Raw genomic sequence first — 144179 nt, forward strand, 5'->3', positions numbered from 1 at the left:
CATAAATTCTGAATTCTATGACTCTATAGGGACTTGAGCACACTGATATTATATGTAAACTAGAGGCCCGATGCACAAAATTCATGCAAGAGTAGGCCTTTATTTCCCCAGCTGCTGGCACCAGCTTCCCTCTGGCACCTGGGGCCCGGGCTTCCCTCGCAGCCCCAGCTTCGTCTGGAAGGTCTTCTGGAAGGAAGTCTGGAAGGATGTCACTCTAATTAGCATATTACACTTTTATTATTATAGATGAGTGCTTATTATACATGATCTTAACTATTACTAAAAGGAATGCTATCCCTGAAAGTAACATTGTAGCAGTTCTTTCTAATCTACATGAAAACAGGACCCTTGTTTTTAAAACAATATATGATTTATCATTTTTATTCTTCAGAATGGCTGTTGATGCCTACAGTCTGATTTAGTGATATTACATCACAATTTATAACCTGGTTCAACTTGCATTCTGATCAGAAAACAGATTTCTGAAAGCAGTATTATTTTAGTTATTTGATAGTAACAGCAATGAGCCATTAATGATAATGACAGGGAACACTACTTTATCTAAATCAACCCTTCAGATAATAGACATAGTGATTATAAACAGCTCCAACATCCCAGTATTTTTTGGAGAATGGGGAAAGTGGTAAGCAGGGTCTTAAGAGCATCTTGAAAATAGCTGAATTCACGAGGATTTATGAATGGCACAGTGAGGCTAATTATCAGTTTAACTGTAATTAAGTTCAAATTCAAGAATTAACTATAACAATTGCTTGTTACTGTTACTCAAACTCAATTTGCATCTTAGAAAAAGTTAATAAAAGGGTTTTGCATGTAAAATGTGACAGACGTAGGCTATAGAGCCACACCAAAAAATCACATGTTTCCTCAGTTTTTTATGAAACACATGTGTTTGTGTGTGTGTGTGTGTTTTAATAATCGTTTCCTAAAGCTTCGGGCCAAAATGCCTTTGGAATAGAAAATCACCAAATTCCACTTAGGTGCAAATTGTTTTCATATTTGAAGCGAAATCCATTGCCATTAAACTGTTCCTCAAATACAGGGGGAAACTTGAATGTGCTCTTTGGACTCTATTAAAGTGGTTGGTGGGGCAGGGAGGTCGAGAGAGTTTCCAGGAAGTCTATTTCTAGGGTTTAATAAATTAAAAAAGGGGCGGGGGTGAGGCAAAAGATTCTTTAGATTAAATGGTGTGTTGGAAATAAAACTTAATTGTATCAGGTATGTCTCCCTTACTTCCTATGTTCATGTGGGAGAACAAACAGGAAAAATAAAATATCTTGCAGACTTCGCCAAAATGTGCACTTCAATGGCTAGACGACCAAGCTCTCCCACTCTCCCGCCTTCATCCCCAGTGCATTTAAGTGCCTAGAAGGGAAGAGGGGTGCCAAAGAGGGGGACCCTAACGGTTGCCACCCACTCCCCAAGGAAGGCACCTTTTCTTTCTAGTTAATTTCCCCGTGAGGTGCTCGGTTTGGTGTCTTCATCAGTGTGTGCCTCTGGAGGCTGAGAGCAGGGGAAGGAGATGAGCAGGCTGTCACCTGGGGAAGATGAAGAGGAGGGAGAGGAAGGAAGGAAAGGAGATCCTGACTATCCTCAGGGCCTCCCACTTTCGCACCAGGCAAGCAGCGAACAGCGCTTCCAGCACCTGCCACCCTCTCCAGGGAGCTGCAGGGCCAGCGGGGCTCCGCGGGGCAAGAGACAAGATCCAATCCGCAGAGCCAGGATAGGGGCCACTCACCACAGCTCGCCAAGCCCAGCAGCAGCAGCACCAACAGGGGCCACATAGCGCCAGCGAAGGGGCAGAGGCTGCTGCAGTCACCGCCAGGGCAGAATCTGCAGCAACCAATGGCGTCACAGTCAGAACCCTGCATTGCTGTCCGTCACAAGCAGGACCCCAAGCCCAGGCTGCTGGCTGCGCTCGGAAGCTCCGGCCATCGCACACCTGCTCCACCCAGCCCAGCCAATGTTGCTGCTGACAGAGTCCCTCAGATTCCTGGACTCATTCATATTCCCTGAGGCTCCACGGAGACCCTGAGCCCCCTCCAGGGAGGTGGCAAATGCTGGGCTTCAAGGACAAAGGTTTCCTTGCCAACCACCATCCCTGCTCCAGGGTTCTGGTCCCTCTGGCCAAGAGAGGCTTGGAGTATGTGCCCTGGCTCACTGGGTCTTCACTGACCCCGCCCCTCTCCAAGGTTCCTGTCCTCCTTCTTGCTCCATCCTGGGCCTCAGGATCCTCCCTCCACTGTTCTCTCCTGTTTGAAAAAAAAAAAAAAAGATTCAAAATGTGGTTACAAGCCACAGTATAAGCATGGCCTTCCTTTAAAAAAAAATTGAATTTATGGGAGTGATATTGGTTCCCAAAACTCTACCGGTTTCAAGTGTACACCTCAATGAAATACCATCTACACTCTGCATCCTTCTGTCCCCATTCCCTCTTCCCTCTGACAACCTCCACCTACATTCCCCTCTTCCCCCTTTACCTCTGGCCATCACCACACAGTGGTCTGTGTTATGCATATATGGTTTTTGACGAACCCCTGCACTTTCTTTCACTATCTCACTGAATCACACAGGCACAACATTCAAACTGAAGCAAAGACCCTGTAAACTGCCAGTCACACTTATCCTAAGTGATGAGCTCTCTTGTCACAAGTCAGTCTCTGGTGTCTACTCCAGTGGGTGCATAGCCTGTCTGCTCCTTTGGTGGTTTTCCTCTTACCTGCTGGAGGAGAAAGCAATTTCCCTCCCAACACCCCACTCTCCACTCCTCTGCCCACGGCATCGCCTCCATCGCACCCCATCCTCATAGTAATAACACCAGGAAATAACATTTCCACTCTCAGTGCATTATATACTACGTCACTTTTCATGGTTTTCTTGTGTAAACCTCTTTCCCTCAGCATTATCATTTCTATAAAATCAGAGTTTTTTAAGTATTCCCTCCTCTAAGACTTCCCATTCAATGGGCAAACAGAAGGGGTCTAATAAATGTGTTGATGTGACTGGAAACAAGCATTGCTTCAGGGAAATTTGATAATCTTGTTTTTTTTTAATGAAAAAAGACAAAATAATCATCCACCAGACTTAGAGCATTGGGGACATTGTGTACCACAGGGCAGCTGGTTGGCTAGATAAGGCTGCCAGCTGTCCCTGAGACCAAAGGACCCCCTAAAACTGAGGAGTGACCAGGAGGGACTGTCCGCAACCTTCACACGTAGAGTTGGAATGATGCTCTGTTTTATGCTGGGAGCTGCTGTGGCTAAGTACCTAATGTAGTTTTGTGCAGAAAATGGAGTAATCTTGCCCTGGCAGGAGTTGCTAAGTGGTTAGGGCATCAGTTTGAGCAGGGAAAGGTCCTTGTTTTGATTTGCAGACAAAGACATGCACTTGGATTGCAGGTTTGATGCTTGGTCCCCGTCAGGGCAAGTGCTGGATGTGTCTCTGTCACATGGATGGTTCTCTCTCTCTCTCTCTCTCCCTCCCTCTCTCTTCTCTCTCTTTATCCCTCTCTCCCTTCCACCTTTTCACCTTCCATTCTCTAAAAAAAAAAAAAAGAAAAGAAAAGAAAAAAGAAAGAAAGAAAAAAAAGCAATGAAGAAGTATAATCTGGTGAGGATTAACAAAAAAGAGAAAACAGAGTACACTTAAATCAGGTGAATAAGCGGCCACCTGGGTGACCACCTCAGCTCTTGGGAATCAGCTGGGATGTGTTTTGATGGTGAGGCAAGAGGAGGCCTGTTCCAGGAGACAGAATCCAAAGCAAGCTTCCTAGGTTTGATCAGCTTCTCTCTGAGATAACTTTCTCCAGTATCTACCTACCTTATATTTCTGTTTCCCTTTTAACATTTCTAAGCATTTTTATTTGGATTTTGAGCTCTTATCTTTACTTAAGGTTTTTTGGGGTGGAAATTGAGAGTGTAATGTGTAGTAGAATATTTTAACAGAGGTAAATCACATTCCGTTTATTACCAAAATTAATCTTCACAACAGGCATGGAGTGGATATTATGATCTGCATTTTAGTGACGAAGAAACAAAGGCAATGGGGAATAATGGGCACTTGGCCCATGATTATATGTGATATTTTTGTCTCTCTTTTTAAGTCTATCTTCCTAAGTTTTTTCCCCCACTTTTCCTTTTCACCCTATAACATCTAATTACCTCTTCCATTGCACTTTGTTTATGCTGCTAATAAAATGCATTTATGTATTTTTTGTACATATCTGTCTCCTATTCTACCATGTTAGCTAGGAAAAAATGAAATCTTTTCAAGGTATATTTGTATTTCCAGGGCCTGTCACAGTGCTTGGTCGAGACCTAAAAGCTCTGTGTGTGTTAAATCAGCAAGAAAATCCGTGTGATGTGTAGTATTGCAGAAACACTTTAGCCCAGGTTTGAGTTTACATCTCTAACCACACACTACGGTTAACCTTGGATGAGTTACTTAACACTTCTGAGCCCTCCTTTCCTCGTTTGTGAAGCTACGTGATGAAAATAATAGAAATTAACTCTTTAATTGCCTTGAGAATTTACTGTTAACATTTTTACAGCTACATAGAGCAGTGCCTGGGGCACAGTAAGCACACAATCAATACACTGAGTGGCCAGATTATTATGACCACCCTATCAGTACTTCATTGACACTTCCAAAAATACTGAATATTGAAAACTTCCTAAGCAAATACTCTCAAGGCTTTATTATTATTATTATTTGCATAATTAATTCACTTCATTGTACTGATGGGGTAGTCATAATAATCTGGCCACTCAGTGTATTACTTCCTATTATTAGAGTCTCCTTATAGTGAGATGAGTCCCTGAGAAGGACAGGGGAAATATTATCTAAAGGATCACCAATTACTGGTCTGAAACCCCGAAGAGGCACTGGGATTGGGCCAAGTGTGTGCAATTTTGATTCAAGCCAGAGGCACAAGTCTGTGCCCAGTGGATAGCCCTTAGTCCACATGTTCTCATATACACTTTGTTGGTGATTGAACGCTGAGGGACCCATATCCTTGGTACCTGGCTCAGGGCCCAGTGTCCTAGGGTGTTATTTAAACTTGACCCACTCAGAAAAGCACAGTTGCCCCAGTTATCAAATGAAGCAGTGTAGCAGAGTGTCTGTGCTCAATAGGCCAGGACTGGGTTTAGATGGTTAGGCAGCTGGAAGGTACTGACATGTGGTTAGAGACGGATTTGGCTGAGGGAAACAGAAGGAAGGCTCCAGGAGCAGGAAATGATCTTCCTGGCCTGTGCTTCCATGAGGGAAAAATATTAGATTCAGAAACTGCCTCTGAGTAGGAGGAGGCAGGACTGAGGGTGGGGTAGGGGATATTCTACCGGAGGGATGAGAGTGCATTTCCATGGCGAAGTTCTTGAGCCCAGGCTTGATTTGCCCAAGTCAGGGACAAGCACAGCTCTTCCCACTCCCCCTGCTGCTGTTGCTGGAGGTTGCTCAGGTAGGGAGCCCACACTCCCCACAGCTGGAAAGCACTAGAGAGAGCCAGCTTCTAGGTTAGTTGTAAAACCGTAGCTTCTCTATTCTTTGAGAGCCATAATCCTTGGGGTCCTGGGAAGGCCTCTCTGTACCCTGCCTAACCCCTTTGGAGACACATAACATGCATGTAGAGGGTGCTTACTATGCACCAAGACCTCATCATGCTGTAGTATTTACTGCCTGTTGCTGCCAGAAGGAATTACTACAAATTTAGGGGCTTAAAATGATACCCATTCATTGTGCGACCATTCTGCAGGTCAGAAGTGCAATGGTTTCTCTGCTTCTGCTCTCCCATGGCCAAAATCAAGGCGTTGCCTGTGCTGCGTTCCTTCAGAAGGCTCTAGAGGAGAATCCACCTTCAAGTTCATTGAAGCGTTTGTCAGAATTCAGAGTCTGTGGGACTGAGGTCCCCATTTCCTTTCTGGCTGCCATCTTGGAGGGGGTCAGCATCGACAGGCTGGCTTTGGGTAACTGTGTGTAGCGCCAATGATGCATTAAAGCCTTCTCCGGTTGTCCTGCCTCCTCTTCTTCTGCCACATTTCGATGACTGACTCTTCTTCCTCCCCTTCTACCGTAAATACTCAAGTGATTAGATTGGGTGCCTCTGGGAATCCAGGATAATCTCCCCATGTTTAGGTCTGTAACCTTAATCACTTCAAGAAGTCTCTTTTGCTATATAAAGTAACACATTGGAAAATCCCCAGGGATTAGAGCTTGGAAATTTTGGGAAGCGTTATGCTGCCTACCACACTTAGGTTCTTTTTATATTTGTCTCCCTGGATCCTTAAATGACCCATAAGGAAAGCATTGTTGTATCCACATCATTGTTATATCCAAGCATTGTTATACCCAATGTGCATATGAAGATACTGAGTCCAGAGAGGTTCATATCTCAGGTAATAAATGATGGAGCTGAAGTGTGTCTTACTTCTGAGCTCAGGCTCCTTACTCTGCCTGAGTGAAGGAATGTCAGAGGCAAAGCAAGTGTATGGTGGTCGTGCCATCTTTTTGAAGTTCCCTCTGTTGCTTCATTAGTGCCACTTCTCAACTCAATTCCCACTGTGGTCACCAAGTTTCCAGCTCTCCTCCTAATAGTATGATATGTGTATCCACTGATTTTTCCTCAAAAACAGATGGCATGCCCTAATAAAGATGCTGAGAGGAGATTAATAAAGGAACTGTTTACGAGGGTGTGGGCAGGGTTAAGGAAAGTGACAAGGAAAGGAGAAGTGTTGTGAGCTAACAGCAGCTGTTGTCCCCTCCTCTCTAGTTCTGGAGGTGCAAGGAGAGGCATGGTTAGGAGAACCCTGAGAGAATGGAGAAACTCAAGGAGGGCTGCCTGGCAGGAGCTGGTGCTTTTGGGAGAGGAACAGCCACTAGCAGCCTGGCAGAGAGGAAGGTGGCCAAGGAAATACCATGACTCCACTCGAATCCCTCCTTCCAAACTCCTGCTCTGCGCAAATCTCAACCAGAAGTTAGATGGAAAGAAGTCTGTTTATGCAGTTCTTGAAGTTAGGCTTTGCGGGGTCACAGTATGAAAGGATCTGAGGGAGACTATTCAGCACAGCGGGACTGTCCCTCCCACCCTCTTGGAATTGGGTGGGATAATGTGACTTGCTTTGCCCAATGTGTTAGTTTCATAGGGCTCTGAGAAATTACCATAAACAAGGAGGCTTAAAATAAGAGAAATTTATTTGCTCATAGTTCTGGAAGCTAGACGTCTGACATTAACATGTCAACAGAGCCATATTCCAGCGTCTGAAAGATATTGGCAATCCTTGTGAGGCAAGACACTAAGAAGCTAGGAAAAATCCTTGGTAAGTGGAATAAGGGAAACTGAGACAAAATAATTAAACAAGGCCAAATAATCTGAGCAATTTACAGCCAGCTAATGAATCACAAAGTTTTATCTTCCCTAACTAATTACACTAGGGCAGAAGGGACTCAGTCCAAGTCCTTTTTTTTATTATTGTTTAAAGTATTACACATAGTAGTACATATGTCTCCTTTTTTTTCCCCATTGACCTTCCCCCAGCCTCCCCTACCCCCCAGCACATTCCCTCACCCCATCCACAGTGTCTTGTGTCCATTGGTTATGCTTATATGCATGCATACAAGTTCTTCGGTTGATCTCTTACCCCACCCACCCTAACACTCCCCAGCCTTCCTGCTGTTATTTGATAGTATGTTTGATGCTTCTCTGCCTCTGTATCTATCTTTTTGTTCATCAGGTTATAATGTTCTTTATATTCCACAAATGAGTGAGATCATGTGGTATTTCTCTTTCACTGCCTGGCTTATTTCACTTAGCATAATGCTCTCCAGTTCCATCCATGCTGCTGCAAATGGTAAGAATTCCTTCTTTTTTTATAGCAGCATAGTGTTCCATTGTGTAGATGTACCACAGTTTTCTAATCCACCCATCTGCTGATGGGCATTTAGGCTATTTCCAAATCTTAGCTATTGTAAATTGTGCAGCTATGAACATAGGGGTGCATATATCCTTCCTGAATGGTGTTTCTATTTTCTTGGGGTATATTCCTAGAAGTGGTATTACTGGGTCAAATGGCAGTTCCATTTTTAAATTTTTGAGAAAATGCTATACTATTTTCCACAATGGCTGCACCAGTCTGCATTCCCACCAGCAGTGAAGAAGGGTTCCTTTTTCTCCGCATCCTCACCAACACTTGTAATTTGTTGATTTTTTGATGATAGCCATTCTGACAGGTGTGAAGTGGTTCCTCACTGTCGTTTTGATCTGTATCTCTCGTATGATTAGTGCCTTTGAGCATGTTTTCATGTGTCTCTTGGCTTTCTGAATGTCCTCTTTCTAAAAGTGTCTATTTAGGTCCTTTGCCCATTTTTTGATTGGGCTGTTTATTTTTATTTTGTTAAGTTGTATGAGTTCCTTGTAAATTTTGGAGATTAAACCCTATCAGAGATAACATTGGCAAATATGTTCTCCCATGCAGTGGGCTTTCTTGTTCATTTGTTGATGGTTTCTCTTACTGTACAGAACCTTCTTATTTTGATGTAGTCCCATTTGTTTATTTTCTCCTTAGTCTCTCTTGCCCTAGGATCTGTGTCTGTAAATATATTGCTATGACATATGTCTGCAATTTTGCTGCCTATGGAATCTTGTAGGATTTTTATGGTTTCCCGTCTTACATTCAAGTCCTTTAGACATTTTGAGTTTGTTTTTGTGTACAATGTAAGTTGGTGATCTAGTTTCATTATTTTTGCATGTATCTGACCAAATTTCTCAGCACCGTTTATTGAAGAGGCTGTTTTGACTCCATTGTATGCTCTTGCCTCCTTTGTCAAATATTAATCGAGTATAATGGCTTGGGTCCATTTGTGGGTCCTCTATTCTATTCCATTGGTCTATATGTCTGTTCTTGTGCAAGTACCAGGCAGTTTTGAGAACCGTGGCTTGGTAATATAGTTTGATGTCTTGTACTGTGATCCCTCCAACTTTGTTCTTCTTCTCAGGATAGCTGTGGCTATTCGGGGTCTTTTTTTGTTCCAGATGAATTTTTGGAGAGTTTGTTCTAGATCTTTGAATATGCCATTAGTATTTTAATAGATATTGCATTGAATCTATAGATTGCTTTAGGTAGTATGGACATTTTAATGATGTTGAGTCTACCAATCCATGAACATGGTATGTTCTTCCATTTGTTTATGTCTTCCTCTATCTCTTTTTTCAATGTCCTGTAGTTCTCTGGGTACAGGTCTTTTATTTCCTTGGTTAAGTTTATTACTAGGTATCTTAATTTTTTTGGTGCAATGGTAAATGGGATTGTTTTTTTTTCATCTCTCTTTGTGTGAGTTCATTATTGGTGTATAAAAAGGCCATAGATTTCTGGGCATTGATTTTGTATCCTGCTACATTGCCAAATTCATTTATTAGGTCTAGTAGTTTTTTAATGGAGTCTTTGGGGTTTTCTATGTATAGTATCACATCATCTGTGAGTAAAGACAGTTTTACTTCTTCTTTTCCAATTTTGATACCTTTTATTTCTTCTTCTTGTATTATTGCTATTGCTAGTACTTCTAATACTATGTCGAACAGGAGTGGTCAAAGTGGGCATCCTTGTCTTGTTCCTGTTCTTAGGGGAAATTTGGTTAGTTTTTGCCCATTGAGTATGATGTTGGCTGTAGGTTTGTCATATAGGGCTTCTATTATATTGAGGTATGATCCCTCTATTCCCACTTTGATGAGAGTTTTTATGAAGAAAGGGTGTTGGATTTCATCAAATGCTTTTTCTGCATCAATTGATATGATTATGTGATTTTTGTCTCTCAATTTGTTTATGTGATGTATCACATTTATTGATTTGCGGATATTGCACCATCCTTACATCCCTGGTATAAATCTCACTTGGTAATGGTGTATGATCTTTCTAATGTATTGCTGAATCCTATTTGCTAGAATTTTGTGGAGGATTTTGGCATCTATATTCATCAAAGATATTGGCCTGTACTTCTCTTTTTCTGTGGTGTGTTTATCTGGTTTTGGAATAAAGGTAATGCTGGCTTCATAGAAAGAGCTTGGAAGTGTGCCTTCCTCTTGGATTTTTTGGAATAGTCTGAGGAGGGTAGGTTTTAGTTCTTCTTTGAATGCTTGGTAGGACTCCCCTGTAAAGCAGTCCAGACTAGGACTTTCGTTTGCTGGAAGACTTTTGATTACTGCTTCAATTTCTTAGGTTGTTATTGGCCTATTCAGGTTTATTTCATTCTTTCTGATTGAGTTTTGGGAGTATTTTTCTAGGAATATGTCCATTTCATCTAGGTTGTCCATTTTGTTGGAATAGAGTTGTTCTTAGTATTTTTTCATAATCATTTGTATTTCTGTGGGATCAGTTGTTATTTCACCTCTTTCATTTCTGATTTTGTTTATTTGGGTCCTCTCTCTTTGCTTCTTGGTGAGCCTGGCTAGAGGTTTATCAATCTTCTTTATCCTTTCAAAGAACCACCTCTTGGTTTTGTTGATCTTTTGTATTGTTTTTTTGGTCTCAATGTCGTTTATCTCCACTGTGATCTTTATTATTTCTTTGCTTCTGCTTACACTGGGCTTTTCTTGTTGCTCTCTTTCTAACTCTTTGAGTTGTAGGGTTAGGTAATTTATTACCATTGTTTCTTTTTTGTTATAGGCTTGTATAGCTATGAACTTCCCTCTCAAGACTGCTTTCATTGTGTCCCATAGATTTTGGATTGTTTTCATTGTCGTTTGTTGCCATGATGTTTTTTATTTCTTCTTTGATCTCTCTGGTAACCCAGTCATTGTTTAATAGCATGCTACTTAGTCTCCAGGTGTTTGATTTTTTTTATTGTTTTTATTATAGTTGATTTCTAGTTTTATGCCATTGTGATCTGAGAAGATGCTTGATATGATTTCTATTTTCTTGAATTTGAAGAGACTTTGCTTGTGACCCAATATATGGTCTATCTTTGAAAATGACACATGTGCACTTGAGAAGAATGTACACTGAGTGGCCAGGTTATTATGATCTCTGAACACATAATAATCTGGCCTCTCAGTGTATATCCTATATAATAAAAGGCTAATATGCAAATTGTCCCCTCAACCAGGAGTTTGACCAGCAGGCAGGCCAGCCAACTGCCCATGTCCCCTCCCCCTGGTCAGACTGGCCAGACCCCACCCATGCATGAATTCATGCACTGGGCCTCTAATCCTATCTAATAAAGAGGGAATATGCTAATTGACCATCATGCCCTTCCAAAAATGGCGGCACCCACAGTCAATAAGGAAGGAATATGCTAATTGACTGCCACACCCTCAAAGATGGCAGCACCCCAGCCACAAAATGGCAGCGCCCAGTTCCCTCGCCCCACTGGGGCGGCAGGCACGCAGCATGGCCAGGTCCGCCCCCCAGGCAGGTATGGCTGCTCTGCACACCTGCCTCCGGAGTCCCTCCCAGTCCCCTCAGCCCCCCAGCTGCCTAAGGCCGGCCCGAGGCACAGGTAAGCCTCAGATGGTGGCTGCCCAGCATCCCAGGGCCGCCTGAGGTGCAGGTAACCAGGGCCAGCTGAGGCTTGCACTGCAGGTAGTGGCAGTGGCAGCAGCAGAGGTATGATGGAGGCATCACCTTCCCCTGATTGCTGGATTGCTTCCTGCCCCTGAAGGGTCCATGACTGTGAGAGGGGGCAGGCCAGGCTGAGGGACACCCCCTCCAGTGCATGAATTTTCATGCACCTGGCCTCTAGTATATATACTGAGTGGCCAGATTATTATGTGTTCAGAAATCATAATAATCTGGCCATTCAGTGTATATTCTGTGGCTTTGGGGTGAAATGTTCTGTAGATGTCAATTAATTCTATCTGATCTAGTGAGTCATTTAGTGCCAGAAGCCGATCATTGTTTTAATAATAGAGAGCTGTGAACAGGGAATCTGGAGGGCTGATCAACTTTAATTGCTCTAAAGGGTCAGAGCTAATTATTAGATATTGGTAGTTGAAGCAGCCCCCACTTGTTAGTCCTAAATTCACTGATTGGCTTTTATTGGAGTTTCCTGCCTAGGGGATATGGGTGTATCCTATAATTTTAATATTAATAAAAGGGATGGTAAAGCCAGAGTGAGGAGTGGTCCTCCCACCAGAGTTGGACTACCGCCTGGCCCCCATTTCTGAAATTAAATCTTTTCTAAAGTCTCTTTTCATTTGTGTGTGGCCTTCTCCAGAACCTGAACCCTGAACCGGAACCCTGAATCACGTGGGACATGAAAGAGGTTTCCACAATTTAGGATTAATGTTTCTTTGATTATTTTTTGTTTAGAGGATTTGTCCAATGGTGTTAGTGGGGTATTAATGTCCCCTACTATGACTGTATTGCTGTCAATCTCTCCTTTGATATCCTCCAGAAGTTTTTTTTGTTTTTTATGTATTTGGGTTCTCCTATATTGGGTACATATATGTTTACCAGTGTTATTTCTTCTTGTTGGATTTCTCCCTTTAGTATTATGAAGTGGTCTTCCTTATCTCTTGTTTTGTCCTTCACTTTGAGATCTAATTTGTCAGATATAAGTATTGCTACCCCAGCTTTTTTTTCATTTCCATTCGCCTGGAAAACCTTTTCCATCCCTTTACCATCAGTCTGTGTAAGTCCATTTTTCTGAGGTGGGTTTCCTGTAGACAGCAGATCTATGGGTCATGTTTTCTTATCCACTCAGCTACCCTATGTCTTTTAATTGGGACATTTAATCTATTTACATTTAAAGTTATTATTGATAGGTACTTGTTTGTTGCCATTTTTATTCTTTATGCCTGTGTTCCTTCTTTGCTTCCTATTTCTTCTTTTTACAGAAGACACTTTATCATTTCTTGCATTGCTGGTTTGGTGGTAATAAACTCCCTTAGTCCTTTTTTATTTGTGAAGATCCTGATTTCCCCCTCATTGATTGATAGCCTTGCTGGATATAGTATTCTTGGATTCAGACCCTTCCTTTGCATGACTTTGTATGTTTCATTCCATTCCCTTCTGGCTTGATGAGTTTCTGTTGAGAAATCAGTCGCTAGTCTGATGGGGGATCCTTTGTAGAGCATGCCCACACTTCGTGTCTCTACTTTCTCCTAAACTCTCAGGGTCCCCGCAAGACTTGCAACTAGGGGAGCAGTGAGCAGCAGGAGATCATCCTGGGCTTACCCCCTGAACCTATCTCTGAGGCCCCCATTTTCTCTGACTTTCCACTGAGCTAACAGTAGCCCTGCCTTGGCTCACTGCTATCACTGTGACTTTTACTTTGCAGTGAATTCACGCAGCAGCGTGGCCCACGCGTTTCCTATAACATTTATAAAAAGCTAAGGGAGCCCTGCATAGACTCTCTCTTATTGCTTCTTCTATCCTAAGTTCTTCCTTTGTTTCAATGTCCCCAGTTTTAAGAAACATAAGCTCAAAAATCACCTGGACTTGTGATATGAAATCTTTCCTGCAGGAATTCAAGAACCCACACACTACCAGCTGGCTGAGGCAGACCCACTCTAGGCCCAGTCCCTGTTCTGTAACACCTGGAGTTCCTCAGCTGGAGATCCAACACTCCAATGTCTGTCTCCACCTTCACGTGGCTGCCTTCTCTATTTCAATGTCCTCTCTTTTACTTACAAGGACACAAGTCATTGGATGTAGGGCCGACCCTAAATCCAGTACAATATCATTTCCAGATCCTTAGCTAAATCCATCTGCAAAGATCCTATTTCCAAATAAGGTCACATTTTGAGATTCTGGGAGTAGATATTAATTTTGGGAGGATACCATTCAATCCACTATAGCCAGTAAATGTGTTATTTCTGGGCAAAAGCATCAAGACCCAGAATGCAATTTCCCGCTCCCACATCCCCATGGAAATCTGCAATGCTCCAGAGAGTGGGTGTTCCCTCAGCCTGACTCTTGGGGTGAGGATGTGGCAAAGCATAACCCCAGCTGACCTACAGAGGAAACACGACAAGTATAGAAATTAATGTGTTACCTCCCTGACAGCCATCATTGACTGTTTTCAATAACCACAGTCCAGCCATTCAGAGATATTCCCAGCCGCTAAGGAAGCTCCCCCACTGCCTTACATATAAAAACACCCTTGAATACGGCATTAACCAAAACCAGTTTGCAGGCTCCATATTCCTTTCAGTCCCAATTCCATTAGCAATATTTCACAGCATCATATTCCCTCTTTGGGGGCTAAGTGTAGAAAACAATCTATGTTAAATACAGTCTTTGGTGTCCTTAGAGGGGCAAGTTTTCTAGGAAAAAGAACAATAACTGCCAGAGCACATGGGTGTTCTTTGAAATTAGTTACAGAGTAGCTGCGTTTTGGCCTGACAGTCTCATCTTCGGTTCTGGAAGATCTCCCTGCCTGCAGCAGCCAGGAATGTCTTCTGAGAAACCTTCGTTCTCTGGCCTGAACCCAGGCTCTCTAGGTGTGTTCCCCCTGCCCTGCCATGGCCACCTGTGCAGAAGTGCTGGAGACACTGCGCCCCATGAAGCTTGTTTATTGGTGCTACAATGAGTCCTCTGGCCACTAGGATCAAACTGCCAGACCAGATAGACGTGCACCTTTGGAATCATGCAAAGGGTTCCTGAGTCCAAGTCCCTTTAGCTTCACTTGCCTGTCTGTCTTGAGTGGCAGCCTGGACTTGAGGGCCCCCACATGCCAACTGCTGTAGCCCTACTGTTTAATTCCCCAAACTGAGTCCCTGACTCACAACCGGGGGAGGGAAGGGAAAAGGTAGAGAGACACTCTTTGGGATGGTTCTCAAAGTGTGCTACCTGGACATGCAGCACCTGAAGCATGTGGGAACTTCTTAGAAATGCACATTCCTGGCCCTACCTCAAACCTCTTAAACCAGACACTCTGGAGTGGCGCCTGGAGATCTGTGGGTTGGGGAGTCGTCCAGGTGACTCTGGTGCATGCTGAACTTTGAGAGCCACCCGAGTAGGGCCAAGTGGCCTGCGAGGAGGTGATCTATCTTGGTAAAAGTATCATCAGCAATCCTGTCCCTTTGATCTGGTGTCAAAGGCCCACCTGAGTACACAGAGGGTCCCTGGGAAGCCTGGCTGTCTCCTGCACCACTGGGCAGTTCATATAGACCAGTGGTCGGCAAAGTCATTAGTCAGCAGAGCCAAATACCAACAGTACAACGAATGAAATTTTTTTGAGAGCCAAATTTTTTAAACTTAAACTTCTTCTCACACCACTTCTTAAAAATAGACTCGCCCAGGCCGTGGTATTTTGTGGAAGAGCCACACTCAAGGGGCCAAAGAGCCGCATTTGGCTCATGAGCTGTGGTTTTCCAACCACTGAAGACCAGGGTCATCACAGCTCCTGGGAGGGGGTGTGTGCAGTGGGGGCAGAGCCCAGGACACAGAGTCCTGTGGCTCCATGAGAAGGCTCTCACGTGGAGCAGGGATTTTGTACCATCTCACGTGAAGGGGCACATATCCCACCTCTGTCCTAATAGAAACCAATGTGTCCTTCTAAGTGGCTTGAGGCTCTCTTTAGTCTTATATGTAGTGGTTTTAGAAGTGGTTTAAGACCTGGTTTCCCTGTAGTTTACCATCTACCTTTTTGTATGTCCTCAGGGTACTTAGTATCTGAGATCTCTGATAATCTCTTGTGAGTTTCCACTTACAAGAGGCCATTTTGATAAAATGTATAAAACTTTCATATTTCTAAATAATTGTGTCTCTTTGTCTAAGAAACAAAGTAAAGAAAGTGGAATATTTCCTGCAGGAATGAGAGATCAATACACATTTTAAAAGATGACGAATTCAGAGGCACCTCTGTTGGCAGTATGTGAAGTAGGAGAGAAACGACTTATCCTATATCATAATCCAAAAGAAAATGATTCATTCCTTTAAGACAGCATATGGACTAGTCCGCCTGGAGCTGGTTCTGGTAAATTCAAGGAAAGACCTCATCTAAATCTGTTCTCTCCTGGAACGAGGCATCCCTGTCCATGGAAAGAGCATGAGTGCTTTTTTTTGTAGATGTAAGAACAGCTCCTGATACAGAAATCAGTCAGATGGGCTGATGGATATATTCCCCTTCCTCAGTAGTTCAGGTGATTCTCTTATTTTGTCTAGCCATACCGGATTGCCTGAGAAAGTCTACTGCGTTCCTTGCACAGCACTAAATCCTGTAACCAGGATTTTTTTCAGGGTGGGTGTTCCTTTTTAGAGGAAAGGTTGCACTTCTCAATCTTTTCTTCCTCAGAACCCTCCTTGTGTTTTGAATGTGGGGAGTATGGCCCCAGAGGCCAATGGAACATGCTTGTGCCTTTATGTGCTCCAATAGTCACCTCCTGTTTCCCTCTCTCACGTCTCTGGAGACTGAGTCCTATTCCTATCCAGATTCCCTTTCCTTCCCAAGAAGTAGCTTTGTGCTAGTGACCTTGTAAGCCACATGAAAAGCTATCAAAGCATGAAGGGAAGGAATCAATAGTAATATATGTAAGTGTGTACATGTATCATAAGTTACAGGCTCATTTCCATGCAAGTTAAGATGTTCCCAGTGCCTCTAATTGACACCCTGTGCATCTGTGTACTCCAACACTGAAGGAAATATACATGGCTGGTCTCGCCCTTGATATCCGCCCTGTAGAGGCAAAGTGGGCAGCTGCCGATGGGCTGAGGTTTGATCTTGCTGCCGGGACCTCTCCATGGCTACTCCAGCTGGCCCAGGCCTTTTTCCCACTGGGAATTCCCACATCACTGGCCTCTTTGGATTCAGGCACTAAAGTTGTTTAAATGCAAATTATTTTCTAGGAGATAGAGTCATTATTATTCATTAGTATTTGGACTTTAATGAGTCTATGAGCTTAGAAGGGAATGGGCCAGAGTCTTTTGGTAATAGAAGCCAGGGAGATATGGTTTAATAATGATGGGTGGAAAAGGAAGAGTGAGATCTGAAATGCTACAGAAACTATAGCCACAGACTCAAAGAATAGCACAAGGACACCAGTTATATGGTAAGGATTAAGATGGGAAAAGGGGAAATGGGAAATAAAGTGCGTCCCCAAATCCACAGGTCATTTGTGCCTGGAGATCCTTTCAATTCTTCCCTAAGCAGATGTGTTTGTAGAAATTGTTGCTGAGTGACTGATATATTGTACATTTGCTGGAAGCTTTTTGATGACTGCTTCAATTTCTTCCATAGTTATTGGCCTATTGAGATGTTTAGATTCTTCCTGATTGATTTTTGGAAGGTTATATTTTTCTAGGAATATGTCCATTTCCTCCAGGTTGTCCAGTTTGTTGGAATAGAGTTGTTCATAGTCTTTTTTAACAATCCTTTGTATTTCAGTGGGGTCTGTTGTTATTTCACCTCTTTCATTTCTGATTTTGTTTATTTGGGTCCTCTCTCTTTGCTTCTTGGTGAGCCTGGCTAGAGGTTTATCAATCTTCTTTATCCTTTCAAAGAACCACCTCTTGGTTTTGTTGATCTTTTGTATTGTTTTTTTGGTCTCAATGTCGTTTATCTCCACTGTGATCTTTATTATTTCTTTGCTTCTGCTTACACTGGGCTTTTCTTGTTGCTCTCTTTCTAACTCTTTGAGTTGTAAGGTTAGGTAATTCATTACCATTGTTTCTTATTTTTTGCAGTAGGCTTGTAGAACTATGAACTTCCCTCTCAAGACTGCTTTTGCTGTGTCCCATAGATTTTGGATTGTTGTGTTTTCATTGTCATTTGTTGCCATGATGTTTTTTATTTCTTCTTTGATCTCTCTGGTAACCCAGTCATTGTTTAATAGCATGCTGTTTATTCTCCATGTGTTTGATTTTTTTGGATTGTTTTTATTGTAGTTGATTTCCAGTTTTATGCCACTGTGGTCTGAGAAGATGCTTGATATGATTTCGATCTACTTGAATGTGAAGAGACTTTGCCTGTGACCCAATATATGGTCTATCTTTGAAAATGACCCATGTGCACTTGAGAAGAATGTATATTCCAGGGGTCCTCAAACTTCCTAAACAGGGGCCAGTTCACTGTCCCTCAGACTGTTGGAGGGCCGGACTATAGTTTAAAAAAAACACTATGAACAAATTCCTATGCGCACTGCCAGCGCGGGACGAGTTGGCTGCTAAGCAGGACAAGCAGCGGCACCCGGTGGGCTGGATAAATGTCCTCGGCGGGCCACATGTGGCCCGTGGGCCGTAGTTTGAGGACGCCTGGTATATTCTATGGCTTTGGGATGAAATGTTCTGAAGATATCAATTAATTCCATCTGGTCTAGTAAGTCATTTAGGATTGATGTTTCTTTGCTGATTTTTTGTTTAGAGGATTTGTCCAATGGTGATAGTGGGGTATTAAAGTCTCCTACTATGATTGTATTGCTGTCAATCTCTCCCTTGATATCCTCCAGGAGTTTTATTATGTATTTGGGTGCTCCTGTATTGGGTGCATATATGTTTATCAGAGTTATTTCTTCTTGTTGGATTGCTCCCTTTAGTATTATGAAATGGCCTTCCTTACCTCTTGTTATGTCCTTCACTTTGAGATCTAATTTGTCAGATATAAGTATTGCTACCCCAGCTTTTTTTCATGTCCATTCGCCTGAAAAACCTTTTTCTATCCCTTCACCCTCAGTCTGTGTGCGTCTTTTTTTCTGAGGTGGGTTTCTTGTAGACAGCAGATATATGGGTAGTGTTTTCTTATCCAGTCTGTTACCCTATGTCTTTTGATTGGGGCATTTAATCTATTTACATTTAAAGTTATTATTGATAGGTACTTATTTGTTGCCATTTTTATTCTTTACTCCTGTGTTCCTTCTTCACTTCCTATTTCTTTTTTTCACAGCACACCTTTTAGCATTTTTTGCATTGCTGGTTTGGTGGTAATAAAATCCCTTACTCCTTTTTTGTCTGTGAAGCTTCTGATTTCACCTTCAATTTTGATTGATAGTCTTGCTGGGTACAGTATTCTTGGATTCAGACCCTTTCTTTGCATGACTTTGTATATTTCATTCCATTCCCTTCTGGCCTGATGAGTTTCTGTTGAGAAATCAGTCGCTAGTCTGATGGGGGTTCCTTTGTAGGTAACTTTCTTTCTCTCTCTGGCCGCTTTTAAGATTCTTACTTTGTCTTTGGTGTTTGCCAATTTAATTATAATGTGTCTTGGTGTCGGTCTTTTGGAGTTCATTTTGCTTGGGACTCTGTGATCTTCTTGGATTTGTGTGGATTTTTTTCTTCCCTATATTAGGGAAGTTTTCTGTCATTATTTCTTCAAACAGGTTTTCTATTCCTCAATCAGTTTCCTCTCCTTCTGGAACCCTTATTATGTGGATGTTGTTTTGTTTTGCGTTGTCCCAAAGTTCTCTTAGGCTCTCCTCTTAATTTTTAATTTTTTTTTTCTAGAAGCTGCTCTACTTGGGTATTTTTCCTACCTTGTCTTCTAGCTCAGTGATGTGGTCTTCTGCTTCTTCTAGTCTACTCTTGATGCTTTCTATTGAATTCTTTACAGCAGGGATGTCATTTTTCATGTCTTCTTGGTTCTTCTTCATTTCCTCTTGGTTCTTACACATATTGTCGAATTTGTCTTCCATTCTTTTCAGCCACCTTATGACCATTTGTTTGAATTCTTTCTCTGACAGGTTGCTTGCCTCCATTTTGTTTACTTCCTTTTCTGGTGATGCCTGCTTTTCTTTCATATGTGGGCTGTTTCTTTGTCTCCCCATGATCTCTCTTCTCTGGTTGTTTGGTTATGTAGTTCTATCTCTCCTGCGTTGATTTAAAGGCACAAAATACAACACAACAGGTACAATGCACAAAGCACTGAACAGAAATGTATTCAAAATATTAATAACCCCAAATAAAGGTGACCACCAGAGAAAGGCAAATTAGAGGGTAAGAGAGAAAGAAGAAGAGAGAAAAAAAAAAAGAAAGGAGTGCAAAAATGAAATTGGGAAAAGGAAAAAAAAGTAATAGAGAAAAGGAAGAGAATAAGAAGGAAGAGGGGAACAAACTATATATATGGGGAGAAAACTCCCAATAGAACAGCCACTAATCCCAACAAATGCCAGCAACAAGTACCTGGAGATGAATACAAACTACAGACAACAACTAATATCAAACGTGGCAAGGGAAAACAGAAGCAAAAAACAAACAAAACAAACAAACAAAAAGAATAAGCAAAACAATCTCACATACAAGCATAAAAAGTCGATATAATCAACAATCAAGCAAACAACAACAAAAGGACAGAGAGAAAAACAATTTTTTGGATAGTGAAGATGGAGAAGAGAGAGGTGTGTATGGACTTGGAGCAGGGGATTGCAATTAGATATATAAGTAGGGTGAAATTTTAACAGGGGGTAAAAAGAAAGAATAGGGAAAATCTAAAGCAGGAAAAGGAAAGAGGACAACAAAAGGGGAAAAGTTAGGAAGAGAATGATGGCATAAAGGTAACGTTGAGATAGAGTAAAATGATACTAAAAGAAAGATGAAAATAGAATGTAGAACACTAATCCCAAAGTAAAATAAAGAGAAAATAAAATGACACTTTTTTTTAAAAAAAAAGGTAAAATAGTAGTAGTAATAATATTGATTGATAATAAAATGTAATAATTAAAAAGGTAAATCAAGTGAGGAAAAAGGAAAAAAATTAGTTTCTTAAGTAAAAGATGAAAAAAAATAAAAATAAAAATGTTCAGTAGTGAAGGTCATTCACTTCCCTTACTGTTCTTTTTGGCACACCTGTTTCCTAGTCAGGACAGTATTGCAGTTCCCTGAATTCCACTGCTCCTCAGTGTTGTAAGCCAGTCCTGATTTTTAAGCAGGCAGGTAGTCTTAATTTCTTGTATTCCTTTATGTGTTTACACAAGAGTTAATTTGTGATTCAACTCCTGGGTGGCAGTGTTTCTGGATTGACCTCTGGATCTATAGGTCCTCTCTAGCCAGTGCTTAGATCCTGCTTTCCCTGTGGCACTCAATACCGGTTTGTGGGAGTGGGTTGGCCCAGAGCTGGTTCTCTGATGGTTATTCCCCACTCTGATCCCCAGGTTCCAGAAAAACAACTTTCTCCTGCAGTCTCAGTAATCAGAAGCAATGATTTGAAGAGGAAGAAGAAAAAAGAAAAAGAAAAAGAAAAAAAGAGCCAGCATAAGTCTTCGAACTCCAGGGCTGCACACAAGTCTGTGCAGTCTTTTTTTCCCCCTTGGGTCTAAGCAGCCGGCACACTTTTAACATTTTTAGGCTGTCCTTTTGAGTCAGATCAAAATGGACTGTTTTTTAGAGATCCCTTCTGTTAATAGCTCTGAGGACCTCTTCCACATTCACGGATCACGCCAGCCCTAACAGCCATGGATTTTTCTAGGTGCAGACTTCCCCTGGTCCTCCAGCTCCTGCAGTGCATGCATTTCTCTCTCCTGCAGGGACCAGAGACCTCACCTTATTCCAGGCGAAATTTGACCTTTCTATGGTGGGGTGTAGAGCTCCTCTGAATCTGTGTGTGTGCGCCAATTGGGGACTGGTGTTCTGGGGTTCGCAGCTGTTCGGTAGGTGCCATAGTTTTATATATTTTCAGACTTCCAATAACATCCACTTTCCCTTTCAAGATGGCGTGGTCTCCGCGTCAGAGCTGGTCGCTTCACAAAGGAACCCAGCAGTAGTGGGGGCTGCCCGGTCAGGGGAGCCCCGTCCAGCAGTCCCCCACCATCTCCTGGAGTATAGCTGTCTCACAACTCACCAATAAACACTCCCTGTGCGACCCTCAGCTGTTCTTTCTATCTGCTCCGGGACAAGGCTTGGGACATGTTTGTCTATTCTGCCGCCATTTTTTTGATCCTCACTTTAATATTTTGGCATGGCTTAATTCATTCAAGAAATATTTGTTGTGTGCCTTGGACATTTCAGGAGTCGTATAATACTCTGGACAGAGGAGAACCAGGCAAATATCCTCCTATCTAATAAAAGAATAATATGCAAATTTACCATCACTCCAACATACAAGATGGCTACCCCCATGTGGTCAAAGATGACTGACCCCATGTGGACACAAGAAGGCTGCCACAAGATGGCCAGCAGGGGATGGAAGTTGGGAGGGACCAGCTCTGCAAGGGAGGACAGTTGGGGGTGACCAGGCCGGCAGAGGAGGGAAGTTGGTGGCGACCGGGCCTGCAGGGAAGGGCAGTTGGGGAGGACTCAGGCCTGCAGGGGACAGCAGTTGGGGGGGACCAGGCCACCAGGGGAGGGCAGTTAGGGGCAAACAGGCTGGCAGGGGATCAGTTAGGCATCAATCAGGCTGGCAGGGGAGTGGTTAGGGTGTGATTAGGCTTTCAGGCAGAAGCAGTTAGGGACAATCAGAAAGGCAGGCAGGTGAGCAGTTTGGAGCCAGCAGTCTTGGATTGTGAGAGGGATGTCTGACTGCCCATTTAGGCCCGATCCTACCCTCAAGGGGTCCCAGATTGGAGAGGGTGCAGGCTGGGCTGAGGAACACACACCCCTGTGCACGAATTTTGTGCACCGGGCCTCTAGTCCTATTAATAAAAGCCTATGTGGTCATCACACCCTCACACCATGATGCCCTCATGCTGCAATGAGTGATGACCAGGAGGCTGCATGTGCAGAGATGAAGGGAGAAACATAGATGATGAGAGAGAATCATTGATAGTTCTTTTTTTAAGGGAGATTTTTTTAAGAGCCATCAATAAATAAATCACATATTTCTTCATACTGACTTCATATGAGTCCCAATATGTGATCCTTTGCTCTATTATATGTAGAAGATGTACTTCCAAATCCCCTGGTCAGAATTAATCACTCCTTCCCTTGGTGTCAGGAGGCAGACTTAACATCAGATTTAAATATACCAAATTATGCACTTTGCTCTTTATCCTGATTCACGTGAATCATTCAAATGAACCTGCTGCTCAGTGCAGGAAACAATTGGCATTGAATGCACCAAATGAAAGAATAAGGACTGTACAGAAATGCTTGCTGTTATAATGAAGAAAAAAGAGATTTCCGAATGTTGTTCATATTTATCATGTTTTCTTCCTATGCAAAGTAGATATATTACAAAACATTCAGTTATTATGGGTGACAATATCACTAATCTACAAGCTCTCAGAGTTGTTTGTTTTATTTTTTAACTAGAGGCCCAGCGCATGAAATTCGTGCACAGGTGTGTTTGTGTGTCCCCCAGCCCAGCCTGAACCCTCTCCAATCTGGAACCCCTCGAGGGATGTCCACTGGGATCGGGCTTAAACGGGCAGTCAGACATCCCTCTCACAATCCAGGACTGCTGGCTCCCAACAGCTCACCTGCCTGCCTTCCTGATTGCCCCTAATTGCTTCTGCCTGCCAGCCTTATCACCCCCTAACCACTCCCCTGCCAGCCTGATCGATGCCTAACTGCTCTCCTGCCAGCCTGATTGCCCCTAACTGCCCTCCCCTGCCGGCCTGGTTGCCCCTAACTGCCCTCCCCTGCAGGCCTGGTCACCCTCAACTGCCCTCCTCTGCTGGCCCAGTCACCCCTAACTGCCCTCCCTTGCCATCCTGGTCACGCCCAACTGTTCTCCCCTGCAGGCCTGGTTGCCCCAAACTGCCCTCCGCTGCAGGCCTGGTTTCCCCAAACTGCCCTCCCCTGCAGTCCTGGTCCCCCCCAACCGCCCTCCCCTGCTTGCCTGATTGCCCACAACTGCACTCCCCTGCAGGCCATCTTGCAGTGGCCATTTTGTGTTCACATGGGGGCAGCCATCTTTGACCACATGGGGTGGCCATCTTGTGTATTGGAGTGACGGTCAACTTGCATATTACTCTTTTATTAGAGAGGATTATTATTATTTTAAGTCATTTGTGCAACAACCTTTGTTGAAGATGTACTCAGTTTCAGTACATACCCTGATACCCTGCGAGGTAGGAACGTAATTAAGATACAGTCCTTCCCTACATACCTGCCTCCTGCAGTACAAGGGACAGGGCCAGAACTAGGTTCAGGGGAAGTAAGAGGGCACCATGGAAGGAAAATCCAGGGAAGCACTGGGGATGGAGAGGGTAGCTGTGTAAATTGCGGCTTGAAGGAAGCATTAAGTGGGTCAGGCAGACCAGCAGGAGAGGTGGTGCCCCTTCTGGGAGTTTGGAAATCCTAGGGGCCTTCCTGGTGGTTGACAGGAGGACAGCTCTGGCATTTACTGGATGGAGGCCCGAGGTGCTAGATGTCCTGCTATGCATGGCTTAGCCTATACACCAAAGAGTCTCCTGCATCCAATCTGACATTTGGGTGTCCCTCTGGCCATTTATGTAGGTGAAATCTGGGTATTAGAATGATCTCAGCCCCAACCCAACTGTTGTCACATATAAGCACAAAACATGCTTAGCGCAGTGTTAATAAAACCTGCATTTAGCAGGAATATGAATCCCTTATGAGCCAAAGGAAGACTGTGTTTTGCTCTCTCTGGAACATGGCCGAGAGTCATTCACCATCTTGAAAAGCGTTATCACTGGCTGTGTCATTGCTCCTGGTATTTGTGTCACCAACACAATATCCCTGAACTGATCTTTATTTATATCTGTCAATGCCCAGTGATCCTAGGTAAAAATTTCATTACTTTGTGATGTCTTTGGGAGCAGTTTCCCTAAGCATTTTCATACAGAAATACAGTACACATTTTATTCATATTACTTGCTTTTTTATTACTATCATTAGAATATTATGTTGAATTTTTAAAGTTGTGAGCATAGATATGTTATCTTTGACATTTATTTCAACATAGTAAAGGACAGGTACATTTTTAAAATATATACGAAGGGAGCATTGCGTCTCTAAGGCTGGACCCAGTGAGATGGGCAAAATAGGTGGAAAGAGCATTGTCGGCAGCACAGCAGGTCCTCAAAAAACAGGGTTTCATGATAACATCAATGAGATGCAGTACAGACTGGGCTCTTATATCCATTAGCCTATGGTAACATTGGTTCTGTTATATGTGATTTGGCTTAAAGTCTCAGAACCTATGAATGACGTTAAGTGAGGATCTACTGTACTCTAAAATTTTAATGTGTGGAAGAATCACTGGAGGGTTTTGTTAAAATGTGGATTTTATCTTATTAGGCCTGCGGTGAAGCCTGAGAGCCTACAATTCTAACAAGCTGCTAGCTGATGCTGACGTTGCTGGTCCATGCACAGACCACACTTTGAGTAGCAAAGTCCTAGACAAAGGGAATTACCTGGGCGAAGGTATAGAAGCCTGAGGACTTTTTCTGGGAAACAACTAGTCACTTGGTATAATCAGAGCACAACATATTGTGTGGTGAGAGATGAGGTTGGAGAAGGGGGCAGGGTCAGAGCAGGCAGGACCTAGTCCACCCTATTTGAACTTCATTTTGTATGGAACAGAGAGTCTTGAAAGGATTTAAAGTAGAGTGTGAGATGTTAGATCTCTGCCACCGTGTGGGACACCTCTGCTGGGCACAGGGAACAGGGAGTTTCATGAGAAGACTTTTCCAATTATGTTGCTTAAACATAGAAATAATGAAGAGGAACTGAGTCAGCCACAATAGAGTGAAGGGAAGAAGACAGGCTTGGTGTTTTGGAGTTAGATTTCCTGGGACTTCGTAAAGGATTGAATGTGAGTGGTGAAGGCGAGGGAGGATCAGGGATGACTTGCAAGTTTCTGGTAAGAGCACTGCTGAATAGTGATGCCATTGGCAAGCTTAGGGAGCAGAGGAGGAGATGCAAGCTGGAAAATTGACTTTTAGGTAAATGCAGTCAAGGAACTTCTTCTATCAAAACACAGAAAGTCATCCAATTGGACTTCGATGTGAGGACTTTTATTAATAGTGCGCTCTGTTGTGGAGAAAAGGGAATCCTTGTACACTATTGGGAGGAATGTAAATGTGTGCAGCCATTATGGAAAACAGAGTGGAGGTTCCTCAAAATGTTAAGAATAGAATGCCGTATGGTCCAGCAGTTCCACTTCTGGGTATATGCTCAAAGGAATAAAGATAAGAATATCAAAGAGATATGTGTACTCCCATATTCATTTCAGCATTATTCCCAGAAGCAACTCATATGTGCAGGGACAGGTGAATGAATAAAGAAATGTGATATATACATATAAAATATTTTCAGCCTTAAAGAGAGGGAAATCATGCCATTTTCAACAACATGGGTGAACCTGGAGGACATTATGCTAAATAAAATAAACCAGACAGAGAAGGACAAATGATACATTATACCACTCATATGAGAAATCCGAGTGAGTCAATTTCATAGGGGCAGAGAGTAGAATGGTGGTGGCTGGGATTGGGGGAGAAGTATTAGTCAAAGGGTGAAAAGTTTTGTTTATACAAAATGAGTAAGTCCTAGAGATATGCTCAATAGCAAAGTGCTTGTAGTTAACAATCCTGTATTGTATACTTTAGAATTTTCTAAGAGGGCAGATCTTATGTTAACAGTTCCTATCACAAGCCAGTAATAAATAAGAGGGCAGAAGGAAACTTTTGCAGGTGATAGATGCGTTTATGGCATGGATGAGGTGATGGTTTCACAGATGTATACTTATCTCTAAACTCATCAAGTCATATGTATTAATTATGTAAAATGTTTTTTATACCAATCATACCTCAATAAAGTGGTTTTACAAAATGTGTATTGGCCCTGCTGGTGTGGCTCAGTGGTTGAGTGGTCGACCTATGAACCAGGAGGTCACAGTTGGGTTACAGGTCAGGACACCTGCCTGGGTTGTGGGCTCGATCCCCAGTAGGGGGCATGCAGGAAACATCTGTTCAATGATTCTCATCATTGATGTTTCTATCTCTCCCTCTCCCTTCCTTTCTAAAACCAATAAAAAAATTTAAAAAACCAAAAATGTGTATTGCAACAGGGATCATTCAATACAGGTGTGTCCACTCGCCATACTCCAATGGATTTCCGAGGGTGTGGATTTCCGATGAGTGGAGGAGGAATAAGCTCCATGGTTATCCAGGCTGGGTGATGTACTAACATACTTATTTTATTATTGAAAGGGGATTAAATATTATAATCAAAGACACAGGTGGAATGAAATTTCCTGCTTTCTAGGCCGCCGTCTCTCTCTTTCTTACACACATATACCACACACATTTATATCTCCCTAAAACCACTGTATTTGTTCAAATATTCAGGAAACAGTCACTCAGCTAACCTCAAGTAATGCAAGTTTATTGTAAGTCCATGTTTCTCAAAAGAAGGCCATACCTCAGAGAATTACATCAGCCAGCCAGGAGTTATGGGAAGCAACCGGGGAAAAATGTGGCATAGCTTCCTCAGTTGTTTACTTTAATCAAAGGATTAAACATTCATTTTTATACAAAAAAATTACTACAGATCTCTTAACGAGGAAAGTGCAATTTTCTCATGCAATTTTAAAGATAAAAATAACATGAGACTGCAAAGAAATGCTGAACTTGTGATAAGCTGCTGGGCCAAGTCCCAGACTGCTAGTGGTACACATCCATGTCTTTCTTTGGTTAAGAGGAAAAGTCAGGGAGGTATTGTATAGGACTCACATAGAAATCAAAACAATAAGTAGCAAGAGCCCCACAACAGTTATTGTTAGAGAGTGGAGTATTGTTCAGAGAACAGTTAGCTAACGTGCCCAAGATGGCTCTGGCAAAGGAATGATCTTGCCATCACCTCAGCAGCTGATGTTTCATCCTCTGCCCTTAAGGTAACTCTGGCAAGGGTCCATGTGCTTGAACATGCTTACTCCCACCTGCCATCCACCCTACCACTGCTCTGTATCTGTTGTTTTCTGCCTTGCTATAGCGTTTGCCTACTAATAATCTCAGGACACCCTGTGGTCTTTCCTAGCCTCTACAACCTACTTTCTTTCTGGGTATCTTTTGCTTCTGCTCCATCTTTCAAAAGCCCAAGCCAATTTGTATATTAAATGCAAAACTTTCACTCCATCCAAACCTATGTCATACCCCAAACAATGGTTTTAATAAAAATGGTTGAGATATTATTATGGATTTAAAATAAATAAGTAGAAACTTAAATAAGTAGAGAGCTTCTGTGGAAGACATACGGGGTGTTTTCAACAAAGACACTTAAACTTGGCAAACAATCCATTAGTTAGGAAGGCTACCAGCTTACATGTTGTCACTTTAACCTTGAGGAATTTCACAGACAATTCACAGAAAATTAGAAAGCCACATGGTAGTTGTCTTTTTTTGGGAGGCAGGCCTATGATGAAACAGGAATATTTTCAGAGGAGGATCCAGAGCTAGTGCCTGGGATGGTGCTGCAAGATCTGTAGAGAACAACAGCCAGTCTGTCTGCACATCGCAAACCAGCCTCGGGACTGCACCAGACTGCAGTGTGCACACGGGCCAATCATTTCTCTCCCAGCTGGACTCCTTACCAAGCATTTCTTATTATACAAATTGGGAAAAGATACCCGTTCTTTCCCAATTCCCTATTTTCAGAGCTGAAGAGCTGCTGCCTCCTAGTCCAATGGCAAATAAGAGACTTTAAGTAGAGTTCTGATCATTAGATCCACTGACTCCTATGCAGTCTGCAGTGCTGTCTTCAACATCATCCTCATCCGATCATCCGTAACTCAGGGTTAAAAACTTCATTTCCCTCTGATGTGATGGATGAGTGCTTGAGCATGAAGCTTACATGCACAAAATAAACACGGGGAGGAGTTCCGGCACAGCCTCACTCCTCACACCAAATGCTGTCAGTCCTGCTTAAATCTCTGAGCTCCTGGTGAAATCATGTCTTACTCGGATGGTGTTACCATAATCCATTATTTTCGAAAGGTGTCAAGCTGGAGACCTTGAGCTGGAAGGTGCCGCACAGAAAGGAAATCCAGTTGCACTTGGACGCCTGCACCCCTGGGAGCTCTCAGCAGGCGGAGGAAGGTCCGTGCCACCCAGAACAGCTTTCCGTGCAGGAGGTGGGCCATTAAATGCTTCTGAGCTCCATTAGTTACTCCTGCTGAGGCTGAAAAAGTCCCCATAAATGCACAAAAATTAAATCGCCTACGAGGTAAGGAATGAGATGGTCCTTTGATGCTAAATATTATTTTCTGTTCAAATGCTCTAGAATCACACATGGAACACAGAATCAGAGTCCACACCTGCAAGGAATGCAGCACTGACTAGGAGTTCTGGGGCCCAAATTCCAATGACAGCTCATCATCTGGTAATGATTCTCTGATCTGGCTTCAAGTTAACTTCCCCTCACCACCAGCACCACTCCAGGGGGGACCCTCACCTAGCTAGCCCCAGGCCTCAGGTGGGTCAATCAGAGCATCAGATGCCTGGGTTCCCTGAGTGAGGGCCACACAGGACCCAGGCAGAGCACCAGGTGCAATCTGGGGTGGATGGGACTCCTGAGAAAGGGAGACGCACTCCATTTGCTCCCCCTCCTCTCCCTGAACTTGGGAGAAGGTGGGTCTGGGACTGCAGTCAGCCCTTTGCCTTCACACACAATCCGTGCAGGAAAGCAACAGGGAGGAGAGGAAAGCTGAAAGCTGGCGCGACATTGGGTCCTTCTGATACTGTTTTAGGCCCAGAATCCAGTTGTACATCTGAATTTTCAATCATGCTAGCCAATAAGCCCCTTTCTTCTTAGATTTAGGTTTCCTTTCATGTCCAATCAAAATAGTCCTAATTGATAATCAACCAAAATGGAGGTTTGAATTTATAGTTCAATTTTGGAAGAGGATTATCTCATTGTACACAGGAGGAGGACACTGAGGTGCAGGTAGGTGGCTGCTCTTACCTGCCAAGCTCCTCTGCTAGTTAGCAGTCTAGCTAGGACTAGAGTCTCCAGCTTTCTCATGGGCTGTTTTCACTATACTGTGGGGAAAATCAACATGTAGGATTTGTTTAAAACTTTTTTTTCATTTTGTCAATCCTCATTGGAGGATATTATTTCCATTAATTTTTTGAGGAGAGTGGAAGGACAGAGGGCGGGGGAGAGAGAAACATCAACATGAAAGAGACACCTTGATTGGTTGCCTCCCACATGGGCCCAAAATGAGAGGGGAGTGACCTGCAACCCAGGTATGTGCTCTTGATCAGTAATGCCCCCCACACCACTGAGCCACACTGATCTAGGCTGATTAAAACTTTTGCTCCAGCCCTAACCGGTTTGGCTCAATGGATAGAGTATCGGCCTGCAGACTGAAGGGTCCTAGGTTCAATTCCGGTCAAGGGCATATACCTTGGTTGCAGGCCCATCCCCAGGAGGGGGTGTGCAGGAGGCAGCTCATCGATATTTCTTTCTCATCAGTGTTTCTAACTCTCTATCCCTCTCCCTTTCTCTCTGTAAAAAATCAATAAAATATATTAAAAAAATAAAATAAAATACTTAAAAATAAACTTTTGCTCTAACTAAAAGATTCCTTGTTGTATATTATACTTTAAAAAGTATTTATAAATTAACATTTTAAGTGATCCTTTTCATTGTTGACTTGAAAAAACATTCATAAACAAAATTTCTCAGAAATGTGCTGTGGTCTGCTGTAGTAACAATAGAAATAGCCGAACAAAATAGCTTAAAATGTTTTATTAAGTATATGTAATATTACAGGGTAATATTTACAAAGTTATGTTTTTTAAATAAAAAAGTACCTTGGCAAAGATTGCAGATATTCAAAGCTTCAACACTGATAATTGATTTAATACATATAAAAAAAAACCTTTAACGGTAACACAGCTGTAAAACAACTTTGGTCTTTAAATCACTTCGGAAAATGGCTACTGACAAATAGCACACCTTTAATTGCTATGGAAAAAAGCCCTCAAGAGAGGATCTTGCACATAGCAACACTGGAGTTTTCTTTATTTAGATTGGTTAGTGGACATTCATCTGGTGTGGGACGTAATTCTCAATGATGGCTTCTGTAAATAATGCTCCATTTAATAAAAACAGAAATGTCTTCCTTTCTCACCAACCCTAATAACAACACATCTAAGATTCCACTGACATTGCCTTAAGAGAAGCTTATTACAAATGCTCTCTTTTTTTTCTAAAAGATAAATTTATGGGAAAGCTGATCTTAAATGATAAGTAAGAGCTGTCAAAAACCAAAGGCAGGAAACTGCCCACTCACTGCTCATCTCTTGAAAGGTACCTGGATTATCCCTTTTAGCCATGGAAACTCACAAAGGACCCCAGTGGGAGATGGCAGTTAGTGATATTGAAAATACAGCACATGTAAAACTTTCTGAACATACTCACCATCAAATAAACCACCATAAAAAGATAAAGTGTTGCCCAACAATCATTTCTATAGTTTCCAAGGATAGGTAGATAAAGGGGATGTATTTCCATACATAACATGACAGATGTCCATTTTTGAATACTCACTTTGGGACAAGAGAAATCTAGAGGTGGAATAGAGCATAATTCTTATTGAGAGGAAGGAGTAAACTCATCAGTTTTGAGCTTTATTAACTCAAACCACAACTTGTTTGGTCACTTACTGAAGTGACTACAGCATCCTGCAAAGAGCAATACTACCGATTATGGGATAGCCTCATTGTTTTATTCTGACATTCTCAGAATTTTAAACAGAATGAACCTGGAGTTTCCAGGCGAAAAATCACCACCTCTGAAGGTTTTCAGAGTATGTGAAATTTGTTCTAAAAAGAAAACTCTTGCTCACCCTATTAAAAATAGTGGAACATCTACATACAACCAACTCTCAATCATCAAATATATACTGAGTATCTTACATACACTGAAGGGGAAAGAAGCGGGGGAAAGCTCTTGCTATGGAGGAAATTTTCAAATCAAGTGTGAGAAATGGGGAGGAAGGGCTGAAAGATAATGTTTTGAGGCAGAGGGAAAATTTGATTTGGCCAGAAAGGTTGAAACGGTTGTTGCAAAAATGACAAATGGCATCACTCTGAGGACATACAATAAATAAAATTGAACAGAAGAATCAATGGCAAAAATTGGATCAGTGAGTAAAAAGCAGATTATGGGGGGAAACTGATATATGATGCCCAAAACATTGCTAACAATTTGAATTAGGTACGACAGAAAGTTGGGAGCCATGACAATCTGACTGAATGAGAATGAACTGGCCCAATGATGCCCAAGCAAGAGGGATGCTGCTGCTGTGGTCCCTTTTCCAGAGAAGCTGACAACTACTCAGAACAAGACTTGCTTCACCTGGCATTTATCCTGCGACCTCTCTGCCTTGTCTCATGCAGTGAATGCCTCCAGAGATAGGCAGCGTTAAAGAGAACACAAAGGATGGGTAAGTCCCAGTTGAACCCCAAATAGAGGAGAGCTTACCTCATATTAAAAGGTACAATGTTAGTGTATAAAAAAGTTCACTATAAAGATTTTCATAGCTGACTTTTTTTGAATAGAGAATAAGAATTTGGATCTTTTTCAAGTCCATCTGCTTTTCCCCTCCTTTCACTGAAATTGTTTTGTAAAGTAACAAACAATATTCATAAAATATAAATATTTTCAGAAAAAAAGAGCAGCAGGAGCCATGCAAGTTGTATAAAGGAATACAGCTCCCTCTACATAATATAGTATTTTGGACAGCAACACAAATAGGGAAAAATTAGTTTTTTTATTTTTTCAAGAAGCGCTGTCTTCATAGTGTGTTCGGTTTTCATCACAGGTCATAAATTCTGGTTTGCCCTGGGCAAACCACTTGGTCCCAACATGAAATATGACAATCAATTTGACATTAAAGAGGCACATGGGAACATTCAGTGGACTGAGAAATAACTATTCGTAATACGACTACAAATAGTAATGTCTTATTATTACACAAGCAGGAAGAATCACTAGTATTTTTAGAGGGTATTGGTGAGCAGTCAAAAGACTTGGCATCTGACCTAGAAGTTTTAAAAGTTTTAAGTGATCAAATATTCTCATCAAATATAATCTCACTCAATAAAGATCTTTGCTTTTAATTATTTTTGCTAAAAGCATGAATTAGCTTTTGCTCCCCTGTAGGTAGCTCACTGTTGTTCGTACAGAAGAAGCATGTGCCTGTCTTATACATGTGCACATACAAATACACACCCACAAAGGAGGAAAACGAGTGCTAATAAACTAAACATTCTCCAGGTGACCACACTGTCAGAACATTAATTTTCTTCTAACGGCGTAGAAAACGGGGGTTTTGCTTTACTTTTCAATCGTGGAGTCAGGGGGATAAGAGGCAGGACACAGGAGGAAGATGATGAGTGTATATCATGCAACATAGATACAGTAGCAATAGAACCACCTTTCGAGGGCTGGTCTATTGGCCTGACAGTGACACACACTTTGTTGCCATGCAGGGGACACATAGTTAAAACCTCCAGCTTGGTTTTTCATGCCCCAGATCAGAAGAGAAGTGAAGAAACACCATAGACTGTGCCTTCAAAGCCAAGGAAGGGAATACATATGTTACAGCCATCGCTACTTTCGCTTGAAACGTGTGAACACAGTTCTCTGAGAACAAGTCTGGCTCCTTTCTGCAATGACGCTACCATGTCACTGAACCAAGTTCAAAGAGGAGAAAAGGTGCTACATCTTGCACAGCAGAAGCAAACAACAGGACAAGACAGGGTTGAAAGGTTGTGTGAATAAAAGAAAAAGACATCCATCAATAAAATTACCCTAAATCTATTGAAGGAAGAACGTGTGAATGGCAACCCCCAAGAATGAACACCATGATCTCCAAGAGCATCACATCGCACAAAAGCAACACATAAATGTTTCCAACTAAATTCCTGCCTGTACTTAATTTGCTATTCCCTTGACCTAGAAGTGGCAGACACATTATTCGGCTAACACCATAACTGCCAAAGTGGCTGTGAATCTGAGTTTGCTAAGGTTTGAAGGAAGCCACCATTTTTCAGTGACATCTCTGGGTAACCGCCAGGTTAGTCCCAGGTAATTCTCCTGTTGAACCAATTTACACTGGTAACCGAAAGTCAAGAGGTTCTAGGATCTGAAAGGCATCATTCTTGGAAGTTGCCCACTCTACTTTTGCCCCTAATTGAAGAAAATTAACAATAAAAAAACTGGATCGCAATTGGGCACACAACACAGATTGTAATTCTTTTATTAACTAAATCACAAATGCTTTGAATAAAAACTTAACTGTAATAACCATTTAAAACTCAATGATTTACTTTCTCTTATAGATGAGAGTCACTTTTCTTGTTTTCTTCTCTTGAACAGTGAGTGAGTCAAGGTCAGGGTCCTTAAACATAAGTGCATTCCTTTCACATCTTACTACTCTGCAAGTGAGAGTCCATCACTTCAATTCAGTTACTCTGAAAAATTGAGAAATGAACATGTAATGTGTCTATTTTCTATGCATTAACAAGTTGATTTATCTTAAAAATTTGGAATTGTTTCAGACATATAATATCTAAAAATAAAGTATTTAATATTAGGTTTGCAAAGGTCACAGATATAAGGCAGGCAGATCATTAGCCATTTTTGTGGCAGTAAGGGAAAGAGCAATGTCAAATGAGAGTAAGGATCAACCAAGTCTGATCACTTTCATTTGCAGGATTAGCTGAGAACAAACCAAAGAATGCTGATTTTGTAAAGGAAAAGGTACTGCTCATAGAATATAGAATACTATTCCATCACATTCACTTTACATCTGTATCATTCATTTAATGCAAGTGAAACAAAGATGTGATTAGGTATAAATCAAAGAGGAAACGGTCCCTAGGAGGGTACTTTGAACCTCACTCATGGACAAGGCAGACAGACTGTGAGCATCATGCTGTTAGCTGTCAGCTCAATGATCCCACCAGACAGACATTTAAAATTAACCAACAAATTCTGAACAGCTAAATATTAGCAAAATTAAGGACATTTCAAAGGTCATTATAGATTTTATGTGCTATGAACAAAAACTGCTATATCTCCCCATCCACAAGTTCAAAAAAAGTCACATCTTAAGGGAAATTAACAAAGGAAGTGGTACTCAATGTTTTATACTGGTTTTTTTGACCATGGGGAAAAGGGGTTTCATTTCTCTATTCAACTAAAGAAGAATGACTCCACAACAGGAAAGGGAAGAACAAAAAATTAAAAATATAGGACACCAGAATGAAAACATGAGAAAACCATGCCACAATTCCACACACCAGTTGTTTAATACCATTTCGTTTATTCCTACTAACTACGATATTTTTGGAGGGCCGTAGTTAGTATAATAAAACGTGCATGTTTGTAATAAAGGCTGTGACACACAGCTACAAAAGTGGGACCATTCTGTGCCTCCTTGTTGAACACAGCCTAAACATTGTTTTAAACTTAATCCACCAACAGATATTCGGTATGATTTTACTCTTATGCAAACATTAATTGAACTCTGAAATACAGCCTATTGAATTAATGCTGCACTTTTGCTAGAAAGGTGAGCAGGTAGTCACAGACTTTAAAACAGTAAAATGGAAAGTGAGCTATTTACATGATCAAGACATGACAGTAAATACTAAACATATGAAGAAGTTTTTGACAAGGTAAAAGCACATTAAAGTGTAAATAGAACTAAATGAATACTTATAGCATTCAATATCTCTGACTTTTTTTTAATATGATTTTTTACAGATAGGAAGGGAGAGGGACAGAGAGTTAGAAACATCGATGAGAGAGAAACATCGATCAGCTGCCTCCTGCACACCCCCCACTGGGGATGTGCCCGCAACCAAGGTACGTGCCCTTGACAGGAATCGAGCCTGGGACCCCAGTCCGCAGGCCAACATTCTATCCACTGAGCCAAACCGGTTAGGGCATCTCTGACTTCTTTAACAAATGTATGTGTTTGAAATATTTAATAAAAAATTTAAATTGTTAGCCCAGAGTCCCCCCACAGCAAAAACAAAAAACTGGAGTGACCAAAATTTTTCTCTCTCTCTTTTTATTTATTTACTAGAGGCCTGGTGCATGAATTAATGCACAGGTGGGTCCCTTGGCCTGGCTGGTGATCAGGGCTGATTGGTGCCCTCTTGCCCAGTTCCAATCAGGACCAATTGGGGCTGGCTGGCTGGGGGTAGGGACCACGGGAGGTTGGCTGGGTGGGAGAGTGGGGGGAAAGGAAGAACCGCGGGAGGGTGGCTGTGGGTGCACACTAACCATCCAGCTGGCTGGGGTAAGGGACTGCAGGAGGTTGGTTGGTGGGAGATTGGCTGTGGGAGCACACTGACCACCAGGTGGCAGCTCCTGCATTGAGTGTCTGCCCCCTGGTGGTCAGTGCATGTCATAGGGACCAGTCGACCAGTCATTGGGTTTACCGGTGGTAACAGTTGCTTAGGCTTTTATATATATAGACTAGAGACCTGGTGCATGAAATTCATGCATGGGGGGTGTCCCTCAGCCCAGCTTGCACCCTCTCCAATCTGGGACCCCTTGAGGGACCACCTGTTTAGGGATCGGGCATAAATGGGTGGTCGGACATCCCTCTCACAATTCAAGACTGCTGGCTCCCAACCGCTAGCCTGCCTCTGCCTGATTGCCCCAACTGCTTCTACCTGCCAGTCTGATTACCCCCTAACCACTCCCCTGATTACCCCCTAACCACTCCCCTGATTGACACCTCACTGCTCCCCGGCTGGCCCGATTGTCCCTAACTTCCCTCCCCTGATGACCTGGTCACCCCTAACTGCCCTCCCCTGCTGGCCTGGTTGCCCCTAACTGTCCTCCCCTGCAGGCCTGGTCGCCTCCAACTGCCCTCCCCTATTGGCCTGGTCCCCCCCCAACTGCACTCCTCTGCAGGCCTGGTCCCCCCCAACTGCCCGTCCCTGCTGGCCTGGTCCCCCCCAACTGCCTTCCCCTGCTGACCTGGTCACCCCTAACTACTCTCCCCTGCAGGCCTGGCCTCCCCCAATGCCTGCCCCTGCATGCCTGATCACCCCCAACTGCCCTCCCTGCTGGCCTGATGGCCCACAACTGTCCTCTCCTGCAGGCTTGGTCCCCCCCAACTGCCCTCCCTTGCTGGCCTGGTCTCCCCCAACTGCCCTCCTCTGCCAGCCCGGTCACCCCTAACTGCCCTCCCTGCTGGCCTGATGGCCCACAACTGTCCTCTCCTGCAGGCCTGCCCCCCCCCCAACTGCCCTCCCTGCTTGCCTGATTACCCACAACTGCCCTCCCCTGCAGGCCTGGGTCCCCCCCAACTGCCTTCCCTTGCTGGCCTGGTCACCCCTAACTGCCCACAACTGCCCTCCACTGCAGGCCATCTTGTGGCAGCTATCTTGTGTCCACATGGGGGCAGCCAATTTTGACCATATGGGGGAGGCCATATTGTGTCTTGGAGTGACGGTCAATTCGCATATTACTCTTTTATTAGATAGGATTTTTAAGGGAGGGCAGGGAAGAATTGGTGTTCGTTTGTTTTTAACACTTTTTTTGTTGATTTCCAGAGAGAGAAAGGGGGAGGGATAGAGAGATAGAAGCATCTATGAGAATGAAACATCATGGATCAGCTGTCTCCTGCACTGGGGATCAAGCCCACAACTTGAGCATGTGTGGAACCAGTGACCTCTTGGTTCCTAGGTGGGTACTCAACTGCTGAGCCACACCCACCATGCTCTCTTCTTTTGAATCCTCTCCCTAATGGTTAGAACCAAGTTCCTTTATGAAAAAGCAGAGATATTAAGCTGCCATGGGTTAAATGTAACAAAATCACCAACACAAGCACAAAAGGAACTCTGTCAAGATTATAAATATTTGTGCCAGATTATCTACGTGTCACATAAAAACCATTTCACAGTAACTGTCACTACACCAGAAAGGTGTTTTTTTAAAAAGCAGTAGTTTCTCTTTGCTGTAGCAGTACAACTAGAGAGCTGATGGGTGACACCCTACAGCTTTTATATGACTAGTGGTGCAATTTTAACAGAGTAGATTTAAGTTTTATAAATCAAGACATGCAAACCTTTATGTTTTGACAGAGTTCCTTTTATTTAAAATGCCGTATTTCCAAGAAGCAATTTTATTTCTTTTCAATGTCCATATTTTAACCAATCTATAATTGTATGTGCTTTTTTATACTTACCATCATTCATCATTCCTTTTGATTCTTTAAATGCTAAGAATTAGTAACAAGCCAAGCAAGCGATTAGAAAGGTTCCACAATTAAAAATCATTTCTAAATAAACAACTAGGTAGTAATATCATTCCAACTATTTCACAGCTATAAATACAAATTAATTTTAAGGCATTTGATTACAATGCCTTTCTGTGGATCATTCCCACAGCCCCCCACAGAGGAAATAGTCAGTTGAGAAAATAAATCTAGATTTAGGGAGAAAGAAAGTGAAATGCTTTGGTCTCACTCCATGGTGAGAGACTGTATCTTCCTAAAATTTATAAACCAGAAATTATAACTAATTGAGATTCTTCTATATTGGGGGCGCTACAGCACTTCATATTGGCCAATATAAGAAAGTAATAGTCCCCTTGCCCAGTATCACTTGGCTAATGCATGCAACTACTTGGGAGACACAGAGCAGTGCATTTTTTCAGAGGTGAGAGCATTACAAAATAATATTCTTAATTCTTGATTAATAATCAAAAAAGAGAGGTCAAGTAAGAAAGAAAAAAAAAAGCTCTGGATTTTTCCCAAAAGCATAGACAAAACTGCTTTGGGGACCAGTTCAAATTATGATCTGGTAACGGATCAAGAAAAATATACAAGTTTGTAATAATCACATACCATTAAGGGGTTCCTCTACAGCTTTCTGAAAAATATGTAAAATACATTTATATAAAAATAGAATCTATTTCATGTTCTTCATACTGAAATTTATATATGCTAACATTTAAACTATGTAGTAAACAGTGAATCCTATGGTCTGAAAGCAAGGCAATAAACGTTAAAAAGGAAAGCTTGCCAAGTCTCACTAATAGTTTAATAATAACTGTCTTATTCTCAACATTCTTTTTCTGTGCAGAATTTCCCACCCCACCTGGTCTCTATTCAAGAAATCCTAACTTCTTGAAAAACTTATTAAAGTCCAAAATAAAGAGCAACATAATAAATAGGACAGTTAAACAAGAGATAAGAGCAAAACAATCATTTGTAAGTCATGCAAAGAAAATGTGTTAGGATTTAAAGGTCTAATGGCTGGATAATCTCTAACAGAGGCACAAGAAAAACTGCTGTGTGTTTGTGACCATGTAGCGATGGCACCCGTCTCAGAATAAACACCCATGGCAGAGCACCCCGCTCCCCCTTGCCTTTCAGGCATGTCTGTTGAGGCTTGTCAGGATTAGCAGCATATGCAATCCCCACTTCCTGCCACACAGGAGTCTCACCTGTGGCACTGCAGGTACAGCTATTTTTATATCCTTTATGGGAAGATGAGTACAATCCAGTCCTTTCCAGGTCTTATTTGCATAAAGTAGCTTGTGCCTGTCACCATGACGAATCTCTCCTTATAAAGGTTTTCTTTTAAGCCTCCCTCATTTATTTCTCTCAGTTTATCTCCTAAATTTACTCCTTTCCTTGAAATTTTCTCAGATAGCTTAATAAGATATCCAAGATATAGTGAAAATGACAATACAGTGTGGAGGAAGGAAAATGCTTATAAAATGAGGGAAATGAATCATAATTCAGAACAGATTCTTTAAAGTAACATTTACATTTATTATATATATTATTTTAAGTAAAATAAATTTAACATAAATTTATCCCTCATTTTAAGCCTGAAATTCTGTTTTGTATATGCACATCAAATTAATCCGACAGGTAAGGCGATATACTGGAGTCAGCTTTCCTTCAGCAGAGACAATGACCATTATTCTTACACATAAACTTTTCAGTACTGGGTATGAGAAGTCTGCATTATGACAAGGAATCACTTATTCTATCCCATTGCTATTAAATGAACAAACATAGGTATTAAAATAGAATTGGATTCAATTATGCAAAGGTTATGAAATGACTTCAAAGTTCTCTTAATTTGGTGCTACACTAAACAGACAGCAAAAGTGTTCAAGATCTCAGTTACCATTCCTTATTCGAAACAATCAAGTGATCAGACCCAATTCATTTAAGAAATTTTAACTTACCCTAGGAGGCTGTATAGCCCTCTGATTGGAAGCTGATAAAATTAAAACATAAGAAAATGATTAATAATAAATGAAAGAAATTAAGCCAATATACTGTTTAGTTTTAAAATAAAATGTTCAGAGCTAAAATTACAAGTGCCAAAAAGTTCATCGAGTTTCAGTTTTGATAGTCTATTTAAAAAATACAGAATCTTTGCCTAGCTGGGGTGGCTCACTGTTTGAGCATTGACCCATGAATCAGGAGTTCATGGTTCCATTTCTGGTAAGGACACACGCCAGGGTTTCAAGCTCAATCCCGGGTAGGGGGCTTGCAGGAGGCAGCCGATAGATGATTCTCTCTCATCATTGATGTTTCTCTCTTTCGTTCTTCCTTCATCTCTCATATCAATAAAAAAATATTTTAAAAATACAGAATGTTCTGAATTATACAAATTGACGGATTAAAATAGTGCAAATAATCCACCTGCATCAAATAATAAACATACCCATCTGCTCAGTTGCATATACCATATCTCCCCCACTTTGTGGTGGAAAAAATGCTGTTACCTACTCACCCCACTGTGGACTCAACATCCTCCCTAATAAGTGGGCAGAATGCGACAGTGACCAATCTCTACCTTTGCTCCATCACCCAGCCTTAGCTCACTGCTCTTGCTCCTTGTAGCCTATTCTTCTTTTTCCTTTCTTTCATCTTTCCAGTTTTCAAAGCTCCAAGTAGGTAACAAATGAAAGAAAATATTCAGATCCCTCTGAGTTTAAAGAGTTACTTTAGACAGTTTCAGCTACAGCCAAGTCCTTCTCTGTGTTCCTTCTTAGCTTACCCTTCACTGCTTCTGAATGGATTGCTTAATGAAGATGAAGGAATATAGGGCATGAAGAATGTGAAAAAGGAAAAAGAACTGCTCTAGGTACATAGAGAAGAAGAGAGAACAGCCTTACAAAATCCAAATGAGGAGTACCCAGAGCAGCTAAAACCAGTCCTAAATACAGAATCAAAGTCCTGCAGATACAGAAGCCTCAACCAGCAACATCATGTGAATGACTCTGTAGGAGGAGGATGCTACCAGTTAGAGTAGTCAACCCCACTGCTCTCTGAATTGGATGACAGCACTGGATTTGCTTATTGGTAGGTTGAGGCAGGCCCCAGAACTGCTCTAGTTTTCTATGCTATTTATTTACTACCTGTCTTCCAGACCCACTTTATGAAGCTCCCAAAGCTGATGGGAAATGTGGGTGAGACCCGACTCAAGGGCAGCCACTTTCTAGATGGGCTGGAAGGTGATAAGGCTCTGGAACAGGGAAAATGACTGCTGACTGGCTTGGGAAGTTTCTTTCTCCCCCTGAAATCTGAAGGGGGAATATCAGATGAAGACTAGAAAGTTGGCGATGGTAAAGGAAGGTGACAAGGAAAGTAAGCAAGGAGAAGCTCAAAGCTTACAGCTCTAGGTAAAAAAAGCTATCAGTAAGAAGACATAAATGGGATGAAGAATAACGATGTAAAAGGAGAGGATGAGCTAGTTGGCTAGCAGGCAAAGAACCACAAAGAGAGGAACCAAGTAACCATAACTGGCAGAAGGGCTAACTGACTCTGGTTCCTGAGCGGGCAGCATGACTCAGTCCTTGGAGACATACTGGATCCTTCCACTTCCTGAACAACCTACTGTTCCACTCTCTGTGAGGCCCACTTATGTACCAGCTCCCATGAGATTCCCATCACTGTTGCTTTAAATAAAGCTCCCTCACTGGAGGTACACAGAAACTGGTTTGGTCCTTGCAACCAATCAAGAAGAAAACCTATTTTTATAGTACTCTGGAGAGAAATGGGTTTGGCAATATTAGTGAATTACATTTAGCAACTTTCCAAATGGACCAGGCAGAATTACAGAACTTTATTAGGCCCATCATGACTGTCACATGTATATAACTCACTTCAACTAAGCCATGCCCTCTATCTATGTCCCATCCAAGAAAATTACTGATTGATAAAGTGAAGGGTCGGAGATCAGATTTTAGAGTTATATTTTTGAGCTCAGAAATTTATTCATCAAAATTAGTAATAAGAACTGCCAAGTTGCTTCATTCTATCCTAATCACATATAAAGAATAGTTTATGAGTTCCAATTCTCAGGCACAAGGAACATCAGATTTGCCAAGACCAAAAAAAAAGGGGGGGGGGTGGAATCTATAAAGAACAGTGATTCAAAGGGACACAGGTCAGCTGTGGACCCTCTAATATAAAAAAACCAAACAGCACAGAAGTTAATTTTGCCTGAGTTAATCCTCTCCAATAAGCATCTGACCTATGTAACAGAAGAATGACTATAATGTATCTGCTGCCACCATGGGCCTAAGGCATCAACAGCCACATCTACATAATTTTAAAACCACAAAGCCTTAAGTATTTCATATGAGCTCACTTGCAGTGTTTTGACCTATTCTTCTCTCCCTGAAACACTTGACACATGCCATAAATATAATTCTAGTTTGTGAATTTTCAGAAATACTTTTTCTGTTGATACCAGAATTCACCTTACCTCCACAATGGACAAGACAATTTCACTGAAATTTATATATATATATATATATATTCCATGTCATTATAATATACCTGAGATGTGGTTAATATGGTTTCTGAATGCTACTAGGTTGATTTGTATCAAAACATGATTATAGTTCTTATACTGGTAATGGCTTTAAAAACTTAACAAGTATATAAACATCCTATATAAATAACAAGCCTAACTTGATATGAGTTCCTTTTAATCTTCTATATGCTCTCATATTATCATTGTTTCCAGTGCCTAATTTCATTTTGTAAAATTTAAATGCTTCCATGAAAAAGAATCCAACACAGTTAAAGAAGAAGACCAGAGAAAAGGAAAGTTAAAATCTTACTCCTTAAAGTAACAGGTAAGGGTACAAATTTAAACTTGGAAATAATGCAAATGATCAAAGTTAAACTTCTCATAAGAACATTAACTTAATCTTAAAAAGATAGCTTGGAATTTTTTTGATTTTTTTTTTGTAACTATCAGAGGATTTTATTGCATTTAAGTTGAGACACATTCATTAGGCTTTTCCAAAACAGAGCATCTGCAATGAGTAAAAGTTTTTCTGGAAACAAGTACTATTTTCACTTCCTGTTTCAAACGCTCAAATTTGCAACCTTAATGTTACAGGTACTCAGCTTCACAGACTCTATAAGAAACACACATCTATTTTCCTAGTCTACAGCAGCATCTACAGAGCAATGTTCCTGTACCTTTGCTCTTCTTGCCCTTCAACTGAAGGCAGGGGTGCCTCTGAACTCTGGCATCAGGCAGGTTGATGTGAAAATATAATTTAGAATATTCTCACCATGTCAATAAAATGGGTTAAATTCTTAATTTACACATGGCGTATTTAAGTATGACAGATAAAAAATAACCTGGTGAATTTTCATAATCTCCCTTTGCTTTTCATGTGAGAACAGCACGTTTGTAATTTTATGGTTTCACAGGCTTCTTAGGGATGTTGGCAATGGAGAAGGGGGGAGAGCAAGGTCAAGGGGGTGGCAGCTAGACAATGCCTGTTTCCACTTGAGTCAGCATCTCCAGACCTATTGGCAACTGTACTGCACATCCTTCTTTGTTAGACATGAAAGGCACGGGGGGTATGGTAATAAAAGGGAGGACAAACCAGATAATGAGGGAAAAAACAACAAAGATCTGACCATCAGTGAGTGACACCTAATACTACATAATGCTGTGTGGATACTGTAGCTCACATACTGTTCTCAGGCATTCACAGGGAGCAACATAATCAGCAGTGTCATCTTCCAGAACCAGACAAATGGTGATCAGAAGGAAGATTCAACAAAAATAGAATATGTATCAACATTCATAATGTGATCCTCATGATAGCTACCAAATGAATGCCATTCTGCTTTATAAGTCTTAATTGTATTTTAAGAATTTATGAGGCATGAACTGAGAAAATTTCAGTGACAAAATCACCCTAACTTTATGAACACATAAACTAAAGATAGGTAAATTTTAGTTAAGTACTGTGTTTTAATTGTTTAATAAGCATTAAAGGGAGACAAAGAATATATTACAGAATTGAACTCTATGACCAGTCAGCAAAAGCTGAAGTTCAAAAATAAAGATAAAATTTCTTTGAAAGTACTATGCAAGTCATATAGAAAATTAGTTGACTATTTGAATTTGTTTAATTCAAAAATTATTTGAATTGAATAATTCAAGTTTTATATGAATTTTATAAACACATAAGTTATGCCTAAAGTAAAGCACAAAGACTATTTTTTTTACTTCATTAGTATGTAACTTTTGAGTATTTTGATAAATGTTTAAGAGTTTGCTTTACTTCATAAATTTAGAGTTTTTTAAAAAAACACTAGGAAAAACCAGATTGTAGAGAAAATATTTAGGCACTCACTATTAAAAGCACATATCTCATTATATATATATTAAAAATAACTTATACAATCTGGATGGTGTGGCTCAGTGGTTGAGCTTCAACCTATAAACTAGGATAGTGGTCGGCAAACTCATTAGTCAACAGAGCCAAATATCAACAGTACAACGAAATTTCTTTTGAGAGCGAATTTTTTAAACTTAAAGTTCTTCTAACACCACTTCTTCAAAATAGACTCGCTCAGGCAGTGGTATTTTGTGGAAGAGCCACACTCAAGGGGCCAAAGAGCCACGTGTGACTCACGAGCCGCAGTTTGCTGACCATGGAACTAGGAAGTCATGATTTGATTCTGGGTCAGAGCACATGCCTGGGTTGCTGGCTTAACCCCCAGTGGGGGCCATTCAGGAGTCAGCCAATCAATGATTCTCTCTCATCATTGATGTTCCTGTCTCTCTCTACCTCTCCCTTCCTCTGAAATCAATAAAAGTGTATCTAAAAAAATAACATACAAAAATCTGTAAACTGAAAACTGGCAGATTAAATACAAAGTTTAGAAACAATAAGTTGATTCCACAGTTAATAACAATTGATTTAAAAAATAACAAAAGCCTAAATTTTAAAACACAATGTTTTTATTATAGTGTAATGCTTTTAACTAAAAATATTTCAAAGTCAATTATCAGAGGACACTGCTCTTTAATTAGCAAAAATGACAGATTTTGAATTTCAATTCCTGTCCACTTCTGGGCATCAAGGGCCATAACCAGTCCAGTCTGCAAGAAGAGCAAGTGAGAAGTAGGTCTCTGTGAAAGAGCTCTATCTCACAAACAATGGCCAATTAAAAACCCTTTTCTATTTATTAAAATCAATCTTCAACCAGTTCTCCTTTTCCATAGCATAAAAAGGTTTATGTATTTGAAAACATACAGCCATTTTCTTTTAAACTAGTCTATAATCTAAACTTTTCAATATCTCATGATTTCTACCTTTTTCATTAGTTTCCAATACATTTCTTTGATCCTCCAAGCGTCCTCAAACTATGGCCCGCGGGCCACATGCGGCCCGCCGAGGACATTTATCCGGCCCGCTGGGTGCCGCTGCTTGTCCTGCTTAGGAGCCGACTTGTCCCGGGCCCTCAGTGCGCATAGGAATTTGTTCATAGTTTTTTTTTTAAACTATAGTCCGGCCCTCCAATGGTCTGAGGGACAGTGAACTGGCCCTGTGTTTAAAAAGTTTGAGGACCTCTGTAAGCTGTAAGAACCAACCAAAAACATTTTCCAAATAATAGTATATTTGAAATTCTTGGCATAGACTAATAAAAATGAAAGTTGACTTACCAACAAATTTCATATAAACTAATCCAAGTAATTCTGCTAAAGCTATAATACCCAAACCTGAAATCAGAAGAGGACCATGCATTGGGGTGCACTCTGCAAAAACAAATAAAATTTTATATTAGAAATTCACATGAAATAACTGAACTTCTTTAAAGAAACAATAACAGTAATAAGATTAAGTTTTAGGGAGAGTAATTATTTTTCTCATTATTAAGAAACAAAAATTACCTACATATGTACCTGCATTATTAACTCAGTCAATGAAATGACTCCAAATTACTAAAATAGAAAAGCCTTGTTGGCATAGCATGTACCTTATCACATCAAGACTAATTGGAAGTAGTTTGTGAAGCCTAAGCCTCCATCCAATGTTTATTTTAAAAGCTCGCCCATGAATACAGGAAGGGCAGTTTGGTCACTAAACAAACAGCCCATAAGCTATATACAGCCAATAGAAAAACACTAATCTCAGTGGGGACAAAATGATAGTGAAAAATGAAAGAAGCTCACAACACTAAATGCTGACAAGAATGTAGAGCAACAGAAATGTGCATTCATTGCTGGTGGGAACACAAAATGATAATTTACTGCAAAGCTAGATATATTCTTAACATGCAATCTAGCAATTGCACTCATTAGTATTTTCCCAAATAAAGTTGAAAAGACATGTCCACACAAAAACATGCATTTCTATATTGTGGGTCTAGTTCTGTGATTTTTATAACAAATCAATACCTTTCCCATTTACTGAAAGCAACCAAGATGTCCCTCAATAGGTGAATGGATAAACAAACTATCGTCCATTCAAACCATGGAATATTATTCAGTGATAAAAAGGAATGAGTTATCAAGCCAAACAAAGTCATGGAGGAAACTTAAATGCACATTACTAAGTGAAAGAAGCCAATTTGCAAAAGCTAGATATTATATGATTCCAAGCTTAAGACATTTTGGAAAATGCAAAGCTATGGAGGCAGTAAAAAGATCGGTGGTTGCCAGGGGTTTCTGAATAGGGAGGATGAATGGGAAGAGCACAAAGGATTTTTAGGGCAAATAAACTTTTCTATATGATATTCTATGACTATGATCCATGTCATTATCTATATATATATATAAAAGCCTAAGCAACCCTTACAACCAAACAACCAGAATGATGCGCACTGACCCAGACAGACCTTGCTGCTGGGGTCCTGACAGCCATGAATCTGGTTCACCCGCACCCTGAATCCAGACAGGAGGAAGGAGGGAGCCCGATTCCTCACAGAACTAGCTGTTGGTTAGCTGGATGCTGGGGCCAACCTCCTGTGGTCCCTCCCCCAAGCCAGCTGCCCCCCCACCCCATCGCCTCTGATCGCTGGCCAGGCTGAGGGACCCCACCCGTGCATGAGTTCGTGCACCAGGCCTCTAGTACATTTATAAAAATCATAGAATGTACAACACCAAGATAAACCCTAATATAAACTATACACTTTGGGTGATAATGCTGTGTCAATGTTGGTTCAACAGACTGTAACAAATGAACTACTTAGTGGGAGATGTTGATAGTGGAGGAGGCTGTGAGTAGATGGGGTAGAGGGGAACTCTATTTTCCACTCAGTTTTTCCATGAACCTAAAATGCTCTAACAAATAAAGTCTATATATTTAAAACATAGTAAGAAAGACAAAGAAAAGGGACGAGAAAAAGAGCTCTATGAGATATCACTGGTAAGAGAGAAATTGTTTAGAGAAGATTGTGACCCTTACCTGAGACACAGAGGCTTAGTCCGACCACAGAGAGCACAAAGCCCAGCACCTGAAGGATCAATATGGTGATGCTGAAGGAGGACATCCCAATAGCTGGAGCTTCAAGGAAAAAGCATGTTGTGAGTGTTTAAGAAGCAATAACTTCCACTTGTATTTCGTACAGTCAAGGTCAGTATCCTAGGACCAACGACTGACTCTAGAGCTCCTTGTCAGGTGGTGGCTGCTTTCCCAGTGATAAACCATCTCTCTCCACTCCTGGAGTCAGCTCCACAGTCACACCCTCAGCAGCCTTTCATTTTTGAGGGAGCTAGGCTGGATTGGCAGTTTTTACCCCAGATCTTAGAACAATGCTATTTTTACCACAAAATATTGTGGGTATTTTACAATAGGAGTGGCTATTAGCAGGGCTTCAGCACATGCACACAAAATCGCTCTGGTTGAGAACCACTGTGTAAGCATGTCATTGTAGACATCATAACCCCTAATTGTGTTTTAGAACAAATTAATACCGTCTTAATATATAGCAACCTAGAGATAGGCTCTTATACCAAGAGTTAAATGTGCAAATGGAAAAAATAGATTCTTTAATAATAACAAAAATATTTAATGATTTACTCCCAAAATGCAGTGGAAATTGTTACCAATTATAGGTTGGATAGCTCTATCATTTTTTAAAACTATAATGTTAAGATTTGCAATAACTCTTTATGATTTACAGCCCTATTTTGTAAAACTAGTTTTTTTAAAGAGAGTTTTAGCAAAATAAGAGAACGAGAATGTTAATATCTACTTATAACTTCAAAAACTGAAATAGGAATATGAAGATCATCATTAAGAAATTATATAGCATAATTTTAAAAATCCACTATTGGCATTAATATATCTCTGAAAATCACATTTTTTCCAGAATAAATACCTTGATAACCTAATATAACATTAAAATTAATCCATGTAGGGGAAAATTTAACTAAGAATAGCTTTTATTGTATTATAAAAACCTAACTCTTATTGTATTATATAAAACCATACAAAAATATTTTAATCAAAATGCTGCTTTTTAAATGAAAAAAAAAACCACAATCATGCTAAAACAACAAATACTTACCTATCATAAACACAGAGTACTGAAGTAATATTAATATCACTGTAGGAACTACAATTAAACCAAGTCCACTGGCCCTCTTTGTTGAATATTCACCTGTTGATAAATAAAACTAACATTTAAAATATTTTCCTACATACTTCCTACTCTATCAAAAGTTAAAGTACTCAATTTATTAAATGTATTCATCTCAATACTACTCTTATAAATTGCAAAACGTTTAAAAATAAACTCTTACCCCAAAACCTCACACAAAATAAGTGACTTTTTTTTTTTAAGACCAAACTGAAGACCTCTAAGTCTCATCAAGTCAAAACCTTCAACTGGCTTTGCCTCCTTCTGACTACCTTGGAGCCTCTTACCAATCCCTTCATTTGCTATATTCAATCTGTCCCAAAATCAAAACAACCATTCTTTGTAGCTATCTTCTTAATTCATCTCTTTCCTCCCCACACCTTCACTAACGCTAGCTGCAAAGAGAGCTGCCAAATTTCTGTTCCTAAATATTAGACCCATATTGTATTCTGTTAATAAAATGAAGGCTTTCTACCATCTACACTGTGAGACTCAGCCTATCCCTGCTGTTCTTTCCATGTGCTTCATACCCTTATTCCCCAATCCCATTCCCATCCTCCAAAAGCAAATGCATTTTCAGATTGATTTGTTTCCCATGTTCATTCCCACTTCCATGTCTTGCCTGATGAAGTTTGCCTTTGCAGTGGGTTGAATGGTGGCTCTAAAGATCTACCTGCCTCCTAATTCCTGGAATCTGTGAATTAAGGTGAGCATTACATTATACAGCAAAATATATGAAAAAATTTAGGATCTTGAAAGAAGGAACTTATCCTAGATTAACGAGGTGGGGCCTAAATTCAATGATAAGTGTCTTTGGAAGAGAGAGGCAGAAGGAGTTTTAACACAGTGGAAATTGGAGTTATGCTGCCAGAAGCCAAGGAATTGCAAAGACTGCTAGCAAACACCAGAAAATGGAATCGGCAAGGAATGGATTCTCCCCAAGAGTCTTGGGAGGGAGTATAGTCATGATGACATCTTTATTTCAGACATAAGGTTTTCAGAACTGAGAGAATTGCTATTGTTTTACAACACCCAGTTTGTGGTAATTGGTTACAGCAGCTCCACCCCCAACAATGTTCTCAACCTTATCAGCCCTGATTTCCTCATAGTAACTGCACATCTTACCTGGGACGAAGAGGATGGCTCCAACAATGACAAATGTAGTGAGCACTAGTCCAGCCACAAATAAAAGAATGGTTTTCTCCTTCGTAACACTGGCATTATATTTAAGTGCTTGAAAGAAATAAAACACACACACACAAAAAAAAAAATTCCGTGAACTCAGTCTCAAGAAGTGAAGCCATTTCTATAACTTAAAAAGTGCAGAGACAAACTGATAACTTCCTATAATCTAATAACCTTTGAGGAATAACTCCATTATGTCATGTCAAGCCACCTCAAATCTTTTTTATAAATCAGTCAATGACTAAACAGTGTCATGGCAGTATAAATATGGATGCTGAATTTATGGGCAATACTTTCATTCCCCTATACTTTAAAGATGAAGTCGTATACACCATGCTTTCTCAATTTGGGGCATTATTAACATTTAGGGCCAGGTAAGTCTTTATGGCAGAAGAGGGCTGCTCTGCACATTTAGAAGGCTTAGTAGCATCCCTGCCTCCCTCCAAACTGCATGCCAATAATAGCCCCAGTTGTATCAATCAATTGTGAAATGTCCCCTGAGTAGTAAAACTGCCTCAGGCTTACAACTAATATAGATAATGCTGATGGGAAATAACTGGCTAATTGGTAATGCTGAGAAAAAGAGAACTTTGTTCCACCTTATATAAAATTAGTAAAGCATCTGGAAATCTAGATTTTTTTAAAAAAAATGTAGAATAAAATTGGACAAATAACACCCTCTTGATATCAGGAGGGAAGGGAATGCTTAAATTGTTCAACTAAAATCTATATATACTAGAGGTCTGGTGCATGAAATTCATGCACAGGTAGGTTCCCTAGGCCTGGCTAGCAACCAGGGCCAATCTGCAGGGTGACCGGTCAGGTGATCGGAGGGCCCCCGCTGGCACCTGCCTTGGCTGGCCTGGTGCTGCCCACTTGCCAGCCCTGCCCCCCACTGCCGTGGGCTGGGGGCAGCTCCTGTGATGAGCGTCTGCCTCCTGGTGTTCGGTGCACATCATAGCGATTGGTCGTTCTGCCGGTCGTTCCGCTGTTCGGTCGATTTGCATATTAGGCTTTTATTATATAGGATAAAAGGTTAAGTGACAGTCCCACCATCCAGTAGCTATGACGCACACTCACCACCAAGGGGCAGATGCTCAACTCAGGAGCTGCTGAGCTGTGGTCACTTAGCAGCGGCGGTTCTTGGGTGACACACCCAGAACCAGAGAGGAGGAAGCCCGATTCCTCGCAAGTCTTCTTGCACTCTGGGACCCCTTGGGGGATGTCAGAGAGCCGGTTATGGCCCGATCCCACAGGCCAGGCCGAGGGACCCCACCTGTCAGAGGGACCCTGCTCACTCCGCAGATGCCCTTCAAGCCACATCGCTGGTCCAGGTGTGGCCGGCGGGGAGGGAATGCAGGAGGTTGGCTCCAGGGCATGTCTGACCCATCTCTCCCCGTTCCACCCCGCCAGCCACTACCTGGGACTGCCTGCATTAGTCCTTGCACCGAAAGGACTAATCAATTTATTTTAGATGTGCAATAATCCATGCACCGGGACACTAGTAATTTCATAAAAATAAACTGCAAATACTCAATAGGACTCATTAACTCTACTGTCAAGTACCTGGTAGGAAAGAATAATGTAATGGATAAGCCTAAACATATTATTTCTTTTACTATATTTTCACCTTAGGGGTTTTGTTTTGGTTAATATTAAAATTAACTCTGTACCAAAAAAGTTGTTAAAAGTAACCTAAAAGCAGACTGAGTAGCAGAGAGAAACAGTGCATGACTGAAATTCTGTTGTTTCATCTAGGCCAGCCATGGGCAAACTACGGCCCGCGGGCTGGATCCGGCCCGTTCAGCTGTTCTATCCGGCCCATGGAGCTGAAAGAGCGGAGGGTTCTCTTGCTCTCCCCTCCGCTCCTTTACTTTGAATTTATATTAGTTCACACAAACTCTCCATCCATGCTTTTGTTCCGGCCCTCCGGTCCAGTTTAAGAACCCATTGTGGCCCTCGAGTCAGAAAGTTTGCCCACCCCTGATGTAGGCCATTAATCAATGTCTTGAGGGGGCAATTTTAAAAAAATGTTATATTTAGCATTAAATTTACTTCCACTAAAATGAAAAACAGATTAAATACAGTAAGAACAACAAGACCCCTAAATGACCATGATAAAATCTATTTTTAAGGTATTATAACGTAGGGTTATACGATAAGCTATGGTTAACATATTTCAGGTATAACAGAAGACATAAAAATCACTACCTACTCATACCTTAGATTGTAAACCTCTACCTTATTCTCATTGGGGGGGTGGGAGGGGACGGACAGGTAATCAATCATCAATCCTGAAGCTGAGTAACTAAAATCCACATTAATCAGCAAAGACTGAAAAACAATATGGCAAGTTCCCCAAGCTTTCATTTGATCCATCCAGGCTTGGAACTTACCCCTCAGTTACCTAAGTCTTGACTCAGCATGGCCCTGCCTTCAAATAGAGCACAGATTCTCAGATTCCCTATTTTCTAGCACTGGTGAAAGCACTGGTAAGTATAAAATTCAGTGTATAGCTTATAAAAGGCACAGACACAGATAGAAAAGTAAACTTCCTCTAGACATATGTCAAGTTTTCCATTTAATTCAATGCATATTGTTATGTAATGGAGCTTGAAAGTTCTACAAAAGGGTTATGAAACAGAAGCTGTTTCAAATGCACTTCACAATTAATCAAACATTCAAAAGACACTCTTCCAGGCTTAACTGAATTCATAAAAGAACCACTAAGATCAAGCAGCAAGAGTACAGTAGAAGTTCATGCAAAAAGGCTGACTTAATAAGAGTTTGATTCCATATAAAATTCAACCTCTTCAAGCTTAGAAGAGTTTTAAGGAGAAAAATAATACCAACAATGGCAACAAAAATAAAACACCATAAAATACTACGATTGACAGTATTTTACTATAGAACAACCTTTTCAAGACCTTTGCATACAAATATTGGAGGTAGCTTTAGTTTCTGTTGATTGGTTCGACTATTTATTACCTCCAACCCTCCCTTAAATTAGGCAACTACTTTTTGTTGTTGTTGTTGTTAATCCTCACCCAAGGATATTTCCCAATTGATTTTTAGAGCATGTGGAAGGGAGGGGGACAGACACAGAGAGAGAAATATGGAATGAGAGAGACACGTGGATTAGCTGTCTCCCGCATGTACCTCCCCAGGGCCAGGGATAGAGCCTGCAACCAAGGTATGTGCCCTTGACCAGAATAGAACCCAAGACCCTTCAGCCTGTGGGCTGATGCTCTCTATCCACTGAGCCAAACTGGTTATGGCTAAGCAACTATTGCTTTTTATTATTATTATTTCTTTTTATTGATTTCAGAGAGGAAGAGAGAGATAGAAACATCAATGATAAGAGGGAATCATTGATTGACTGCCTCCTGCACATTGGACCAAGCCCCAATCCAGGCATGTACCCTTGACCAGAATCGAACCTGGGACCCTTCAGTCTGCAGGCTCATGCTCTATCCATTCAGCCAAACTGGCTAGGGCCTAAGCAACTATTTCTAACAAATATGTAAGTGAATTCTACTTAATTAATCACAGGCAATGAAAGAGGATCTATTTCCATGTTTTGTTCAGGTAAACTTTTAAAAAGAGTTTCTTTTGACTCATTTTCTTTGCCACAGTAGTCACATTTTAGCAGATCCCACAGAAAGTGGGGAGAAGGTATTTTATAGTCCAGTTGTCAATTTTTTTCAGTGTAGTCAAAGGGTTTGCAATCTGATATAGATGCTATAGAACTCAGTAATCACAAGTATTCTTTTTTGGTGATCTTTATTTGTCCTTTAACAGGTAGACTATCTTTATTTATCAAATCTATAAAAATTTTAAATTCAAACAAAGAAAATAAATTCAAGTAACTCCACAAACACTTAGAATTAAGATAAAGCTAATTGAATGTGTCCTTAGTGGGCTCTTATCAAACTTTCCGGTATGATTTTCAGGATTTTTGGCAAGACAATCTATGTAATTTTAAAAATATGTATACTTTAAAAGAGTCCCCTCAACTAAAATCTCTGAATTCAATACACAAAATAAAATATAAGAAATAACAGTAATTACGCTTTTAAAATACTTTTCAAGCACTGTCTTCGATTTACAAAATTTAGAGGGAGGTATAGGGTACTCCCCTAAACTCCCTGACCCATACACGCACATCCCCCCATTATCAATATCACCACCAAAATGATGCAACTTTTATCAACGTGAACCTACATTGACACATCATAATTACTCAAAGTCCATAGGCTGCCTTAGGGGTTGTACATTCTATGGGCTTGCACAAATGCAAATTGACACCATTTTAGTACAGAGTATTTTCACTGTGGTAAATGTCCTCTGGCTCTGCCTATGCACTCTGCCTGCACCCACTTCTAGGAATGACTGATTTTTTTCCACAGTTTTGCCTTTTCCAGAATGTCTTGTAGTTGGAAACATACAGTGTGTAGCCTTTTCAGTTTGGGAATATGCTTGTAATAGCTCATTTCTTTTTATCTGGATGTATCACAGTGCATGTTGCCACTCACCTACTGAAATTCATCTCGGCTGCTTCTAAGTTGTGGCAATCATGAAGAAGCTGCTATAACTATCCATGTGCAGGTTTCTATGCGGACATAAGTTTTCCACTCCTTCAGGATAAATACCAATGAGCACAATTGCGGGAACATCATGTAAAATATAATTTTGTAAGAAACTGCCAAACTGTCTTCCAGAGTGGTTGTACCATTTTGCATTCCCACCAGCAATGTATGAGGTTTCTGTTGCTCCACATGTTGTCAGTGTTTACATTTTTTAAACAAAACTTATAACCTTAGTGCTACCTGACACAGGAAAACAAAAATCATTGGGAGACAAAATTAGATTTTTGTGAAAAACTCAAGAATTCTAAAGTTTTCCCTTTTATACTGTCTATAAAATTACTAAATCTAGCCAGCCACATCTCAGAATGAGCTAGGTTGTGTCCTTCATTTATTCTACAAATATTTACTGTGTAGTTACAATGTACCATGCATTTTTATTAGTCCATCTCAACCAAATCAAGTAGATTACTTTATTCAAGAATTGATTGAGCACCTACTATTCGATGATCATTATTCCAAGTGCTGCCTCAAGACCCTAAGTTCTAATGTGTGAGTGTCTGTGTTTGGGGCAGGGGAGGAGTGAATGACCGAAAGTGTTACTCCCAGATCTTCCACAGTTAAATAAGAGGTATGGGACTGCTCTAGCTTTCAGTCCCTTTATGTAATCTTTCAAGTTCATATGATTGAAGAAATGGCATGTCCCTCTAGTCACCTGAAGAAACAGCTAATGTTAGAAACAGATACTCCAGTAATAATTCTCGTTTCCTTGTCACTGATATAAAGCACATAAAAGACAGAATGCAGCTTGTACCTGATGAAATCTAGTGCAATTAGAAGGTCAATTTGAAGATCAAATGATAACTATCATCTTAGTTTTCATGAAACTCTGAAGACAGAATTTGATAAGCCCCTATAGACCTACACAGACCACAGTCTAGGAACAAAACCCCAAATTCCAATAATTAAATGCCTGTTCAAAGACATGACCTTTAGATGTTCCCTCACTAAGCAGTTGGTGACTTGATGATGATACAAGAAGGCTAACCAGTGAGCTATAATACATCTCAGATTAAGAATAAATCATAAAGGGTAGATGTGTTTGATTTCATTATTATAGCAATATTTTCTGACACAGGATCTTTTGGATCATTTTTGTATCTATTGAGCTGAAAATCAATATGGTCTTCATGGCAGGATAAAACATATATGATAATGTTTAGAATAAAATTATAATTTCAAGTTTTAAAATTATTTAATTGAATTTAAAACACTATATTAAAAGTACTTAGAACACTCATACAAACATACACATACACACACACAAAAAGAACAACAACCAGAAGGCAAGTAAAATAATTTCATAATAAACTCCATACACTATCCAATTTGGTTTTTTTTGTTTGTTTTTTTTTATATATATTTTATTGATTTTTTACAGAGAGGAAGGAAGAGGGATAGATAGTCAGAAACATCGATGAGAGAGAAACATCGATCAGCTGCCTCTTACACACCTCCTACTGGGGATGTGCCCGCAACCAAGTTATATGCCCTTGACCGGAATCGAACCTGGGACCTTTCAGTCCTCAGGCTGACGCTCTATCCACTGAGCCAAACCGGTTTTGGCTCCAATTTGTTTTGATGACACAATTTTGTCAAAATAAATTATAACTAGAAATTACATTCTCAGTCTACAAGACCCAGAAACAAAAGAGCCCAGGCTTTGTGCAGCAAGCACCTTGAATATAACAGGTTAAAGAGGAGGCTGTCCAACACACTAACTTCCTTTTCTTGGTTCCAAACTTCCCTGGTCTTGTGATGATACCATAACTTCAGAGTATATGCAGCAAGGTGGGGCGTTTGAATTTGGAAAGGGTCAAAGGAATAGCAACTAATGTCTATAGTATATTGCTGAGCTATAGTTTTGTTCAGTTCCTCTTACAATAAAATCAGTACATGAAACATTACTTAACAAGCAGAATGTGATAATTATGTGGATGGGACCAAGGAAAAGCACTGGGAGTTCAATATTATTTAATAGAATTCAGAGTAAACTTAATAACATAATTCTATTAATAGGGGCATCAACCAGGTCACAGAATGATTCTTTGTCATAATATTTATGATGATGATATTTTACCTTCTTGGATAGAAATTTCCCAGTGCACCTTAGTATATGTCCTCATTTCTTCCAAATAAGTTTTCTAATCTACAAAGAAATTCCCTGTTCCACTACTTCTTTAAAATGTGCTTTCATGGCCCAATTACTTTCAATAGTAAGCTAGACCTCAAGATTGAACTCAAGGAGTTAGCAGGATCTCAAGGCTGTGGTGATAGAGAATGTTTCCCTTGAACTCCCAACAATGATTTCTTCAGGGACAGCTACCCAAATACCTCTGAATAGTATCCAAAATCCTTGTGAAATAATTTTATGCAAGAACTACAAACTTAGGAAATGAAATGAAAGATGCCTAGATTGTACAAGTTTGAAATAAATTACAGCAGTCCTGGCTTTGCACAACTGTCATATTCATGAACTTGAGATACCATGATTTATTTAGTTAAATAATATAAGTCCCTTAAAATCACAGTTCAAATTTCAGTACCACAATATATTCATTGAGTGATTGCATAAGTGTAAACTTCACTGCCATCTGTTCAGTTGTCCACAAATCACTATCTAAATAACAAATGTGCATCATGATTAGTGACCAATCCTGTCACTTCTTTCAAAGACTGTTGGGGATGGTCACTGCACATCTGCCATTCCCCTCACGCAAAGACAGGAAAGCATATGCTGTGCTACCTCCTGTTTCCCAGTGATAAACCACTGACATTTTACAATGGATAATCAAAAGAGGAAACTGGGCAATAAAGATGAAAGAGCAAAGAAATGAAAAGTGATAATGCTAGAAGTGAAATTCGAACAGAACATAAATGACATCACAGAAGAAAGAGCTAACTGTGGGAATGTCAACACTATTGCTATTCAAGAAACTAGATATGCAGCCAGGGGAACTTAGTAAATGTGAACGTATTGGCATAAATTAGGACAGTGAGGAGGTTGTGACACAAAGAATAAAGATGTCCCATAAAATGTGACTCTAGCGCTGGGCGATGTGGCTCAGTTAGGTGAGTATCATCCCATGAACTGACAGGTCGCTGGTTGATTCTTGGTCAGAGAACATACCCAGGTTGTGCGCTAGATGCCTACTCACGGTGCATGTGGGAGGCAGCCAATCAATGTTTCTCTTTTTCTCTCTCTCCCTCTTCCGTCCTCTCTCTATCCAAAATCAATTTTCTTAAAAAATAAAGTGACTCTGGCAAAAAAACAAAACAAAAAACCTTCACATGAAAGGAACTCTTAGAGATCATTCATGACACTGAAAATGCAAAGGATAAAATGTTGGAAGCTGATCTGAACTTAGAAGAAGTATGACAATTCACAAAGCATAGAAAGGATGCTTGCTCTGTATTCAAAGTTATATGACAAGCATTGTTTAAACCACTCTTGATAAAATGCTTTCATTTTCAATGTTTGTAAAGTTTTAATTTACCATGTACTAAATATTAGTTTCATTTCATAATACAGTTATTACTGAGAGTTTAAAAATGTTTTTTCAGCCACAGTTGGCATACGCTATTATATTAGTTTTAGGTGTACATTAAGAGAGTTTTTAATGTTTTGACAAAAAATGTAGGGATCATGGAGCAATAGTAATTTTTCATACTCTTGATTAGATTGCTTTACAGAGTTTCGGCTTACATGGTCATGCTTATGGTCTCCCAGGTCTGTGTAAAGCAAATCCCTGTAAACAACAAAAGTTCAGGGAAGGGAAAGGCAAGCCTATATTTACCTATCTCAAAGAATTTAAAAATGTTAGCCAATTCTGGAGGTGGAGTTAGACCTTAATCTTGCAGGAACAAGAAGTCTTGATAAGCAGTGCTTGAAATCATTTATCAAACATCTCAATAGTGGAAAGTACCTGTTATACTACCAAAGAATGAGGAAGAAGAGCCATGAAAACCAACCAGGAACTTAATTGTCGGTGGAATGGAAACTGAGTCAGAACAAAACAAAGTGCCTGAAATGCAGCACTGTCAGAGATTTGTTACTTTGGTTAAAGCTCCGGGTTTGATTCCAGTCATCTGTGAGCCGTTTGCCTAGTATAACACTCAACTTACAAATTGGTAAGTTAAAACTGAAGGCAAAGGTATTTAGGAACACTTCCCTGTAGTTTACTGGTACCTTTGTCTTTGAAAGGTGGTCTAGGTCTCACTGTATGTGAGAGCTCTTGGCTTGGCTTCAGGAGTTCAGAAGTCTTCTCAGGCTTCGTCCTCAGAAGGATCAATGGCCTCCTGAGATCAATTCAAGATACTGTCTGGGATAAGGAAACTCTTTCTCCTCAAAGTGGAAAAACAAACTGCTGTCTTTATGAATGTTCGACCTATGGAAATTTCAGGTTTTGTCTTAAACCACCAAAGACTGACATGCAGAGCTAGAAAAACCACTGAGAAACCCCCAGTGGTCAAGTACAGACCATACATGGTCATCAAAGAAGTTAAGGAGTTAGTATTTATAGTTTAAGAGCTATAAGATACCACACTCTAAAAAGTATATAACCCAAGTTTTGGTCAACATGGCCGATAGGTAAACACAGTATTTGCATCTTCCCACAATTACCTAAAAACTACAACTAACCTACAGAACAACCATGATTGAGAACTGCCTGAAATCCAGCTGAATGAAAGTCCTACAATTAAGGAGATTTTATATATATATATATATATATATATATATATATATATATATATAGCCACATGGAGAATGGTAAAAGGGGTAGAGAGGAGAAACAGCTGTTCCACATCAACACATGGTGGATAAAAATTGGAAGGGATATCTCCACTGTGGAGGTCCTTCCTGAGGTGGGAGGTGTCCCAGCTCCACCAGGTCCCCCAGTCCAGGATTCCAGCACCAGGAAAAAAGTCCCCAAAACTTCTGACTGTAAAAAAAAGTGGGAATTGTGGCTGAGGGAGACAAAGGGCTCCTGGAGTCCCAGGCAGTTCCTTGGAAAAGGCCCAAGCAAGAACTTCTTGGACTCATTGGCTCTGAACTCTATCCTGGGGACCGAAGCTTCAAAGATGTGTCAGGGACATACAGGGAGAAGCTGAATTGTCTTAGGGGCAGGGCTGAAGAGTCAGCTTTTCCCAGACCTAAGTGCTGGCAGCAGCCCTTCTTCCTTTGCTGAGACTTCCCCCCAAAGAGCCAGCAGGTGAACCCCATATCTCTGTCTCCATCAACCTAGCTCACACTGTTAGCCCAACGCTGGTGATCCCCTGAGACTCAGTGCCATCCAACATGCAGGCTCACCCAAGCCCTTTCCAGTGGCTTTTCCATACAAACAGCTTGTCTGGGCTCATGTTTCAAACTTTCCTAAAATCTCTCAAATGTTCACAAACGCAAAACAAGCAGCATCTGGCGTCAGTGTGCCCTATACCGCTTACTAAGTGGCCCCAGATGCAGCCCTAGTGGTGGCCAGCCTTGAACCCTCCAAGCCCAGCACAGGTAACAGCCATCTGCAGATTGCTTTGTACCTCATGCCAGATGGCCCTGGGCAAGGCACAGGCAAAAGGGCCTGCTCCTACTAGAGCTAGCAATTTGGTGGCCAGCTTCAGGAACACCACCCAACAACTTCCACCAGAGACACACTCAAGGGGCAGACTCATCAGGCACCAGAGCTCTGGTGAAGTGAGTCCTGCTCTGTGGAGTTGGGTCCTGCACAGCAGATCCTGTGCTGTGGTTGCTGCCAGTCCTCACAGCTGATTGTCCTGGGTGTAAATCCCTCCCAATGACATGCCAACAACAATCAAGGCTCAACTATAACAGAAGGGTGCACACAGCCCACAGGGGGCACGCCTGGAGAGCCTAGCTTGGGTGACAGGAGATGCTGCATCACTGGGCCCTACAGGACACCTACTACAGAGGGCTACTCTACCAAGACTGGTAGACATAGCAGCTCTGCCTAATACATAGAAACTAACATAGGGAGGTTATCAAAATGAGGAGAGAAGGGAACATATTCCAAACTAAAGAATAGAACAAAACTCAAGAAAAGGACTAAACAAAACAGACAAGCAATCTACCAGCTGCTAAGTTCAATACACTGGTTATAAGGATGCTCAAATATTTCAGTGAGAACTTCAACAAAGAGATAGGAAACATAATCAAGATAGAAAACATAAAGAACCAGTCAGAAATGAAGAATGCAATAAATGCAATAACTGAAAGGAAGAATACATTATAGGAAATTAACACTAGAGTAGATGAAGCAGAGAATCAAATCAGGATTTGGAAGACAAAGAAGCAAAAAACCTCCAATCACAACAGCAAAAAGAAAAATGAATCCTTCCCTGCTTTCCCCCGCCCCCCCACCAAAAAAAAGTCACGACAGTGTAAGGAGCCTCTGGGACAACTTCAGCTTATCAATATCCCCAACATGAGGGTGCCGAATGGAGAAGAGAGAGAGCAATAAATTGAAAACATATTTGAAAAAATAATGATGAAAACTTTCCTAACCTGGTGATGGAAATAGAGGTACAAGTTCAAGATGGACAGTACTTTACAAAGTGCCCATCACACAGCACAAGGACTCCACAAATGTTTAGGGGCTATTTTTATTATTTTTATACACACCTTCAAATCTGAGTTCAGGCTGAATGAATCAAATATATTATGTGCCTTACAAATACACACACACACACACGCACATCACAGTTATTTGTTCTAAGATGAGCCTAAATAAAATATTGTCACCAAAATATTTAGGTTCATAAGTATATTCCTTAAAACATGACCAGTAGAATAAATATAAAAAAGAACATTCACCTCACTAACACAAAAATTAAAACAGGATTTTTTTTCATGCATCAAATTAGCAAAGATTTTATAATTATAAAGATGTCAGGACTATGTGGAGAAAGTCAGGTATTCTCATCTGCAGTAGTAACTGATGCAATGTTTCTAGAAAACACTTGTATGTATCAAAAGCTTTAAAATATCTCTGCCATTTACCATTTTACATATCTTTAGTAGCCTTACTCTCCTAGTATAAAAAAAGAAAAAGAAAAACTAAAAACATCTTTAATATCAATCAAGATGAGAAATGAGTAAATTACATGCATCTGTGAAAATAGAGCAGAAGCAGCTATAACAAGATTTCTGAAAACATGGGGGGGGGGATCATTATGTACAAGTATATAAGCTATATGACCCCAATTTGGTTTTTCTTTTTTCAAGAAAGGTAAAGAAAAAAGACAGAAAAGAAAGCAGAAAATTCACTACACTAGACTAATAATTTATTTCTAGACTAGAGGCCTGGCGCACGAATTCGTGCACAGGTGGGGTTCCTTGGCCTGGCCAGCGATCAGGGCCGATCAGGGCTGTCTCACCCAGTCCCGATCAGGGCTGATGGGGGCCAGCTGGCCGGGGAGGGGCAGTGGGAGGGCTCTAGGGCATGTCTGGTCCTCTCGCCCAGTCCCGACTGGCCAGACCCCAGCAGCAAGCTAACCTACTGGTCAGAGCATCTGCCCCTGGTGGTCAGTGCACATCATAGTGACTGGTCGAGCGGTAGACCCAACAGTCAACTGATTGGTCGGACACTTACCATATTACGCTTTTATTATATAGGATTGTGGGATTCTGGATTATTTTTGTTTATTCTCTATAACTTTCTATTTATATATATAAAAGCCTAAGCAACCAGCTGACCAGCTGACTGTTTGACCAGCCGGTAGCTATGACACACACTGACCACCAGGGGGCAGATGCTCAATGCAGGAGCAGAAACCACAGGCATGGAAACATGGAACAGACTAATGAATCTCAGAGGGAAGGGAGGAGGGGGGAGGGCGGGAAGAGATTAACCAAAGATTTTATATGCATACTAGAGGCCCGTTGCACAGATTTGTGCACCGGTGGGGTCCCTCCACCTGGCCTGCAGGGATCGGGCTGAAACTGGCTCTCTGACATCTCTCGAGGGGTCCCAGATTATGAGAGGGCACAGGCCAGGCCAGGCCAAGGGACCCCACTGGTGCACAAATCTGTGCACCAGGCCTCTATTATTATATAAGGTATTCTAACGTGATATGTAATACATTTTTAGTCAAAAAACAAATTTATAAATCTAATTTTGTCAAAACATTGCTGACAGGAACACTCACTCCTGGTTCAGTCCTCTGAAAATAATGTTACTAATGAGAATGCCATGATCAACAAACTGAAGTCAATCCGAATGCAACAAATCACACTCTGAAATGACTTTATGTTCTTAAAGAAAAACAAGTTCCTACCTTAATTATATGACAAAGGTCTTAATGCTGGGGTTTGCCACCGGGGTTCAAGGCCTTTCCTAATATCAGGGACGACTGATGAGGTCTTGATGCTATACCAGTCTTTTGCTTGACATAAAAGGCCTTTTGAAATTGTAAGAAAATTTCCACAGGAATTCTAGACACCGTTTTGAAAGTGAGAGTTGTGACATGTCTTGACAGTTGTCACTGTTAGCCTTTTACTTCCCCTTTTTTGCCTTTGAAATCACAAAGCATTTCCAGAGTGCCATCCATTGAGGAGAGCCCTTAAATATATAAGCAGTCATCCCCTTTTTCACTTTTATATAACCATTTTAGATATACATGCCTTAAACTTCCAAGTAAAAGTAAAATTCATGAAATTTACAACAGGCCAATCCGCTATAATATTTTACTAGTTTTCACTGGTTTTAAAGGTTGCAGAATGAAATAAATACATATAATCAGCATTATTTACTCCTTGCCTTGCATAGATGTTCACTGGCCTTCAATAACTATTTCAGTGTACTATTGGAAGACAGGGAACATATCTTACAGATTAAAAGTTTAGAATGTCACCTCAAAACTTCACTTACTTTGTGAATTTCCTATACTAAACTGGTGTGGAAATACAGTTGACCCTTGAATAACACAGGGGTTAGGAGAGCTGACACTCCCATTTCGTGCAAAAATCCACATATGGTCCAGCCGGCATGGTTTAGTGGTTGACCATGAACCTATGAACCAGGAGGTCGTGGTTAAATTCCTGGTCAGGGCACATACCCAGGTTGTGGGCTGTGGGCTCGATCGCCAGTGTGGTGTGTGCAGGAGGCAGCCAATCAATAACTCTCTCTCATCATTGATGTTTCTATCTCTCTCTCCTTCTCCCTTCCTCTCTGAAATCAATAAAAAAAATATATTTTTTTAAAAATCCACATATGACTTTAAACTCCCCAAAAACTTAACTACTAATACCCTACTGTTGACCAGAATCCTTACAGATAAAATTAACAGTTGATTAACACATATTTTGTGTTATATGTATAAAATACTATATTCTTATAATGAAGTAACTTAGAGAATAGAAAATGTTATTAAGAAAATCATAACGAAGAGAAAATACATTTATGGTATTTCCTGAAAAAAATCTACATCTAAGTGGATCAACATAATCTAACCCGTGTTGTTTGAGGGTCAACTGTACTGGTTGAGTATAATCATCAATCAGAATGCACACCTTTCTACTTAGCAGCAACAATTCTACATTATTTATGCTACATCTGATGCTGCACCAAGATCTGCCCTGAGAAGTTTAGACACATGGCTATTACAGCAAAACATGATCAAAGAACACACCCTCCTGCGGCTACTTCCTTAGGGGCTGCAGAATTGCACAGTAAGGATGACAACATGGTTCAAACTGGGCTTTTCCAAAGATGCACACATGTATACAGAGAAGTTCAAACTGGGAAAATGAAGAGAGGAAAGTCTTAATGCTCAGAACTGCAAAATCCTACTTAACAGTATAATGTAGGCTATGACTATCTCTTCACCAATAATGTGTGTGTAAATGCTCTGTAAATATTAAAACCAGCATGAGTTTCAGGTATATTATTAGAATTCCCACTATTCATTCTTTAAAAAAAAAAAAAAAAAAAAAACTTCTTAGGAACTGCAGCTAATTATGAGGGATAATATGTACTTCAAGGAGAATATTAATATTAAGACTGTATATTCTTATTTATAACATTATCACATTTTCTAATATAATTTAAATAAAATATTTCACCAGTATTGCCTCCTAGAAGTGACAATTTCATCACTAAAACATAAATGAAAATAGAAACAAGTACTTACTCACAATACCAAATTGTCCCCAGAATAGAAGCACAGCCAACATTGGGAAAATAACAATAAGGATATTTTCATTTGGAGAAAACCATGAAACTGGGGAAAAAGAAAACAGAAATCATGATTAATATTTACTATCACAACTTTAAGTCCTGCCAATTTATAGTCAAAAAACTAGTTGTTTAAGTGTTTTCCACCACATTTTCCCTAAGCTGTGATTTATGGAAGGAGGTAGTATAACCCAGCTGAGAACAGGGCTCCACAGCCACACTGCCTGGGTTTGAAACCCAATTCTAACTTACAATCTGTGTGATCTCAGACAGTCTAACAACTCTCTGTTCTTCAGTTGTTACACCAGTACAACAAGTAATGACACCTTGAACGACTATTGTTAATTGTTAAGAAAGTTAAGATATGAAAAGGGCTTAAAACAAAGTACTCAGTAAACATTAACTACAGTTATTATTATGGGCTCCTATTATTATGCCTATATATGTAGGGAGCCAACCATTTACCTTAAAGCAAGAGTTGTCTTCCTGTAAAGATCAAATCAGGGGATATAAGTGAGGAAGTAGTACAACAGGGTACCCTACACTTGGTCTAACTGTGACCTAAGACTGAGACAGATGTGAGCCTGAGCTTTTCTGAAACTTACTCTGGGACAGAAGATGTATTTGTAAGTAATTAGACCTAAAATGACTGCTGACAAAAAGTAACATGAAAAGCTTTAGGTAGTAAGGAAGCTTCTATTAAGTGGGCCACATGTTAGGAAATTGTGATATTAAGACTTCCAATGAAATTTGTTGAGAACTTTTAAAAATTAAGTTTAATAGCGTCTAATCAATGCTTAAGACCATATTTTTTCCTATGAAATTTCTCTTGTAACAATAAAGCCAGGTAAATACACTGAAAGCATTTCAGAGTTTGCCTAGACTGGAGGACTTGCTGCATGAGGAAACTCTGAATAGTGCATAAGGTAGCACTGGTGTTGCTCTGAAATTATCCCTTTCAAATTCTCCACTGCATCCCTAGGTGAGGAATCTTATGAGCTTTCTCACCACAATGCAATCACACATTTCTTGGGTTAAGCTTATAATGCTAAACTCTGGTAAATGTTCACAATCATCCCCAGAATATAACACTATCATTTCTTACCTTTGAGATAGTAGCTTTCCAGATTCCAGCATTTTGCCCTGTACATGGCAGAGACTCAATAGGTTTACTATTGGTGGTTGAAATAGTCATAGGACAGTTTACTGAGTAAATAGACAACAGGCTTTTCTGATTGACAACAGGCTTTTCTCCCATGGTTGCAAATCCACCAAGAGACTGATGTTTTCAGGTACCCAGAACCAATGCCACTTTAATTTCCCACTGAATTACTGAACATCTTCCTATACCAAAGAAAGCCCATTTCCATTCAGCCTAAAATCCTATACAAAAAAACTTTCTGAATTATTCTTAGGTTTTCATATGCCTGAAGGATCTGGTAAAAGCTCCATGATTTAATGACTATTATTAATCAACTTCTTTTCCTCTACCCACTTTGTTACTTTGTTTTGAGTTGAAAACATTAACTTATCAAATCCTTACAATTATTATGTGAAGAATTATGAACCTCTCCTTACCACTGAGAAAACTAAGGCTCAGTGAACTAAGGATTTTAAGTTTGCCATGTCCCAAACTGACTCTCAATAGCCCTCTACCCACCCCCACTAAACCTCCCCTCTTGGTTTTTGCCATCTCAGTCGTGGTAACTCCATTTCTCCAGTTGCTCAGGCCAAATATCATGGAGTCATCCTTGACTACTTGGTTTCTCGCACACCTAACATCTGGTCCCACAGTCAATTCTCTACCTTCAAAATACAGTCAGTATCTGATCTTTTGTTCAAGATCAGCTGACAAGGAAATGTTCTCTCACTGGTCTCGCTCCCTCTACAAGGAAACAATCTTCAACAACCTTAGGATCTACTAGTGAAAGTAAGAGGAATATTTGACCCTGGTCTGGCCACTCATTTTTCACTTATTACACAAACATTTATTGAAAGCCCACCATAGCTAGGATACTCTTCTGGGTATTTGAGGTCTAGCAGTGAACAAGGCAGATGAGCCTATGAGCTTGAGGAATGGGAGTGGGTGAAGAACAGATCCTTGTGGGTAGTAAGGAAAGGCCTCTGGGGAGAGGATCTGGATCCAGAGCCTTGGATGGGAAGGAGCCTGCCATGTGAAGACAGGGAAGAAGAGACTCCAAAGGAAGAGCAACTGAGCAATCAATTGTGGCTAGTGATACAAAATGAGTGACGAGAGATGGAGGAGTTTGCTGGGGCAAGCTCATGTTAGGTCTTAAGAGCATGTTAAGAGAGTTTGTATTTTACTCTAAGACAAGTGATTGAAAAGGCTCATTAAAAATCTTCTTTGGCAGCCATGTGGACATTGAATCCAAGAGAAGCGGAACCTATCAGAAAGTTACTGCAGCCATTGTGTAGAGGCAGGAGCTAGACATGGCCCACAAATGCAGTTCTGACTCAGTCTTACTCATCACATTTTGTTTCTTTATTAATTAAGATATTACATATGTGTCCTTATCCCCCCACCTCCCCCACCCCCCCACTCATGCCCTCACCCCCCTGGTTGATAAACAGGGAATTGTTCTAAATGAAGATGACTGGAGTGGGGAATCCTGAAAACAAGAGCAGGAGTTGAAAGAACTGGGTATTCTTACCTTGGAGAAGAATAAACTTGGGAAAGAAATACTATAACCCTCCTAGTAAGTGAGAACTTATAGGGTTTCAAACTTTAGCTTGAAGTACAGAACTGGAACAGCCTGATAAGAGACTTTTAGGAAGTAACAGTCTCATCATGCCAAGAATGTAGGTAAAAAGTTTGAATGACCCATTACCTGGGGTATGATAAAAGCAATTCTTGAATTAAATGGCAAAATAGCCTAGATCAGTGGTTGGCAAACTCATTAGTCAACAGAGCCAAATATCAACAGTACAATGATTGAAATTTCTTTTGAGAGCCAAATTTTTTAAACTTAAACTTCTTCTAACACCACTTCTTCAAAATAGACTCGCCCAGGCTGTGGTATTTTGTGGAAGAACCACACTCAAGGGGCCAAAGAGCCGCATGTGGCTCGCGAGTCTATTTTCACAGTTTGCTGACCACTGGCCTAGATGACTCCAAGCCTCTCCAAGCAGAAATAAGTGTGAGAGATGCTCAGTGACAGAAGAGGGTGGGATTACAGAACACAAAATATGGTCTAAATGATTCTTAAATGAAGCTTATCAGAATCATCGGGGGTTTATTCAAACTTCACACACTCCTTAATCTCAGATTCCACCCCAAGATTTTAATATATTCCTCATGATAAGTGTATATGTATGTTTGTGGGTGTTTTTTTTTTTTGGGGGGGGGTGGTGTTGCCATGATTCTCTCAGTTTAAAATCATTGCTACAAATCTCTGCTATAATTCACATGAATGTGTTACCTGTCTCTAATTTTTAAGGTTAGAAGAGTTGGAGGATCATTGAATTGGATGTTCAAGAGCCAAATGAGGTATGGGGAGAAAACCAACGTTTTCTATGAAACCACTTATATTCCCATTAAGCTATTGAGTTGGTATGGTAGTACTGTCAGATGATTTTTACTCTTGTTTCCCAATGGGAGAAGAAGGCAAGACAGTTCTTTAAGGTCCCCTTGAGCTCTAAATTTCAATGGCACTAAAAAGAATAAATAAAGCTTAAAAAGGACTAAGAACAATATCAGATAGTATTCCACCTCAGGATTAAGAAAAATAAACCAGGGGCATCTATGCTGTCATTCCACTCACTCTATCCCTGACAACTATGCCCATTACTCTCTTCTGAATCCTGGTGGCTCCCAGGAAGATAAACTCCTTTAGTGAAAAGGCAAGAAAAATGTTATTAAGAGATCGATTAAATTTTGTTGCCAAGCTGAAGTATTATTTTAAAAACCCACTACTTCATTTCTCTTACCACTGTGTACAAAATGGGATAACCCAAAAAGGAAATAGATCACTCCAATTTAGTGGGCCTCCCTTTCAAATATATACAGGCATACCTTACTTTATTGTGCTTTGCTTATTATGCTTCATTGATGTTTACTAACTGAAGGCCAAACCCTCCACCAGCAAAAAGATTACAGCTTGCTTTATTGCATTACTCATTTTGTTGTGGTGGTCTAGAACCAAACCTGAAACATATCTGAGGTATGCCTGTTCATGGTAAACCTTCACAAACCCAGAGAATACCAGTTTCCACAAAAGAAGGTCACAATAAAATTCAAGCCAAATTTTAACTCGCTGTTTTAGGATTGTGATGGGTTTTTGAGGCACTGAGTTGGCTATAGCCTCAGTTATTTAATCAAACCCAGAATCCCTGCAATCAGCCTTTTGTAATTCCTTTCCCTTGTAGTACAGGTGGGACTGTGAATAAGATGGATTTCATTCCCAGGATTGTTGTGTCACATGACCAAAGGGATTTGCTTGGTGTGATTAAGGTCCTCAATCATTTCACTTTAAGAAAAAGAGATTGTCCTGGGAGAGGGCTGACCTAGTCAAGTGAGCCCTGAAAAGGATCTGTGCTCTTCCTGGCATAAGAAATCCAACATGTCACAGGGGTTCAATGAGAGGATGGTGTTCCTTTGCTGGCTTGCAGTGTGGCAAGGAATTGGGGCAACTTCTAAGATCTGAAAAAAGCCCTTAGCAGACATCCAGCATAGAAACACAGACCTCAGTCCTACAACCACCAGGAACTAAATTCTGCCACAATCTTGTGAGCTTGGAACAGGACCCATATGAGAATACAGCCTGGAGAGCACCTTTCTTTTAGAACCCAGCCCCACTGTGACCAGCATTGTGATCTACAAATCGGTGAGCTAATAAATGGGAGCGGTTTTAAGCTGCTACATTTGTGGTTATTTGTTATATAGCACTAGAAAACTAATATAAGAATCTTGCAATGCCTTTATGTCTACATTATGAACATAATATATATCCTGTTGACAATAATGGAAGTAGAAACTCTGCCTTTAAAAAAAAAACACTAAAGTTTATTTGGAAAAATGTAAAATGTTAAGCTTCCAAGCTTTTGTATCATTAATAATATAAATATAGACATTATTAACAGATTTTTATAACTATTATTTACATTTAGTATTTGGTTGTGTACAAGGTGTTTTAACAGAAACTATACACCATGGGAATAAAAAATATACTGGGTTTTGAAGACAGATCTAGGTTAATATTCTAGCTATGACTCTGACTTTGAACAAGTACCCTAAATCTCTCTGCTGTTAAATGGTAAGTCCTATATCCATCTTCCAGAGTTCCTGGGATCATAGGACACAATATAAAATATCTGGTATGTGCTCAAATAAATGTTATGTCATTGTACTGTTCTTTTTTAAAAAATATATATTTTATTGATTTTTTTTTACACAGAGGAAGGGTAAGGGATAGAGAGTTAGAAACATCGATGAGAGAGAAACATTGATCAGCTGCCTCCTGCACACCCCCTACTGGGAATGTGCCCGCTACCAAGGTACATGCCCTTGATCGGAATCGAACCTGGGAGCCTTCAGTCCACAGGCTGATGCTCTACCCAATGAGCCACACCAGTTAGGGCTGTACTGTTCTTATTTGTGCTGTTATCACATCACTGAAATCGGGATCATGTCTTAGTCACCACTAAATTCAAAGGGCCTAGTACAGTACCTGTCACAAAATAGGCATGCAATAAATCTTTTTTAAGAGAGAGACTAACATATTTACATCTCAAAACAATCCTGTAATTAAGATAGTATTCCCATTTTACAGACCAAAACTGGGGGCCAGATAGTTTGAATTTCTTACCTAAGTTTTCTCAAATTAGAAAAGGTATCACATAATCTCACTCACAGGTGGAATGTAATGAACAAAATAAACTGATGAACAAAACAGATCCAGAGACATAAAAGAATGGAACAGACTGTCCAATCTCAGATGGAAGGCAGAGGTGGGTGGAAAGAGATCAACCAAAGAAATTGTATGGATATATGCATAACCCATGGACACAGGCAATAGTGTGGTGAAGGCCTGGTGCAAGGGGCCAGGGCAGGCTAGAAGGGGTCAATGGGGAAAAAAGAGGACATATGTAGTACTTTCAAGAACAAAGATTTCTTTAAAAAATAAAATAAAATAAGAAAATGGTGAGGTACAGAAAAAAGCTTTCTAAATTCAAATTCTGTGCCCTCTCCATCGTACTATAGTCTACACAGGCAAAACTGTATCTCAATTATAATATTTTCACATATTAAGTCCTTGTGCTCCCCAAAAGGGAACAAAGATTGGCCACCATTAATCCACATTCCACTAAGTGGAATTCTCTAGTAAGCAATTTCAATTCTCCTTTATGCTTATATTTGAAAAAAAAAAAAAAAAAAAGCACAACAGTAAAAATGGATTCCACTGCCTAAATTCCCAGGGTTCACATGATGGGTAAGTAAATTTATCACAATAAATTTGCAAGAACCTGCTTCAATTAACCTTTTTGGGAGAGGAGTTTCTTCTTTTTTTTTCCTTAAAAAAAAATGGTGCAAAACAGTGACAACACCAGATGCTGGCAAAGATGTGGGAGAACTACATCACTCATATGTTGCTGATGGGAATGTACAATGGAACAACCACTCTGGAATACAGTTTGGCAGTTTCTTCAAATACTAAGCCTATACTTACATATGATCCAATAGTTGTACTTCTATGCATTTATCCAGAGAAAGGAAGACTATGGTCACATAAAAAACTGCACATCATTGTTTATAGCAATGTCATTAGCAATAGCCAAAAACAACCACAAACAACCAAGACATCCTATAGAAGGTAGATGGTTAAACAAGGTGTGATATACCCATAGCATTGAATATTACTGAGAGAGAGAGAGAGGTATTGCTATATGATGCTGTGCATTAATAGATCACAAAGGCATTGAGCTGAGTGAAGAAAAAAAGAAAGCCAGTCTCAAAAGGTTACATACTTTTATAAAACATTTTTGAAATGACAAAGTATTGATATGGAACACAAATTGTGCTTGCCAGGTTAGGGATAGTAAGAGGGCTGGTGACTATAAAAGGGTTGCATGAGGGAGATATTCGTGTTAATGAAATAGTTCTATATTCTGATTGTGGTGGTCATTACAGAAATGTACACATGTGATAAAAAGAGAAAGAAATATATACACATTGTACCATTGTGAACTGACTGCTTTTGACATTTAACTACTGTTACATAAAATGTAACCAAGTGGGTGAAGCTGAATAAGAATACAAAGTACATCTCTGTTCAATCTTTGAAACTTCCCATGATTCTATAACTATTTCAAAAAATAAAAATGGGTGCACAGGTAAAGGTCTGAGACCTCTGGTAGAATCTTCTAAATTCTCTACAACAAAAGACCACCCTCACATTTTAATGGCCCCAACAGTAAGCATAGTTCTTATTTTATCAGGGGACTTGGAATACAAAGATGAAACAATCACATAGAAAATTACAAACTTTGTCTTTATCCCAGAGATTGATATCCCTTTCCCATCCATCTTCATCCCATCTCCTGGCCTTTAAGTCTTGATTTTACAATTCTCCTCTCAGTGACCTACACTCTACTCCAAAATCACCCTCCCCCATTGTGAGTTAGTGAAATTTCCAATGGAGGAGAGATTTTTGAGCAGAAAAGCCTTCCAAATTCTGCTCTTAGCCATCTCCTGCCCATGCTGCACCACACAGACACCCCTCTCATGACACCCCAGGCTCTGTACCTCACTTCATTAAATAAACATTCCAGGAAAACAACTAACATTTGCAAAGTACTCTGGTTTAAATAGGACTTGTACCCAAGGGACCTCATGATGCTTGTTAGACTGTAGAATACATAAAGCAGGAATCTATTTTAATCCCCATTTTATTTTTTAATATATTTTTATTGATTTCAGAGAGGAAGGGAGAGGAAGAGAGAGATAGAAACATCAATGATGAGAGAGTATCATTGATCTCATTGATCAGCTGAGTCCTGCATGCCCCCTACTGGGGATCGAGCCCACAACCCTATAATGTGCCCTTGACAGGAATCGAACCTGGGACCTTCCAGTCTGCAGTCCAATGCTCTATCCACTGAGCCAAACCAGCTAGGGCTTCATCCCCATTTTAGAGATGAGGTAACTTGGACTCAGTGAAGTAACTTCTCAAGTTCAACAGATATAAATAGTTAAGTTGCAGAATAGGGATGTAACCAAATCTCCTGATTCCTAAGCAATGTCAAAATATTCCATCAGAATGAACACCCCATTCCCAATCTGGTAATAGACATTTCATAACAGGAAACGCTAGAACAATAAAAGGCAAATAGTTGGTTCAACTGAATGGTCTGATCCCATCTAAAGCAGAGGTTCTCAAAGGCTTGTCTAGTCCTGAGAGCAGTAATATGTCTAGTGGTTCTAAATAGAGCTTTCAAAATACAAAGTCAGTATGCACCTGTATGTGGTTAACGTAACCAGCTGGCATGGCAAGGCCTAGAAAAGAAAGCAGATTGTTTACTTCAGCTAGCTTTACTGCTTTATGCAACTCACCAGCCCAAGTCTGTGAAGAAAGGGCACAATCATGGTGCTATAACCAAGGCTGAATTCAAATTAATTCTATTGGATCCCTAGCCCTCCCACATCTTGGCCAAGAAAAAGAGCACCATAGCAAGGCTGAACACAGGAAAGCTCAAGAAAACATCATTGTAACCTCATTTTTAATCTCTCAATTCTTCTAATCTATTCTTTCCAGCTGGAGCATGGCTGGGACATTTCACCCTTGACCAAAGTGCAGGTAATAATTTTTTTAAAACAAAGCTACATAATAGGAAAGATCATGGAAAATTAATCATATGAAAGATAGTACTTTTGAGAGCAGCAACCAAAAATGCAGATTAAATGACGCCAGGACTCCTCACCCCAACAGAATAGTTTTCAGACTAAAAGTTTGAGAACCTGACAATACACAAACAACAAACAGCAAAGGAGTTTTATTATGAAAAGTAGAAGAGCAAGTAAAACCCATGATCTTAAAGTTGCTGAATATTACATAATCATTTGTTAGTCATAACCTACTTCTTGATTCAAAGGAGATCCTAGTCCCATTGTGCCCCATTTCTAATAGGATCAGGTTACTGCAGGACAAATAAAAGAAAAGATTATAAAATTCTTACCAACACGATATTTTAGTTCTACGATGGTTTCGCCTTCTCTGCTTAATTCTGTTACTTCGCAAGTGTAGTTTCCTGGGATAGCATTGCTCTTGTCCATCTTCAAAGAGGCAATGCCACTTAATAGTGCTTCTGGAATGATGTATGCACTTGAAAAGTTATTGGTGGGCTTGGATTCATTTTTATCTCCATCATAGAAGAAAATGTGTGTGTCTCTGAATTTCCACTTTACAAACATTTCTTTCAGGCTCTTTGCCTCCACATTATTAACGACACATGGAATTACAACAGTTTCATTGCAAGCGGTGTATTCTACAAATTTGGTTATATTAAATATTAGCTGAGCTGAACCTGCAAAAGAAAAAGAAAATAGTTTCATGTCATTATAGAATTCTATAGCATAAGATCTTAGGGATGTTACAAATCCTTAAGATAAAAGAGCAAGGCTTCAATTGTCCCCTTAAGTTAGCAGTGCAGCTATAGAGAGAAGGCAGACCAGGTGAAAAAGAGAAACAAGTTATTTTAATATTAACATGCACAGATGGTAGACACCATCGTAACTTTTCCTTATTCATTTTCAGTAATACAAGGAACATGCAGATGTAGTATTTGGCATCAGAAGCTTTGAAGTCATCATTGTTGCTCACTGATGTGCATAGAAAAATATTGTCCTTACCACGGGAAAGTTTTGAACAGAAAATCAAACCAAATATTATATTCAGTCTCAACTTCTATATACTGCCTCCAAACAGAACTTGCTAAACCCATATGAAGAGTATCTCTATCTTTAGGTTGCATTTCCAAGCAATGTGTTGAGCTATACCAGCCGTGGGCAAACTACGGCCCGTGGGCCGGATCTGGCCCGTTCAGCTGTTCTATCCGGCCCGCGGAGCTGAAAGAGCGGAGGGTTCTCTTGCTCTCCCCTCCGCTCCTTTACTTTGAATTTATATTAGTTCACACAAACACTCTATCCATGCTTTTGTTCCGGCCCTCCGGTCCAGTTTAAGAACCCATTGTGGCCCTCGAGTCAAAAAGTTTGCCCACCTCTGAGCTATACTGTACTTTAATATAAAAAGTAAATAGGATGAACCACATCACATCTTTCCTCTAAGATGGGAAGTCTTAGGATGCTAAGGAGAAAAAATATTCTCTGTGGCTATTTCCCATTGCAATATACATTCAGCAATGGACATTTGGAATGCAAATACTATAAAGAATTATATACAACTAGAGGCCTGGTGCATGAAAATTTATGCACTGGAGAGAGGGTCCCTCAGCCCGGTTTGCCCGCTCTCACAGTCCGGGAGCCCTCAGGGGCAGGAGGCAACCCAGCGATCAGGGGAAGGCAATACCCATCACACCTCTGCTGCTGCCACTGCCGGCAGCACAAGCCTTGGCCGGCCCTGGTTACCTGAGCCTCGGGCGGCTCTGGGCGGCTGGGCTGCCACCATCCAAGGCTTGCCTGCACGTTGGGCATTGGCTGGGTAGCTGCCATCTGAGGCTTGCCTGCTCCTCAGCCTGGCCCTGGGCGGCTGGGGAGCTGAGGGGACTGGGGGACTCCAGAGGCAAGTGCGCGGCAAGGCCGGGCCCTAGTGGGGCTGAGGTGACTGGGCGCCGCCATCTTGTGGCTGTGGGCACCGCCATCTTTGAGGGGGGCAGTCAATTAGCATATTCCCTCCTTATTGGCTGTGGGCGCTGCCATCTTTGCAATGGCGAGAGGGTCAATTAGCATATTCCCTCTTTATTAGATAGGATTGAAAGGCACTGTCTCACTCCCATATTTCATTGACATTATAGAACAACAATTTCCAAATGTACGTTACAGGTATTCCTTCTTCCTAAAAACCATAAACCACTCAAAATAAAGCTAAGAAACAAGTTGAAGACAAGAATAGATACTGCTAATAAATATGGTATATTCTATTAAACACTTCTCAATAGGATAAACTACCAGATGTCTTACAAAATAGGGATTGGGAAGGTAAATGCAATCACTCATCTTTCATCTAATATGTTTAAGATTGTGGAGAAATTATAGTTCTCCCCATATTTTTCAGCCATTTATCAACTCTTTTATCTAGGTAGTTAGTTGGACTTTCCCTGAAAAAACAAAAAACACAAAGCACTAACAAATATAAATATCAGCTTTAATAGTTCATCCTTACAGTTCTTTCTTCTAAATAAATTGGGAATAAAACTCAAGGGCTTAACAGGGGTCGGCAAACTTTTTGACTCGAGGGCCACAATGGGTTCTTAAGCTGGACCAGAGGGCCGGAACAAAAGCATGGATGGAGTGTTTGTGTGAACTAATATAAATTCAAAGTAAAGGAGCGGAGGGGAGAGCAAGAGAACCCTCCGCTCTTTCAGCTCCGCGGGCCGGATAGAACAGCCGAACGGGCCGGATCCGGCCCGCGGGCCGTAGTTTGCCCACGGCTGGCTTAGGATGTTATTTTCTAGGAACACAGTATTTGGTAAATGCCCATTTAGTTGAATGCTAGGATGCATAGTGAAATAGGAACTGGACAATGTTCAGAAAGCCTGAGTAGAAATGCTACCTGTCCCTTGTCAGGATGTGACCTTAAGCAATTCACTTAACTTTTCTATGCCTTGGTTTACTCTCTGCAAGTAAAGGATCAGAATGAACACCGGACTACTTCACAGAATTATGGCAAGTATCAAAGGAGCAAATACATAGACAAGTGCCCTCTCAGCAATACTCTAAAAACTGGGCAAACAACATTTTTATGGAATGATCTAGACCAGTGGTCGGCAAACTGTGGCTCGCGAGCCACATGCGGCTCTTTGGCCTCTTGAGTGTGGCTCTTCCACAAAATACCATGGCCTGGGTGAGTCTATTTCAGCCGTGGGCAAACTACGGCCCGCGGGCCGGATCCGGCCCGTTCGGCTGTTCTATCCGGAGCCGAAAGAGCGGAGGGTTCTCTTGCTCTCCCCTCCGCTCCTTTACTTTGAATTTATATTAGTTCACATAAACACTCCATCCAGGCTTTTGTTCCGGCCCTCCGGTCCAGTTTAAGAACCCATTGTGGCCCTTGAGTCAAAAAGTTTGCCCACCCCTGGTCTATTTTGAAGAAGTCGCATTAGAAGAAGTTTAAGTTTAAAAAATTTGGCTCTCAAAAGAAATTTCAATCGTTGTACTGTTGATATTTGGCTCTGTTGACTAATGAGTTTGCTGACCACTAATCTAGACCAAGCATGTCAAACTCACAGCCCACAACAAATATTTTTGTGGCCCAGTCAATATAATGGTATGTAGGAAATGTTTTAATAAAAATTTTGTAACTTAGTTTTTACTATATCGTTTTATACATAACTAGAGGCCTGGTGCATGAAATTCATGCATGGGTAGGGTCCCTAGGCCTGGCCAGCGATCAGGGCCAATTGGGGCCTTCCTTCCCTGGCTGCCGACCGGGGCCTCCCTTCATTCCGCACCACCCCCTGGTGGTCAACGCATGTCATAGTGAGCGGTCAAACTTCCAGTCGGTTGAACTCCTGAGGGGACAATTTGCATATTTGCCTTTTATTATATAGGATTCTTAATAACAAACTACAATGTTTGCTAATGACTGGTTACTATAATGGTGTTGCATTAATTTCCCTTAAGCACCTTATGCGCAGGTGCACCATTTCTCTCCACTAATACTAGCAGCGAATATTTTAGCAGCCTATTGCCACGTCATTAGTCTTGTACTGACTTGTTTGGTGTGCAGAACAGGAAATATTTCACTTTCAGAGAACAAGAAAAATAGGTTTATTTGCAGTACACTTATTGATTTCCAAATGACTGACCAGCAGTTATTCAGTATCTGGTAAGTTAATGTTCAAGAAAAAAATATATTAATTTTTATTAAAATTTTCTATTATTTTATGTTAATGATCACTCATTTATTTCAGCCCTTTGTATTCAGCATGTCCCTACTGAAATAAACCTACGTTTCCATGAAAACTGAAGCTTTTGTTATTTTGCAGCCCACATAAACTTAAACCTTGTTTATTTAGCCCCTGTTAGCCTTTGAGTTTAACTTGCTTGATCTAGACCTTCTCTGACTGGGAGGTGCAAACTGTTTTGTTTTGGGAAATTTGCCATCTGAACTAAGCTTGTGGTTCACAAGTTCACTTCTTCCCAGTTCTCTACACTTATAGCCATCCCAGACTTCCAATTGCGTTTTTCAAAACCTTGGGGTTCTGAATTATTTCCCCTGAGATAGAAGCATTGAGGGGGAGGCTATCGTGTACAACAAGGAGAGAAAACGTGGTTTTGATGTTGGAATTAGAAAAGAAGGAAAGTGTCAGAAAATACGTTGCACAATTTTGAAATGAACAAAAGGATTACTGAGTGTCCTTTCAGTGGAGCATTGGGATTGTCTTACAGATCCTTTGGGAATATCTGATTCTATAAGGACTGTGCCTTTCACTGTGTTTGACTGAGCTATTTTACAATTTTGTAAGTTGTAGAAAACTGAGAGTAATGTAAATGACTCATGTCCATAGAGAGAGAAATAAACGTTGTTGTGTAATTTATTTCCACCTGGTAAAAGAGAGGATTTTAAGGGTTTTTTGTTTGTTTGTTTGTTTTCTTTTTTAATTTGTATATTTTATTTTTTAATCTTTATTGTTGAAAGTATTACATATGTCCCCCTTTCTCTACCATTGACCCCTTCTAGCCATCTCCCACCCAAGCCTTCACCACCCTATTGTCTGTGTCCATGTGTTATGCGTATATGCATACAAGTACCTTGGTTGATCTGGAAGACAGGATTTTTTTAAATTACATGTTACTGCCCTAAGGATGTTGGCCAATTGCATATATTCACTAATTCATTACAGCTTTCCTGGTTGCCTATACATGTGTCTTTTCTTCCAACTTTATTTAAAAGCCAAGATGGTCTTACCATCCTGCTTATTTGCTTATTAATGCATGAATTAAGTCTCTGACACATGGTCATTTTATATTTGTTTAAGTCAAGATATTACTTTCTAAAAATTATCCTTTAATAAAAGATACAAGTGAAGAGCTCTGTTATCCTAGTAAAGGTGTTTAGAATACTCTTGGTAAGTAAAAAGTGGTTGGCAAACACTGGACAATTTCATAACTTATGCTTAGAGAATGGATTTCCAACAGAATACAGAAAGAACTAATTGCACTACATTATTTGTTGTAGTATGCAAAATCTCATAGCTGAAGCCATTTAAATACTAGTAGAATTAGTGCTGGTAATAAAATTAAAATAAAATTGACCTGGGTAAACCATAACTTGAATAACCCTTGCACTATCTATACTAATAAAAGGGTAATATGCAAATTGGTCAGGATGCACTCACAGTAACAACCGAATAGCAGGCTGCATGGGGCGACCAGGCCAGCAGGGGGGTTAGCGAGGGACGAACAAATAACTGACCAGCAGGCTGCATGGTGACCAGACCAGCAGGGGGATTAGTGAGGGACAACAAACGACTAATCAACAGGCTGCGTGGGGTGACCAGGCCAGCAGGGGTGCAGTGAGGGGCAACCAGGCCAGCAGAGGGCAGCAGCAAGGGGTGACCAGGCCAGAAGAGGGAGGCAGTTGGGGCAACCAGGCCGATGGGGCAGCAGTTGGGGGTAACCAGGCCAGCAGGGAAGGCAGTTAGGGGCAACCAGGCCAGCAGGGGGTACAGTGAGGGGAGAGCAGGCCGGCAGAAGGGGCAGTTGGGGGTGACCAGGCCAGCGGGGGGGCAGTTGGGGGCAACCAGGCTGGTGGGGCAGCAGTTGGGGGTGACCAGGCCAGCAGGGCAGGCAGTTAGGGGCAACCAGGCTGGCAGGGGGTGCAGTGAGGGGCGAGCAGGCCAGCAGGGGGGCAGTTAGGGACAATCAAGCTGGCAGGCAAAGGCGGTTAGGGGTGATCAGGCTGGCAGGGGGGCAGTTAGGGGTGATCAGGCAAGCAAGCAGGTGAGCAGTTAAGAGCCAGCAGTCCCATATTGTGAGAGAGATATCTGACTGCCGGTTTCGGCCCGATCCCTGGCTCGAACATCCCCCGAGGGGTCCCAGATTGGAGAGGCAGTCAGGCCAAATTTTGTGCACCGGGCCTCTAGTCTATATATATAAAAGGGTAAAATGTAAAGTGTCCCCTCAGGAGTTCGACCAGGAGACTGTGAGTTCGACCAGGAGACAGTGAGTTCGATTTCTCACTATGACGTTCACTAACCACCAGGAGGCTGTGTGGAACGAAGGAAGGTCCAGGCCAGCAGACGGAAGCTGGGAAGGGAGGCCCTGGCCAGCAGCTGGAAGACCCTGATCGGCCCTGATCGCCGGCCAGGCCTAAGGACCCTACCTGTGCACAAATTTCGTGCACTGGACCTCTAGTAATTAATAAATAAGGGTAGTCCAAAAATGTCAGCCTACCAACTATTAACCACAACTTCACTTCTATAAATACTTATTTAAATACTAAAAGTAATAAAAATATCTGATTTGGGTTTTCTCTCTTTTGCCTACAGCCTTCTGATGGAAAAGCAAATTGAAGAAAAGATTTGAAACAGAACAAATATAAGAACACAAATAACTAACATGAGTAACAAAATTCTGAATAATCAAGATATGCTTACAGTGGTCTGAATCAAATAGAAAGGTATTAATATAACCATCAGTAATGTCAGGGTTTACAATAAATTAAAAATGAAATGGAAAATTATTTTATGTTGAGTGCCAAAAATACTGGACTCTACAATCTCTGTGAATACCAATCACCAACCTAACCATCTCTTTCTATAGTCCTGAAGACAGCCAACATGTGGTTGCAGAGAAGGCTCAATATATGGCTTGGAATTTTTAAAAATGCAGCAAACATTTACTGAGAATTACCTCATCTGAAACATTGTGATAGGATGTGTGGATACAATGATGGGCAGATGGGGAGAGTATGACTTATCTTTTCAAAGCTTCCAATTCTGATTTGGTGGAATGAAATGCACTTTTTATAACACAGGATTATGTAAGTGTGATCCTTCCTGTATGAGCAAAGTGCTCTGGAAGGGCAGGACAGGACAGGACAGGACAGGAATCAGTCTTACAGGTTTCTAGGAAAATGTGTGTTGCTACCTGGGGAACAACAGAAAAGTGTCATAGTCCCCGGCCACTTGGGTGGTCTTCAATCTTTTTACACATGTTCCATGTAAAGTTTCTCTCCTCTGTAACAGCTCTTAACTCTCTCTCCTTCTGCAGGAGCTTATTCCATACTCTCCAAAGCAGCCTCTCTTTTTATTTCTTAACTGGAGGCCTTGTGCATGAAATTCATGCACGGGTGTAGTCCCTAGGCCTGGCCGACAATTGAAGCACAAGCATCTGGCATGGAAGGGCAGGTCCCAGCTGACCTCCGGGCCCTGGGCAGCATCTGGACCCCCAGGTTCCCACACGACTCCCTCTGCCTGAGTCACGGCGCCCGAGTCCCCATGGGGAGATGCAGTGAGCACGGCGGGACGCCGCTGGTCTGGGTGCAATGTGGACCTCTGGGCCCCTAGTGGCGCTGCGTGGAAGCCAGGTGGGAAGTGTGCTCTCTCCTGGCCAGCCTCGCAGACCAGCTCCTGCTCAAACCCACAAGGAGCCTGGCCAACCCCTGTGGTGCTGGCGGCTGTGGCCCGGCTCACCCAGAAGAGGCTGAATGAGTGCAGGGTGGGCTCCTCACAGGTACCCAGCACCTGAGCACGGGGGCTTTCCTGGCACACAAGCCCTGGCGTCCCAGGGGAGGGTAGCGGGTGGAGTGAGAGTGAGCTCAGCAAACACCCAGCATTCTCACCACACCTCCATCTCTGTCACCCCCGCCCCCAGGTAGCCAGAGAGAGGTCTCAGCACTTCGCCAACACCCACTGATAATTAACTAGGAAAGTCCTTGAAGATATTGATGGGTGGGGAGGCAAAAATGAAGCTTCAAATACTCTCCATCTATAAATTTACCTGTAAATCCAACAATCCACATTTATCTACCACACATCCCCACTGTTCATCTTTAGAAATGAACCCCTTTACCTGAAAGCTAATTTCCATTTTTGCCTCCCCACCCATCATATCTTCAAGGACTTTCCTAGTTAAATATCAGCCACATGTTCCGTGCTGCCCCCTGGTGGTCAGCTCACGTCATAGAGGTAGGTCAAACTCCCAGTCTCCCGGTCAAACTCCAGGTCGAACTCCTGGTTGAGGGGACTATTTGCATATTAGGCTTTTATTATATACTAGAGGCCCGGTGCACAAAATTCATGCACAGGGGGAGGGAGGGTTGTATATCCCTCAGCCCAGCCTGCACCCTTTCCAATCTGGGACCCCTTGAGGGATGTCTGACTGCCCACTTAGGCCCAATCACAGGCCTAAAGGGGCAATCGGACATCCTTCTCACAATCCAAGACTGCTGGCTCCCAACCACTCGCCTGCCTGCCTGCCTGATTGCCCCTAACCGCTTCTGCCTACCAGCCTGATCACCCCTAACCACTCCACTGCCAGCCTAATTGATATCTAACTGCTCCCCTGCTGGCTCGATTGTCCCTAACTGCCCTCTCCTGCCAGCCTGGTCACCCCTAACTGCCCTCCCCTGTTGGCCTGGTTGCCCCCAACTGCCCTCCCCTGCAGGCCTGGTCACCCCTAACTGCCCTCCCTTGCTGGCCTGGTTTCCCCCAACTGCCCTCCCCTGTAGGCCTGGTCCTCCCCAACTGCCCTCCCTTACAGGCCTGGTCTCTCCTGCAGGCGTGGTCCCTCCCAACTGTCCTCCCCTGAAGGCCTGGTTCCCCCCAACTACCCTCCCTTGCAGGCCTGGGTCCCCCCAACTGCCCTCTCCTGCAGGCCTTCCCCCCCAACTGCCCTCCCTTGCAGGCCTGGGTCCCCCCAACTGCCCTCCCCTGCAGGCCTGGTCTCCCCCAACTGCCCTCCCCTGCAGACCTGGCTCCCCTCAACTGCCCTCCCCTACAGGCCTGATCACTACTAACTACCCTCCCCTGCAGGCCTGGTCTCCCCCAACTGCCCTCCCCTGCCAGCCTGGTCACCCCTAACTGCCTTCCCCTGCTGGCATGGTCCCCCACTCCAACTGTCCTCCCCTGCCGGCCCGGTCACCCCTAACTGCCCTCCCTGCTGGGCTGATTGCCCACAACTGCCCTCCCCTGCAAGCCATCTTGTGGCAGCCATCTTGTGTCCACATGGGGGTGGCCATCTTGTGTGTTGGAGTGACAGTCAATTTGCATATTACTATTTTATTAGGAGGATTCAAATTGAGTCCATCAGTGATGCCAGATGAGATGCCAGATGAGAAGCCAGAAGCTTCAAATACTCTCCACCTATAAATTTACCTGTAAATCCAACAATCCACATTTCTCTCCCACACATCCCCAATCTTCATCTTTAGAAATGAACCCCTTTACCTGAAAGCTAATTTCCATTTTTGCCTCCCCACCCATCAATATCTTCAAGGACTTTCCTAGTTAATTATCAGCCTCCCACATGCCCCTATTAAACTTACATAGGTTTTGGTTTTGTTTCTTTTTAAACATTTAAAAATAAGCTCAAATATTCATCAACTTTAGAAAATCCCTCATGTTTGTCTCTCTCCTTCCAAGCATCCTACATAATAAAGAGGTGATATGCAAATTGACCATCACTCCAACACACAAGATGGCGACCCCCATGTGGTTAAAGATGGCCACCCCCATGTGGACACAAGATGGCCACCACCAGATGGCTGGCAGGGGAGGGCAGTTGTGGGGGGACCAGGCCTGCAGGGGAGGGCATTTGGAGGTGACCAGGCCAGCAGGGGAGGGCAGTTAGGGGTGATCGGACCAGCAGGGGAGGGCAGTTGGGGGGTCCAGGCCTGCAGGGCAGGGCAGTGAGGAGGGACAGGCCTGCAGGGGAGGGCAGTTAGGGGCAATCGGGCTGACACAGAAGCAGTTAGGCATCAATCAGGCTGGCAGGGGAGTGGTTAGGGGGTGATCAGGCTGGCAGGCAGAAGTGGTTAGGGGCAATCAGGGAGGCAGGTAGGCGAGCAGTTGGGAGCCAGCAGTCCTGGATTGTGAGAGGGATGTCCGACTGCCCCTTTAGGCCTGCGATCAGGCCTAAACGGGCAGTTGGACATCCCTTGAGGGGTTCCAGATTGGAGAGGGTGCAGGCTGGGCTGAGGGACACAAAGTGCACACCCCCATGTACGAATTTTATGCACTGGGCCTCTAGTCTATATATATAAATAGCCAGGGTCTGTAACATCCAAAACAACTGAAGGAATGACTGAAGGCCAGGCTGGCGCACAGCAGGCTTGGGTGGGTAAGGACTGGCCAGCGGGCTGAACTGCTGACCTCTCAGAGGAGAGGTGGGGCTGATCAGGCCTTGCCTCTCTCTCCAGACCTCGCCAGTAGCCAAGCCTCTCTCCCTCTCTCTGAGAGGTCAGCAGTTCAGCCTGCTCACCAGCAGCCTGGGGTGGCTGCTTATCAGCCCCCCTCTCTAATCAGGCCCAGATAGGCCCAGAGATGTTGACTGGCATAGAAACCGACCAATCAGAACCAAACCTGGGTGAACTGCAAGGAGCCAATGGTTGCCTAGGAGGCGGAGCTTTTGACGCTGACTGCCACAGAAACTGACCAATCAGAACCTAATCTGGGTGAACTGTGAAGTCAGAACCTAAGGTGGGGCCTGAGGAGGGGTTTTAAGGGCAACAGCTGTTTGGTATAAGGTGTAAGAAAGTGATTCAATTTTTTAATGATCAGTTTGGTAGTATAGTGCATATGGCTGGCTATCAGTCCAGATATAGGGATTATGTGTTTTTATCTGCCAAGAGCATCTCCTCCTGCTGAAAAAGGCTTCCCTCACCCCATTTAAGCAATCCTACCCTATATAATCTATTTATACTAATAAAAGGGTAATATGCTAATTAGACTGGGTCAACCGGCCATCTTCCGGACGTCCAACTTCCTTCCAGACAAAGCCATGGTGGTGAGGGCAAAGGCAGAGGCAGTTAGGGATGATAAGACTGGCAGGGGAGGGCAACTGGGGGCAACCAGGCCAGCAGAGGTAGGGCCATTGGGAGTGAGATCAGGCCAGCAGAGGAGGGCAGTTGGGGGCAAGATCAGGCCAGCAGGGGAGGGCAGTTGGGGGTGATCAGGCAGGCAGAGGCAGTTAGGGGGGATCAGGCCAGCAGGGAAGAGCAGTTAGGGGTGAGATCAGGCAGGCAGGGGAGGGCAGTTGGGGGCGATCAGGTCAGCAGGGGACAGCAGTTGGGGGCAAGATCAAGCTGGCAGGGGAGGCAGTTAGGGGTGATAAGGCAGGCAGGCAGAGAGGTTAGGAGTGATCAGGCAGGCAGGCAGAGAAGTTAGGGGCAATCAGGCAGGCAGGCAGAGGCAGTTAAGGGCGATCATGCAAGCAGGCAGGTGAGCGGTTAAGAGCCAGTGGTCCCAGATTGCTAGAGGGATGTCTGACTGCTGGTTTAGGCCCGATCCCTCTGGGATCCCCAATTAGAGAGGATGGAGGCTGAGTTGAGGGAACCCCCACTCCGTGCATGAATTTCGTGCACCAGGCCACTAGTCCTAAAATAATAATCTAAAAGCATTTCTTCACTTCCATTTCATTTCCTAAATCTCTGCCACCTGGCTGCCATCTCTCCACCTCAACTTCACTACAACAGCTCTTGCCAAAGCCACCAACAATCCCTTGTGAAAAATTTAATCTGTATAGTTCACTTTCTGTCCCAACTTTCTGTCCACAGCTCTTGAGCCCTGGGCAGCTCCTTCCTTGTGCCTGTCCCTTGGCCTTTAGATCTCTGGATTCTGAATTTCCTTCTACTGCTTTGTTCAGCCATCCCAGCTTCCTTTCCTTATTGAAACCTATTCCGTGATTCACAATAAATATTAGTGTTCCTAAAGGCTTCATAGTCAGCACTGCCTCCCCCAGTATTTACCCGTACTCATGGTTCTAACTAACTACACATTTTTATTTAACCAGGTTCCACCTTTCTCCTCAAGACCTGGGGAAGCCACCTGTGTGCTGAGCATTTCTACTTGGACCTAGTACTGTTACATCAAAGTCAACATGTCCAAAAATCAATTTTCCCTCTTCCTACCCTCCCTATAAATCCTCACCTCCCTCAAGTATTTCCTATTATCTATCAGTCAATAAAAACCATGCTGGATTCTTCCCTCTTTTTAGCCATGGAGAATTTTTGGTAGACTCGGCCTATTTAATAGTTCCTAAATTCAAAGCGGATTGTATGAATGAATTAGACATTTCTCATTTCTCCCTTGAACTACTGCCATTTAAGTAGCTCCCTGACTCCAGCTTCCACATTTCCCCATCCCAGCCCCAGTGTACTTTCCACTGTTCCAGAAACAAATGTTCTAAATGCAAATGTGCACTCTCTTGCTCTCTATACTTTAATAACCCCCCTCCCTCTTTTCAGACTAAATTGTAAGTGTATTAGCTGGAATACAAAGTAGGTCCTTCAAGGCCCTGTCCAGCCCCACCTGCTGTCCTTCCTCATTTCCAAACTAAGGTCCAATTATAATGACCTTCTTAAAATCCCATGAATATGCATATGTGCTCTCATGTCCATGCTTTTGCACATGTTCCCCCAGCCTAGAGGCCCATAACTGTCACTCTGACACTAAAGGGTCAGAGAACACATTTTGGAGTCAGACATTGGATGGAGACGTAGCCCCTTCTAGAGTTATAACCTTAGGCAATTATTTAACTTCTGCACCTCAGCTTCCTCATCTATATAATGAGAAGTGATAGCATATACCTCCTGGAGATTTTGTTAAGATTTAATGAGATAAGGAACACAAAGTTCTTATCTCAATGTATTTCACATACTTAGCAAATGTTCAATAAGTGGCAGCTAGAGTTGACTAACTTTGGCTCTTCCTGCTAAAGCACAGTTGGGATGTCTAATCCTGTTCCCCTTCCCTACCACTACTCAACCTTATCCATCCTCTCCTTATTGCTCCCATCATTCCCTCTCAATTGCTGTCACTACCCTTATTACTGAATCTTGTAATTAATACTTGATTTAACTGGTTCCCCATTAGGAGAAAAGTTAGAAAAGCAAGGACAATGTCTTTATTTGGTAGCCTATGGATTTAACCCAGGGTCCAGCAAGTATGATTCATTACATTCCTTATGAATGTAAAAAATGTAAAGTATGAATTCCAAGAAAGGAATATCCAAAAATGGTATCAGAGAGGATTCATTCTTCTTCCATATTTGTAGAGAACCCTCCACTTCTTACTTCTATAGACTTGATTATGGAATCATGAAGCTACATATTGCAATGAGAAATCTCAATTAAATGATTTGCAGGTGAAATGGAAAAGTTCCTTAAAAATTACATGAATGTACCTAACAATGACCTTCGTAGAGGGTGATGTATAAACTGGATCTTGAAGAAAGAGTAGGAATGTTATGGAAAAGTAAGGACTATCCAGGCAGAGTAGTAATATGTATAGAGGAATGAAGAAAATTAATAACTGGAAGCAAGAAATTATTCAGGTGATCTCTAGAAAATGGAACTTGAAAAGATGGTTAAGAAATATGGAAATGATTCCTTAAATATAATTCTGAGGAGTCTGGACTTGATAAAATAAGCAATAGCAAACGACTCAGATTTACCTGCATTTAAAAAAATAATAAAGCAATATGAAGAGTGAATTGAGGGGAGGGAGGGAGACAAGAATGGGAGACCCATTAAGAGATCACTACAATAGTCCAGGTAAATGACAACAGGAGAGAAGGCAAAAAATTAAAGTAAAAAAACGAAGAAGTAAAATCAACATAAGTCAGATGTGGGAAGTGTGAGGAAAGAAGAGGGAAGAATGAAAGTTGTTAACCAAAATAGCATGCATAACTAGTTAGATTGTGGATTAATTATTGAGTACACAGACTTAGGAGATTTAAAGGGAATATCCTTTTAATATTTAACAGGCTAAGTATTAAAATACCTGTGATACAATGAAATGAAGATGTCCAGTAGATCCAAGGACTTAGATTTAAAAAAGGTTGGAGCTACAAAGACTTGGGGATCCCCAAGAATTTAGCTGATAATTGAAATCATGAGCATAAACAAGATTTCCCAGCTAGTCCTTGCAAAGCAACAGAGCAGGTATCAGAGAATTAAATGTTGTGAAATACCAATGTTTATGGAGCAAATAGTTAAAAAGGAACAAATTAAGTAAGTGAGAAGTAGGTGAGGCAACAAAGAACTCGCGTAGACACAAAGAAAGCGTCTTGATATGGACAGAATAGATGTTAAGTGGGATAAGTACAAATAGCCACTAGATTAAAAATTAGATTACTAACTTCTTTATCTGCAGCATTGTCAACAGACTAGTGGAATGAGGAGTCATATTGCATTTTGGAGATAAATGGGAGGAGAGAAAGGAGAGGCAATTATTCTTTCAATAAATTTGGCCGTCTAAAAGAGCAGAGAGAGAAGGTGATAATGAAAGGAGTATGAAGACAGGAACAGGGCAAGGTTTTTTGGTTCTTGTTTGTTTGTTTTAATTTTATTTATTGTTTGATTGTTTTTAATATGGGGTAAAACTTGAGCATGTCTGCAAGCTATGGTGAAAGAACCAATGGAGAAGGAAAGATCTAAGATACATGACTGAAGAATTAAATTGATTAGGTAGGTCTCCAAAGTGGTGGAAGTGAAAGAAGTGTTGACAGGTGATCTTTTCCTTAAAAAGGTGAATAGGTATAATTCTGAAACTAGGTGAGAAGGGAGAAAGTGATGAAGGTTACCTAAGCTATTATCGGTAAGTTTAGAAATGGTAGGAGGGAAGTTGGAAGAGTCTACACTACACATCAATACTATTTTTTTGCAGCTGAGTAGGATGTTAATTATCCACTTGGAATGGATGTTCAAAATGGGGTAAGAAATCCCAGGAGTCACTAAGGTAAATGAAGTAAAAAGATAGCTGGTAGAAATGAATCTTTTTTGCCATAGACCTTGACCCTGGAATGAAAAACTGGAGCCTCAAACTGAATTGGGTTAGAATTAGGGTCAAAAAGGAGGATTTAGTCAGATCTTAACTCAACAGAGATCAGAAAAGGACTGGGATAAAGTGGGGGTCTCCACAGTGTATTTTGTTCTGACTCAAAGTAATTGCCTCTAGATTGTAAAGTGGCCTTACAAGAACTGAAGTGGTTGAGCTAGGGTTACAGGGGGAAGGGCAGCACCATCCAGAATTAAGGCCTTATCAAGCATCTAAAACATATTAAATACTACTAAAGGATAAAAACAACAAAATCCCTATTTCCAAGTAACTGCATTTTATGTTATTAAGAGGCATGGGGTCTGAAATGTGTCTCTATGTCCAGTACTATTTTCTCCATGCAAAGTGCTTGGAGCATAGCAAGGGGGCTCATACGAGCTTGAAACAGAAAAAAAAATTTTGACAGACCTTGCACTTGCCAAATTCCCTGCCTTGTCTTTTAGCCCATCAGTGTGACATATATTCAAATATGCATAAATATCCGCTGGCCCTGGGATGACCCGATATGGAGTCATATACAACTGCTTCATGGATATGGAAGGAAGTAGAGGAGGGTGTGGCTTCTAACTCCCATTTCACCTCCAAATAACCACACAAAGGGGAAATCCAGGTTCTATTGTTTTAGTCTAGGTCTGTCAGAATCAAATATCCTGGGTGCTCTGTATTTTTTAGTTTAGTGTTACAATGAGTTCAGCAAAATTGATTCTACACTATTATTCTTCTTTTATCATAGAAAAAATATCTGTACAAGTGAAAGTAGCTTCATGACAGCCAAAGTGCACTGTATTAGGCACAAGATGTAAAAATATAGAATTTTTAAATCTTGTATAAAAAGATATGAATGCAAAACCTAAAAGTTGGGTAAATGGCTTTATAAAAATTGTGTCACAAAAATAACATTAATGTATTAAAAGCAATGCCCATACTAGCCATAGTTGAATCAACATTAAGGAATATTCACAGTTTTAATAATATGAGTGATGGTTTTGGATTCAGAATATTTATCAATTTTGGGAAAAACACCTATTTTTCATCTTTAGAACCTAGCCCTTCAATCTCCATTAACAACTCAGTGGCAAATATAAAACATCTGCCAAAATACAGATGACAGCGTGAGCAAATGTCCTAATAGTAGGCATTTAGTGTAATGCTTTAACACACTGCCTCTAAACCGCTGGGGCGGCCCCATAAATAAGGACTTTTACATAGGCAGTTACTTCCTTAAAATGGCAACTTGTGTTTTAAAGTAATATATATTTTTAGGAGAAAACAAAACATTTTCTTTAAAGCACGCCAAATTACTACAATACTTAAGACAATAAACATGTTTTTTAATAATGTGTATCCTTGATTTTAAAAACTGAAAAATCATTCAACTACTGACAGTTCATATACTGTCATTATTTGAGTAAGGTTTTATTTACCAGTTTTTGAATTCCACTGAAAATGCTGATGTGCTTTTCATCAAAATATAATTTGACATATAGGGCATGGGGGAGGGAAGGAGCATAATAATTCATTCTGCATCTTGTAAACCAAAACTGGGGGCTACAGTTTGCCTGTAATTAGATGGAAGGGGTATTTTAGAAAACTTATTTTACGACAAAGGTCAACTGAAACTGTAGTGGCTATCAGTAAATGGCATTTGATTACCAGTCATTTGAAAATGAATCTGAAAGCAAAATCAAAGTCTGAGTAACAATGAACATAAAAGTCCATGGACTTTCTTCATTCTAAATTCTAAATTCAATCTCTCAAATACCTTGGTTTATAACTACTTGTGTTTTAATGCTGTTAGCATCTCTTCACACATGCCCTTTAAAAACTAAATATTAAACACAAACAAAAATCCATTGGTTTATATTCAACACTTAACACAACTCAAATGCATAATGCCTCTATTCTGTTTTTCTTTTTTAGATTATTAGCTTAAGTACACTAAAACACCATAAATTCTGAATTCTATGACTCTATAGGGATTTATGCACATTAATATTACATGTAAATGAGTGCTTATTATATATGATCTTAACTATTACTAACAGAATTCTTACCCCCAAAAGTAACATTATAGCAGTTCTTTCTAATCTACTTGAAAATAGGACCCCTGTTTTTAAAAGAATACATAATTTATAGTTTTTATTCTTCAGAATAGCTTTTGATGCCTATAGTCTGAATTAGTGACATTTTATCACAATTTATAATCTGGTTCAATATGCATTCTGATCAGAAAACAGGTTTCTGAAAGCAGTATTATTTTAGTTATTTTGATAATAACAGCAATGAGCCATTAATGATAATGACAGGGAACACTACTTCATCTAATATCAACCCTTCAGATAACAGACATAGTGACTATAAACAGCTCCAACATCCCAGTATTTTCGGAGAATGGGGAAAGTGGTAAGCAGGGTCTTAAGAGCATCTTGAAAATAGCTGAAGTCACAAGGCTTTATGAATGTCACAGGGAGGCTAATAAACAGTTTAAATGTAATTAAGTTGAAATTATAGAATTAAATATAACAATTTCGTGTTTACTGTTCCTCAAATTCAATTAGAAAAAATTCAAAAAAAGGCTTTATACATGTGAATTGTGACAGGCACAGCTATATGCCATACACAAAAAATTATATTCTTCCCTCAGTTTTTATAAAGCACACATTTTTAAAAAATAGTTTCCAAAAGCTTGGGGCCAAAACGCCTTTAACGTGGAAAAACACCAAATTCCAGTTGGTTGCAAATATGTTTTGACTAGGGGTTATTGTCTTCTTATTTCAAGCGAAATCTATTGCTGTTAAATGGTTCCCCAAATACAGGAGGGAACTTAAATGTGCTCTTTGGACTGGATTAAAGTGGTTGGTGGGGTGGGGAGGTTGAGAGAGTTTCCAAGAAGCCCATTTCTAAGGTTTAATAAATTTTAAAAAAAAGGAGAGGGGGGAGACAAAAGATTCTTCTAATTAAATGGTGTGTTGGAAATAAAACTTAATTGTATCAAGTATGCCTCTTTTACCTCCTATGTGGGAGGGCAAACCCGAAAAATAAATAAATAAATAAATAACCATCTTCACCAAAATGCGCACTTCCATCGCAAGACGCCCTGGCTCTCCCACTCTCCCCCCTTCATCCCCAGTGCATTTAAGCGCCTAGGAGGGAAGAGGGGTGCGAAAGAGGGGGGACCCTGACAGCGGCCACCCACTCGCCTCCGATCGCGCCCTTTCTCTCTAGTTAATTTCCGCGTGAGGTGCGCGGTGTGGAGTCTTCCTCGGTGTGTGCGTCTGGAGGTGGAGAGCGGGGGAAGGAGATGAGCCCGCTGTCACCAGGGGAAGATGAAGAGGAGGGAGAGGAAGCCAGGAAGGAAGGGGGCGCCTGAGTACCCGCGGGGCCTCCCACGTTCGCGCCCGGGCGTCCAGGGCGCGCGCGTCCTGCACTGGCCACCCTCTCCAGGGAGCTGCGGGGCCAGCGGGGCACAGCGCACACCCCGCGGGGCGCCGCGGAGGCGGGAGACGCGATCCGCGGAGGCGGGAGACGCGATCCGCAGAGCCAGGTTCGGGGCCACTCACCGCGGCTCGCTGAGCCCAGCAGCAGCAGCACCAACAGGGGCCACATCGCGCCCGCGAAGGGGCCGCCTCCGCTGCCGCCGCCCGCGTCTGGAGCAGCCACCGCGGTTACAGTCAGGACCCTGCGCCGCCGCCCGTCACTTAGAGCCCACCGCCCAGGCTGCCGGCCTCGCGCCCGCGAGTTCCAGCTGCTGCACACCCGCTCCCAGCCTCGAGAGCCGCGCACGCGCACTCGTCCTCGTCCCCGCCCCGCCCCGCCGCGGTGGCTGCTGACGCGGGTGCCCCTGATTCGTGGACTAGTCAACGTTCCCTGGGGCTCCGCCAAGACCCCTAGCCGCTCCCGGGAGGTGGCGGAGGCTGCGCTTTGAGGCCAAGCCTCGCCGCGCCCCTTCCATCCCGCGCCAGGGTCCGGATACCCCTCGCCAAGAGGCTGGGCGAGTGTTCCCTCGCCTCTCTCCTCCTTCCTTTCTGCTTCTCTCACCGCCCTGGGCCCAGGGATCCTGCCCCCACTGTCCTCTCCTGCTTGAAATGAAATGTGTTCAAAATGTGGCTCCAAGCCACAGTATAAAGAAGGCCTTTTTAAAAAAATTGAATTTATTGGGGGTAACATAGGTTCGCCAAACCATGCAGTTTTCAAGTGTACAACTCAATAAGAATCATCTACACACTGCATCCTGTGCCCATTGGTCCAAGCAATGCCTCTTTCTGTCCCCACTGGCCCCCACCCTTTGACCATCGCCACCTACCTGCCAGCCCCCCTTTACCTCTGGCCATCACCACACAGTGGTCTGTGTTATGCATATATGGTTTTTGACTAACCCCTGCACTTTCTTTCAATATCTCACTGAATCACACAGGCACAACATTCAAACTGAAGCAAAGACCCTGTAAACTGCCAGTCACACTTATCCTAAGTGATGAGCTCTCTTGTCACAAGTCAGTCTCTGGTGGCTACTCCAGTGGGTGCATAGCCTGTCTGCTCCTTTGGTGGTTTTCCTCTTACCTGCTGGAGGAGAAAGCAATTTCCCACCCAACACCCCACTCTCCACTCCTCTGCCCATGGCATCGCCTCCATCGCACTCCATCCTCATAGTAATAACACCAGGAAATAACATTTCCACTCTCAGTGCATTATATACTACATCACTTTTTATGTGTTTTTTTTTTAAATGTGTGAATCTCTTTCCCACAGCATTATCAAATCTTTATAATCAGAGAGTTTTTTTAAGTATTCCCTCTTCTAACACTTCAAACTCAAGGGGCAAACAGAAGGGGTTTAATAAATATATTGATGTGACTGGAGGCAAGCATTGCTCTAGTTAAATTTGATAGTTTTATTTTTTTTAACAATTAAAAAAAAGAAAGGAAAAGCGGTATCTCACTAACACAATGGTTCATAATTATGGTGGTCATGATGTGAATGGCCGCTTAGACACCCTGAGGCTACCAAAGGGACTGTTGGATTCTCCTCCAACTGCTGGGTATATGGATACAAAAGAATCACCTATCAGACTTAGAGCATTGGGGACATTGTGTACCACAGGGCAGCTGGTTGGCTAAATAAGGCTGCCAGCTGTCCCTGAGACCAAAGGACCCCCTAAAGCTGAGGAGTGACCAGGAAGGACTGTCCACAACCTTCACACGTAGAGTTGGAATGATGCTCTGTTTTATGCTGGAAGCTGCTGAGGCTAAGTACCTCATGTAGTTTTGTGCAGAAAATGGAGTAATCTTGCCCTAGCGGGTGGGCTCAGTGGTTAGATTGTCGGCCTGAGCACAGAAGGGTTATGGGTTCAATTCCCAGTCAAGGGCACCTACCTGGGTTACAGCTTCGTTCCCCAATTCTGGTTCAGCCCCATAGGGCAGTGGTCGGCAAACTCATTAGTCAACAGAGCCAAATATCAACAGTACAAAGATTGAAATTTCTTTTGAGAGCCGAAAACCGACTGCTGCGTATGGGCCACAAAGTTTCAATCGCACTGTACGTGTGCACCCGCACTTGGTATTTTGTGGAAGAGCCACACTCAAGGGGCCAAAGGGCTGCATGTGGCTCGCGAGCCGCAGTTTGCCTACCACTGCCATAGGGGAAGGTGCCTCTCTCACATGGGTATTTCTCTTTCTCTCCCTTTTCCTACCCCTTCCCCTCACTCCCTCCTTTCCATTCTCTCTCTTAAAAAAAAAAAAAATCAATGGAAAAATATCTTCTGGTGAGGACTAACAAAAAAGAGAAAATGGAGTACTCCTGAGTCAGGTGAATAAGCGGCCACCTGGGTGACCACCTCAGCTCTTGGGAATCAGCTGGGATGTGTTTTGATGGTGAGGCAAGAGGAGGCCTGTTCCAGGAGACAGAATCCAAAGCAAGCTTCCTAGGTTTGATCAGCTTCTCTCTGAGATAACTTTCTCCAGTATCTACCTACCTTATATTTCTGTTTCCCTTTTAACATTCCCAAGCACTTTTATTTGGATTTTGAGCTCTTGTTATCTTTACATAAAGGGTTTCTTGGGTGGAAGGTGAGAGAATAATGTATATTAGAATATTTTGAACAGAGGTAATTCACATTCAGTTTATTACTAAAATTAATCTTCATAACAGCCTTGGAGTGCGTATTATGATCTCCATTTTAGTGATGAGGAAACAAAGGGAAAGAGGAATAATGAGCACTTTGCCCATGATTATATGTGATGCTTTCCTCTCTCTGTCCCTCTTGTTTACATCTGTCTACCTGAGCTCGTTTTCCCATTTTTTCTTTTCACCCTATAACATCTAATTACCTCTTCCATCGCACTTTGTTTATGCTGCTAATAAAATGCATTTATGTATTTTTTGTACATATCTGTCTCTTATTCTACCATGTTAGCTAGGAGAAAATGAAATCTTTCCAGGGTATATTTGTATTTCCAGGGTCTGTCACAGTGCTTGGTCGAGACCTAAAAGCTCTGTGTGTGTGTTGAATCAAGCAAGAAAATCCGCGTGATGTGTAGTATTACAGAAACACTTTAGCCCAGGTTTGAGTTTACATCTCTAGTCACGCACTACGGTGAACCTTGGACGAGTTACTTAACACTTCTGAGCCCTCCTTTCTTCGTTTGTGAAGCTACGTGATGAAAATAATAGAAATTAACTCTTTAAATTGCCTTGAGAATTTACTGTTAACACTTTTACAGCTACATAGAGCAGTGCCTGGTGCACAGTAAGCACACAATCAATATTACTTCCTATTATTAGAGTCTCCTTATAGTGAGGTGAGTCCCTGAGAAGGACAGGGAAAATATTATCTAAAGGATCACCCATTGCTGGTCTGAAACCCTGAAGAGGCACTGGGATTGGGCCAAGTGTGTGCAATTTTGATTCAAGCCAGAGGCACAAGTCTGTGCCCAGTGGATAGCCCTTAGTCCACGTGTTCTCATATACACTTTGTTGATGATTGAACGCTGAGGGACCCATATCCTTGATACCTGGCTCAGGGCCCAGTGTCTTAGGGTGTTATTTAAACTTGACCCACTCAGAAAAGCACAGTTGCCCCAGTCATCAAATGAAACAGTGTAGCAGTGTCTGTGCTCAATAGGCCAGGACTGGGTTTAGATGGTTAGGCAGTTGGAAGGTACTGACATGTGGTTAGAGACGGATTTGGCTGAGGGAAACAGAAGGAAGGCTCCAGGAGCAGGAAATGATCTTCCTGGCCTGTGCTTCCATGAGGGAAAAATATTAGAATCAGAAACTGCCTCCGAGTAGGAGGAGGCAGGACTGAGGGTGGGGTAGGGGATATTCTACCGGAGGGATGAGAGTGCATTTCCATGGCGAAGTCCTTGAGCCCAGGCTTGATTTGCCCAAGTCAGGGACAAGCACAGCTCTTCCCACTCCCCCTGCTGCTGTTGCTGGAGGTTGCTCAGGTAGGGAGCCCACACTCCCCACAGCTGGAAAGCACTAGAGAGAGCCAGCTTCTAGGTTAGTTGTAAAACCGTACTTCCTCTATTTCTTTGAGAGCCATAATCCTTGGGGTCCTGGGAAGGACTCTCTGTACCTTGCCTAACCCCTTTGGAGACACATAACATGCATGTAGAGGGTGCTTACTATGCACCAGGACCTCATCATGCTGTAGTATTTACTGTCTGTTGCTGCCAGAAGGAATTACTACAAATTTAGGGGCTTAAAATGATACCCATTCATTGTGTGACCATTCTGCAGGTCAGAAGTGCAATGGTTTCTCTGCTTCTGCTCTCCCATGGCCAAAATCAAGGCGTTGCCTGTGCTGCGTTCCTTCAGAAGGCTCTAGGGGAGAAACCACCTTCAAGTTCATTGAAGCGTTTGTCAGAATTCAGAGTCTGTGGGACTGAGGTCCCCATTTCCTTTCTGGCTGCCATCTTGGAGGGGGTCAGCATCGACAGGCTGGCTTTGGGTAACTGTGTGTATCGCCAATGATGCATTAAAGCCTTCTCCGGTTGTCCTGCCTCCTCTTCTTCTGCCACATTTCGATGACTGACTCTTCTTCCTCCCCTTCTACCTTAAATACTCAAGTGATTAGATTGGATGCCTCTGGGAATCCAGGATAATCTCCCCATGTTTAGGTCTGTAACCTTAATCACTTCAAGAAGTCTCTTTTGCTATATAAAGTAACACATTGGAAAATCCCCAGGGATTAGAGCTTGGAAATTTTGGGAAGCGTTATGCTGCCTACCACACTTAGGTTCTTTTTATATTTGTCTCCCTGGATCCTTAAATGACCCATAAGGAAAGCATTGTTGTATCCACATCATTGTTATACCCAATGTGCATATGAAGATACTGAGTTCCAGAGAGGTTCATATCTCAGGTAATAAATGGTGGAGCTGAAGTATGTCTTGCTTCTGAGCTTGGCTCCTTCCTCTGCCTGAGTGAAGGAATGTCAGAGGCAAAGCAATTGTGTGGTGGTCGGTCCCTCTCCTTGAAGTTCCCTCTGTTGCTTCATTAGTGCCGCTTCTCAACTCAATGAGGTGGTCCCCACCGTGGCCACCAAGTTTCCAGCTCTCCTCCTAATAGCACGATATGTGTTTCCACTGATTCTCACTCAAAAACAGATGGCATGCCCAAATGAAGATGCTGAGAGGAGATTAATAAAGGAACTGTTTACGAGGGTGTGGGCAGGGTTAAGGAAAGTGACAAGGAAAGGAGAAGTGTTGTGAGCTAACAGCAGCTGTTGTCCCCTCCTCTCTAGTTCTGGAGGTGCAAGGAGAGGCGTGGTTAGGAGAACCCTGAGAGAATGGAGAAACTCAAGGAGGGCTGCCTGGCAGGAGCTGGTGCTTTTGGGAGAGGAACAGCCACTAGCAGCCTGGCAGAGAGGAAGGTGGCCAAGGAAATACCATGACTCCACTCGAATCCCTCCTTCCAAACTCCTGCTCTGCGCAAATCTCAACCAGAAGTTAGATGGAAAGAAGTCTGTTTATGCAGTTCTTGAAGTTTGGCTTTGCGGGGTCAGAGTATGGAAGGGGAATTGGGTATGATAATGTGACTTGCTTTGCCCAGTGTGTTAGTTTCATAGAAATTTTTTTGTCACTAGAGAGGCCTGATGCATGAAATTTGTGCAAGGGTCTTGGCCCTAGCATCTGTGGTGGATTGCCTCAGCCCTTGCAGCTCTGGCTTCATCCAGAAGGAAGACCGGAAGGTCATGTGCTGTTGGTCTAATTAGTATATTACTAGGGGCCTGGTGCACGAAATTCATGCACTGGGAGGGGGGGTGCCCCTCAGTCAAGCCTGCACCCTCTCCAATCTGGGACCCGTTGGGGATGTCTGACACCCCTCTTACAATCTGGGACTGCTGACTCCCAATCGCTTGCCTGGCTACCAGCCTGATCACCCCCAAACCACTCCCCTGTCAGCCTGATTGATGCCTAACTGCTTTCCTGCTGACTCTATTGCCCCCAACTGCCCTACCCTGCAGGCCTGGTTGCCCCCAACTGCCCTTCCCTGCTGGCCTGGTCGGCCCTAACTGCCCTCCCCTGCCAGCCATCTTGTGGTGGCCATCTTTGACCACATGGGGCAGCCATCTTATGCAATGGCATGAGGGTCAATTTGCATATTACCTCTTTATTATATAGAATGCTTTTATTATTATAGACTAGGGGCCCAGTGCATGAAATTCATGCACTTGGAGGTGGGAGTCCCTCAGCCCAGCCCGCACCCTCTCACAGACTGGAAGTCCTCAGGGGATGTCCTACTGAAGGCTTAGGCCCACTCTCCATAGGGAGCAGGCCTAAGCCGCAGTCTGGCCTCCCTCTGCAGGAGGCGACCGGGCTGATCAGGGGAAGGTGCCAGCCCCATCACCCTGCTGCTGCAGCCACTGCCAGCCACCGCAGCTGCCAAGGTGTTTTCATCAACACGGACTCCAGTCCCTTCACCATGAAAAAATGACAACTTTCTTTAGGCATTTTCAAGATGTGTCTTTCATAGGATATGACCTTTCTTTCTTTCTTTCTTTCTTTCTTTCTTTCTTTCTTTCTTTCTTTTACCCTCACCTGAGGATATGTTTCCACTGACTTTTAGAGAGTGTGGAAGAGAGAGGGAGAGACAGAGAGAAACATCAGTGTGAGATGGACACTTTGATTGGTTGCCTCCTGCATGAGCCCTGACCTGGGCCTTGGCCAGGGAGGAGCCTGTAACCTAGGTACATGCTTTTGATCAGAATCAAACCCGGACCCTGTGGTCAGCAGGCCGAGGCTCTGTCCACTGAGCCAAACCAGCTAGGGCAGGATATGACATTTCTTAGTCCCTCCAGCAGTGGACCTTCATTTATTCCTCCAGGAGTGTGGTGGAAAAACCCTAGATCACCTTCTTAGATTCTTATTACCCAGGTTACCAAGAACACTGCAAGTGGCAGCGTACAGGGAGCTTAGCCAATGAGCGGTCAGAAAAGGTGTTTACGCTCGAACTGGTTTGGCTCACTGGATGGAGCATTGGCCTGCAGACTGAAGGGTCCCAGGTTTGATTCCTGTTAAGGGCATGTACCTTGGTTTGGGGCACATCCACAGCGGGGAGTGTGCAGGAGGCAGCTGATCGATGTTTCTCTCTCATTGATGTTTCTGACAGTCTATCCCTCTCCTCTCTTCTCTGTAAAAAATCAATAAAATATATTAAAAAAAGAAAAGAAAAGTAAAGGTGTTTCCTCTGCAGCCTATGTGCAGAGGATCCCCTGCGTTGTGCCCACTGGGCTAGGGCCATGTCCCCAGCTGCTGGAGACATGTCCCCAAGCCTGCTGGCCCCAGTTCACTGTGTCTGCCAGGCTGGGGGGTGTGGACCCGGGCACTTGGTGCAGGTGCACGCGCAAGCGGCTGCCCCGCCCCACGGCTGCTTGTGTTTGGCGCCCCTGGCCACTTTTCCCGGGGCCCAGCCCACTTGGCACCCCCAGCTGCTTGTCCTGGGACCTGGGCCACTTGCCGCTGGTGCCCATAGGCCACTCCTGGCCAGGGGCATTCTGGGACCCTGGTCACTCAGGGCCTACGTGTGGGCCTACAGGCTCGGAGCGGCCTGGGTCCCGAGGATGTTCCTGGCATCCAGGCCGCTCAGTGCCCACGTATGCAAATTAACCCACCATCTTTGTCGGGTTAATTTGCATACTAACTCCTGATTGGCTGGTGGGCATTGTGGAGGTATGGTCAATATGCATCTTTCTCTTTTATTAGTGTAGATAGTTCTGGAAACTAGATGTCTGAAGTTAAAATGTCAACAGAGCCATATTCTGGTTTCTGGAAGATCTTGGCAATACTTGTGAGGAAGGACACTAAGAAGCTAGGGCAAGTCCTTGGAAAGTGGAAAAAGGGAAAATGAAACAAAATAATAAACAAGGCCAAATAATCTGAGCAATTTACAGCCACTTAATGAATAACCAGGTTTTATCTTCCCTAACCAAGGATACTTACAAGCAAATTATCGACGGTCAGACTGGCCTCAGACCCAGTCTCTCTTCTATGACATTCTTTGAAAATAAAACTAAGCAAAAAATAACTCTATAAACACATTTTTCTGAATCAGCATATTCTTGAAGGACACCTAGCTAAAGAATATTCTGTTAAGACCTTCCCAGGAGGCCTCCCTTAGGATTCCCACCAGCTAAAGAGAGAGAGAAAGCCTCAAGACAAAGGACCCTGGGATGCTCTTCAGAAAGCAGGTCACTTCTTGTATCTCTGCTCTCTTTCTCTTAAACTGTAACTGTCCCCACCAGAGGCGCAACCAGGGGAGTACTGAGCAGCTGCAGCTCATCCTGGGCTTACTCCCTGAAGCTGTCTCCAAGGCCCCCTTTTTTTCTGACTTTCCTGTAAGTGACAGCTGCTCTGCCTTGGCTCACTGCTGTCACTCTGACTTTTACTGCCCAGGGAGTTCATGCAGCCCAGTGTGGCCAACTTTGTTCCTATAACATTTCTAAGCAGCCATTTTAGACTCTCACCTGGACTTGTGATGTGAAATCTTTCCTGCAGGAAGTCAAGAACCCACACACTACCAGCTGGTTGAGGCAGACCTGCTCTGGGCCCAGTCCCTGTCCTGTAACACCTGGAGTTCCTCAGCTGGAGATCCAACACTCCAATGTCTATCTCCACCTTCACGTGGCTGCCTTCTCTATTTCAATGTCCTCTCTTTTTCTTACAAGGACACAAGTCATTGGATGTAGAGTCCACCCTAAATCCAGTACAATATCATTTCCAGATCCTTAGCTAAATCCATTTGCAAAGATTCTATTTCCAAATAGGTCACATTTTGAGATTCTGAGAGTAGATATTAATTTTGTGAGGATACCATTCAAGCCACTAGAACTAGTAAATGTGTTATTTCTGGGCAAAAACATCAAGACCTAGAACACAATTTGCCACTCTCTTTTTTCCTCGCCCTTGAAAATCTGCAATGCTCCAGGCAGTGGGTGCTCCCTCAGCCTAAGTCCTGGGGTGGGGATGTGGCAAAGCAGAACCCCAGCTGACCTACAAAGGAAACACGACAAGTATAGAAATTAATGTGTTACCTCCCTGACAGACATCATTGACAGTTTTCAATAACCACAGTCCAGCCATTCTGAGATATTCCCAGCCGCTAAGGAAGCTCCCCACTGCCTTACATATGAAAATACCATTGAATACTGCATTAACCAAAACCAGTTTGCAGGTTCCCCGTTCCTTTTAGTCCCAATTCCATTGGCAATATTTCAAAGCATCATATCCCCTCTTTGGGGGCTAAGTGTAGAAAGAAATCAGTGTTAAAGACAGTCTTTTGTGTCCTTAGAGGGGCAAGTTTTCTAGGAAAAAAAACAATAACTGCCAAAGCACATGGGAGTTCTTTGAAATTAGTTACAGAGTAGCTGCGTTTCAGCCTGACAGTCTCATCTTTGGTTCCTGAAGATTTCCCTGCCTGCAGCAGCCAGGAATGTCTTCTGAGAAACCTTCATTCTCTGGCCTGAACCCAGGCTCTCTAGGTGTGTTCCCCCTGCCCTGCCATGGCCACCTGTGCAGAAGTGCTGGAGACACCGGGCCCCCTGAAGTTTATTAGGGCTACAATGAGTCCTCTGGCCACTAGGATCAAACTGCCAGACCAGATAGACGTGCACCTTTGGAATCATGCAAAGGGTTCCTGAGTCCAAGTCCCTTTAGCTTCACTTGCCTGTCTGTCTTGAGTGGCAGCCTGGACTTGAGGGCCCCCACATGCCAGCTGCTGAAGCCCCTACTGCCTAATTCCCCAAACAGAGTCCCTGACTCACAACCGTGGGAGGGAAGGGAAAAGGTAGAGAGACACACTTTGGGATGGTTCTCAAAGTGAGCTACCTGGACATGCAGCACCTGAAGCATGTGGGAACTTCTTAGAAATGCACATTCCTGGCCCTACCTCAAACCTCTTAAACCAGACACTCTGGAGTGGCGCCTGGAGATCTGTGGGTTGGGGAGTCGTCCAGGTGACTCTGGTGCACGCTGAACTTTGAGAGCCACCCATGTAGGGCCAGGTGGCCTGCGAGGAGGTGATCCGTCTTGGTAAAAATATCATCAGCCACCCTGTCCCTTTGATCTGGTGGCAAAGGCCCACCTCTAATACACGGAGGGTCCCTGGGAAGCCTGGCTGCCTCCTGCACCACTGGGCAGTTTGTATAAGCTGTGGTCAGAAGTGACAGGTGGGGAGTGGGAGTAGTAGGGAGGTTAGCGCCCAGGACACAGAGTCCTGTGGCTCCATGGGAAGGTTCTCACGTGGAGCAGAGATTCTGTACTATCTCATGTGAAGGGGCACATATCCCACCTCTGTCCTGATAGAAACCAGTGTGTCCTTCTGAGTGGCTTGAGGATCTCTTTAGTTTGATGTGTAGTGGTTTTAGAAGTGGTTTAAGGATCTGGTTTCCCTGTAGTTTACAAACTACCTTTTTGTATGTCCATCAAGGTAGTTAGTATCTGAGATCTCTGCTAACCTCTTGTGAGTTTTCACTTACAAGAGGCCATTTTGATAAAATGTACAAATCTTTCATACTTTTAAATAATTGTGTCTTTTTGTCTAGGGAACGAAGTAAAGAAAGTGGAACATTTCCTTCAGGAATGAGAGATCAATACACATTTTACCAAATAACGAATTCAGAGGCACCTCTGTTGGCAGTATGTGAAGTAGGGGAGAAACGACTTATCCTATATCATAATCCAAAAGAAAATGATTCATTCCTTTAAGACAGCATATGGACTAGTCCGCCTGGAGCTGATTCTGGTAAATTCAAGGAAAGACCTCATCTAAATCTGTTCTCTCCTGGAATGAGGCATCCTTGACCATGGAAAGAGCATGAATGCTTTTTTGGAGATGTAAGAACAGCTCCTGATACAGAAATCAGTCAGATGGGCTGATGGATATATTCCTCTTCTGCAGTAGTTCAGGTGATTCTCTTATTTTGTCTAGCCATACCGGATTGCCTGAGAAAGTCTACTGCGTTCCTTGCACAGCACAGACTCTTGTAAACCAGGATTTTTTTCAGGGTGGGTGTTCTTTTTTGGAGGAAAGGTTGCACTTCTCAATCTTTTCTTCCTCAGAACCCTCACTGCATTTGGAGTGTGGGAAGTATGGCCCCAGAGGCCAATGGAACATGCTTGTGCCTTTATGTGCTCCAATAGTCACCCCCCAGTTTCCCACTCTCACCTCTTTGGAGACTGAGTCCTATTCCTATCCAGTTTCCTTTTCCTTCCCAAGAAGTAGCTTTGTGCTAGTGGACCTCTAAGCCACATGGAAAGCTATCAAAGCACGAAGGGAAGGAATCAATAGTAATATATGTAAGCGTGTACATGTATCATAAGTGACAGGCTCATTTCCATGCAAGTTAAGGTTCCCAGTGCCTCTAATTGACACCCTGTGCATCTGTGTACTCCAACACTGAAGGAAATATACATGGCTGGTCTCGCCCTTGATATCCTCCCTGTAGAGGCAAAGTGGGCAGCTGCTGATGGGCTGAGGTTTGATCTTGCTACCGGGACCTCTCCATGGCTACTCCAGCTGGCCCAGGTCTTTTTCCCACTGGGAATTCCCACATCACTGGCCTCTTTGGATTCAGGCACTGAAAGTTGTTTAAATGCAAATTATTTTCTAGGAGGTAGAGTCATTATTATTCATTAGTATTTGGACTTTAATGAGTCTATGAGCTTAGAAGGGAATGGGCCGGAGTCTTTTGGTAATAGAAGCCAGGGAGATACATTTTAATAATGATGGGTGGAAAAGGAAGAGTGAGATCTGAAATGCTACAGAAACTATAGCCACAGACTCAAAGAATAGCACAAGGACACCAGTTATATGGTAAGAATTAATATGGAAAAAGGGGAAATGGGAAATAAAGTATGTCCCCAAATCCACAGGTCATTTGTGCCTGGAGATCCTGGCAGTTCTTCCCTAAGCAGATGTGTTTGTACTAATTCTTGCCAACACATTGATATATTGCACATTTGCTGTATAAACACTTATTTATTCAGAAAGTTATTGAACACCTAGTACATGTCTAGGCACAGACAAAACCCTGCCTTCATTTTAGATGGGAGTTGGGGAGAGGGGACAGACACAATAAATAAAGGAAATGTGGTACATTTATTAAATGGTTGTAGAGGCCATGGAGAAAAACAGAGAGATGCAGGGAGATGGGAAGAGAATGCGATTTTAAATAAGGTTCACTAGACAGTGACATTCCAGAAAAAAAAAGTGAGTGGAGACTGAACAAGCCGGGCAGATGTCAATGTGGAGATCATCTGCAGCAGTGGGGACAGTGAACACAGGTCTTGTACTAGAAGCATGCCTGGCTTGTCTGAGGAAGAGCAGGGGTGGGTGGAGATAGAGGGACCTGGGAGGTGGAGTAGACAGTGTGGCCTGATGAACATGAGAGGCGGGAGAACAGTAGAGGATCAGTTCAGAAGATCATGGGGTGGTCCAGTTCACACAGAACCTAATAGGAATTTAGCTTAGACTCTGAGTGAGAGGGTTTTGAGGAGGGAAGTGATATTACTCAACTTGCAATTTAATAGTCTATTGAAGAGGTTGGTTAGAGATGGTAAATATTTTTTGAAGGCCATGAGGTCTCAGTTGTAACTCCTTGATGGTGATGTTGTAGCATAAGGTAAACTTATGAGGAAGGCTGTGTTCCAATAAAGCTTGATTAGCAAAAGCTGGTGGCAGGCCAGATTTGGCCCATGTTCATCCTTGGGCTGTTATAATCCACAGGAGAGATGAAGGTGGCTAGGCTGAGGGTGCTAGCTGTGGAGGTGGCCAGAAGGGTAAGATACTGGCTATATTTTGAAGGTAGAGCCTACAGGATTAACAGTCGGAGCAGATGTGGGCTGTGGGAGAAAGCAATGATGACTCCAAGGTTTTTATCCTGAGCAACTGGAGAAATGGAGTGACTGTTACTAAAGTGGCATAAAACTGAGAGAAAAGGTTTGATGGGGAGCTAGGAGGAAGAGTATCAGGAGTCAATGAGGACATGAAAATTTAAGATGCCTTTAGGATAAAGGAATTGGATTAGATGTTCACTGACTCCCCTTCTGGCTCTCACATTCTATGTCTCCATGACTGCGAGAAAATAAACATGTACCCTGCTGGCTTCTGCTGTGATCATGATCTTCGGGGAGACCTTGCACTCCATATTCCTTCATCTTTCCTTAATGCAATTGGTGACTGCTGGCTAGAGATCAGTTGCTGGAAGGAAGAAACACTGGAAGGAAGGCAACTGCCAGCTGAAACTAGCAGGGGGACTTGGAAGAGCCACTTAAATGGTGCATGTGCCCGAGGAGGCTTTGAGGGCTGGAGGCACATTCCCGGGTACCTTTGTTTCCTGGAGATTAGTCATAACAGAGGGTGTGGGCTAACCAGGCCAACAACATCCAACATTCCATTCATTTTCTGAGAAAAAGCAGAGCAACTTCTTCCACTTCCCCTCCACTCTGCTCTTAGAGCTGCCACACTGCAGACCCGCCAGCCCGGCCCTCTGTGTTGATAGCCCAGAGCCCTGAGTTCATCCTGATGGCCCCTGGAGACCCGCAGGGTGTTTGGCATCAACTTCTCTGGGCTATTTCCTCCCTCTCCTCTCTCCTCTCTCCTCGCTGGGAGATATGTCTTCTCTCTGCCCAAATTCTTTCCACCCAAGAAGGGGCTCTGTGCCAGTGGGGCTGTTTGCTGTGTGGAGAGCTGGCAAACCACTTTGGGAGTGAGCTGATAGGAATATATTTAAAATGTGAGCATTTATCAGAAGCAGCAGATGGAGGCAGCAGAGTGGAGCTCCCAGCACCAAGGGCAGGGAGTATTTCATTCAAGTGTGAAGCAGGCACCATCTACACCCAGCTGACACCAGCTCCTGAAGCCAGTGAAGAGGAGGAGGAAAACAAAAGGGGCCACCTTTGTGCCAGGTTTGGGAGGTCACAGCGTTCCTGGACCGAGAGTCCTCAATGCCTCAAAGACCGCATTCACTCTGGAGTAGAAGGAAACCCATCCACAATCCCTTTCCCTAACATTTTTTACTTCTTTAAAGCTTAGTAAGTTTAATAAAAATTTTGATGTTCAGAACAAATGGAAATACAGACCATTTCATGTATGTAGAGAGGCATTAATTCACTCAACAAATACTTGTTTTATGCCTCAGACACACCAGGAGTTGTGTAATACTCTAGGACAGAGAAGAACCAGGCAAATAGATATGTTATTAGAGGCCCAGTGCATGGATTTGTGCACTGGTGGGATCCCTCTGCCTGGCCTGTGCCCTCTCGCAGAGGCATGTTGGACTACCGGTTTCTGCCCGATCCCCAGACTGGCCTGCGGGAATCGGGCTAACTGGTAGTCTGACATCCCCTGAGGGATGTAGTAGTACACAAAGCAGCAAGTGCCCTGGGAGGAGCCCAAGCCCAGGCAGGGCGCCATGCCGCTCCCACTCATCCTGGCCCAGCTGGGCCTGCAGCCACAGCTCAGTAGTGCTCCTGTGGGGGCAGGAAAGGCTGGTGCCATCACAGCTGTGCTTGCCAGCTGTGAGTCCAGCGTCTGTCACCCATAGGTCAGATGAGCGGGGCTCCTGCTGTGGGAGCATACTGACCACCAGAGGGCAGCTCCTGTGTTGATCATCTGCCCCCTGGTGGTCAGTGCATATCATAGCGATTGGTCAACAGGTGTACCCATTAATAATGCGGATTTTGTAATCAAAGAAATCACGATAATTTCAAGAGACATATCAAAAGTGCTTTATTCAAAGTAATGTCCATCACTAGCTACACATTTCCCCCCTCTTTCAGGTAATTTGTGGATACTGTTCCAATAGAACTTTTCTTGTTTTGAGGCAAACCATTCAGAGACCCAATTTTCTACTTCTTTGTACATTTTGAAGTGCTGCTCAGAAAATGCATGTGCCATCAATCAGAACAAGTGGTAATCTGAAGGAGCAAGGTCTGGTGAATATGGCGAGTGGGTTAATACTTCCCAGGCAAGATCTTTGCGTTACCACGAAGCAAAATTACTTTGCTGTGTCTTCAGGCACATTCTGGTCATATCATGATCAAAGCGTGGTTCAAATTGGTTATTTGTTGTTGGTAGCTATCAGTATTAATGGTTTCACCTGGTTTTAGAAGCTCATAATACACCACACCTTCCTGATCCCACCAAATGCAGAGTGTTGTCTTCTTTCTGAAGCCACTTGTTCTTGCAATCAATGTTGATGGTTGACCTGGATCAACCCATGATTTTGTGCATTTGGGATTCTCAAAATAAATCCACTTTTCATCACCAGTCACAATTCGATGCAAAAAAAGACTTTCTTTCATGCCGTTAAAGCAACATTTTACTGATGACTTTTCGGTTTTCCATTTGTCTTTTATTCACTTGATGTGGCACCCATTTTCCTTCCTTTATAATCTTTCCTATTGCTTGTAAACAATCGTAAATTGTTTGCCGAGCAACGTTTAATCTTTCTGCAAATTGTTTTTGAGTTTGACACGCATCTTCATCCAATAATGCTTGTAATTGTTGGTCTTCAAACTTTTTCGGTTGACCTGGACATTCTTTGTCTTTCATATCGAAATCATCACTTTTAAAGTGTTTAAACAGCATTCACAAGTATCTTGAGATGGAGCATGTTCACTATAAGCTTCCCAAAGTATACAATAACTTTCAGCAGCACTTTTCTTCAAAATAATGGATTAAGACTTCCCGCAAATGCTCTTTTTTTGGCACGAAATTTGACATTTTTAAGAGTAAAAATGTCGATGATGTTAACACCTTCAGAAAATTTAACATATGAAGTTTTGAAGCTTGCTGTCAGTACAACAAAATAGCATACATATCAAACTGCATATGTATCAACATATATGTAACTCCATCTATTGAGAAAAAAATCCACGTTTTTAACTGGTACACCTGGTATATAGATAATTCTTAAACGTTAGAACTGTCAAAAGAATTTTTTAAAATTTTTTACTGCCATTCCCACACCACACCCCCCACAAAAGTACCAATATATTTAAGACCTATTCTATTTACCATTTGTTCTAAAGAAGTATGTTTTTAGTGGTAAGTTTTCTCAGAGCACAAGTACCAAACTGAATATATCAGTGGGGAAAAAACAATGACATTAATTTCAAGTTGCCTATTTGATGAGAACTTTGATCATGCAATCCCATTTAAAAGGCCAGTTTTAACAGTTGACCTAAGGCCTATAGAAGGACCCCAGGTCATGTAGCAAAGGGGAAATAGTTTACCCATCCATACAAAAAAACCTTCAGGAAAATACTCACCTTCTGAGTTTTTTTTTTTTTTTCTTTTTCCTTTACAGAGAGATTTTTTTTAAGTGCCATCAATGAAGAAATCACATATTTCTTCATACTGCCTCAACATGAGAGTCAATATGTGATCCTTTGCTCTATTATATGTAGAAGATGTGATTCCAAATCCCCTGTTCAGAATTAATTACTCCTTTCCTTGGTGTCAGGAGGCAGACTTAACATCAGATTTAAATATACCAAGTTATGCATTTTGCTCTTTGTCCTGACACACGTGAATTCTTCAAAGAAACATGCTGCTCGGTACACGAAACAATTGGCACTGAATGCAGCAAATGAAAGAATAAGGACTGTACAGAAATGCTTGCTGTTATAACAAAGAAAAAAAGAAATATTTCCAAATTTATTACATTATTTTCAGGGTAATGTAGATATATTGGAAAATATTCAATTATTATGGATGACAATATCACTAATCTACAAGCTCTCAGAGTTGTTTATTTTTTAATTATTATTATTTTAAGTCATTTGTGCAACAACCTTTGTTGAAGATGAGACAGTCCGTCCCTACAAACCTGCCTCCTGCAGTACAAGGGACAGGGCCAGAACTAGGTTCAGGGGAAGTAAGAGGGCACCATGGAAGGAAAATCCAGGGAAGCACTGGGGATGCAGAGGGTAGCTGTGTAAATTGCGGCTTGAAGGAAGCATTAAGTGGGTCAGGCAGACCAGCAGGAGAGGTAGTGCCCCTTCTGGGAGTCTGGAAATCCTAGGGGCCTTCCTGGTGGTTGACAGGAGGACAGCTCTGGCATTTACTGGATGGAGGCCCAAGGTGCTAGATGTCCTGCTATGCATGGCTTAGCCTATACACCAAAGAGCCTCCTGCATCCAATCTGACATTTGGGTGTCCCTCTGGCCATTTATGTAGGTGAAATCTGGGTATTAGAATGATCTCAGCCCCAACCCAACTGTTGTCATATATAAACACAAAGCATGCTTTGCACAGTGTTAATAAAATCTGCATTTTGCAGTAATATTACTTCCTATGAATCAAAGTAAGATTGTGTTTTGCTCTCTCTGGAACTTTGCCGAGAGTCATTCACCGTCTTGAAAAGTGTTATTGCTGGCTATGTCATTGCTTAAGGTATTTGTGTCACCAACACAATATCCCTGAACTGATCTTTATTTATATCTGTCAATGCCCAGTGATCCTAGGTAAACATTTCATTACTTTGTGATGTCTTTGAGAGCAGTTGTCTCCAAGCATTTTCATACAGAAATACTGTACACATTTTATTCATATTACTTGCCTTTGTTATTACTACAGTTAGGATATTATATTGGATTTTTTAAGTTATGAGTGTAGATATGTTATCCTTGACATTTATTTCAACACAGTAAAGGACAGGTTACATTTTTTAATATATATGAAGGGATCATTGAGTCTCTAAGGCTAGACCCAGTGAGATGGGCAAAGTAGGTGGAAAGAGCATTGAAGGCAACACAGCAGGTCCTCGAAAAACAGGGTTTCATGATAACATCAATGAGATGCAGTACAGACTGGGCTCTTATATCCATTAGTCTATGGTAACATTGGTTCTGTTATATGTGATTTTGTTTAAAGTTTCAGAAACTATGAATAACGTTAAGTGAGGATCTACTGTACTCCAAAATCTTAATGTGTGCAAGAATCATCTGGGGATTTTGTTAAAATGTGGATTTTGATTTATTAGGCCTGTGGTGAGACCTGAGAGCCTATAATTCTAACGAGCTGACAGGTGATGCTGATGCTTCTGGTTCATGGACCACACTTTGGGTAACAAAGTTCTAGACAAAGGAAATTGCATGGGGGAAGGTACAGAGACCTGAAGAGTTTTTCTGGGAAACAACCAGTCATTTGCTATAATCGGAGCACAACGTGTAAGGTGCTTTGTGGTGAGAGATGAGGTTAGAGAAGGGGGCAGGGTCAGAGCAGGCAGGACCTAGTTCACCCTGTTTGAACTTCATTTTGTACGGAACAGAGAGCCTTGAAAGGATGTAAAGTAGAGTGTGAGATGTTAGGTCTCTGCCACCGTGTGGGACACCTCTGCTGGGCACAGGGAACTGGGAGTTCCGTGAGAAGACTTTTCCAATTATGTTGCCTAAACATAGAAATAATGAAGAGGAACTAAGTCAGCCACAATAGAGTGAAGGGAAGAAGACAGGCTTGGTGTTTTGGAGTTAGATTTCCTGGGACTTCGTAATGGACTGTGTGAGTGGTGAAGGCGAGGGAGGATCGGGGATGACTTGCAAGTTTCTGGTAAGAGCACTGGTGAATAGTGATGCCATTGGCCAGCATAGGGAGCAGAGGAGGAGATGCAAACTGGAAAATTGGCTTTTAGGTAAATGTACTCAAGGAACCTCTTCTATTAATACACAGAGAGACATCCAATTAGACTTTGATGTGTCAGCTTTTATTAAAAGTGTGCTGTGTTGTGGAGAAAAGGGAATCCTTATACACTGTTAGTGAGAATGTAAATTTGTGCAGCCATTATTAGAAACAGCTTGGAGGTTCCTCAAAAAATTAAAAATAGAATGCCATATGATCTAGCAGTTTCACTTCTGGGTATATTCTCAAAGGAATAAAGATCAGGATCTCAAAGAGATATCTGCACTCCCATGTTTATTTCAGCATTATTTCCAATAGCCAATATATGGAAGCAACTCATATGTCCACAGATTGATGAATGGATAAAGAAAATGTGGTATATACATACAATGAATATTTTTCAGCCTCAAAAAAGAAGGAAATTTGCGATTTTCAACAACATGGGTGAACCTGAGGGACATTATGCTAAATAAAATAAACCAGACACAGAAGGACAAATGACAATTGATAACACTTATATGAGAAATCTGAATGAGTCAATTTCCTTAGGGGCAGAGAGTAGAATGGTGGTGGCTGGGATTAGAGGAGAAGTATTAGTCAAAGGGTGCAAAGTTTTGGTTATACAAAATGAGTAAGTCCTAGAGATATGCTGAATAACAAAGTGCTTGCTGTTAACAATACTGTATTGTATACTTAAGAATTTGCTAAGAGGGCAGATCTGATGTTAACAGCTCTTATTACAAAAACAGTAAAAAACAAGAGGGCAGAAGGAAACTTTCAGAGGAGACAGCTATGTTTATGGCATAGATTGTGAATATGGTGTCATAGATGTATACTTATCTCTAAACTCATCAAGTCATATACATTAATTATGTAAAACTTTGTATACTAATCATACCTCAATAAAGTGGTTTTAAAAAAATGTGTATTGTATTTCACTGTAGCAGGAATCGTTCAATACAGGTGCTTTTCTTTGCCATTCTCCAGTGGATTCCCCATGGTGTGGAGGAGGAACATGGGCAATCCCTACAAGCTCCATGGTTATCCAGGCTGGGTGATGTTCTCACATACTTATGTTATTATAGAAAGGGGCTTAAGTATTATAATCACCTGGGTGTCAGTCAAAGACACAGTTGGAATGAATTCCGTGCTTGCCATGGTCCCTCTCTCTCTCTCTCTCTCTCTCTCTCTCTCTCTCTCTCACACACACACACACACACACACACACACACACACACACACACACACACAGAGAGATACCATGGGGGAAATTAATAGACTTAATGTAAGTTTATTGTAAGACCATGATTCTCAAATTAGGCTATACCTCAGAAGATCACACACACACACACACACACACACACACACACACACACACACACAGAGAGAGAGAGAGAGAGAGAGAGAGAGAGAGAGAGAGAGAGAGTTAGTTCTGTCTTTGCTCTGCCCCCAGTTTACAGATGTTGGCATGGCAGTGAGTTCAAAATGGTCCTCTGAGGTCATGGGCCTGGAGTCCCATTCCTGTGATTAATTGTGTCAAACTCCACAAATAGCATGAACAGCTAGTCTTCCTTGTCCATAATATTACGCTGCTTTATCTCATTCAATCTTCACAATAACTCTAAGAATAAATTTTCTAAATGAGGAAACTAAAGCATATAGAGCTCAGGTAATTTGCCTACGGTCACATTGATGAAATGATAAATCTAGCCTGGACCTCATTTCTTTTCTCCCTCATGCCACAATTCATTTCCTCTAACCTCTCCCTGTCACACTGAAATAACAGCTGTTTCTCTAAACCTCCTATGCTGCTTCACACCTCTGCAAATACTGAATACTTAATACTTCTGCCTGGAATTCTCCTCTTTGATATTCAACTGTCCAAGTCTTACTTCGTATTCCATCAAAATCCTACCAGGGATCTCCTGACTTGATGGCCTTTGCACATTTCCAGTTTTGCATGCATCATGCTGCACTGTAATTGTGTTTACATGCCCCTCCCCAACCCTGCTCCAGGCTGTGGGCCCCTGAAGGGCAGGGCCATATCTTAGTGATCTTCCTTCACTACGTCAGGTATACACTGAGTGGCCAGATTATTATGATCTCTGAATGCATAATAATCTGGCCACTCAGTGTATATCCTATATAATAAAAGGCTAATATGCAAATTGTCCCCTCAACCAGGAGTTCGACCAGGCAGGCTGGCCAATCACCCATGTCCCCTCCCCCTGGTCAGGCTGGCCGGACCCCACCCAAGCACAAATTCATGCACCGAGCCTCTAATATATATATATATATATATACACACACACACATACACACACACACACACACACACACACACATATATGTATATATACATATATATGTGTGTGTATATATATATGTATATATACATATTGAGTAGCCAGATTATTATGCGTTCAGAGATCATAATAATCTGGCCACTCAGTGTAGATTACTGTGCAATAAAAGCTTTAGAACTGGTGTGTACAGTCATTCTTGGGTTCTCAGTAAATTTCATTGGATGTAATATTGCCTGGAAAATATTAGTCAGTTTCTAAAGAAAATACATTCTAGCAATGAACAAAAGAAGAAAAGGGTTGAAAAATCCTTAGTTTTTAGAACACATTATTTATAGATAAATTTTTTTGTAAAAAAATTATAAAGGTTTCACAATGGATTCCTCTCCTATAATCCTTCACCATTAATATTAGGCTTAATTATTTAAGTTTAGTTTATTGGGAGTCAATATTTAATTTAAAAATCTAATTATTATTAGGATTTTAATAAATAATAACATTTAATAACTACTATGACATCTCAGCATATACAAACTTAATTCTTAACGTAATTTTTAAATAAAACATAATGAGAACAATTACACACAACTTGACCAATTTTTAGTTCTAATCCTCATCCTGTTTTCCTGTATTGCGCATATCTGCAGCTTTCACTTTTTTTCCTATCATTTCTCTATTGAGGTTTCAGTGAAAGAAGATGGATCACAATAAAGTGGGGGAAATTAATAGACTTAAGGAAAACAAACAACATATACTTACTTTTAATGTACAGGAAGATATTAGAATGTTACAAGCATGTTTGAGTTTGAACATTAAATTCCATTTTTCTGTAGCATGTGTTTAATTTTATTATAGTTTACCAAGTATTTAAAACATCTAGAATACTGTCTATTCTGGCTTTCGTGTTTCAGAAGAGGTTCTGGAATACGCACATAAAAATGCACACACACATATATATCTCCCTAAAACCACTGTGTTTGTTGGAATCTTCAGGAAACAGTCACTCAGCTAACCTCAGGTAATGTAAGTTTATTGCAAGGCCATGTTTCTCAAATGTAGGCCATACCAGGAGTTATGGGAAGCAACTGGAAAAAAAAAAAGTGGTTATCTCCCTAAGTTGTTCACTTTAATGAAAGGATTAAACATTCATTTTTATACAAAAAAATTACTACAGATCTCTTGAGGAAAGTGCAATTTTCTCATGCAATTTTAAAGATAAAAATAACATGAGACTGCAAAGAAATGCTGAACTTGTGGTAAGCTGCTGGGCCAAGTCCCAGACTGCTAGTGGTACACATCCATGTCTTTCTTAGGTTAAGAGGAAAAGTCAGGGAGGTATTGTATAGGACTCACATAGAAATCAAAACAATAAGTAGCAAGAGCCCCACAACAGTTATTGTTAGAGAGTGGAGTATTGTTCAGAGAACAGTTAGCTAACGTGCCCAAGATGGCTCTGGCAAAGGAATGATCTTGCCATCACCTCAGCAGCTGATGTTTCATCCTCTGCCCTTAAGGTAACTCTGGCAAGGGTCCATGTGCTTCAACATGCTTACTCCCACCTGCCATCCACCCTACCACTGCTCTGTATCTGTTGTTTTCTGCCTTGCTATAGCGTTTGCCTACTAATAATCTCAGGACACCCTGTGGTCTTTCCTAGCCTCTACAACCTACTTTCTTTCTGGGTATCTTTTGCTTCTGCTCCATCTTTCAAAAGCCCACGCCAATTTGTGTATTAAATGCAAAACTTTCCAAAGGAGGGAATATAATTCCTTCATTCGTCACCTTGATCCCTATTTTGACACAGATTTGTGCCAACCTGCCTCATAGAGCGCCAGTCAGCCCATGTCTTGTTTGCCTTCCAGTTCAGTTCTCACTTCTGATGAGGTTGGCTGTTGTGGTGTCAGTGGATTAAAATTTAAGGATTAAAATTGTGTCAGTTTAAGGATTCATCATGGTCGGGCGTCCTCTGCAGAAAAAGTGTGCCACGGGCTTTCTGATTTTTGCCTTCTCCTATAAAAGATGCCAGGAACGAATTCCTTTGGAAGGATATACAACAGATACAACCAGATAAATCTGAAAATTTTATTGAAACCGAAATTCTAGGTAAATTTTTATAGAAATTATATCTAAAGGATGGATCTTTGTTTGAAGGGACCACCTATGTAATGCAGGTTTCCTCTCTTTTTTTTAAAAAAAAAAATATATTTTTATTGATTTTTTACAGAGAGGAAGGGAGAAGGATAGAGTTAGAAACATCGATGAGAGAGAAACATCGATCAGCTGCCTCCTGCACACCTCCTACTGGGGATGTGCCCGCAACCAAGGTACATGCCCTTGACCGGAATCGAACCTGGGACCTTTCAGTCCACAGGCCGACGCTCTATCCACTGAGCCAAACCAGCTAGGGCTGCAGGTTTCCTCTCTTATTTGTTTTTCTTTTCCTTAAAAAAAAAAGTTGTGTGTTTCAGTTATAGAGTGTTGAATTAAACACACTCCTTAGCTCCTAGCCCACCATCAGTATAGGTCCCAAGGCCTCCCTTGATTGATATATTGCTTAATTTAAATCCTCTCCTCAATATCTCTGATGGATGTTTTAACCTACTTCGGAAGCTATCTCTAAAGTGAACAGCCTGTACCATATATAGAACCATCTAATTCTTAGATAATTCTTTCTTACATTAAACCAAAAATAACTTTCCTATAACTTTGTCCCAATGTTCTCAGGTATTTCCTATGGAACCAGCTAAATAGCCTTTCAATCCCACTTGAACCTTCGCTTTTCTATGTAACACATAATGCAATTCCTGAATTAATTTTTCACATGATGTGGGCTTAAGACACTTTACTCCCTGGTCACCTTCCTTGGACACACTCTAGTTTGACAATGTCTTTTTTAAAAATTGTGACTTAAATATTTCAAACTAGATATGCTCTGCCAATGCAAAATATGATGGGTTTAACCTTGCACCTTCCTTCCTTAATTTCAGTTTCTATTAATTCATCATAAAATTTGTATTGGTTTCTTAAAGTTGTAAAAATACCACATTTTTACTCTCAATGAACTTTAAATCTTTTTCAAGTGAACTGCTGTCAGTCCAGAGCTCTCCTACCTTGTATTTAAGTAGTTGGTTCTTTGAACTTTGATGCGGAATTTAACATTTAACCCTATTACGTTATATATTATTAATTTCCTTCTATCTTTTGTCAAGGTCTTTTTCAAGTTTGATTATTTAATATGATTTATCAGTTTTCCTCCAACTTTCAGTCATCTACAAATTTGATAGACAAAATTTATATTCGTTTTACTGAATTCACTGATTCATATGTTTATGATTTCAGGATAGAGAACAGAGAACTTCAATGTGGTTCTCAAACTTTAATGTAAAATAGAATTATATGGGACATTTGTTAAACATGCAGATTTCTAGCTTTCATTTCAAAAAATTTTGATTCAGTAAGTGTGGGATGGTACTCCAGCGATGTGTATTTCTAACTAGCACATGTGATTCCGATGCTTTGGTCCTCGGTCACACTTTAGAAACAACTTTAGAAATGTTCTTTAAGTCTAAGTTGATAGTCATGTGTTCATTAATTCTCACACAATGGTTGTCTAGCACAGTGCTGGGTGCATAATTAATACTGGATAAATGACTGAAAGGATAAAGGAATGAAGGGTGGGAAGGAAAGCTCAGACAGTAACCTAGCTTATATTTCTCCATTTTAATCACATAGTCAATGTGATCAACTTTTTCAAATACTTTGTTGTAAGTAAATTATGCTATATCTTTAATGTTTCCTACTGGGAAAGGTGTAGTTTGCATGACCTATTCTTTATGAGCATCTGTGGTCTCCTGGTGATCATCACTTTTCTTTCTAAGTGCTATCAGATTAGTTCCCAGATGCCAGGAAAGGACGTGCCTAAATACCCCTGCAAGCAAGCGATGGATTTCAGATCCCAGCCTCTAGGACTACGGGAGGAGTCCTGAGAGGCGACAGATTGCCTCACACCTTCTCTGATTGATTGCGGGGGTATGCACTCCTAATCCTCCACACATGGCCCTTCTCTGTGACACAGAGATTCCTCTTAGCACACATAGTATCCTAGTGCTAGCGTATCTATCGTATCTTCAAGATGCTTCCCAAAGCAAAGATGTAGAAAAACTTCCTGGAGATTGAGCATAGGAGGGGAATTGTTGTGATTGTGTAAGAAAGATAGGTAAGAGCAATTGTAACTTGAATCTTTGTTCTTCCCTTGGGCTTTAGCCTTAATCAGGGACTTCACTTCACCCTCTAAGCTGATTCCTACCGTAGGTTGTTTTCCTCTGGTGACACAATACACTTGCCACTCCCACTTTTGAGAAAGGAAAGAATAAGCACGATACACACACACACACACACACACACACACACACACACACACACACACACCACTTACAAAAGGAGAGATAAAAGGGCTTCTCTTCCCTAAGAAAAGATCTAGTCCTTGTTCCTGACCTATTTGAGCACACATGCAGAGCTTGTACAACGTAGCTTAACCGCCTACTTAGCATTTATGCAACCTGCTCCCCTTTCCACAAGCTCTTCCAGATATGACTTATTTTACCATCTTCAGAAATCTGCAAGGTCAAAATAGCCACATCTACAGGGAGACTGAAGGAACCTTCAAGACTACTGGTGCAATTTACAGTTGGGAAATCATTCCATTCTTATGAGTTTTTCAGGCCAAATGGTAGGATGACTAACTGTCATGGTTTTCCTGGGATTGAGAGGGTTCCAGACTGTGACACTCCTGTTGCTGAAACTGGGAGAGTTGATCACTCTATAATGACATTTTATGATCCAGCATGGTTCTGTTACAGGAAGCACCTGCCCCTCTGTTGTAGATCCTTTCTATTATCTCAAAAAAATATTTATATTTCATCATTACCCCAAAGTAGAAACAACGGAAGGAAATAAAGGAGAAAGTAAAAACCACACAGAAATTCATAATGCAAAGATTTCTAATTAAGCCTTCTGACACCTTCCGTGAGCATATCTGTGTGCACGTGTGTACATGTAGTTTACAACTAAAATGGTGCCGTACAGACAATTCTGTATCCTGATTTTCACGTAGCACGAGCATTCTCCCATTTCAATAAATTCTTTTTGAAAACAGCATTGTTAATGGTTGCATAATTTTCATTGAGGATACTTTACTTAACCATTCCCATGTTGTTCTGCTAATTCTCACTGTTAAGGATAATGTTGCTGTGAACATCCTTGGTTTCTAGTTATTTCTTTTGGAAAGCTTTCCAGGACTTTATTGGGTGAAAAGTTATGGTCTTAGTTAGAGCTACTGTAACTTATCTCTAAAACGCTTCTGGAATAAGTTCTGCATCAGCAGTGTTTATGCCTGCCCCACTGAACTCCTGTTGGCACTGAGTATTTTTTCAATCTTCACCAATGGTATAGGTTTTTTGTTTTGTTTTTTTGTTTTTTTTTTAAAGTGTAGTTTTTTTAAAAAATCCCAAATAATATGCAGTTCTTTGTTTACTTATGAAGTTTAAACCTCTTTCCTATCTTTCTCATTTGAACTCTCCTGTAAATTTTGTTCATATATTTTCTCAGATTTCATATTTCATTTTAATATCTCCTCAATTTATATGCACTCTTTACAAACTATAATAATTTTTATGTCAAACTTTGTTTCAAAATAAGTTTTCTCGTTTTCAAATACTTTTTGTGATCTATTGTTATATACATGTTTTAAAAATACTAACTCTTAAAAAAATACTGACTTAAAAATCTTAGATATTTATAATCTTTATACAGTATGTTAAACTCGGTGCACACACACACAACTCCTGGGGGAGGCCTATACTTACCTTTAAAAGTCTTTTTTTATCATAGCTTGTCAGACTTAAAATTATTCTGTACTATTTGAAAAGAATATGCATACCATCTATGAAAAAAAAAAGATAAAACAAAATCACCACCCAACCCAAGAACTGAAACATACCAAGTCCTCTGTGTTCCTCCCTGCGATGGCTAATTTTGTGTGCCACCCTGGGGGCCCAGAGTAAACAATATTTCTGAGTGTGTCTATGAAGGTGTTTCTGGATGAGGTTAGCATTTGAATTGGTGGGCTCATTAAAGTAGATTGCCCTCCTCACTGTGGGTGGGCATCATCCAATGTGTTGAAGGGCCAAATACAATACAAAGGCAGAAGGAAAAATTCACCCCTTTTGCTTCCTGCCTGCCTACTTGAGCTGGGACATTGGTCTTCTCCTGCCCTGGGACTGGGGTTTATGATATCGGCTCCCTGGTTTTAGTACTGAATTACACCACTGGCTCTTCTGGGTCTGCAGCTTGCAGATGGCAGGTCACAGGACTTCTCAGCCTCCACAACTGCATGAGCCAGTTCCTTACAATAAATCTCTTCCTACACATATGTCATTGGTTTTGTTTCTCTGCAGAACCCTGACTGATGCAGCCCCAGCCTCAGATCCCTGCCTTCTCAAGATATAGCTACCATCCTGCTTTTGCCATTATCGTTCCCTTGCTTTTTTAAAAAACAGTGTTATCATGTATATGTTTGTGCCTCTGAGCATATGTTTCATTTTTTTATATTTTTGAGCTTTACAAAAATAGATTCATCTTTTATCTCATCTACTCAGCCTTGCTTTTTTCATTAAGTACAATATATAAGATCTAGCCATATTTTATGTGAAGATATAACTCATTCATTTTCACCCCAGATAATATTTCATTTAATGAATATATATATATATATTAGAGGCCTGGTGCATGGATTCATGCACCAGTGGGGTCCCTCAGCCTGGCCTGCACCCTCTTGCAATCTGGGACCCCTCAGAGCAAGGGTCCTCGAACTTTTTAAACAGGGGGCCAGTTCACTGTCCCTCAGACCGTTGGAGGGCCGGACTATAGTTTAAAAAAAACATTATGAACAAATCCCTATGCGCACTGCGGGCCCGGGTCGAGTCGGCTGCTAAGCAGGACAGGTAGCGGCACCCGGCGGGCCGGATAAATGTCCTCGGTGGGCCACATGTGGCCTGCGGGCTGTAGTTTGAGGACGCCTGCCTCAGAGGATGTCAGACTGCAAGTTTCCTGAGGGATGTAGTAGTGCACAAAGCAGCAGGCAGCCGGGGAAGAGCCCGAGCCCAAGACAGCACAGTGCTATTCCCGCTCCTCCCACCCCGCTGCACCTGCCGCCACAGCTCAGTAAGCTCGCTGAGCAGCGCTCTCGCTGTGGGAGCACACTGACCACCAGGGGGCAGATCCTGCATTGAGCATCTGCCCCCAGTGGTCAGTGCACACCATAGTGACCAGTTGAATGGTTGGTTGGTCGCTTAGGGTTATATGTATGTGTATACACACACACACACACACACACACACACACACACACACACACACACACTGGGGACCCAGTGCACAAATTCGTGCACCTTGAAAGGAACTGTGGGCTGTGAGGCTGCAGTGGGCACAGGAATGGGTCTTGGCCCATCCTCTGTGCCTCTGCCCAGCTCTTCCTGCTGTGGCCCCTGGTCCCCCGTCTGCCAGCAGCCTCGCTCCTGCCACCACTGTTCCCATGCACTGACGGTGCTGGCCCCACTCGCACCTGCTGATGGTGCGGAGCAATTGGGGCCGGCTCCAGCAGTGGGTAGGAGCAGGGCTGACGCTGCTTGTGGGTGCAAGTGGGACCATCGCCAGCAGCAGGTGCGAGAGGCGGCTGCCAGCCCCAATCACCCCTCAGGAGCAGAGGGAGGTGGAGAAGCCCTGAGGGGTGATGGGGACAGCAGGCACCGCTCACACCCGCTGATGGTGCCAAATGATCAGGGCCAGCACTGGGCACCAGTAGCAGGTGCGAGTGGTGGCTCTGGCACCAGCAGCAGGTGTGAGCGGGGCTGGCACCGGCAGCAAGTGCGAGTGCTGGGAGGGACTGCGAAGCACAGGAACAAAGAATTTTCAGTAACCACCAGAGGCTTGCCCCAATGACAGCAACTGGCTCCCCTGCTCACCAGCTCCACCATGCCACTGTGGCCAACACCCACCATGTTCCACACTCTGCTGCCTGCTGCTGTCACCTGCCATGTTTCACGCGCACCCCCTGGTGGTCAGCGCACATCATAGTGATAGGTTGTTCAGTTATTTAGTTGTTCCACTGTTTAGTCTATTTGCATATTAGGGTTTTATATAGAGAGACTAGAGGCCCGGTGCACAAAATTCATGCATGGGGGGGGTGTATGTGTCCCTCAGCCCAGCCTGCACCCTCTCCAATCTGGAACCCCTCAAGGGATGTCCAACTGCCCTCTCACAATCCAGGACTGCTGGCTCCCAACTGCTCGCCTGCCTGCCTGCCTGCCTGCCTGATTTCCCCTAACCGCTTCTGCCTGCCAGCCTGATCACCCCCTAACCACTCCCCTGCCAGCCTGATTGATGCCTAACTGCTCCCCTGACAGCCCGATTACCCCTAATTGCCCTCCCCTACAGGCCTGGTGCCCCCAACTGCCCTCCCCTGAAGGCTTGGTCCCCCCCAATGGCCCTTCCCTGCAGGCCTGGTCACCCCTAATTCCCCTCCCCTGTTGGCCTTGTCACCCCCAACTGCCCTCCCCTGCAGGCCTGAGTCCCTCCCAACTGCCCTCCCCTGCTGGCCATCTTGTGGTGGCCATCTTGTGTGTTGGAGTGATGGTCAATTTGCATATTACCCTTTTATTAGATAGGATGTGAATATTTACATACATAAAATATGTGGGAATAGAATTACTGGGTTGAACTACATGTTCAATTTCACAAGCTATTGCTAAATTGTTTTCCTGAGTGGTTGTACTAATTACATCCCCAATTGAAGAGTATAAGAGTTTTGTTGCTAGCCTTCCTTGCCAATACTTTGATATTCTCAAGTATTGAAATCTGGTAGTCATTTTTCACTTAGGAGATTCACACTAACTTTCGAGGCTTATTTGTCCAAGTTCTCAAAGACTGAAAAGCAATTCTCAAAAACAAATTGAACCTGTTTTGATTTGGGCTTGCAGTTTCTCCTTGAGGTCATTCACCCTGGCATGGTGGCTTTCCAGAAAAGCACTTAACAAGCTATGCATAGTGTGTCCTGCTGAGCCTAATGCTCAGCCCTTCAAAGAAGAGGCCACATCAGCCTGGACAAGTGAGCAGCAGACTGCATTAGGAACTAGGAAGCTTGGGCAACACCCTGGTTCTGCAGCTTTGCAGGGCATGCATATAAGTCATGTCACCTCCCGGCATCCCATCTGCTCACTAGGCATAATAGAGCTGACCTTCCCCGCTGCCCTGCCGTGAGGATGGAATCCTGTTGTGGAGCACTTTGAAATCTTTGGATGAAAAGCACGGCAGAAGCGCCAAGTGTGATTGTTACCCATGCCAGCAACACTAGAAGACAGCATAAAAATAGGAAGCAAAGAAAATTTCATTTTACAAAAGCTTCAGTGAGAAAATTGGCTGGTCAGAATGTCATTCCCTGTTTTTGGTTCACATAGATGTTGGCTTTTATAAAATTAAAAAAAAAAGTACACATTTTTGTCTTTGCCAGACAGAAAGCCTTTGATCATCACTATCCCTGTGACATTAGGGTGAGCCACTGATGCAGAAGGAAGATTAATACCTTAGGAGACTCTATGAAATCAGATCTTTGCAGTTACCACCCACTCTTATTTATCATGACAAGGCACCAAAACCATAAAGTCTGGGAGCGGGGGATGTTACAGGTTGAGGTGTGGTAAGGGTCTAAGCCTCGACATTTTCACATCATAAAATCCAAGGCTCTTCAGCTAAACGAGAGACCTGGCCTCACTCAGATGCCCTCCGATGCCCATCCTGCCTTTACTATGGGAACATGAGGAATGCAGATGTAAAATCTCATGGGGGCCCTTGCAACGACTGTTGATATATTAGGAACCTCGAAATAAAGTGAGTCATGTTGATTAATGTAAAGGTTCATCTAAAAATGACTGAGCCATAATTTGGGAAGCCTATGCCCATTTTGGTATAATGCTGTCAGTGATTGTGATGAGCTGTAATCACCTTTACTTATGAACTGAATGGGCTGTGGAGACAGTTCCAAACCACAGAAAAGATGTTTGAAACCTGAATTTGACACCTGATATGACACTCAAAGAGTTCAGAATAGGAACTTTTGATTCTTTTGCCACGTCTTTACCACCTGAGTTTTTTACACTGGAGTTTAAAAAGTCAACCCTCTGCAGGGTGGTTTGGCTGTTGCGCCCCACTGAGAGGTTGAGAAAGTAAAAGGTAAGGAGGTGTAGCCATGGGACTAAAGGGGGATGTGAGTGACAGGAGTCCACCCACAGCAACTGTTCCATGAAGTTATGAATCATATTATAATCGACTCCTAATTTCCACCCAGGAAGGCAAAACTACTGAGCACTATTGAAATGTTTTGTTCTGAAGTTTGAGGGGGTCCACACAGTGTTTTGTGGAATAATTTGTATTCTAATTGGCATAATTAAAATATTGCTATAGAATGGGCACAGTGTGACTACAGTAGGAATATTCTCCATCAGGAAATACTCTTTAGGAAAAAAAATGTCCACTGTAGCACCCAGTCATGTGGTAATCTCTGTTTATCTAGTCAGTGACCTCATGAGAAGGGTCATTCACCCTGGAATTTCTATTGCTTCACTGAAGAAATAAGTTAAAAAGTGAAAATCCAACCTGCTGACAGTTTCTTTAGCTATCCACACCTAATGAATGATTTGAATGATTTTGTAATTTAAATTGACAGATTATTTATGCTTCTGTGAATTGCAATGCTAAGGTCTCTGTTCCTTAAAAAAAAAAAAAATGGAAGTTAGAATATTCCATAGTCAGGCTAAAATTCTGTTACCACCTTCAAAATTCTCATTTGTATAACACAAAATTTAACAATGCTGGGATAGTGGATTACTCTGTAGTCCTAAAATATCATGTTAAGACAACAAAGCACACTAGGGAAGTAATGGCATGTTAAGTGAAAAAGAATATCAAGTTATATCTATACCATGGTTTTAGTACATAAATTATGCATTTACTAGTATGAAGACAGATCAGAAATGGAATATGGAAAATGGAAACCTGGTTAAAATGGTGGGATTATGAGAATCCTCCCCATTTTTTTCAGTTTTCCAGAACACTCTTACAGTATTGTTGTGTAATAAGCATAGTTGTAAAGTACGTAATTAGGATCAGGAGAAGGTACCCCATGGAAGTACTAACGGGTGAGCTGCAGGTCCCTCCCTTGCACCGGCCCTGTGCGTGCCTGATAGCTCAGAGTTGTAGCTCATTCCAGGTGGAGAGAGGAGCCCAGTTATAATATAAAACATTCCTACATCAGCATTTCTAGTAAATCACTTGAAGCAATCTCAGAAGAAAGGGACTAATTCTCCAGCACTCCTCTAACTTGTCATGATCTATTTTCTCGTTCTAAGTAAATATTCACAGTCATGCCTAGTTTTATGTTTGTAAATCTGCATTCTTTTTCTTAAAAAGGACTCCCATAATTGTGTAAGCTTCATACCTCATGAAGTCTGAAGATGCCGTTGATGTGGTGGGTCACAGAACACCAACTGAGTAATGTGAAGGGTGTAACCTACCACTGAATCCCATCCCTGATTTTTCTAGGAACCATTGCGTGTTACATAAACTGCTGTTGTTCTGGAGGTTTATTCACTCCTGGTTTCACCTCTGTCTCCTAATAAGCTGTTCTCAGTTCTTTTTTTAAAAATATATTTTATTGATTTTTTACAGAGAGGAAGGGAGAGGGAGACAGAGTTAGAAACATCGATGAGATAGAAACATCAATCAGCTGCCTCCTGCACACCCCCTACTGGGGATGTGCCCGCAACCAAGGTACATGCCCTTGACCGGAATTGAACTTGGGACCCTTGAGTCCGCAGGCCTACGCTCTATCCACTGAGCCAAACTGGTTAGGGCTGTTCTCAGTTCTTAATCATGAGAAAAGCAGCTGGAAATACTAGTTCAGAAGCTCAGGGTTGTGAGGGACCTACCTAAGCTAGGGTCATGGCCAGCCACTCCTCTTCTGCTTGGCTCTCCTCTTCAAGGCATCTGGGCCTGGGCTCCAGCTGTTGCCTGAGGCCACAAAGGACTTTTCCTTGTGTGGAGTAAAACCTGCCACTATTGGCTTGCTCTGTGCTAGTGGCTCAGTACAAGCCTAACCTTTCATATGATAGCTGCAGAGGCAAGTGAAAAAGAACCTGAGCTGTGCCTCCACTTGCTTACTGGGGACACTGAGGGATTTTAATCAAGTGTTTAATTTAATCTCACAGTAAAATCTCTGAGGTAGGTGCTATTATCATTATCTAGCGTCACCAGATATAGCAAATAAACTAGAGAATGCCCAGTTAAATTTAAATTTCACATAAAACAAGTAATGTTAATATAAATGTGTCCCCCACCCCCAAATGTGAGGTTACCCTGTCTCTGGAGAAGAGCTGCTCCCTGGCAGCCCTGGATTATGCCCATCTGGGCGCTGAGGGAACCAACGCTCAGAGCCTGGCAAGGAGCAGGGCTGGACTCCAAGCCCAGGTCTGTGATGTAAAACTCAGTCTTCTCCTTCACCATATAATGCAATTTTATAACATCTCCCTCTAGACCAAGCCAAACGTGGAGCTAATTTGTTCCTAGAGACAAACTACCAAAGTTATAAAACAAACAAAAACACAAATAAACACAAATAACCTGAACATACTCTCAGCTAAGAGAAAATGGTTCATTGGTAGATGCTCAACCAGGAAACTTCTGGTCCATTTGTTCAACATTGTAAGCAGAATTCCTTGTGAGAATGTAGCCTGGAGTGCACCCCGGAGGTGTGAGGTGACCCTGAGAAAGAAACTAGCACAGTGGGCTGAAAGCCTCTTCCCTTAAACAAGCTGTTCTCAAAGGCCGCCTTGGTCAGGGCAGTGATGGGAAAGGGGAGGCTGGGACCCTGATGCTGGCTTTGCCACCCGGGTGTCACTGGAACCTGATGTCCTAATCATATTTCCCTGTCACCTCTCAGCACTGATTTACTTTCTTCTCCCATTCCACATGCTGCAGACCTAATTTCCTGCCTAATTGCCAAAACTAATTGCTATGACATTCATTGTTCATTTGCTCTCTTCTCTGGCTGGAGCGAAGGCAGGTGGCTCCTGCAAAGGCAAGGATGGAATTGTTCCTGGGTTGCTGTGGGGACAGGGTGTTTCAGAGTGATGGCCAACAATTGTTTCTCTTGTGGAGGTGGACCAAGGCATCAGCTTCCTCACTCCAGAGATGACAGTAACTCTTGGCAGATGTTCACCTTCTTCTGGCTTGAGGTGGGGTTTCTTGGACTGGTTTGGGGTCCCTTAAGTTGTACTCCTCAAAAGTCGCTCTCTCCCATTTAGGGACGAGAATTAGATTGCTGAGTAAAAAATTGGGACCAGAGAGGTGCTCCTGCTTCTCGCTGGCCACAGAGCTCCTTAGTGGCAGAGCTGGAGAGAGTGCGCTTTTTCCCAAATCACAGCAGATGATTCCCACCGCACTGCACGGCAATGGCTGCATTTGCACTAATTCCCCTTACATTTCTTTATAGATTTTTAAAAATACATTCTTATTGTTGATAGTATTAGAGATATCTCTCATACCCCTTTCTTTACCCCTCTTCCCAGCCCCCAGGTCTTCACTACCCTATTGCCTGTGTCCATGGGCTATACATATCTATACTAATAAAAGCCTAGGTGGTGTCTCACCCTCGCACCATCACAAGATGGCCTCCACAAGATGGCCACCACAAGATGGCCAGCAGGGGAGAGCAATTGGGGGTGACCAGGCCTGCAGAAGAAGGAAGTTGAGGGGGCCAGGCCTGCAGGGGAGGGCAGTTAAAGGCAATCAGGCCGGCAGGGGAGGGCAGTTGGGGGCAATCTGGCCAGTAGGGGAGGGCAGTTGGGGGCAACTGGGCTGGCAGGGGAGCCGTTTAGGCGTCAATCAGGACAGCAGGGGAGGGTTAGGGGGTGATCAGGCTGGCAGACAGGCAAGCGGTTAGGAGCCAGCAGTCCCAGATTGTGAGAGGGATGTCCGACTGCCAGTTTAGGCCCAGTCTCACATTGGTGACATGCTGCGACCTCTTGCCAGCTATCTGGAGGCAGAGGTGATGGGGATGGAGGTGCGGTGAGAATGCAAGGTGTCCGCTGAGCTCACTCTCACTCTCCCTGCTACCCTCCGCCGGGACACAAGGGCTCATGTGCCGGGTTAGCCCCCATGTTCAGGTTCTGGACACCCATGAGGAGCCCGCTCGGCACCCGCATGTCCTCTTCTGGGTGATCTGGGTTGCGGCCACCAGGACCACAGGGGCTGGTTGGGCTCCCCGTGGGTTCCCACAGAAGCCGGTCTTTGAGGCTGGATGAGAAAGAGTGTGTTGCCTGCCAGGCTTCCATGTGGAGCCTCTGGGCGGCCCAGAGGCCCACGCTGCACTCTGGCCTGCAGCATCTGGCCATGCTCACCACATCTCCCCATAGGGACTCGGGCACCATTTCTCAGGCAGAGGAAGATGCTCGGGGGCCTGAGGGCCCAGGTGCTGCCCAGGGCCCAGAGGTCAGCTGTCACCTGCCCTTCCATGCCAGATGCTTATGCTTCAATCACCAGCCAGGCCTAGGAACCACACCCTTGCACAAATTTTGTGCACTGGGCCTCTAGTCTTTAATATTTATTGAGATATTACAACTGTCAAGCCCTTTCCATACATCACCTCATTTAATCCTCAACAATGGCAGCGTGAGCAGGTGCTATCAGTATCCTTATTTTACATATGGGGAAACTGAGGCAGAGGGTGGGTAATAACTTGTCCAGGTTTGAAGCTAAAGCCCATCTTCTTGCCAATGCAAGGCCATGTACAGACAGCTTCTGAATTCTGATACATGAAAGAACTTCTGAAAATAGACTGGAAGTTGGAGTCGGAGCAACTTGAAACTAATCAACAAGGTTAAAAAATTATTATTATTTTAAAATATGTTTTCATTGATTTTAGAGAAAGAGGAAGGGAGAGGGATAGAGAGATAGAAACATCAATCTCTACTGGGGATCAAGCCTTCAGCCAGGGCATGTGCCCTGTCCAGAATTGAACCAATGACCTTTTGGTTCATTGGTATGGTAGATGCTCAACCACTAAGACACACTGGTTTGGACGAGGCAAATTATGCAAATTCATGTTGTTGAGCAAGGAGTCACTACATTCCCTTTCCTCCATACTGCTGTGATTAACACAGATGGACTGCAATCCTCATGGAATTCAGGAGGAGTTCCTGGCACATACCAGGCAGTGGAAAAGACAGCAAGTGCGCTGGGAACCAGAGGCCTGAGGCTGGGTTCTGGATCTGCCACTAACTAGCCCTGTGGTCGAGGCTGCTTCAGTTTCTTCTTCTGTGACATGAAGGGATTAGACATTGTGCTCTTGAAGATAGCTGCCACCCTCTGCATCTCAGATGATGTGTCCAAGATGAACATACACAAAGGCAGAGGCTTGTGGTGACCTTCAGGACTGCTATGCAGTGACTGCAAATAAAAGTCTTATTGTCTGGTTCTTGATCTTTTCCCCCCTCAGTGACAGGAAGAATAATAAAAGCAATGGCACTATTGTGTGAAAGAAGAGTTTTTTCATCCAGAAGAAAACTATGACATACACAATAGCAAACCATTTGGAAGCGGAGAAAATAATTAATGATAAAATTATTAAACAGGATAAAAGTGAATTATGATAAGGGAGAAGAACTAAGGGTATATTTGTGGGGTTTTTTGTGTGAGCAGCGCAGGGAGGGTAAGAGATAGAGAAAGAGAAACATTGATTGGTTGCCTCCCTCACATGCCCAGGGATGGAGCCTGCAACGGAGGTATGGGCCCTTAACTGGAATCGAACTCTGGACCCTTCAGTCTGTGGGCCGATGCTCTCACCACTGAGCCAAACCAGCCAGGGTAGAACTAAGGATTTTAAAATGGAGATTAAAATCAGTTTTGGACTTTTATTTGCTAAACAAGGGAGCACTGTAAGGTAATTAATGTACAGAAAGAAAGAACTATTTCAAATTATTTTAAAAAGGAAGGCCCAGACATAATTCAAAGAACATGGGGGCTAGTGGGAGGAAAATTAATTTTACCTGAGGAATAAAAGTTATCTTCATGAAAAACAGAGATTGTGAAATACTGTCATTAAATCCTTTTTTAATTCTTCTAAGTAATTTTATGATGCCTTTGTGAACTTTCAACTTCTAAATGCTTGTGTGGGGGGAAGGGTGGTAAAGCATGAATAAAAAAATTAATTTTCATGGTGTGGACTTTATAGTGGAAACCTTCTTAGCAGGATGCACCATGGAAGCCTCTGAACCAGAGGATAAAATTTGGGCCCCATCTGCTCCTTCCTGCTGGGTGGCCTTGGGCAAGTCCCATCCCCTCTCAGGGCCCCAGGGTCCTCCTATCTGCATGAAATCAGTGGGATTGAATACTTGTGGTGCCCTATTCTATATGTTTGCATTTCTAATTGTAGAGCATGGTAAAAAAAAAAAAATTATGGTCACTAGTCTATTGGCTACTAGACATTAGGGTAAAACCCAGAAAATCTATTTATGAAATTATGAGTGTTGGGTTTAGTGAGGATGTTCATTAGAATCATTCTGACTTGTTCTCATGTCAGAAATTTGTCAGAACAAAGAAGTGAATGCAGGCTCTTCTTCCTCCTTCGTTTCCTATTTTGTTTTTGTTCATGGGCGTGTGCATGTTTCTATGAAAAACCGCAGTAGCAAGCCAGTGGAAAAAGCACCTGCATAATTCAGTGTGGCAGTCACTATGTTGTTTATTTTTCCCAGAGCCCCCTCCCTGCGCTGCTCTGTGTTGGGGACACAGTGTGTTCAGGCGTGGTCACCCTGAGCCAAGTTAGGGCTTCAGCTGCAGGCTGGGAGTGACACAGAGCAACTGGCTTGTGCTGAGATACCAGCCTCTGCCTATCAAAAGGAGACACTTGTCAGGGAAGTTTCACTGAAGCAGGAAAATAAAGGTTGAGGGCTCTGGGCTGTTTCACCACCAGCCTCCACCGTTATTCTAGGGCTTTTGGATGACAATGCCAGGAAGCAAAGCAAGAAAGATACAACTGTGAACACTGGCCTACTGAGATAATGAGCCATTGAGATCGTTCTGAGGCAGAAGCCAGAGGGGCCAGGAGGCAGCAGTAGTCAGGGCACTGGGGGGATAGGAAAGGCTGGGCCCAGTGGTCTGGTGCCTCCTCTCATTTCAAAGATCTGACCTAAGATCTGCATGTGTGTGGGAGGATGAGATGGGAGGGTGGAGTGGCTGGGCGGGTGTGACTGGAAGGGAAAGCACAGAGAAAGGGAGGGGGAAGAGAGCAATAAACCATGACAGGCTAATAAGCATCTGAAATATTTAATTACTACAAAATATGCTGAGGCTTTGTCTATGGCCACATTTTTCAAATTATAGAATGTGGCTCAGCAGTTGGCTGTGAAATCAATGTGGTCATGTAGGGTTTTTAACCTGGGGTCCATGTACACGCCTCCCCTCCCTCAGAGGCCCAGGAGTAGGACTGTATTTCAATACTAGAGGCCCGGTGCACAAAATTCGTGCACAGGGCAGGGGTGTCCCTCAGCCCAGCCTGCACCCTCTCCAATCTGGGACCCCTCGAGGGATGTCTGACTGCCCTACTGAGATTGGGCCTAAATGGGCAGTTGGACATCCCTCTCACATCCCTCCCAACTGCTCACCTGCCTGCCTTCCTGATTGCCCCTAACCGCTTCTGCCTGCCAGCCTGATCACCCCCTAACCACTCCCCTGCCAGCCTGTTTGCCCCTAACTGCCCTCCCCTGCAGGCCTGGGTCCCCCCCAACTGCCCTTCCCTGCAGGCCTGGGTCCCCCCCAACTGCCCTCCCCTGCAGGCCTGGGTCCCCCCCAACTGCCCTTCCCTGCAGGCCTGGGTCCCCCCCAACTGCCCTCCCCTGCAGGCCTGGGTCCCCCCCAACTGCCCTTCCCTGCAGGCCCAGGCACCCCCAACTGCTGTCCTCTGCCGGCCTGGTCACCCCTAACTGCCCTCCCCTGCAGGCTTGATTGCCCCCAACTGCCCTCCCTTGCAGGCCTGGTCCCTCCCAACTACCCTCCCCTGCTGGCCTGATCACCCACAACTGCCCTCCCTTGCAGGCTTGGTCCCTCCCAACTACCCTCCCCTGCTGGCCATCTTGTGTCCACATGGGGGCAGCCATCTTGTGTGTTGGAGTGATGGTCAATTTGCATATTACTATTTTTATTAGATAGGATTCTGGGTATTCTGGAAAATGTATATCATTTGGACAGACTTTACCTTTGCTACAACATCGAGTAAATTTTCCATCAGATGGTTTTTCATCGAAGAAATTTAGTGATAGGCAAAATTGACATCTAACAGTCATTCCACCACAACTATGTTCGAGAATTGCATCCTCATGTACTCCATTTTCGCTGAGAAGGCAGTTCCTACCAGTATTGGTAGTACTTGTTGATGACTGTTCTTTGGACATATTCTGTTGACACTGCCGCCTTCTTTCAAGTTCAGAGGCACGTTGATCTTTAGACATTTTCTGTCGATGACGCCAGCTTCTTTCAGCTTCAGAGCGATGTTTTTCCAATAGCTGCTCTTCAGATACATTCTGTCGCAGGTGCCGCCTTCTTTCAAGATCAGAAGCACGTTGGTCTTCAGACATTTTCTGTCTATAACACCGGCTTCTTTCGGCTGCAGAGCTACCTTGTATCAATAGTAGATGTTTAGGCATAGTCCCACCTCCCTGCTGTCAGGTGAATGAGAGTCCTGGCTGTCAGGTGGCAGGGAGCTGTCTGACCAACGGCCAATTCTCTAGGGGTGGGACTTCCTCCTCCCTGCTGTCAGATGGCTGTCAGGCCACTGAGAGCTATCTGACCAATGGCTGATTCTGGCTGATACTGTGGGGGTGGGACTTCCTCCTCCCTGCTGTCAGAGTCTGGGCCAGCACAAACTAGGACACAGCATCAAGTGCCAGAAGACCCAGAGTCAACTCCCCGCCCACTTGTGTGTCCCCTGGACACAGCATACAGCCTCATGGAAGGGCTGACAGGCCCAGACATGCCAGAGGCTGGGGAGCAGTGAGGCTGGATCTGCCACTGGAGTGGGCGGATCCCGCCTGTCCACTTGGTCCCCATGACTCCTGGACGGGCCCATAGGCCCAAACACTCCAGCCTCGCTGCTCAGCCCCAGACACCCCAGAGGCCTCAGAGCAGCCAGGCTTGATCCACTACCCGAGTGGGCAAATCCCATGCGACCCCTGACCAGGCCAACAGGCCCAAACATTCCAGCCTCACTGCTCAGCCCCAGACACTCCAGAGGCAGCAGAGCAGCCAGGTTTGATCCGCTACCTGAGTGGGCACATCCCACACGACCCCTGGCCGGACACCCCAAGCGCCTCCCAGCCAGACACTCCAGGCTGCCTCCGCTGGCTGCGGAGATCAGTGCATGGGAGCCTGGCCACCTCCCAGCCGCACACCCCGGGCTGCCTCCGCTGGCTGCGGGGATCGGTGCATGGGGGCCTGACCGCCTCCCAGCCACACACCCCGGGCTGCCTCCGCTGGTGGCGGGGATCGGTGCGTGGGGGTGCGAGTGCCTCCCAGCCAGACTGTGGGACTATGGCAGGGCTGGACTGGGGGACTCCGGCTGGGCTGAGAGCACTGGGCACTGCCATCTTGTGGCTATGGGCGCCACCATTTTTATAGCGAAGTGATGGTTAATTTGCATATTACTCTTTTATTAGATAGGATAATCCTATGCATTTTGTTTTATGCATTTAAAAACATAGAACTGTAATCCTGTCAATTTTGTGGGGGTTTTTTAAATGAATTTTGTTTTATTCATTTAAAAACATCATGCCAAGAGAGAATCCATAAGATTCACCGCATTGAATAGAAATGGCATATACATACACAAGGGTAATGCTGGTCATGACCTAGAATAACAAGCCCCAGGTCATCACCAGCATTTAAGAAAAATTATTATAGATAAGATTAAAAAGAAATATTAAAAAATTGAACACCACATGTATTTTGTGAACCTTGTTTCAGATATACAACTATGTGTGTGCAGGTACATCCTATCTAATAAAAGAGTAATATGCAAATTGACTGTCACTCCAACACACAAGATGGCTGCCCCATGTGGTCAAAGATGGCTGCCCCCATGTGGACACAAGATGGCCACCACAAGATGGCAAGCAGGGGAAGGCAATTGGGAGGGACCAGGCCTGCAAGGGAGGACAGTTGTGGGCAATCAGGCCAGCAGGGGAGGGAGTTGGGAGGGACCAGGCCTGCAAGGGAGGGCAGTTGGAGGCGATCAAGCCTGCAGGGGAGGGCAGTTGGGGGTGACCAGGCCGGCAGAGAAGGGAAGTTGGGGGCAACCAGGCCTGCAGGGAAGGGCAGTTGGGGGGTTCCAGGCCTGCAGGGGAGAGCAGTTGGGGGTGACCAGGCCTGCGGGGGTGGGCAGTTAGGGGTGACCATTTCTGCAGGGGAGGGCAGTTAGGGGCAAACAGGCTGGCAGGGGAGCAGTTAGGCATCAATCAGGCTGACAGGCAGAAGTGGTTAGGGGCAATCAGGAAGGCAGGCAGGTGAGCAGTTGGGAGCCAGCAGTCCTAGATTGTGAGAGGGATGTCCGACTGCCATTTAGGCCCGATCTCTCGAGGGGTCCCAGATTGGAGAGGGTGCAGGCTGGGCTGAGGGACACACCCCCCGTGCACGAATTTCGTGCACTGGGCCTCTAGTATATGTATATTTGTGTATGTATATACACTGAGTGGCCAGGTTATTATGATCTCTGAACGCATAATAATTTGGCTACTCAGTGTATATCCTATATAATAAAAGGCTAATATGCAAATTGTCCCCTTGACCAGGAGTTCAACCAGCAGGCAGGCTGGCCAACCACCCATGTCCCCTCCCCCTGGGCAGGCTGGCCGGACCCCACCTATGCACAAATTCATGCACTGGGCCTCTAATCCTATCTAATAAAAGAGTAATATGCAAATTGACCATCACTCCAACACACAAGATGGCTACTGCCATGTGGTCAAAGATGGCTGCCCCCATGTGAACACAGGATGGCCGCCACAAGATGGTTGGCAGGGGATGGCAGGTGTGGGCGATCAGGCCAGCAGGGGAGGGCAGTTAGGGGTGACTGGGCTGCCAGAGGAGGGCAGTTGGGGGAGACCAGGCCTGCAGGGGAAGGCAGTTGGGGGGGAGACCAGGCCTGCAGGGGAGGGCAGTTGGGGGTGACCAGGCCTGCAGGGGAGGGCAGTTGGGGGCAACCAGACTGGCAGGGGAGGGCAGTTAGGGGTGACCAGGCCAGCAGGGGAGGGCAGTTAGGGGCAATCGGGCCATCAGGGGAGCAGTTAGGCATCAATCAGGCTGGCAGGGGAGTGGTTAGGGGGTGATCAGGCTGGCAGGCAGAAGCGGTTAGGGGCAATCAGGCACCCAGGCAGGCAAGCGGTTGGGAGCCAACAGTCCTGGATTGTGAGAGGGATGTCCGACTGTCGGTGGGATCGGGCCTAAACGGGCAGTTGGACATCCCTCAAGGGGTCCCAGATTGGAGAGGGTGCAGGTTGGTCTGAGGGACACACACACACACACACACACACACACACGCACACCCGTGCATGAATTTCATGCACTGGGCCCCTAGTATATCTATAATCCCTCAGTATATATATAATCCCTCAGCCCAGCCTGCCCCCTCTCACATACTGGGAGCCCTCCGGGGATGTCCTACTGATGGCTTAGGCCTGCTCCCCTTTGGGAGTGGACCTAAGCCACAGTCTGGCCTCCCTTTGCAGGAGGCGACTGGGCTGATCAGGGGAAGGCGCCAGCCCCATCACTCTGCTTCTGCAACCACTGCCAGTCACCGTAGCCACCAAGGTATTTTCATCAACATGGACTCCAGTCCCTTCACCATGAAAAAATGACAACTTTCTTTAAGCATTTTCAAGATGTGTCTTTCATAGGATATGACATTTCTTTCTTTATTTTTCTTTTTATCCTCACCTGAGGATATGTTTCCATTGATTTTTTCCCCTTCTCCCCGATCCCAGGCTTGGCCCCTGCCCAAGCCTAAAGCCTCTGGCCCAGGCTTTAGGCTTGGGAAGGAGGATCCCCCACCCCTCTGATCGCAGGCTCAGTCCCTTCCCAAGCCTAAAGCCTCCACCCGATGGCCAGCTGGGGATAACCTGGGTACCAAGGAGTTCCCGGGACCCAGGTATGTATGCAAATTAACCTCCATCTTTGTTGGGTTAATTTGCATACTCACTCTGATTGACTGTGGGCATAGTGAAGGTACAGTAAATTTACATATTTCTCTATTATTAGGTATATATACCGTGTTCCCCTGAAAATAAGACAGTGTCTTATATTAATTTTTGCTCCCAAAGATGTGCTAGGTCTTATTTTCAGGGGATGTCTTATTTTTCCATGAAGAAGAATATGGTACACATTTATTGTTAAATGAAAATAAAGGAAATTTATTACCTGTATATGGTACGGTAGTACGGTAGTTGTCAACACAAACCAGACAAACTGTGAATCCTATAGTATCAAAAATTTACTCATTTATTGAATGACAATCATGTCATCATCTTCTGGAACATCATCATAACAATCCAATTCCTGAATTTCCTGGTGAATTTCTTGTGACTCCATTTCTTTCAGAATCAGTGGACCAAATCTCTCATGTTTAGCAATAGCACTGTCTTTAAATGAGTACTTCTTGTCAAGGTAGCCTGCTCGCAGTGCATTTGCAATGCAACTGTCAGTGATTTTCTCCCATGAATTCTTCACCCAAGTCACAACTTCTTGCAGTTTAGGTTTTACAAAGTTTCCACGCTGATTTCTCTCCATTCTATTTTCAATGTAGTCATTAATTTCCATGCGCAAATTGTCTTTGAATGGCTTGTTTATTGCAATATCAAGAGTCTGGAGATAGGCCGTCATTCCTGCGGGAATCATTATCTGATCTATTTTTCTTTTGTGAAGAAATGTCTTCATGTCTTTAGCACGGTGAGTGCTGGCTGCATCCCAGACTAGCAGACCTCTTTGGCTCCCTCGCATAACAAGCGGCAGCATTAAATCGACCCACTTTCTTATAACTGCTTGTGTGGCCCAGGCTTTTTCAGTTTCAAGAATAAAAACGCCCAAAACACGTTCAATCTTTTCCTTCTTGCCCTTAGAAATGATTAAAGGTGGGATTTTAGTGCCATCCAGACGAATTGCCAAAATACAGGAAACACGTGCACTTTTGTAAGCAGTGGAGGGAATGTACGCTAAGGAGGCACCCTGCTGTTCAATTGTTGTTTGAGATGATTGGCCCATAAACACTGCAGTTTCATCCATAGCAATCATGTTGGAAAGATTGTATTTAGAGAAGTCAGCATCATCAATAAAGGACTTGAATGCAAGTGCTCGCTTAATAACTTGAGTATCTTCCAACCTAAACAATGTTGTAGATCTTCTTAAAGACAGTTCACTTCGCTGAAGGAAATTATCCAGCCAGTGTTGTGATGCTTTGAAGTCTTCGGGGGCTATGTCAAACTGTGGTGCCATTGCAAGGGCAAATTCTTGAATCTGAGCCCTATTCACAACCAAAGCCTTTGCTCTCCTGTCAACAACCCATTCACAGATCAGGTCTTCCAGCTCGGAAAATAATGGTTGCCGACCTGATCCACACTTGCGCTTTTTAGCATTTCCCTTGTCCACTTGTTCAATGAGGTTACCATACTCTGCTCGCCATTTTTGGACCAATTGGATACTCAAGATCTTCTCTTTGCAGAAAGCAGTAAGATTTTGGCCCCAAGAGTCTTCCACGATTCCTTTCTTGTACTCCACGGAGTAGCTTTTTCTTTTTGCACTCATTTCTAGGGGTACAAAAAAAAGGAATTGGGGTATCAAGGTGGGGGGAGGGGGATCACTCAAAATGACACAGGGGTGATCAGAGGGGGAATCAAAATGGCACAGGAGAATCAGAGGGGGGATTACCATTTTAGTAACCCCTTTTGATCCTCCTGTGTCATTTTCATTGTCCCCTCTGATCCTCCTGTGTCATTTTAAGTGAACCTCCTCCCCCCACTCCTGTGCCACTGAACATCCCCCCTACCCCTTTATCAGACATTTACCCCCTGGCGCCTGCCTGGGGACTGTCACTGGGCTTGCTGGGGCCTGGATCTGGGCTGGAGCAGGGTCTGCCACTGACTGAGAACCTTCAGTCATCATGAAGGCGGCTGAGAGCATCAGGTAGTGTCACCAGAGACAGACCAGCACTCACCACCTTCGCTGCGTCCCGTCCGCTCTAATCCTCCTGTTCTTCTACATGCATCTGCAAAAGTCTCCTCCTCTCTCCCGCCCCACGCTCACCGCTCACTCTGACCTCCGCTCTGCCTCCACACAGCAGTGACGTCAGGACTCCGCGTAACGTCACTGGTTGCTAGACGCCAGTCGGGGCGACCCTAGCGACCGGTTTGCGGTAAATTAATTTTCATTCTGAGACAGAGCCTGGGGGCCTTATTTTCGGGGGATGCCTTATATTTCACTCAGAAGGAAATCTGTAAGTAGGTCTTATTTTCGGAGGATGTTTTATTTTGGGGGAAACATGGTATATATATACACACATACATTGAGTGGCCAGATTATTCAGAGATCATAATAATCTGGCCAACCAGTGTATATTTATACATGCACATATTTATTTCTAACAGTAGATCTCTTGATAGTCTTCTAGATATTAGGGTAATAAATAAGAAAATCCATTAAAAATTATGGGTGTAGAATATGGTGAAATATTTCTCTTTTGGTCTGGACCAGAGGGTTCTGCTTTTATGCCATTGGGCACTTCACAGAGCCGATTCCAGCCAGCCTCTGGAAGCATCCTGACCAGCTGGCCCTGACCACAGCAGTAATGACGGCTGCATCCCTCTCTGCCTGGTGGAGGCCTGAGTCAATTTAAAGTGGAGAAACCTCTGAGAGACACATGCTAATGCCTATGGCCACAAGGCCCCAGGAAGTGTGAGAAGCAATGGTTTTGTTTCCTGAGAGGTGTGTCTTCCTATTATCTTTGCCAGGAAGTATGTTCTTTTTTGCCAGACAGCAAGGCTGTGGGAAGAAACAGAGAGAGCCTTTCCCACTGAGGGTGACAGCCAAAGGGGAAACGCAAAATGACAAAAAGAGAAATGGAGCAGAGAGGCCGAGAGGTAGGAAATGTTTAGGAAAAGGGGGTAGGTTCAGAAAGGAGAGAAAAATAGCAAGTGTATAAGGCAAGTGGCTGGGCCAGCTGAGCCGTGGGTGGAGGGAGAAGCTATCACTCTAGTCTGTTAGTCCCCTGCCGGATTCACAGCATCATGATGGTGAAAGGAAAAGAAAGGCATTTCGGCAGGAAAGATCAACAAAAGGAAAACCCTGGGACAAGACCAAACTGCTATTAGAGTTGAAGGGAGCTAGAGAAATGGCCTCCCCTGTGAGCGAAGTGCTGCTAACTGAATGTTTTAAAAGTGAAGCTCATTCACTTAGTTAATTTAGAAACTGTAAGCTTCACTAGAGCAGGAACTTTGCCCACCTCATTTCCTAGGTCAGCACTTGTATCCTGGTAAAGGGGTGATGGAGAGTTATAAAAGAATGTTAATTGATCAGCAGGTACTTGGTATTTAATATTACTTGGAATAATAATAGTGACAGTTAAAAATTATGCAGTGCTTAATAGTTTAGAAATAAATTTCATGGCTATTATCTCATTTAATCCACACACTGTCCCATCAAGTATCACCATTAGCATCTTCTTTAAACATGAGGGAACTAGTTCAATGGCACTCGATAAGTGCCTGGGATTTCAATCCAGATTCTCTGATGCCCAAGCCATTATGGCACTTTGCCTTTCTTGAAGTGTTGTACATATAGTGTGAATGCTTTGTAAATATAGGCAGCCATATCTGAAACCAGAGGTCGACAAGTCCAGTGCTTGTGCTACCCAGATTAAAAGCAGAAACAGAGATAGGATAACAAGTGTGGGTTTAACATCAGATGCTAGAAATCTGGGAAGGTAATGGTAAAAATCCAGACATCCACCTTCCTCTTAAGCTTGTTAGGACAAAGCTTATTTAGGAGAATCAGGGAAAAGAAATGTGGGTAGGGAGTACAAAAGGGGGATTCAGCTGATTTGCAGTCCTTCCTGGAATTTGAGTCCCTGTGGGGTCTTGGGTCTTGATGAATGTCTTCATTACTGGTGCCAGGAACAGGATGGTCAGTGTTCTGAAACCTGTCAAGTGGTGATCTGCTGTGTGTCGTCCCAGCGTTTCTGAGACCAAATCGATCAGCCTCCACATTTCTGGTGGCCAGGCTGTAAGTTCAGGGTGGGTTAAAAGTCTCCTTGTCCTTGTCTGGTCAGTGGGGAACTGCTACAAAATCTTAGCCAGAATATAAGGTTAAACATATACAGTGATGAATCAATTCCTTACACATTCTGTTAGTAAAAGAGAGGGAAAGAAAAAGGAAGAGAAGCGGAAGGGAAATAAAAATAACATTTTTATTCTATCCTTGTACCGTATCATTATGGGTGGCAGTTTGGGTCCCACAGGAAGTGGATACTCTGATGGAGTGAGGAGGATGTGAAGAGAAGAACTACCACCTGTGAAACATTAAGGGAGAGGGAGCAGGTTGGGGCAGGGATGCTGATCTGGCATTTGTAAAAGGACAGGTGGAAAAGCAGAATCCAGCTGGGAGTGCCTCAGACCATGATGCAGATCTGATGAGGTTGTAACCAATACAGCAATGGGAGGCCCAGAGCAAAGATCACCTATAGTGGAGCCCTGCACTGGATGGAAGTGGCCAGGCTGTGACTCCCCACCATGCTCAGTCAGTGTCTGGGTCTGCCTAGCAAGCACCTGGCTTTGGCTTGAGAGTTAAGTTGAGTTCTGCAGGCACAGCAGCTGGACGCTGTCAGCTAACTGCTCTTCTTGCAGCTGAATGGCAAACTCTTTCCTGAAGGGAGAAGCAAGTGGTGCATGCACCCCATGGCTAGCACAGCATAGATTAAATTTTTCTCAGAGATACTGTTTTCTCTACAATTCCAACCTAAGTACCCTAGCTGGATGTTGTTTTATTTAGCATACCCTGACTTTCTAGTTAGTATCCTCTAGCCAGTAAATATCCCAATCTGAAAATACAAAATTCCTACCAACATGGTTGAGAGAAGAGAAGGGATGGCAGTCAGTTGAGTAATTAAAATCTGATACACTGGAAAAGGTCACGAAAACACAGGTGCTGCCACTCCCGTTTTTCACATTCAGGGCGAACGTGACCGATTGATCACAACACTCTTCCTCACCAGTTGTGTTGCCTGCCTCAAAATTATTCTCAGCATGGCGATCCAGACAGCCACTGCCAATCTGTCAATGTTGGCGCCTGAGATGAAACCAATTTATCATGCCAGCACTAGGTAATAGGGGCAAATATAGGTCTCTGAGCAGGTGTGTGTGCACAAATGTGCGTGTAGTGCTAGCAAAAGCATGGAGTTGAGAGAGATCTAACAAAAATTAACACTTGAACTTGTTTAGCACTTAGGGAGTTATGTTTCAAATTTTTTTAAAATTTATAGGTCTGTATGAATTTGGAACACTCTCCACCCCCCACAATATCCTATCTAATAAAAGGGTAATATGCAAGTTAACCATCACTCCATCACAAAGATGGAAGCACCCATAGCCACAAGATGGGTCCCCGCTCTCAGCCCTGCCAGAGTCCTCCAGTCCCAGGGTGGCGGCCGCTGAGAGCGGGCAGCGTGAGTGGCCTGGCGGAATGCTTGCTTCGTCGCCGAGGCGACCAGGCAAGCATTCTGCACCTGGCCATGGATGAGCCTCTGGCCAGGCCGGGACATGGGCAAGGTCAAGTCTGGGCGGCCGAAGGGTGGAGGGTGTGGAGGATAGTGTAACAGGAGGGGCTGGTGGTGGAGGCACAGGGGTGAAAGCCGGCCAAGAAAGAGGAAGGAAGCCCTTTTTCAGAATTCCTGAGAACAGGGATGGAAGTTGTTTGCATTTCCCAGCTGCAGATGAGCCTCTGGCCTGGAGGGGCACGGAACACTTGGTCGTCACCCCGGCAATGAGGCAAGTGTTCCATGCCCAGCCGTGGATGGGCCTCTGGGCTGCGGAGAGCCTCTGGGCAGCAGGTGCAGAGCGGCCAGGCCTCGCAGAGACCTACTGGAGCATGGATTTGTGCGCAGGGCTACTAGTTATAAACAAGAACTACACATAAAAGCCAGTGCCTAAATCCTTACTTTCCCATACATTAGTATTAGTGAATAAGCTTTCTTATTTCTTTATGTTTTTAATATTCTCTTTTATTGATTTTTAGAGAGAGAGAGGACAGGAGAGGGAGAGAGAGAGAGAGAAACATTGATGTGAGAGTTAAACATTGATAGGTTGCCTCCTGCATACCACCTACTGGGGCTTGAGCCCACAACCTGGGCATGTGCCCTGACTGGGAATCCAACTGGCAACCTTTCAGTGCATGGGACAATGCCCAACCACTGAACCATACTGGCCAGGGTGAAAACGCTTTTTAAAAAAATTATTTATTTATTTATTTATTTAGGTAATTTTATTGCATTTATTGGGGTGACATTAGTTAATACAATTATATTAACCAGGTGTACAGTTCTATAATACATTGTATTGTGTGTTCACCATCCCAAGTGAAAATGCTTTTGGATCCTAACAAAAAACTCAACCCTCACTGACCTCATCAAATAGGGATTTATTTTTTTCTCCCGTAATAAGAAGTTTGTGGACAGGCAACTGTCAGCAGAGGTTCAGGGTTTTAACAATGCATCCCGTCATCCTATTGCTACTTTTCTCACAGTTATAGAATGGCTGTTGTTCCAGACATTGCCTTCAATGTCAGAAGAATTTTGAAGTGGGAGTGTCCCTATTTATCCAAAAAGAACAAGCTCTTTAAGTAATCTCCCCCAGAAGACTTCCCTTTACTTCTCACAGTCCCCACAGGATCGCACTTGTCTCTAACTTCAAGAAAAATGGGGAAAACAGGTATTTTGCTTCCAGCCTCTACAATGGGAGGCAGCAAGGGAGAAAGGACTTCAAGCAGCTCTTAGCTAACCATTCGTGAATGGCACTTACATGTAAAGGATGGTAGTAATCATATTCTAGAGGTTAAAGTGACTCTCAGATGTGGAAAAATACTCTGTTCACTCTTCTCATTCCCACTTTACAATTAAAAAGTTACTTGATAAAAAAAAATAATAAGTGTCTCGCCTTGGCCAGTGTGGCTCAGTTGGTTGGAGCATCATCTGATGCACCTAAAGATCGCAGGTTCAATTTCCTGTCGGGGTGGGTATGGAGGCAACTAATTTATGTTTTTCTCTCACATTGATGTTTCTCTCTCTCTCTCTTTCTCTTTCTCTCTCTTTCTCTTCCTTTCTCCCTCTCTAAAATCAATTTTTTTAAAAAAGAAGTGTCTCTGTGTAAGTACCTTTGCTGGGTGAAGGTCGATTCTACTTGTATGTGCTTTAGCCAAAAAAAAAAAAAAAAAAAGCTTAATTTAAGCTTCAAAAGACCTATGTCTTAAAATATAGTCATCAGATAATTTTGAGCCAAAATACTGTTGATACATTACTATTCACTATAGGATTAACCCAGCAACTCACCACAAACTAAAGTGATAATTTAAAAATTAAATTAAAAATGAGTTATAATTAAAGATAAGAGTGGCATAAGTTGAAATCTCCAGCCCACTCATGGTAACAATCAAATTGTACAATCTATTTACTAAAAATTACACAAGTTCCAAATTGTCTGCATGTCTTTAAGTAAGTCACATGCCAAAGTTGACCATCTTTTGGTGTTTTTCCATCTTCTTAGCAGAATATAGAATTAGATCCTTGTTAAACTCTAATTAAGTGTTAATTTTAGATGATAATACCATGTTTAGTAATACTTAGTAAGATACTATGTAGGCTACTAGAAAATAACCCTCATCATGTGTAAAAAAGAAAATCTAAGACATCGAATGTCATTTGCTTCCAAGAAGGGAGAAAATGTGGGGGATCCGGTTTTGGTCAATTTTTGGATAAGTTAAGCCACATTTTAAAGAATTGTGATGTAGTAGAAGAGAGCACTGATTTGAAGTCAACAGCTGGATTCCACCTCTGACTACTTGGGGCATACCTCTTAACCTCTCCAAAGCTTACTTTCCTCATCAGTAGACTAAAAATAGTAATAAAGAAACTCTACTTACAATCAAGTTGTGAGTGAATCTATTTGTTGGAAAGTCCAAAGTGACTAAGCTTGCAGTCCCAAATGCTTTTCCAGGAATAGGAGCATGAATCAGCTTCTCAAACTTTTTACTAAGACTGGTGTTCTTGCTCATACATGTCCTATACCAGGCATGCCTAGCTGAGAGAATAATGTTGGGCACCTAGGAGGCATTGAATATATATATTTTTTGAATAAATGAGTGATCTCTTGTCCCCAAATCACCCTTGTTTGTGTCTACTGGAAGTCAGGAGGCAGATAACTGCCCTTCTTGGGGATGTCCTGGGCTGTTCCTTAGCAAATCGTCTCCATTTTCAGCACCCCACCTCTGTGTGGATGAAAGCCAGATTGGAAGAGGCTTTCTCTTTGTCAAAAGACTAGAGTTTCAGAAGCAGAGCCCCTCTGCTAATCCTTAAACATTTCCAATGCCTAGAACTAACATGAGGCTCTACCTACCATGTGTCCAGCTGCACACTTAAAAATTGTTCTGTTGTGTGTCTCT

General features: G+C 42.7%; 1 protein-coding gene across 6 annotated transcripts; it reads right to left on the minus strand.

Moving 5' to 3' along the window:
* Window positions 1-30514: 30514 nt before the first annotated feature.
* On the minus strand, window positions 30515-92721 carry CD47 (CD47 molecule). Of its 6 annotated transcripts, XM_080657319.1 has the most exons (11): window positions 92467-92680; window positions 73907-74254; window positions 64671-64760; window positions 49822-49929; window positions 48625-48717; window positions 47520-47618; window positions 45776-45868; window positions 40023-40054; window positions 38665-38689; window positions 38005-38037; window positions 30515-34264 (listed from the first exon to the last, which is right to left on the minus strand). In XM_080657319.1, exons 1-11 carry the CDS (start codon window positions 92510-92512, stop codon window positions 34260-34262), a joined length of 972 nt encoding a protein of 323 aa, XP_080513445.1. In that variant the 5' UTR covers window positions 92513-92680; the 3' UTR covers window positions 30515-34259. The 6 variants fall into 6 exon arrangements, with proteins under 6 accessions (XP_080513445.1, XP_080513442.1, XP_080513440.1 ...); XM_080657316.1 differs by lacking the exon at window positions 49822-49929 and having other exon boundaries at window positions 92467-92721; XM_080657314.1 differs by lacking the exon at window positions 38005-38037 and having other exon boundaries at window positions 92467-92721.
* Window positions 92722-144179: the final 51458 nt, after the last annotated feature.

This window comes from Plecotus auritus (assembly GCF_963455305.1).
Source record: "Plecotus auritus genome assembly, chromosome: 2".
In the NCBI taxonomy this organism is placed as follows: domain Eukaryota; kingdom Metazoa; phylum Chordata; class Mammalia; order Chiroptera; family Vespertilionidae; genus Plecotus; species Plecotus auritus.

What these genes read in the sequence shown, in the direction of transcription:
- CD47 (XM_080657319.1), bottom strand. Translation starts at nt 92,512, where the DNA reads ATGTGGCCCCTGTTGGTGCTGCTGCTGCTGGGCTCAGCGAGCCGCG. An exon ending in AGAACTAAAATATCGTGTTG is followed by an intron (nt 64,761 to 73,906) that starts GTAAGAATTTTA and finishes CTTTTTCCCCAG; the next exon opens with TTTCATGGTTTTCTCCAAAT. An exon ending in AGTTTATATGAAATTTGTTG is followed by an intron (nt 40,055 to 45,775) that starts GTAAGTCAACTT and finishes TAATTTTATCAG; the next exon opens with CTTCCAATCAGAGGGCTATA.